Genomic DNA, 144,179 nt, shown 5'->3' on the forward strand with positions numbered 1-144,179 from the left:
AGTGCAGCCCTGATAATTCTTTCTCCCAGAGAAGAAAGTGAGAGCTCATGGATTATGTTTGGGTGCCACCAAGTGTTGCATGTTGTCTATTATGCTATTCTGTAACCAGGTTTTAGAGAGCATCTAAGACAGTAGTATCTAAACAAAAATCATGTGTCTTACAAATGGGTTCTGAGAGTCATGTATTAGCTACTCCATGATTAATCCCCATCTTCAATAATTGTTCTATATCTTGCTTATAGAATAGCTGGTCAAGTATCTCCTAGGTAGTTTGTAAGTATAACACTAAATTTATAAATTAATTTAGTTGATATTATTTTAAGCTATTAGTTGCCCCAGGCATCAGAACTTAATATCTCTCCAATTATTTGTTTTCTTTTTTTTGCTATAAGGAGCATATTGTATCTGAATTTACAGAAGCCTTCAGAATTACCTCCCAGATATTTTGTACATTGTATAATTATTTTCAATGAAATTTCTCCTATGAAATTTCCCTCATTTTTGCTAGTACTTTATGAAAAAAAAAAGAATTCCTTTTATAGTAATTAGAATAAAAAGCATATATAGCCCTTTAAGATTTTGCAGAACTTTATGTTATCTAACTTGATCTACTTTTGTGGATTTATATTGTATTTTGCTTCTTTGTTCAAGATATTAATCATTTCAATTAGATGATTTGCTAATCCTGTAGCATTTCCTAAGCACAGCATCGTGTCACATGCAAATAGAGACATTTGTCTCCTTTTTTTAATGTTTGTAACTTAAAATGTTTCACATAAAACATTTTATATAATATGTAACATAAAATGGGGGACATTTTTTCCCCAATTACATCCTAAAACAAATTCTAAACATTTGAAAAAAGTTTACATTTTGTTCCTCCTCCTTGAAATGGTAAGCAATTGATTATGGTATATACATGTGCAATGATGTAAAACATTTCCATATTAATAATTTTGTACAAAAAGTCTTAATTTTATAAAAAAAAGATTGAAAAAGAGAAAAAAGAAACAAAAAATTGAAAAACAATATACTTCATTTTCTCTGTTCATTCCTTTGGAATGATGTTGGATCATTGTATTGCCAAGACTAGCTAAGTCATTCATAGTTCTTTACTGTATAATATTGTTATTATTGTGTATGAAGTTTTAGTTCTGTTCGCTTTACTTTGCATCAATTTATGTATATACCTTTAATTTTACTTTACTCATATATTACCATAGCTAGAACTTCTAGATTATGTCAAAGAAAAATGTGATAATAAAAATGAACCTCACAAAAAATACAGCACAGCAAATATGGCATATATTTTAGCTATTAGATAGTTTGAAGATGTTCTAGGTTCTGATGGCTAGTGTATTCCTCGAGATGGTACCTCCAAATCTAAAATACACTTTGACTGTGAATGGTTTCTTCCAAATGAGAGGTTTTTTCCATCAGTCAACTTGTATGAGATGTACAGACAGGGCCATAATGTAGAAATAAATGATGAGACCTATAAAAAAATGACCCCCCACCAATAGTGAGATCACATGTATCAGTTTCATGATAATGAATGTGCCGGTTTCTATGACTAATTTTTCTATGAATCCAATAACTCAAGGGTAACAATCTCAGATTGTGATGGTATTTAGAAGTTTATACTTGTAAAAGAGCCTTAATTTCCCACTTTTATTTTTAATGAATAGAATCATGGCTCTTTCAAAGCTGAATCCCATCTTCTGTTTCTGTTAGAGAGTGGGAAATATGGTTGCAAAGTCTTCTTTATTTATGTTATAAGCATTTTAAAATAAGCCGTTTTTAAATGATCTGCTATTACCAACAAAGCAAGAATTATAGTGCTGACTTTTGCAATATATCAGTAATAATATAGTCACAGCTGGGGCTAGGTCAAGCTAGTTAAACTTTGATTTAGAGATTTAGTATGTGTTCCATTGATTTATATAATCTCTCAGTAAGCAGGAGGTAAGAATGTAGAGAATTTGGAGAGAAGTACATTTCCTTCATTTATGGTGCTCTGAAATTTTCTTCCAAGTAGGCTAAAAGAAAATGATTTACATGTTTATTGATATTTTGGGAGAGAATACTATTGCTCCCCTAGCTCTCCTAGGAGCCTGGGATCCAAAGGGTAACATATGAAGAAATCTAGTCCTGGAGCAATTTGGAACTATGCCCAAAGGGCTATAAAAATGTGCATACCCTTTTATCCAGCAGTGTTTTTATTGGATCATAAAGGAAGGAAAGGGACCCACATGTGCAAAAATGTTTGTGGCACTGTTTGACAAAAATTGCTGGAAAAATTGGAAATTAGTGTGGCAGAAACTAGGCATTGATCCACACTTAAAACGATACACCAAGATAAGGTTAAAATGGATTCATGACCTAGGCATAAAGAATGAGATTATAAATAAATTGAAGAACATAAGATAGTTTACCACTCAAACCTGTGGAAGAGGAAGGAATTTATGACCAAAGAAGAACTAGAGATCATTATTGATCACAAAATAGAAAATTTAAATTATATCAAATTGAAAAGTTTTTGTACAAGCAAAACTAATGCAGACAAGATTAGAAGGGAAGCAATAAACTGGAAAACATTTTTACAGTCAAAGGTTCTGATAAAGGCCTCATTTCCAAAATATACAGAGAACTGACTGTAATTTATAAGAAATCAAGCCATTCTCCAATTGATAAATGGTCAAAGGATATGAACAGACAATTCTCAGATGAAGAAATTGAAACTATTTCTAGCCATATGAAAAGATGCTCCAAGTCATTATTAATCAGAGAAATGCAAATTGAGACAACTCTGAGATACCACTACACACTTGTCAGATTGGTTAGAATGACAGGGAAAGATAATGTGGAATGTTGGAGGGGATGTGGGAAAACTGGGACACTGATATATTGTTGGTGGAATTGTGAATACATCCAGCCATTCTGGAGAATGATTTGGAACTATGCTCAAAAAGTTATCAAATTGTGCATACCCGGGACAGCTAGGTGGCACAGTGGATAGAGCACCAGCCTTGAATTCAGGAGGACCCGAGTTCAAATCTGGTTTCAGACACTTAACATTTCCTAGTGTGTGACCCTGGGCAAGTCACTTAACCCCAGCCTCAAAAAAAAAAAAAAAAAAATTGTGCATATTCTTTGATCCAGCAGTGTTACTACTGGGCTTACATCCCAAAGAGATTTTAAAGAAGGGAAAGAGACCTATATGTGCAAGAATGTTTGTGGCAGCCCTCTTTGTAGTGGCCAGAAACTGGAAACTGAGTGGATGCCCATCAATTGGAGAATGGCTGCATAAATTGTGGTATATGAATATTATGGAATATTATTGTTCTGTAAGAAATGACCAACAAGATGATTTCAAAAAGGGCTGGAGAGACTTACATGAACTGATGCTGAGTAAAATGAGCAGGACCAGGAGATCATTATATACTTCAACAACAATACTATATGAGGATCAATTCTAATGGATGTGGCCCTCTTCAATAATGAGATGAACCAAATCAGTTACAATAGAGCAGTAATGAACTGAACCAGCTACACCCAGCAAAAGCACTCTGGGCGATGACTATAAACCACTACAAAGAATTCCCATCCCTCTATTTTTGTCCACCTGCATTTTTTATTTCCTTCATGGGCTAATTCTACACTATTTCAAAGTCTGATTCTTTTTGTACAGCAAAATAACTGTATGACCATGTGAAATCATTCACAGTCAAAGTGTATTTTAGATTTGGAGGTACCATCTCAAGGAATACACTAGCCATCAGAACCTAGAACATCTTCAAACTATCTAATAGCTAAAATATATGCCATATTTGCTGTGCTGTATTTTTTGTGAGGCTCATTTTTATTATCACATTTTTCTTTGACGTATTTAACATGTATTTGTCAACCTGCCATCTGGGGTAGGGAGTGGGGGAAGGAGGGGAAAAGTTGGAACAAAAGGTTTTGCAACTGTCAATGCTGAAAAATTACCCATGCATATATCTTGTAAATAAAAAGCTATAATAAAAAATGTTTGTGGCAGCCCTTTTTGTATTAGAAAGAAACTGGAAACTGAGTGGAGTTGGAGAATGGCTGAATAAGTTATGGTATATGAATGTTATAGAATATTATTGTTCTATAAGAAATGATCAGCAAGATGATTTCAGAGAGGCCTGGAGAGACTTACATGAACCGATATTAAGTGAAATGAGCAGAACCAGAAGATCATTGTACATGGCAACATCAATATTATATGATGATCGATTCTGATGGATCAATTCTTTTCCAGTTCCAATGTTCTTGTGATAAAGAGAGCCATTTACACCCAGAGAGAGGACTGTGGGAACTGAGTGTGGATCCCAAGATAACACTTTCATTCTTTTTATTGTTATTTGCTTGCATTTTCTTTTCTTTCTCATTTTTTCCAATTTGATTTGATTTTTCTTGTGCAGCAAGATAATTATATAAATATGTATGCATACATATTTTACCATGTTTAACATATATTGGATTACTTGCCATCTAGGGGAAGGGGTAGAGAGAAGGGAGGGGAAATTGAAACACAAGGTTTTGAGAGGGTTAATATTGAAAAATTATACATCCATACATTTTAAAAATAAAAATCTTTAATTAAAAAAAAGAAAGGGATAACTGATGAGAAAATGAAATCAATAAAAATGTTGATTTTGTTCAAAAACAAAAAAAAAAAAAAGAAAAAGAAAGAAAGAAATCTAGTCCTAGAGCCATACTGAAACAAGTAAGAAAAAAGATGGAATGGCTGGAATGCCTACCTTTTTTCCCATCTTGGTAAACTGCTACATAGATGATAGTTATTGATGTACAGTGTCAAGCTTGGCAGTCCCTTTCACTGTTCCTATGCAGCTGGTACAGGAGATGTATTGGGATTCTAGAACTTTTGTCTAATTATCCCCATTTTGTAGATGAGGAAACTGAGGCACATAGTAATTAGATAACTTGTCAAGGGTCTCATAGCTAGCAAATGTCTAAAGAATTCCAGCTATCTGCTACAGATCACATTGTTAGCCAAAGGTGATAAACAAGCATAGAATGTATAAAGAACTGAGAGAAGACCTGCTTTTCTGAGATAGAGGAATGATGGGAGTTAAAATTGAGTGCAGATTGTTGAAGGATACTGTGGGAAATTAAGGTGATATAAAAACAAAATGATAACAATAACATTTTATTTTTTTAAAAAATTAAATATCAAAAGAATAAAACAACAAAAAATAGTAGCAGTAAAAATAGAAAAAAAAAGGGAAGATCATGGTGAGGGGACTGGAATGGAAGAATTAAATAAAAGTTAAAAGGGCTAAATTAGAGTTGTGATTATGTTATAAAATGGGGTTGAATTTTATAAATTTTCTTCTTCGACAAATGTCCAAGCAATCAAGTCTATTTCACTAGAAGCCTTTTTGAAGAATTAATTATAAGGAAATTTGCTACTGAATTTTTTTTTTTCTGGATAGAGGTTACAGAAAAGAGTAAATTGCTAAAACCTGAAAAAGACATAATGAAACTTATTTAAACATTTTAATGAAGTAAGTTACCCAAGTAAACTTATCTTCGCTTTAGTAATAGATTTTATACTTTAAAGATGATCAATATAAGTGAAATATTTTTAAAGAAAAAGTTTTGGTTTTGTTCTATGTGTGTGGTTTGTATTTTGTTTTGTTTCTGTTGCACTATGGAATTGATTTGGCTTTTACCTATCTGGGATTCAATAGCAATAAATAAAAATATATATAGTTGTGTGTATTTGTATGTATGTGTATACATATACATATACACACATACTAAATATGTGTGTACACATACACATATATTTTATATTTATATGTACACACACATTTTTATACATTTACATATATGTATAAAATAAAAGAGTAAGATAGATATAGATACAGATATACCTTGCCCCCTTGTTTTTTGGATAAATTGTTTTACCTTATTATTAGTATTATTAGTAGAGATCAGACAGAGTCGGGCTTCTTCCAGTTCCATTCCCAGCTGTGAATAATTACGGCCATTCCCTATCTCCACATTCCCTTTTCCCCTACCCACCTACATATTGTCCTGATTTTTAATTATCTCCATAGTGGTGAAGTAGCTGGCAAAATGGACCCCAAGTGGTTGTTGAGAAAATAGAGGAAGCATATATTGGTAACACTTGGATTGGATTAGAATACAAGAACAAAAGAAATTAATTAAACAATAGATTTGTGATGAAAAGAATCACTCATATCCAGAGAGAGAACTATGGAGACTGAATGTGGATCAAAGCACAGTATTTTCACTTTTTTTGTTGTTATTGTTTGTTTGCTTGATTTTTTTTCTCCCTTTTTTGTGTTTTTTCCCCCCTTTGATCAGATTTTTTTCTTGCACAGTACAATGAATATGGAAATATGTTTAGAAGGAAGGGTGGGGTGGAGGGAGGGATAGAAAAAAATTTTAAACACAAGGTTTTGCAAAAATGAATGTTGAAGATTATCTTTGCATGCATTTTGAAAAATAAAAGGCTATACATATAAAAAAGGAATGAATTAGAACTTGGATTCTTAAAGAGTAGGATGTCTAAAACATCAAAAATATGTTCATTTAATTTCCAATGCTACAGATAGTAATAGCTATAACCCACATAGACAAAAATTCTTTGAGGGGGGGGTTGTTCTAAAAAAATTTTTAAGAGTAAAAAGGGGTCCTAAAACCAAATGGTTTGGTCTTAAAGAATAACTGGATTAGAAAATAAGAACTGTGTGAGTATGGGCCAGAAGCATCTCTGAATGGAAACCTAAGTAGATACTTTGTTATTAGAGTAAGGTCAGATGACCAATTAACAAGCATTTATTAAGCACCAACTTTGTGCCAAGCAAAATACTATGCACTGGAGTTGTGAGTCAAAGAGAGGAATTAATCAGGTCTGAATCAAAGAATCCAAGGCAGAATCCAAGTTAGGGTACGTGGGCCAATAGTGGGTACATTTCAATCGCCAAAACATGAATTTCTGAGGGATTTGGAAATGCAGAAAGAGTGCGTACTAGGGGCAGATAAAGAGTAGCACTTTGTTGATACTTAGAGCCTATAGACTATAGATGTGCCAAGTCCCAGTGTCAACTGCCCATAAAGTGACTCAGAATTCTGGTAGACAATGAGAGACAATAAAGAACTGACAAATTTTGAATTTGATTATTATAGTTCTGTGGCTCCCAAAATCCACATTCAATGTGTCTAGTTCCTTGATATATATCCATATACATGGATCTAAGCTAATCCTTCAAGGAATGGTACATTGAATGGTGTTTATGTATAATAACACAGGAGAAGCAGAGAATATCTCCTAATATATGCAAAAATTCCACTCTGTAATACAGCATGGCCCCAGATGTTTGTCAAATAGTTCACTACAGTGGGCAAGACTATGCCAAGTACTAAAGATACAAAGAACAACAAAAAATAGTTCTTTTTAAAAAAATTATTAAAGCTTTTTATTTACCAAGCATTTGCATGGGTAATTTTTCCAACATTGACTCTTGCATAATCTTTTGTTCCAAAATTTCCCCTCCTTCCTTCCACCCTCTAGCTGGCAGGTAGTCCAATACATGTTAGATCCAATATATATATATATATATATATATATATATATATATATATATATATATATATATATATATATATATATATATATATATATATATATACATATTTATACAGTTTATCTTGTTGCACAAAAAAATAAAATCAGATCAAGAAGGAAGAAAAAGAAAAACTGAAAGAGAAAACAAAATAGAAGTAGATAACAACAGAGTGAGAATGCTATGTTGTGCTCCACACTCTGTTCCCATGGTTCTCTCTCTGGGTGTAGATGGCTCTCTTCATCACTGCACAAGTGGAACTGGTTCGAATCATCTCAATGTTGAAGAGAGCCCCATCCATCAGAATTGATCATCATGTAGTATTGTTGTTGCCGTGTATAATGATCTCCTAGTTCTGCTAATTTCACTGAGCATCAGTTCATGTAGGTCTCTCCAAGCCTCTCTGAAATCATCCTATTGGTCGTTTCTTACAGAATAATATTCTGTAACATTCATATACCACAATTTATTCAGCCATTCTCCAATTGATGGGCATCCACTCTGTTTCCAGTTTCTTAACAATACAAAGAGGGCTGCCACAAACATTTTTGCACATGTGAATCCCTTTCCCTCCTTTTAGATCTCTTTGGGATATAAACCCAGTAGAAGCACTGCTGGGATCAAAGGATATGCACAGTTTCATAACTTTTAGAGTATAGAAAAAAATAGATAGTTCTTGTCATCAGGGAATTAATATTTAATGGAGGGGAATGATGATGTCTATAAATTAATATAATGCAAAGAAGACTATTTTAAAGATAGCAGAAAGGTCCAAGCTTCTGAAAAAAAAAAAAACTCGAGGGGAGAGAGAGATTATTTTCATTTGGAGGAATCAGAGTAAGCTTCATAGAGATGGTTGCATTTGAACTTTCTATTTCAGTAAGACAAAAATCTTAATAGGTGGAGATGAGGCAAAAATAAATTACAGGGACCAGGAATGACTGCTACAACTATTGGAGATACTAAGGGAAGGAAGGTTAGGATTTTGATTACAGATAAGAAATGAATACTTTCCAAACCAAGGAAGAAGTTGTGTGAGTACCCATAATATAGAAAATGGAATACTTAATAATTTCAAACTTAATTATTAAGCTGGAACTTAAAGGAGGGTGATATGAAACAATGTTGCAGGAAACTAGAGTGTTCTGTCTTCTAAATTTATGCTCTAAATTTAGATCTAGTTTTAAATCTATGATCTGTGAAAGCTGTTAGAGCCAAGTTTTGGAGGGCCTTAAACTTTAGGTTTAGGAGTTGTCTATTTGAGCCCAGAATAAAAAAAAAAAAATTGAAAACATTTAAAATTGTATGCTAATAGACTTCAGCATTTTCAAAGCTGACCGATCTCATTTTCATTCTGCTAGAAACTCTGCTGAAAGATTCTCAAAATACTTGCATGAATCCATTTGGTTTGGGTTTAAAAAGTAATTGTATATAAGATAAAACTTATTCTTGTGCTATGCAATACAGATGAGAATTGAGGAATGTACTTAAATATTACCATAAATTTGAAATAAAGAAACTATTATTGAGATAAAGCATGAAATCTCTTCCTTCAGATGTAGACTAAGTAGTTATGCTGAACATAATTTATTTTCAGAATTATCTGTACTAGTATAGCTATAGGGACTTATTTTTAATGATGGTTTTCTTAGCAGATTTGCCTCAGGAAATCACAGATAGTATGGAAATTTACTTGCTAGTTTAGAAAAAAAGGCTCAATCCCAGAACTAGTGCTGAGTTTAAAGAACTTAAAAGGAATGTTACATTATTACTGTCACTCCAATCTTAAAAGATTTTTTAAATAAATTTTGCATATAAAACTCAACTGTTTTAAGCAACACAAGATGCCAGCTTCAAAAAAAAAAAAAAAAAAAAAAAAAAGGCAAATACTATCTACCGCTTTTGGCTGCCATCTAGTGCAAGAATGTAAAATCCAGTTTCCTCACTAAATGAAGATTCAACAAATACCAAGCATTTACAAAGTGTTAAGTCTCTGAGCTCTGCACTGAGAAAAATACAAAAGTATGTAAAATGCAGTACCTGCCCTCAATGAGTTTATGATTTGTCAGGGGAGGAAACAAATAGATAAATGAATGAATAGAGGAGAAGGGGAAAGAGAGAGAGAAAAGAGAAAAGAAGGGGAAGAAAGAGGAGAGATTCCATAAATGGGAGAATGGGCAAAAAAGGAGAAAAGGCTTGGAAGATACTCCTTTTAATTTTTTTTAATTTTTACTTTCAGCTTCAAATTCTCTCTCTACTCCTCCCCTACTCACCAAGTAGACAAGAAATACCTTTTATACATAGGAAGTCATGCAAAATGCATCATATATTAGTCATGTTGCAAAAATCAAGAAATATAACTTGTAAATAATAAATAATGTTTTACAATTCTTATCTAATTAGAATCCTCACAATAACCCTAAGAAGTAGGTGCTATCCCCCTTTTACAGATAAGGAAACTGAGGCAAACAGATACTATATACTGCATTCCACAGGGAAAACTATTGTATCAATACAGAAGAAGATACAATAAAGAAGAGATTGTGGTTAGAATTTTAAAATTGAAAGTGTTACTAATTATCCTAGAAATAAATTAAGAGTTATTGTCTTTGAAGTGGATTGTCAAAAGAAGTTCTGAGAGTATATATGCAGCTTAATTTTAAATATGGAATTGATGAGGTTTAGTTTGGGGGGTTCCCTTCTGTAAGGGAACCAAATGATGAGGTCTAGATTTAGGGAACCAAAATGAGATTAGGGTTCCTAGTGGTCAGGGAGTTAAATGATGAGGTCTAGTGGCAGGTTCGGGGTTCAGGGAACCAAATGGAGAGATTAGGCTTCCCTACACCCTCTTGGGATTTAGCACATGGGTAGAGAGTTTTGGGAACCCCCTTCTGGTGTCACAGAATCTCTGTAAAGGAATTTACAAACCCCAAAACCTAGATTGATAAAAGAGGTTTATTATAGGCATTGGGAAGTAAAGTTTCTAGTAGAGAAATCCTGACAGAGAGGCATAAAGTCTCATTAGGAAAATAGGTGAGCATAAAGAGAGGGTAGCACTGGAAGAAAATATTACTCCAGTGGGCAGAGGTGTCCTTGGCATAGCATGGCATCGCCAGAGCTATAGCAAAGTAGAAGAACCACCCTTCTTACTGGCCAGGAGGTGTTCGGGCTGTCCTGTTAGAGCAAGGGTGAACTTTACCAAATCCCAATACCTACCAGAGAGCAGGGAGGGGGACAGCTCGACCCCTGTACAGGACACCAGGTGTTGACTGTTGTGCTGAAAAGGCACTTCTTCCAGTGCTCTTCCTGCTCAAACTCAGGACAGGGACTGGGTCTCCTCAAATAGTTTCCATGACACCTACAGCCTGTTTAAATTTGGGAGGGATTTGCATTAAAAAAAAGCACCTCTGCTCTGAGTCTTTTCCTAGGAGGCAGAAGTTGCCCTGAGGAGAAGAAAAAAAAAAGCTGAGAGCCTCAGGTTTTAGTTCTGGTGATAGAGAGTTAAAAACAAACAAACAAACAAACAACAACAGTGGTTTGTAACAGCAGTTTGGGAGAAACATTGAGAGCTCAAAATGGGCTTCTCCAGTTTTGGCCTTAGTATATTGGCCTTGGACCCCTGAAAAAGTTGAGAAGTGGGTCCCCAGAGAGCCAGGTCTCTCCTTAGGCTGGGAGGAGTTCCGGCTTCGGAGGAGACACTTCCACTAGGAATGTCTCAGCCAGCTGCTTCTTTCTGAGGGTAGAGGTGGGTCCCTGGATTTGAAAGAAAAAAAAAGCACTTTAGGAGTACATTGAGATGCAGGTGGGTGTAAAAAGACTGATAATCAAGTTGTGAGGTTTTTCTCAAGCTGAATGTCTCTGTTTTTCTTTTTTTAAGAGACAGCCTAAAGGTGAGTCTTTAGGGATAGAGGAATAGAACCCAAGTCTCAAGCTTTCCCAGTTCTATAGCCTTTTCATTCTCTATAGGCATCCCTAAAAGAAAGAACGATATGACAAAACCTTTTATTTTTGTCAATTCCCAGGAGTTTTGTGCTATGAGTATCCTCTGGCAAAAACTCTGCTGAGGATAAAAGCTCCAGATAGCTCAATCATACTCTGGGGAGTCGAGCTGTCCCCACCCCCTAGAGAAAGGGTGGGGTGATGGGCTCCCAAATGGGAAGTTAGCCTTCACTAGAAAGAGTGAATTCCTTGACTTCTAGGGGAAAAAAAGCTTTAGTGTTTTTGATTCAATAGCTCCTCACCTGACCCTAGACAGTGTCCCAATTCTATAACTCCTCACCCTTCTCTAGAAGAGAGCAACAAAATGCTCCCTGACTAAGGGAGAATTGTCAGAGACTGACAACTCAAAGTTCGAGTGTCCTAGAGAGAGAGGCCACAGATATCCTCATAAAAGAATTCTGCAAGCTAGAGAAAAGGAAACAACAAGAAAGGCTTTTTTATTTTCACCTTGTCCAGATTTGGGGGATTCTATTTGGTCATCAAATGATGATGTCTTGTTTGCAGGGTTCTGTTCAGTCAGGGAACCAAAATATGATGAGGTTTAGGTTTTGAGGTTCCCCTCTGTCAGGGAACCAAATGATGAGGTCTAGTGGCAAGTTCGGGGTTCAGGGAACCAAATGGAGAGGTTAGGCTCCCCTACAATCCCTTGGGATTTAGCACATGGGTAGAGAGTTTTGGGGAACCCCCTTCTGGTGTCACAGAGATTCTTTGTAAAGGAATTTACAAACCCCAAAACCTAGATTGATAAAAGAGGTTTATTATAGGCATTGGGAAGTAAAGTTTCTTGTAGAGAAATCCTGACAGAGAAGCATAAAGTCTTGTTAGGGAAATAGGTGAGGATAAAGAGAGGGTAGCACTGGAAGAAAATATTATTCCAGTGGGCAGAGGTTTCCTTGGCATAGCATGGCATGGCATGGTATGGCATGTTAGGACCTCTGCCAAGAGAGGGTTTTAGATTGGCTCTTTTATAAGCTTTGGCTACAAGCTGGGGGTTGCTCTTGATGGGGCTGAGTACAGCTTGAGTTGAATAGATCTTCATTTGAATAGGGTTGGAATTCTTTAGCTCAGGACTGAACCAATGGCACCTAGATAAACCACTTTATATGATTTCCTAGGGTGGTCTCTTACTGATACAGGGTTGAAGAAGATTTTCTCCTTCAAGGAGCTTCAAGTGCTTTACCTCATGGCTCATTCCCAAAGTCAGAGAGAGAGAGAGAAAGAGAACGAGTTTTGGAGCTCCCCTCCTCAGAATGCCAGTTAGTAAACACATAAATTTTAAGTCCTCACAATGTGCCAGTTAATGGCTAAGTGCTGAAAATAAAAGAAGAGCTAGAAAGAAATCCCTGCCCTCAAGGAGTATATATTCTAACATGTAAATAGCTAGATACAGAAATCTATTGACATTTGAAATGGTGTCTACCAGAGATATATAGCAGGATTAGACAACTATGAATTCAGCATAAACAATGAGTCAGAGTCAAGTGAAATGGATTGTAGATATCATTTCCTATAAACCAAATGGCATAAATTTAAAACTATGGTGATTCCCAAATAAGCAGTTAAGGTGATCTGAAACACTTGGGGAACTTTGTTGTTGCTCACTTATGTCCGACTCAATGTGACCCTATTTGGGTTTTTCTTGGCAAACAAACTGGGCCTTTTCCAGTTTATTTTACAGATGAAGAAATGAGACTCGTAGAGTTAAGTGATTTGCCTGAAGTCACCCTGCTAATAAGTGTCTGAGGCCAGATTTGAACTCAGGAATATGAATCTGACTCTAGTCTCAGTACTTTACCCACTGTGCCTCCTAGTTTCCCAGATAGCTAGTTTCTATCCAATGAAAGAGTCGGTACCAGAGAGTACACCAACTGAGGATATGCACTTTGTTACATTGAACTTATATGCCTAGTTTCATCAGGTTTTGGATGACTGTAGGCTAGCAACTACTTGCATAATGAAAAACTATCAGAATTGATAGGTCAGTAAGAGAAGGTGTGACACTCAACAACTTCCTCTAGAGGACACTCTGTTCTTGAAGAGAGTGGAAAATTCTCTTTTTTTGAGCAATGCAAATTCCAGTAAATCCTCTAAGTAAAACCAGGAAGCAGTTAATGATTTGCAAAGCATTTTGTTGTATAGCCATAAAAGCAGTGCATAATGATTTTGTATGCTTGGGTTAAGATAAAACCCCAGAGATGATATGAAACAGAATTTATTAAGATTCTCTAAAAGTGTGAGATTTGTGCCCAAGGTGTTTAAATGAAAGTACCAGGAACTCATATTCAATTCACATGAGTCCCAGCAAGCCACTGAAACTTCTGTGTATAAATTTTTTATCCTTGGAAGGTGATAGGAAGAATATCCTACAGTAGTATTAGACCATATCATTTGGAATAGATAGACAAACCCAGCAAAGAACCAATAGATTTCTATAGTTACTAAGGAGTTATAGGGGAGTTATGGGGACCCACCCTATGTGCCCCTATCAGACAGTTGTGAACTTACAAAATTATACATGCAAAGCAGTATCAGAAATAATCATTTTATCAGCTCACTACTATCTCAAATTGCCTATATTCCTGTCTTTCTAAAGTCATCATTAATAGCAAAAGCATATATGTCTTCCCTGCCAAGTCCCCCCCTTCTTACGAAAGAGACTTTTATAGAAAACTACTTAAAGAGATAATGATTTCAGCAGTACTCAAGAGCACAGAAATACCTACCTCCCCCTTCTCTGCCCTTTACCAACCTTCACATCTCCAATCCATTTCTCAGAATAGGGGTAAAAGAGAGACAAGCAGAGAAGGTAAGTCTCACCTGTCTCACCAGTTCAACCAGTGAAGTCAGTGAAAAAAGAGGACCATTTTTAAAGATTCAGCCATCCAAGCAAAGAGATTACCCCCATCCACAAGATTGGGGAGGCTCTAATTAAAACGGGGCATGCTCAGAAGCCCTTCATTGCTCACAAGGCAGTTTGTCAAATTCCCTAGTGAGCTAGGAAAAAGAATGGATAGTTTCCAAGGATAAGATCCTACCAGCCAGATGCAGATAAATTAGCTAAAACAGGTTGTGAAGGTCTAAAAAGTAACTTGAATGGGAACACTGGAAGGTCAGAAATCACTCTAGTATAAGCTGACCTTAAAGCCACACCTACCCAGGATAAAAAAGCAGGCTGAACTAAAAGAACACACCTTTCTTGCCTAATACTCCTGCCCTGCTGGGCTGGAGGTAACTGAAGCCATCTATAGTGACTGGAAAGAGTGAAAACCAGTTGGGTTGCTCCACCAGCCCAGGAAGGGAATTCTCAGCAAGTAGGTCTGCAGATATCAAGTATCTAAATACAACAACAGGTAAGAGTTGAAGTTACTGGATAAGTCAGTCAAGTGCCAAAGCTAATTTATGATATTTTGATATTAAAATGCTATGGGATAGCTACCTACATAGCTTGACAATGCTCACTCTCAAGTTCATGTAAGATGTGCAGTATATGTATACTTCAGTATAAGGTACTATGTAAGGTACTGTGGCAGGTTATGGCAACTCGGAGGTGCAATGGATAGAGCTCTGAACTTAGAGTCTGGAAGACCAGAAATGGGACACTATAACTGTATGACCCAAGCAAGTTACTTTGTTCACCTCAGTTTCCTCATCTGTAAAATGAGCTGGTGAAGAAAATGGCAATCCACTCCGTTATCTTTGCCAAGAAAATCCCAAATGGGGTCATGAAAAGTTGGATACAACTGAACAGTTGTATTCTTGTTATTATAATACTTTGCTATATAACTGCATTGTTACATGTTGTTTTTCTAATGTTATACTTTTATGAGACCTTATTAACTGATTCTGTATATTACATATTGCATTAAACTTGTATCCCTGGATGGCTCTATTCAATGTTATCTCCTCATATAAGGATTCTTAATCTGAGATTTGTGAACTCACTTAAATATGTTGATAACTGAATTTCAATGTAATTACTTTCCTTTGTAGTTCTATGTATTTTGTTTTATTCATTTAGAAAGATTATTTTGAAAAAGGATTATATTTGAAAAAGGCAAGCTGCTTTACTAGACTGCCAAAGAGGTCCAAGACACAAAAAAAGGTTAAGAACCCCTGACCTAATGTTTTATGTGTAATAGTGATGTAGCAGAGTAGCAGAATGTTAATGGATTAACAGTTCTTGGTTTCAGCATTCTAACTGTTTACAAGAACCAGACATAGCAAAGTGTATTGTTCATTCCTTTCAGTGGTGTCCAATTCTTCATGACCCCATTTAAGGTTTTCTCTAAGACACTGGAGTGGTTTGCCATTCCTTCTCAAGCTCATTTTACAGAGGAAGAAACTGAAGTAAATAAGGTTAAATGATTTTTCCAGGGTCACATCTAGCAACTATCTGAGACCAAATTTAAACTCAGAAAAATTTATCTTCCTGACTCCAGGAACACCCTATGTGCCCCTATCAGACAGTTGTGAACTTACAAAATTATACATGCAAAGCAGTATCAGAAATAATCATTTTATCAGCTCACTACTATCTCAAATTGCCTATATTCCTGTCTTTCTAAAGTCATCATTAATAGCAAAAGGAAAAAAAAATCTGTCAATGAATTTGTGGAACTCATAAAGAAGGCTGTTTAAGGCTTCATAATCTGAAGGTATTTCAAGATGTTGATTATTATTGTTTAGAGTTGGATATATGGAAAATATGGCTGACCTGAGATGTACATTTCAGAAGTGTGCTCCTTTTTGAAGGTGGAGATTGCAAAAATTTCTTTCCCTATATTTTTATAGCACTTGAAACTAGCCTGATCCCAGGAGTATGCTTGAGCAATTCTAATAGTTGCTCTTGTTAAATATTCAGTGTGAGAATGTTCACTTCAGAATTTAGCAAAAGCTATAAATTAAGGCTTGATTTATTGTTTTGTTGGCTCTCTAGATTAAAGAAACTGATATAGAAAAGGTTAATAATACAGATTAAATATAAAAGTGTGTCATGGGTATATTGCTTTTTCTTCCAGAGAGTTAGTTATTAAATATTTGCCAACAGATACCTCCTGTCTTATTAAAGTCCTTATTAAAGTAGTCCTGACAAAAATCTCTCACCTGCTTGCCTGGGGCACTTAACTCTCAGAAGTAGCCCAACTTGTTTCTTTAGTAATAGCTAATTCTTATTCATAATTGCACTTTGAAGAAACTATTTTTGTCTGGGTTTTCCTTGCACATAGCAGGAAAAAAACATATTTTCCCCAAGTTCATGGGATTACCTGGGGCATTGCCACAATCCTTCTGGGAAAGAAAGAAAGTTACTTTTCTTACTTTTTACTGATTTAATGGTTTTTCTTTCTGTTCTAGATTTTTTCCATTATCCTTTTGTCTTTTGCATTCTAGATGAATTTGCCAATTTTTCTTGTGTCTTGCCACAGATAAGGATTACCTCCTTTCTTGGAATTTAAGCACATGGGTAATATTTTTCTAGGCAATTCTATCTGTTTCAAGTGTGTCTTTTGTAAGCAACATATAATGTATTCTGCTTTCAAATTCATTCTGCTCTCTGCTTCTGTTTTATGGGTAAGTTCATCATGATTAAGATCCTTTTTTTTTTCCTGATTATCCTTCTCTTTTACCCTGTTTCTCCTGAAAAGTCTATTTTGCTTCTGATCACTACCTCCCTAAATCTGCCCTATCTTCTGTCATTGCCTCATACTCTCCTCCCCCATTCCCTTGACCTCCTACTTCTCATTTGGGCTAGAGTATATTCTTTCCTCCTTGAAGCACTTCAGATGAGAATGAGGTTCAAGCTTTCTCTACCATACTCTTCTCATTCCCCTCCACTATAAAAGCTTTTCCTTGTACACTTCTTTTATCCCCTGAAGGTAATAACTGCTCTCATTGTCACCTTCAAAGCCTGCTGCTGCTGGGTGGTGCTGGTGCTGCTATCTGGGCAGGCCCTCACCAACCTCTTCTGCTGATTTTCTAAGTTGTCTCAGACTAGAACAATGCTTTACTCTGACCTTTTGTTAACCCTGCTGCTCCAAAATTTGACTTGAGGAATTATTTTAAAGTTGTTTGGAGGGGAATGGAGAGAAGAATCTATCCTTTATCTCCCACCCTTTCTGGTAACTCTTTCCCCCTGCTAATTTCTAGTCAGGATGAATTTCTATACCTTACCATGTATATGCTTGTATGTATTCCTTCTCTGAACAAATTCAGATCAGAGTGAGATTCTGATTTCACTACTGTCCATTTCCCCCTCCATTGTATAAATTTTTCCTTTCAGGATTATTTTATGTGAAATATTTTCCCTTATTCTTCCTTTCCCTTTTCCCCTTTTCCCAGTGCATCCCTTTCCTCCCCCGTTCATTATTCTTTTGAGGCCATCCCAACAGAGTAGATTCATACCCATTCCTTTTGTCTTAGCAGACTCCTTTTAATTGCCTTAATGATAAAGTTCTTAGGAGTCACATATATCAACTTCCCATATAGGAATATAAATGGTTTAATCTTGTGAAGTCATTTATGACTCTTTACTCATATTTATGTTTATGCTTATTTTGAATCTTATGTTTGAATATCAGATTTTATATTCAGCTCTGGTATTATTAAAAATGTTTGAAAATCCTTTATTTCATTAAATATTGATTTTTTTCCTCTTGTAAGATTATACTCAATGTTTCTGGGTAGGTTCTTGTTTTTCCTAAGGTTTGACATGTAGATATGTAAGAGGCATGGTAAAATGCAGAATCTCACTAGCTGATTGACCTTGCTTTTGAGGGCCAAAAATGATATATTAACAAAGGAGTTACAGTTTGAGTGAGCACAGGACATCTTCCCTGACTAAGTGGTCATAATATGATCATAAGATGGTTACCTGCTCACATTGGACAAGAGAGAGTTTTCCAGAGGTACAAAAATAAATTGGGGGACTTTCCAAAGAATCAAGGCATCCCACCCATACTGGGGATGGACATGGAATTTGAGTAAAACAAGGTGGAGATATCTGTGTCAGCATTCTTGTGATTGCACAAGTGAACTTCATAACTGGTAAATAAGCAGTGAACATTACATTAAAGTTTGAGGTCATTATAAAGACTGACTATAGAAAGCTATTTGATTTAACTCTCCCTACATAATTTGTGTAAAATATCAAACTTATCAATGATTGGAATCATTTCTCACAAATATCAGGCTAGAACCAACAAAACAGATAAATTTGGGTAAAAAAAAAAGGAAAAAAGAAAGCCAAATTATCAAATATCAAATATCAAAAGGGAAAAGGGAAAAATTTACCACCTATGAAGAAATCAAAACAGTTATGAGCTATTTTTGCCCAATTATATGCTGACGATCTAAATTAAATGTTTATAAAAATGTAAACTAAGAATACTTAAATAATTCAGTCTTAGAAAAAAGACCCAGTTATACTACCACTGAATGCCTGCTTTCCCTTGCATCCTTTTCCCCACCCCCCAATACACACCCCATGCATTTCAAAGAGCCCTAATTTGCTTTCTTGTATGCAAGTTTATAAAGTCCCCAAAGTCTGCATTTTTAAGCTTTAATAAGTTAAAATTAATAATTTAATACTAAGACTTTTAGAACACCCCGTATGTTAAGCCCGTAAGGACTAGATGTGTTGATTAACACAATTTCATTTTAAATTTACTTCTAATTTTTCTTAAAAATTTTGATGCTATTTTTATTTTTTCTGCCTTTGTGTATTTTTTTAAGTGCACTGTATCAATTGATGGTTGGTCCTACTAAAGTATGTTAAATATTTATTTCAAAATCCAGGATAACTGTAGTTCAGAGAATTTAGGAGACTGGCTTTTCATAGAAGAGACATCTGGATTATTTCTTCTCTAAGAATAGTTTGTTTATAGATCATTTAGTAATGATAACTTAATTTTTTCTTCCTTGAGATCAGCTTATTGAATTAAACAAGGGGGAGGGGACGGAGTCAAGATGGCAAAGAGTAGACTGGTCTTTTTTTGACCTCTTCCTGGCTTCCCTCAGAACAAGCCTCTGAATGGGTTTTGGAATAACAGAACCCACAAATATTTGGAATGAAATAAATTTTCAGCAGAAGATATTTTGGAAGAACTTCAGAAAAGGTCTGTTTCAATTGGGCAGTGGGTGAAGTGGCTGAGCCCAGGGACCCAGAGCAGAATGGCTTCTGCATAGTAGGGAAATCGATAGGGAACCTCTTAGCCAAAATAGAGCAGCATTGGCTATTCTATCCTGGCTCAGAAACTAGTGGATCAACAGAGATCCAATATAACTACAGAAGGCAAATAATGAGCCCCTGAACACCAGAATAAAGCACAACGTGGCAACACCCATCCAATACATGAAGGAAGTCAGCAGCACTGACTCCAAGGAAGTGTAAAGTGGCTATCATCTATAGAGGAAGCTTGAGTCAATCTCCCGTTTGCCCTAAGAGCAACCTTTAAAAATGAGAGAAAAAGTAGAGAGCTCTGACTTGAGATAGCTATTATGGAGACTGGGAAGAACAGACCTCAAATCCTGCGGACACTAAAAACAAAACATTTTCCAATGAAGCTCCAAAGAGTGATAAGTTGGTCTCTATCTCACAAGGCTCTTGGAAGAATTCAAAAAGGATCTTAAAAGAGAGAAGAAAAATGGGGAAAGGAAAGGAAATGAGAACTTTGCAGTAGAGTTTAGAAAAGGAAACTCAGACATTATCTGAAGAAAATTCCTTAAAAATAGATTTGATGAGCTGTGTGAGTCTGAGCAAGTCACTTAAACCCAACTGCCTCAGCAAAAAAAAAAAAATCTAATGAAAAATAGATTTGATGAAATGGAAAAAGAAACCAACTCCTTAAAAAAACAGCATTTGCGAAATGGAAAAAAAATTCAATGAACAAAACAATTCATTTAAAAGTTCAATTGGCCAAATGAAAAGGAAAATAAAAAAGCTAACTGAAGAAAATAATTCACTAAAAATTAGAATTTAATAAATGGAAGTGAATGATTCAATGAAACTTCAAGAATCAGTAGAAAGAAAGAAAGAAAGAAAGAAAGAAAGAAAGAAAGAAAGAAAGAAAGAAAGAAAGAAAGAAAGAAAGAAAGAAAGAAAGAAAGAAAGAAAGAAAGAAAGAAAGAAAGAAAGAAAGAAAAAGAAAGAAAGGAAGGAAGGAAGGAAGGAAGGAAGGAAGGAAGGAAGGAAGGAAGGAAGAAAAGAAAAGAAGATATAAAACAGCTCATTGCAAAAACAATTGACCTGGAAAATAGATCCAGGAGAAACAATCTAAGAATTACTGGACTCCCTGAATATCATAATGAAAAAAAAAAAAAAAAAAAAAAGCCTAGACAACATCTTTCAGGAAATCATCAAGGAAAACAGCCCTAATGTCCTAGAACCAGAGGTTAAAATACCTTTTGAAAAAAGAGACCTCAAAGGAAAACACCAAGGAATATCATAGTTAAATTTCAGAATTACCAAATCAAGGAAAAAATATTACAAACACTCAGAAAGAAACAATTCAAATATTGAGGAGCCTTAATCAGGATTACCCAGGACCTAGTAGCTTCCATTTTAAAGGATTGAAGTGCCTGGAATATGATATTCTAGACAGCAAAGGAATTTAGACTGCATCCAAGAATCAATTATCTAGTAAAATTAAACATTATCTTTCAGGGGAAAACATGGGTATTCAATGAAATAGGTGAATTTTATTTCTTCCTTATGAAATTTAAAATCAAATGCAGAAAGGCAGAAATAATAAATGCATCTTTTTTCAGACCATGATACAATAAAAAAAAAGACTAGGGAAAAATAGACAAAATATTAATTGGAAACTAAGTAATCTAATCCTAAAGAATGAGTGGGTAAAACAACAAATCATAGACACAATTGATAATTTCATTCAAGAGAATGATGAGACAATATCCCAAAACTTATCCCAAAGCTGTTCTTAGGAGAAGTTAGATGCTTACTTGCATAAAATAGAGAAACAGAAGATCAATGAATTGGGCTTGAGGCTAAAAAAATTATTTAAAAAAAAACAAATGAAAAATCCCTAATTAAATATCAAATTTGAAATTTTCAAGATAAAAAGAGAGATTAATAAAATTAAAAGAAAACTACTGACCTAATAAAACTAAGAGGTGGTTTTATGGAAAAAAAAACCCCAACAAAATAGATAAAACTTTAGTTAATTTAATTAGAAAAAGGAAAGAAAAAAATCAAACTATTATATCAAAACTTTCCACCATTGAAGAGGAAATTAGAGCAATAATTAGGAGCTATTTTGCCCAACTGTATGTCAGTAAATCTGATAATCTAAGTGAAATGAATACTTAACAAAAATTCAAAACAAATTAAATAGTTCCATTTTAGAATAAAAAATTGAAGAAGCTATTGAACAACTCCCTAAGAAAAAAATCTCTCATTAATCAATCCTCATTTATTAACGATCTAATGTGCCAGCCTTGCTCTCTTGAAGTTTACAGTCATTAAACTGTAATCTAATGGGGGAGAACATGTAAACAAATCTATACAAAGCAAGCAATATACAGGATAAATAATGTCCAATTAATGTAGGGAAGGTAGTAGAATTAAGAGGAGCTGGGAATGAAGATGGAATTTTAGTTGGATCAAGGTGAAGGAAGCAGAGCGATCCAGGATTATATTTTTTATACATTTGTGTCAATTTCTTACTGATTTCCTTCAGAGCCAGATTTTTATAAGAAACGTTTACTCCCCACAGTCTGTTCCTTTGCCTCTTACACAGAGTGCACTGCTTTTTATTTTTATATATTAAAATTTGTATGCTATTTCAAAGTCCGATTCTTTTTGTTCAGCAAAACAACTATTTGGACATGGATACATATTTAATTTATACACTAACATATTTTAACATGTATTGGTCGGCCTGCCATCTGGGGGGGAGGGGAAAAATTAGAACAAAAGGTTTGGAAATTGTCAATGCTGTAAAATTACCCGTGCATATATCTGGTAAATAAAAACTATTTTTAAAAAAATCTGTATGGCCCGTAATGCCGATCTCCTTGTGCCTCACATATAAAATAAAGGGGCTGGTACGCGCCCGGTTCCAGTTATGGGAACCTGGGCCCCTGGCACAAATTACAACACAGAAAAGGTCGGGCTCTGCCCTTGAAAACCGGGACGGGCCCCAGGGGACGGGGCCGCCGCTGCCAGGGACAGGCTCAGCGGAGGAGGGCGGACGCCCAAGCACAGAGGCAGTTTCAGGGCATTCTTTTGCATGTTCACGCGCGTCAGCCGGCAGGGAGACACGACTCCCCAACCACCGCGCGCCCGGCGCACTACGCCCCCGCGGCTGGCAGAGGGTTCCAGAGAGGCCTGGGAAGGAAGTGCACAGCAGAAGGCGAAAGGCCAGTCTCACGCTAAGGGCCCGCTGATTGGCTGAGCCGCGCGACTGCCGCTTTTACTTCCTTAGGGGCTTGCGGGGGCGGGGCGACGAGCGTTCGCTGTGGCTCAGGTTTGGGCGGCTCGTTTGTGTTTGTTACTCAGCTGATCTGGGTGGTACGTTTGGGGGCAGGCCTGGGGTTGGACTGACGTCACCAGTCTCTGACGGGTGGAGGGTGAGATAGAAGCTGGGCTGCCTCAGGCCTGCAGCCGGGTAAGTAGGCCCAGCCATCCCGCCCTGCGACTGCCGTCCCCTTCCTTGGCTTCTCAAGAACTATTTATTCACCGGCTCTGAGGCTTTAGTCATAGCGCTTCCGACCCTGCGGATCCCAAAAGATCTCTGGGCCCCCTGAAAATTTGGAGTGGTCCGGAGGCCCCCTCCCCTTTCCTTACCCGCCCACCCCGTGTGCCGTATTTAAGTTTCGCTAGCTCCACCCACTTCCCTCCCTCCCTCCCTTGAACCCTCTTCCTTCTCGGAGCTCTAAGTGGACTGGAAGTGTTCACTGGGGTCAAGTTTTCGCTCTTCTCCAGTCCGTGCTGTCCGGGTCTGGGGTTGGGCCCTTTAATCTGATGGCATATACATTTCTCGCGTTGTGTGTGTCGAGAGAGTTCCGTCCCCAAAGACCCTCCCTAACTTCTCCTCAACTCCCAGCCATTTTTCCAGTAAGTTCTTCTTGCTTTTTTGGGTAGATTGTGCTAGTCGTAGCATTTTCTGTGATGTGTTTGCAGTTTTAAGCAAAAATTTTGACACCCTCTGTGTGTGTATATATATATGTGTATGTATATGTATATGTATGTATATATAGTGTGTGTGCGCACATATATATGTATATACATATATATATGTATATATATAAACATCAACACAAAGATCTATAAGCATCTCTATAGATCTTTGTATCGAGATTTTATATATACATATCTATGTATATGTAAATAAAATTCTGTAGGGAGCTTTTAGGGCATGGTGTGGGGGCGGGGTAGAGAGGCAGACCCGAGAGAGACAGTTGTTGCTGCAAGTGACCTAATTTCGAAATGGGACGGTGGCATTCAACCAGAGAAAGCAGTGACTTCCAGGAAAAAGCAAACCAGAACAGAACAAAACTTAATGAAGAGAGGATAGAAGGGACAGATAGAACATGATCTCATAACCTCGTGCTTCTTAAAATAGGGCATCTTTTACTTTCAGTTACTTTCTAGGTGGTGCATTCAAGGAGAAAGATAATTTGATATAAAAACAAAATATTAAAACTTGTCACCTGTATGAGGCAAGCCCTCTCCGGGCTTCAGTTTTCTCATTAAAAAAAAAAAAAAGTGGTTGGAGCAGGTCGCATCCAAGGATTCTTCCAGCCCTACACCTGTTATTATGTGGATTTAGAGAAGTCCATATAGAAGTTTCTTATTTTTGTCCATTACTGCTATACAAGATATATATATATATATATATATATATATATATATATATATATATATATATATTTTTTTTTTTTTTTTTTTTTTTTTTTAAATTTTAATAGTTTTTATTTACCAGATATATGCACGGGTAATTTTACAACATTGACAATTGCCAAACCTTTTGTTCTAAGTTTTCTGCTCCCCCCATGGCAGGTTGACCAATACATGTCAAATATGTTAGAGTATAAATTAAATACAATATATTATACTAGATATTCTTTAAAAATATATGAGGAGGGCGCTAGATGGCGCAGTGGATAGAGCATTAGCCCTGAAATCAGGAGGACCTGAGTTCAAATTTGGTCTCAGATACTTAACACGTCCTAGCTATGTGACCCTGGGCAAGTCACTTAACCCCAGCCTCAGGGGGGGGAAAAATATATATATATATATATATATATATATAGAGAGAGAGAGAGAGAGAGAGAGAGATAGATAGATAGATATGTATGAGGAACCAAGATAATAAAATCTTTATTTTTCATGACACTTGATTTACAACTTTTTGAATCACATGGTCCTTTGTTTTTGAAAACAACTTATACATGCCATGTGTGTATTTACTCATATGTGGTAATTTTTGTCTTGAGTATCATAAGATTTAGAACCTCAAAATTCTTATTTAATCTAACCTCTTCATTTCATACATATGTAAACTTCTCTGGATTACAAAGAGACTCTGTTAAGCCCAAGGTCAGAAAATTAGTAACAGAGTCAGTTTGGAACTCAGGTTCTCTGATTTCAAATACAGTGTTCAAATAAAGTGTTCTTTATGCTGACCCTTTTTGCTCAACCTCAAAAAGGTTTCAAAACCTTTTTGAATCTTTAGCAAAAAAGTTTTTGCTAAACCCTTTTATCCTAAAAAAAAAATAAATAAAAACAAACTTTTTTTTAGGATAAAAATATTTATCCTAAATATTTTTAATATCTTTGTGGTTACATAAAGCAACAAGTTAAAAAGTAGATGATTGCTTTTTCTTTGCCCAGGTTAAATGGAATTGTGTTCAGTATCTGCTACAGCTTAATGACAAATACTTTCATATATAAAGGCAATAAAGCTAACATGGCAGGCACTTTGAGTTCATTTTTTTGGAAATGGAGGAAAATTTATGCTGATTTATCTGTATTTCAGCTTGTTTTTAACACAGTTTGGCAGTAATCACAATGTAAATCATGGCTATGAAGCAAAGTAAAATTCTATGGCTTATTTAAGTGGAATCTTTTTTTTTTTTCGTTTGTTCAGGGCCTTTTCATCCTCATTGAAAATCCTCTCCATTCATTTATTTCACTTTATTTATTTCATTCTTTGAAGGGCAGCTAGGTAGAACAATGGATAGACTTGTAGACCTGGGGTAGACTCATCTTCCTGAGTTCGAATGCAGCCTGAGATATTTATTTAGTTGTGTAACTCTGGATAAGTCACTTAACCTGTTTTCCTCAGTTTTCTCCTCTGTAAAATGAGCTGGAGAAAGAAATGGCAAACCTTTCCAGTATCTTTGCCAAGAAAACCCTAGGGAATTTTGAAGAGTCAGACATGACTAAACAATATTCATTCCTTGTATTTCCCTACTTTTGTTTTTGTCACCTATTTTTTCCTAGGTTTTCTTGCCTTTAACTTTATTCTTTCTTCCTTTGCATTCTTCTTCTGGTGGCAAATGTGCTTCAACCTTCTTTGTGTCTATATTCATTCTCTTGGCAAGGTGAGGACTTTGTCATTACTTCTTTGTGACACCCAAATGTACATATCTAGCTCTTATCTCTCATTCTCTACTATATGAGGTACTGACACTTATAATTCTTTTTCTTCCAAATTTATATTGCAGTTTATGTTAATCAAAGGAGGGTTTCTTAAACTTTTTTTTTTTTGCCAGAGAAAATTTTACATGGGTTTATAGGTATACAAAATAGGTGTACAAATCAAACATTTATTGATAATAAATCATAATTTTATCACCCCTACATTCAGTTAATGGCACCCCATATGAAGTCACGACTCACAATTTAAGAAGTTTTGATACAAAGCACATTCTTAATGATACCCTTTTGGATTAGTAGCTTGAAAGATGCTTTCATCTTAATATGTCCAAAATTAAGTATCATTTTTTTTTTCTTTCTATCCCTTAAACTGACTTCCTTTTCTAATTATATCATCTCCAATAGTGCTAATACAATTCTTTCACAATACTTGACTAGAGACCTTGGAATTATCATCAGCTCATAACACTTTCATTCTCTGTATACACTCACAAAGTGTTTCTTCAGAATTATTCTTTATTTTCAGAAAAACCCTTTCTTTTTCATTCCGTTAGAATAATTTATTAAAGGGATAGTTAATGAGAAAGAAAGGAATCGATGATCATTTAAAGACAGTGAGGCTTCATCAAGAATTGACTGACATTTTGAGTTAATTTCTTGAGAGATGGCATGTTTTAACACAAAGAGTCCTACATTTGGAGTCATAGGATGGTTCAGATCATAGGATCATTAACTGAGAATAGCAAGACTTTAGTAAATATTTTGTCCAAACTCCTGCTTTTATAGAAGAAATTGGGTATCAAATAGGTAAAGCAGCTTGCCCAAGGTCATAGTGTGAGGCAGATTGCATTTTGCCTTTTACTACTTGTATAAATTTGGGAAAATTACTTAATCTCATTCATCTTCAGCCTTCTTCCTTGTAACATATGAGTTAGAATAGCTTACTTCTGAGATCCTGACCATCTACAAATTTATGAACCTGTGACTCCCCCTCTTCTCTCTCTCTCTCTTTTTTTTTTTTTTTTAAGGATAAATTGGCTTTTGGAGTTAGAGTATTTCTGTAGACATAGCATCCTATATTTTATAATTTTAAAGAGTTTCATTAATGTCTTTTATTGTTAAATGGACATCTGTTTAATTTATATCCTCTCCAGATATATTAATTCTGACTCTCCATCTCTCCTCATTTTTAACAAATAAAATTGTTATATAGAACCAGCTGACACAATGACTAGGTATTTCCTACTTTGGAGTCTGAATTTCTCATATCATATCTTATAAAACAATACTATTCTCTTCCTGTCACCATGTTTCACCCATTCTTGCTCCTAACAATGGATACCCATTTTGCTTCCAGCTTTTTGCTACCACAAAAGTGGTATTTTGGTGTGTGCTGAATTAGCCTTTGTTAGGATGTATACCTTGTATGGAATTGCTGGGTTAACGGGTATGAACAGCATTCATTCATCTTTCAGCAAAGCATTTGGCAGAGGCTCTCGTGCTATCCTTATGGATAAGATGGAGAGATGTAGACTAGACAGCAACATTATTGGAATGGAAAAAGTATTCTCTGAAATCAGGGGACCTGCATTCATATCTTGCCTTTGAAACAACGTAAACCTTGAATCAGCCTCTCATTGCCTCACTTTACTCCTCTCACATCCTTTCCAGTTCAAAAGCTATTTATATGTGATTTAGAATTGAGTGATTGACTGCACACAAAATACCCTCTATCCTGCCTATATAAACCTCATACATTCTTCATGATCTAGCCTCAACACACTAAAGAAACTTTCTCTTAAAGTACTGATCATACTGATCTGTTTTCTGAACTTCCCTTACAACTACAGTATATGCTCACCATTTAGTATTTAATTATTTTTCAATTGTTTCATGTGTGTTAGTGTCATCTACTTAATAGGATTTTCTAAAGAAGCTCTCTGTAAAGCCCACAACACTGTAAACCACATAGTAGAGGCTCAATAAGTACTAATTTTCATTACTACATTCAAGGCAGAGACATAAAATGACTCAAAACTTTGCAGTCTGTGCACCAAATTATCTTTCCTTTTCTTATTTCTCTTTTTACATTCTAACAAATCATGGGGAGAAGGTATTGTGGAAGAGATCTAAATCAGTAAGTTGTATATGTGTTCTTTGAATATTTTAAAAACATGATAAGCTTCTCTTGAAAAACAACACAAAAGCCTAGATAAGATTTTTTCCTCCATTGTCTAGGTATTTTACTTAGTCAATACCCTGTGTTGAGCATTAGATATAAAAATGTAAGGTTAAAATTTTATAGTGTAGATAAAGGGTGAAACTATCTTTTGTGAGAAAGCAATGTCTTATATATTAAATTATGTGGGCTAGGAGAACCGATCTATTGAAAAACTCCCTAATTTTTTTCTTTCTAGTGAAACTTCTACTAATCCTGACAGTACTTTTGTTTCTCTTAGCTGTTACACTGACTGGTGGATTCATTCCCATAAGCTAAAAATAAAAGGCTAAATGAACCACAATAAAAATTCCTTATTCCTTGTTTTCTAGAGACATATTACCTTAATTTAATTTAAAGATTGTGTTTTTTTATTATTCCCATTTTAAAGATTTTAACTTTTTTTTTTTTTCTGCCATTTCAGGTAAGATTATGAATTGTGGTGTTTTTTAAATGAAGCTTTCAGGAGTGAAGTGAAAGAAAATCATAACATATGGGAAATAAAAACCTCTTAAGTAATGTCCATTCATTTGACATTAGATATATATATTTATCTCCTTAGTAATGCAAGAAGCTTTTGTGGGAAACAGAGAAACAAGCAACTATATCTCTTGTATACACCTAAATATTATTGGAAGATAAGCTACATCAATCAGCAAAGAAGTTTTCATACAAGCAAAACAAGATATAAATGTACCAAAAGTCACACATTTGTTTGTAGTAAACACTATTGTAATCCATGCAACCATGATTTACATATTGGAGTTTTAAAACTTAGCACTTCTGCACCCAAGGGACTAACAAAAGTAAGCATTCATATGTCCCGTATTAAAAATACCTTGGACTCTGTTTCAAAAGCTGTTTTTGGCAATCAGAATGAAATGTTTTCACGTTTCTCTAGATTCAAACCAGGAATATTGAATAAAAAATCAGAAGATGATGTGTTAAACCAGAAAAGTGTTAAAGAAGCTTCTGGCACCAATATTCTGAATGATTCCAGCAGTAAAACAGATAAGAGCCCTTTTCCAGAAGGTAAAATCTCAGACCCCTCGTTGGAAAACCCACCCAAAATCGATCCAGTTTTAGAGAAAGGACTAGAAGACAATAAACAAAACATTTATTATACAAACTATATAATTACAAAATTTGAAGAATCATTATACTTTTTATCAAGTCATATAAATTCATACTTTACAAATATGACTGAAAGAAATGAAAGTAACCGTGTACAAAAGGATACAGAAGTAAAAGTGGCAAAGGATGAAGCTGGAATCAGACAGAATCCTCCTAAGGAAGTAGTTCAACTTAAAGAGAAGGACACAGATTCACAATTTCTTTCAGCTACAGTAGCTCACCCTGAAGAGCTCAGTGGAACATCTGGTGTTCTTCCAGTTTCTGTTAAACAGAGTTTTGCCAACTTTCTTGCACGACCTACTGACAGTGTACAAGCACTTGTGGGTGGTTACATTGTTGGACTTGTACCCAAATTAAAAGCTGATTCAAAACATCATTCGGAAGAATTTCAAGGTGGTAGCCCAGCTGAGGAGGCACACAGGAAAGAAAAACAAGATGAAGAGAAAAGACGCATATCCCTTCAGCGAGAGAAGGCAAGACTTCCTTATAATTATCTTTACATTGTATTTGGTTTTTGTCAAATTTGGGATTGTTTGCATTTTCCTGAATTTTTTTTAAAGATTGAATATTTTTTCATCTTGCCAGAGTTACTAATTTCTCTTTCTGTGTATTTATAGATTATTGAAAGGGTGAGTATAGATAACAGAACTCGGGCTTTAGTTCAAGCATTGAGAAGAACAACTGACCACAGACTCTGTATTACCAGGATCGAGGAAATAACTTTTCATCTTCTAGCATTTCCTGAAGCAAAAGCACTAGCTGTCAAGGTGAGTCCATTTTTGTTTTTAATTATAAGCTTTCAAATAGAAGAGTTTGCATTTTGGGATTTTTTTCCCTCTTTGCTTTCCTTATATACTTTAAAGTACTAGATATTAATATTAATTGCAAAGCTTTTCTATCGATCCTACCATATTCATACTAAGTAAGCTTTACACATAAAAACTGGAAGCTCTTTCTTAACATCTTTCGGCCTAGTTACCTTTCTTCTTTTATTCTCAGTGTGTGTACAGTTCTAGTTCTTCAGATTTACTTTTCATCACCCTTATACAAATCTTTCTTATTTCCTTATTTCATATTTATATTTTTGTAGTAACATAATCTTGTTATATTAACATAGCACAATTTGTTTAACTATCAGTTTTTTGGAAATATGTTGTTTCTAGTTCTTTTCCTGTTACAAGTAGAGGCACTATGAATATTGTTCTATAGCTAGATATTTCAATTATATTTTTAGGATAGAAACCTAGCAATGAAATAACTGAGTCAAAATATTTTGAGTGGTCTGCAAACACTGTCTTAAGAGTGCCTGTCTTCCTACAGCCCTATCAGAACTATATTTTTAATTTTTAAAAAAGATTTTCTTCTCATGGGTGTAAAGAAGTTTGATTATCTTTTCGTGTGATTAGTGATGATTTACATTTCCTCCTTCACAAATTGCATTCTTTGATCATTGCTCCATAGCAAGTGGGAAGAAGTATTAAATTATTAGTCAAATAGATGTGCTGTCAATTTTTTCCCCAATAAAAAATCCATTGTTTGTATTATGAATCTAGTATTTTGAATTCCTGTTCTTATTTAGAAGTATATTCATCAGATAATCGGCTTTACTAAGTGCTATCAGCATGAATAAATGTTCATTATATAAGTTGTACTATGAAATATAAAATTATATGTGACACAAAATACTAAAAAGGATTATAAATGTAATAAGCATTAATAAATGTTTGCTGAATTTGTTGATATTACTATACTTTTCTCCTACTGCCAATTATTTATTTTATATTTGAATCAAAAAGTTTAATATTCTCTAGTGATGAAAGAGGATCTTATTTATGTTTTAATTACCAATTCATTTTGTAATTTTGAGTAAAATATTTTTTCTTTGCTTCAGTTTTCTCAATTGTAAAATGGGAATAATGCGGACAAGTCTAAAATCTAAATGGAGTAGCCTTCTCTATGAAATAATTTTATATATAATATTACAAGTGAATATTCTTATTATAATAAGAATTTTGTGACATGTCATGTTTGTAAAGCAGGTTTTTTGTTAAAATTATTAAAAGTTTATTGGTTAATATTTTTATTGGTTTTTGAGACTGTTAAAGTAAAATTAAAGATAATCACTGACAATTGTTTCAGATGGCAACTGCTTCATTGGATGTTATTTATTCTTCTCTTTAAGTTTTTGAACCAGCTGTTTATCCCTTGGTTAAACTGGTTTTAATGCAAGTATTTAAGTTTTTTTTATTAAAAGCTTTTCATCAAGTTTTAATACTTAGTTATGATAAAGACAATATTCTCCCCTTGATGTAGAAAAAATTGATATTCCAAAAAAATGGACTGAAATAGCACGTGTAATTAAATGTCTTATCAACTTTTCATGCATGTTATACAATTTATAATTTGTAATCTTACAATATCTACTTCTGTTGAACTAGAGAGAGAATTACTAACATTTTATATACCTAAAGAAACTGCTCTTATACCAAAAGATAGTTTAAAAAATAAATTTATTCATCTTTGGTTATTTACATTTATATTCCCTGTTGTATCTCTTATCCCTCTTCCTCCAAGGGATCCTTCTCTTAAAACAAAAACAAAAACAAAAAGAGGGAATAGTTCCAAGATATATATATATATATATATATATATATATATATATATATATATATATATATATATGTATATATATGTATATATAAAAGTATTATATTTAGCATTCCATATCCAATTTCCTGCATCGCCAAAAAAAAAGCAGATTGAGGTGGTTTCTCATTTTTCTTCTTTGGGGCCAAGCCTGATTATGATAATTTTATAACATCAATTTATACATTTGTTTATAGATAAAGTAAAAATTTCAATAGTAAATTCAGTAATGTGCAAAGTAACATCTTGAAATCCTCTTTTGAAGATATAAAAATAGCTTCTTTCAAGTATTAGCTTAAGTCCTCCCTTCTATAAGCCTTTTCTAGTTCCCTTAATGCTGTTACCTTCCCTCTGTCGATTATTAGCAATTTATTCTGTTCCTGTCCTGCCTGTTCACTCTTGTTTGCAAGTTATTTCCCCTCTTAAACTGTCAGCTCTTTGAGAGCAGGGACTGTCTTTTGCTTTTCTTTTTATCTTCAGTACATAACACAGTACCTAGCATATAGTAGGTGCTTAATGTTTATTGAGTAATTGATTGATTATGGGTGCTTAATAAAACCTAGTTGAGTTAATCAATTACAATACAGGGGACTGTTGCCTATGGCTTAGTAACTCATCTACAGAAATTTTGCCCGACTATAATCAAAAGATAATTATAAATCTAACCTAGTATGCAGAAATCAATCAAAATTGGACATAATGTGTGAATGTATTTTTTTAAAAACATTACAAAATTGTAGGTAATCTGAATGGCTATTTCCTTCTCCTATATAAAAAGGTTCCCAAGTTGTCATTATCTATAAATTAATTTAGCAGAATCTAGTCTCTATGCTGGAGAAATGGAGAAGTTGACAGCTTCTCAACTGTTTGTGTATGTGTTTTAATTGCTGTGAGAGTATATTTACTCATCAAGTTGTATGCTTGTATTAGCTAGATTACATTGTAAATTTCATGAGGGAAGAGATCTTATCTTTATATTCTATAGCTTATACCCCATTCTTTATTCAACCAATTAATCAATAACCATTTACTAAGCACATCCAAAGACAAAAAGCTAGACAATTTCTTAAGAACTTAGATTCTAAAAGAAGAGATAACCCATCCACATATAAGTACACTCCTCACATAAAGCAAAAAAACAAACAAACAAACAAACAAAAAAGTAATCTTGAATGGGAAGGCATTAGTAGTTAAGGAGGATTAGGAAAGGACTTCTCTCCCAGAAGGCTGATTCTTGGAGAAAGTTAGGAATGTCCAGAGGTAAAGGTATAGGGGGAAAGCATTCCAGCTCTTGGGGACAACCCATAATTGGATCAGAGATGGGAAGTGGAACATTGTATGTAAGAAATATAGACAACTGTTGTGGCTGGGGGGGGGGGGGAAGTAATGTGGGAAGGATCTTGGAGAAGCAGAAAGTAGTTGGGCTGTGAATGAAGAGTTTTTTTTTGTTTTGTTTTGTTTTTTTTAATTTTTTTTTATTTTTGAAAATTAGAATAGCATTTGATCCTTATTTGTCATCGTTTGTTCTCTATTCCTATGTCAGCCATCTGTATCCAGTAGAAAGATGTAAGTCAGGATTGGAAGTAGCTAGAAGCTAGAAGAAGGGTTGAATGGAGGGTGGGGGTGCGTATGACCTAGTCAGACCAAGTAGGAAACTAATTCTCAAACTCCTATGTCAGGGTGTTTTTAGGTTGTTAGTGATGGTCTTAGTCAATAGAGTCACTCAAATTTCCCTTTTTGGGTTTTTGAACATTCCAGTATTTCTTCATTTATTGGAGTGGGGAGGCTACTGCATTCCATATACCAGTAATAATGATGCTTTTTCATTTATTTTAATCATCTCTTTTTGAGAGTTTTCTTGGCAAAGATACTGGTTTATCATTGCCTTCTTCAGTTCATTTTACAGATGAGGAACTGAGCAAAATAAGGTTAAATGACTTGCCCAGAATCACGGCCAATTTGAACTTAAGTCAGTCTTCCTGACTTAAGTCTGGACATTATCCACTATACCACCTAGCTGCCTTTTATACCAGAGGAATCAAAATTTAAGTAAAAATGGAAGCCACTAAACTGTACATAAAGATCCTTGTAGATGCATATTGATTTAGAAAACCACATATTAGCATTATATTTGTTTTACCATATTTTTATTTATTTTGTTAAATATTTCACAATTACATTTTAGTCTGTTTTGTGTTCTACCTATGAGTGAGTGTTGTAGGCCTCTCTGGGGTTTTGAAACCTTTGCTATAAACTAGGTTTGTGTTTTTTTGGTTTTTTAAATTTTTTTATTTAGGGGTCTTAGAATATAAATTTGAGTTACTTATAATAGCAATAAAAAATTCTGAATCTTGAAAACCAAGTGAATTATGCTTCTTAAATTCTGTTTTTCTAAGATTTTCTTAACTTCTTAACAAAATTTTTTTCATTTGGTCAAATCAGAAATTTCTTTATTAAGTATCTTAGACTCTATAAATATAGACCTTGTAGTTTTACTTTGCATTTAAAATTACCATTTTATTCTCAAATATCAGTATGAAGCCATATTTGTCATTTTCTCTCTCATATTGAATATTGTAAAAAAAAAAACTAGCTAAATTTGCAAGGATAATTTTTTACTTTTTTTTTTCCTCTTAGTGCATTTAGTAGGGACTTTATATATGGCTATTGAATTGAATAGATAATGCTCTGTTAAGCTTCTGTTGTGATTTTGTGGGAAGATTTTATATAATCTGTTTAGGTACCTGCATTTTCTTTAGCTTGTTACAAAGAAAATTTTTGACTTTAAGTTGATGTGAGTTTTATAAAGATCATGTAAGTGATATAATTTCTAAACAAAATAGCACAACATTCTTGAAATAACAACATAACTTTTCACTTTTATATTTTAAAATTTATTTAAAATATATTCTCTACAGGAAAAACTTGTTCCATACTTACTTCGACTAAGGCAAGTTAAGGATGAAGCTCTTCAAGCTACTATTAGAGAAAATTTGGCTTTGATTGGCTATACAGATCCAGTGAAAGGAAGAGGAATTCGTATTCTCACAATTGATGGTGGAGGAATAAGGTAGGACCATGGAAAATTTGAAGCTTTAGTTTAGTTTAGCTTTTTTTCAAAGATACTTTGGCACAAAACTAAAGTTTAGTTTGTAAAATAAGTAGGATGGATCATTCACATTCTTTCTTTTGGAATCTCACACTTCTCACTTGGGTATGTGTTGCTTGTTCATTCTTTTGAGTTGTCTTGCTTATTCCATCCTGTTCTTATACTACCAGATCTAAATTCTGAAAATAGTTATTATAATAACTATTTCAGGATAGCTGTGAGGATCAAATGGGATAATACATAAAATGCTTTCTAAACAATAAAACATTATATAAATGATAGTTGTTTTTATTAATGTTTTTTTTCTTCTCCCCATCCATATGTTTCTGTTTACACAACCGAGTTATTCACCAAGATGACACTTTCAGATTATAAATAAGATCCTTTTCTTCACAGTAAGTTTAGAAGACAGTATCATTGCTTTGCTTTATAAGAAGAATTGGCTAGATTAGTTTTGCATTGCATAGAGAATCGACCTGAATTCCGTTCTGACTGGATAGCAAAGCAATAATGTTAGACTAGCATTTATATATAGCATTTTAAACAGTATAATAAGCAAGCGCACAAATAATAAATCACAATCCAAACATAAACTTGGGTAACACTCTCCTACTAATGTATTCATTGACTGTGGTGTCTGGACAAACTACAAGCAACCTGGAAGATAGACACATGAGAGAAGAAAATCCTAATAGGTTCAAGGTAACTTGCAGCTTCCGATCATAGCCTTCAGTTTTATTGGTCTGCTTAGTAACAACTACACCACATGAAATTACTTTTATGCTCACCACTTTGTCTTTTAATTAACCCTCACTGCTCTTTAACTGGGCAAATCTTTCTCTCTTTTATACAGGAGTGTACATTTAAAAGTTTTTTTGATATCATGAACACCTTAAAAAGTTTAGAAAGTGTTATACCAAAGATGGCTAGGTGGCTCAGTGGATAGAGCAGCAGCCCCAAAGTCAGGAGGATCTGAGTTCAAACCTGGCCTCAGATAATTAATATTTCCTAGCTGTGTGTGACCTTGAGCAAGTCACTTAACCCAATTGCCTCAGCAAAAAAAAAAAGGAAGTGTTATACCATATAGAATAGTCCACCATATCCTCACTTCCCATTTGCTTTGTTGTCCAGTTAGAACAGAGCTCAAGTTAAAACAGAGATCTGTTTGATTCTCTAGGCAATGCTTTAAAACATCTCTTCTTATGCAGGAAAGGTAGCTAACTTTCCTTTCTGCTTTTTCCTCTCAAACCAGAGCAAGCAGAAATGGGCAACATGCAATTCTGAGAATCTTCACTCAAGCTTAGGGTGGCACTTGAAAGTCAAATCTGAAACATCTGACTTTCTTTGGCAGTCAGAAATCATGTAATTGAAGCCTTTTTTCAGCTGATCGTTTCCTGCTTCTCTTAGGTTATCTCTTCACACACACACACACCTCTGATGGAATTGTTTTTCTGATTCTTACCTCTTTTATCTTCTTTTAGACTCTTCACTCTGCAGCACTAGCCTCCTGATTCTCATTGTCTTCCCTTTGAAATAAACAGTCCTTTTAAAATCATACCGTAGTCTCCAAATATTTTTGGTTCTTTACTTTTAAAATTATACCCTCAAATAAAATAGTTATATCAAATAAGCCAAGCTATCATAATAACCTGCAGGGTAATGGCCTCATTTGGTCCAACATCACATTTTGATTTCTTGAACCATTTCTTCAAACTTTGTCATTTTCAGTTTTCCATACATAAAAAGTTCTTTTTTCTGTTCCTTCAAGTCTTCAGACTTGATCAGATGCATAACAAAGCATCATCTGATAGCTTTCATGAAGTGACTTGTCTTTATTTAACAGTTCTTTTTTTGTTGTTGTTTAAAACTTTTCAAATCCCTCCAGAAAATTGTTTCTTCATTCACTTATTTTTAGCAATTTTAATTAAACTGAAGACCTTTAAATATTTTTAGCCATGAAAATGTTCATTGAAGAGGAGAAATATCTTACATACTTCTGCAAAAATGCTTTTTCTGCTCTTGCTAGAAAAAAACTGTTCCATATAAAAAGAGCTTTAAAGAGCCTAATATATTCCTTACCCATTAATAATCAGATTGTAATAAATTTCAGTTTCTATGTGATATATTACATGAATCTATCAAACATAAGAATCTTGAAATTATTGAAAATCTTTTAACATGGTCTATGTTCTATTTTTCTCACTCACATCAATCAGATAATCAGTACCTACTGTGTATATAGCCCTATGGTAGGTGCTATGAAAGATAGAGAAGCTTCTTCAAGATATTTTCGGACATAATGCTAACACACAAATAATGTGTAATAAGTAATTAGAAATACTAAAGTTTGAAATTGTGTAGTACAGAGTAATTAATATGCTTCCACAACAATATATAATAAGTAGAGAGGAAGAGCAGAAAGGGCTGAAATTGTCAGGGAAGACTTCAAGAGAAAAGTAAGCTTAGTCACACAGATGAAGGAGAATGAATGAGAAGATAAATGTTTGATGTTTGAATATTAAGGTTCTTAGTGTTCCTATATTTTTGGAATAATTGTAGACATTGATGTGAGTAGAGAACAGAAGTACTGTAAAGACTTAGGAAATAGGATTGTATGTAAGTAGGATGAGATTTATGAAATGGAAGGTTAAATTTAAGATAGGAGTTTGTATTTAGTGTAGTTGGAAATAAGAAATCATTGAAGTATTTTTTAAAAAGGGAATGAGATTTTGAAAGATATATTTAAAAAATTAAATTGTCACGAATGAACTGTTTATTTTCTTACTCTCTCATTCCTTTCCTCTTTTAGACAGATATATCTGATCACTTATAGGTCAGAACTGTCCATTATCAGAGAGTGGTTCAGCTCCTGAATTGAATTAAATATTCCATACATTAGAATTTAATTGGTTTAACTATTAATCTTTATTATTGGTTCTGATGCTTTACATCTGTTATTTTACATCTTTAGATCCTGAACTCTTTTGACTGGGATTATTTATCTTTCATCATCTTTGTTATACAAACCTCTTGATTGGAGAAATGTTATTCTTTTGTCTCCTAATTCTTGGTGCTTGTTTTCCTGGATTTAACTACGTCTTCCTCTATCTTTAGTATTTGATTATTCTTTCCTACTTTTATACTTTGATCTTTCTTAATACTTCTTTATACTTGATCAGACATCAAGTTTCCTGATTTGTGATTCTTGGTAATGTCCCTTCTAGTTCTGGCCTCACTCTGGCCTGTTGCTGCCAAATCCTGATGTGATAGCATAATGAAGGATAAATTGGAATTATGAACTCCCAAACATGAAATTTTTTCAGTAATCCAAACATGAGGTATTAGGATTGTGGATTCAGCCACTACATGCTAATAACTGTGTAGTTGGCTTTCTACATATTTAATTATTTAAAAATTGAATGATTTTAATAACTTTAATGAGATTTAAAAAAGAATAACTTGTTATAAATGCTAAATTATACATCCTGAAATAGGTACTTTTGCTAATTTGCATATTAATGTCATTTTAGAATGAATTGGAAATGTATTTTCTGGAAATCTTAAACTGAAAGACACAAAAGTGTGGAATTCTTAAATTGTTTTTCCAATAAAGTGAACATTTTAACTCTTTCTTTCTCCAAACTTTTTTACAGAGGTGTGGTTGCTCTTCAGACACTTCGAAAAATAGTTGAACTTACTCAACAGCCAATTCATCAACTTTTTGATTATATTTGTGGTGTAAGCACAGGTAATCAGTATTGTCAATCATGATTGTCATTAGTCTATATGATAAAAATAATAAAATAAATAGTTTTTGAAGAGAAATGTATTTGATAATTGCTGTTTTCTTAATTTTCAGGTTTAAAATTTAAATATTCTTGTTGTTTAACAGAGAATAAATCAATCAAATATTGAATGTTATTGATATGACAAAGTGGCATTGTTTGGAAAATTTTTAAAATTTTAGTGATCTTTATTATCAAAATGTAGTTTTCAGATAAAATATGAATTTCTTTATTGTGGTTTATTTACTTCTTGAAAAAAAAGAGTAAGGTACAGTGATTAAAGAGCAAACCATTTGGTTGTAATACAATAATGTTGACATCATAATGGTATATTATGATCTTGCTTATCTGAAATTGCATTGTATTTAAACCACACAGATATGAAAGTTGGATTCTTTCCCCCCCAATCAAGTATTTTTTTAGAGTTTCTTTCCTTACTTTCCTGTATAATGCATCATTGTTCTTTTTTTTTTTTTTTTTTTAAGACTGGCAAAATGACAAGACATTAGAATTCTTTCAAAATATTTGAGTATATTTTAGAATATCAACATTATATTAACAGTATATTTGAGGTATAAGTGTTCTTTTAAGGATTGTTTCTCATATAATAGAGAACTTGGGATCAAGATTCAGATCAAAGAATGGAAAGCTCTTTACCTTGGGGTTGTGGCAATACATTTCAGTATTCAGCGTTAAGCAATCTGTCTTGCTTAGAGTTTTTAAATTGCATTTGGATGAAATCACAATCAGGTTTGTTTTATTTTAATACCTCAAAATAGGGAGTATTCTTACTATAGAATATCTTTATGCTTCACTTGTATTTACCCTATAGGCAGCTAGGTAGTACAGTGGATAGGATACAGGGCCTAGAGTCAAGAAGACCTGAGTTCAAATTTGGCTTCAGACACTTGCTAGTTATGACTCTGCACAAATCATTTAATCTCTATCCATCTCAGTTTTCTCATCTTTAAAATAGGGATAATAATAGCACCCATCTCCCAGAACTGTTATGACAATCAAATAAAATCATATTAGTGCCTGTCTCATAGTAGCATTATATAAATGTTAGCTATTGTTATTGTTACTATTGACCACTTTTTTCCTCTTTTCCAATTTCTTTGCTATGCTCTCATTCTTTAACCTTCTTTTCTTTATTCCCATCACTATCCAAGATACCCACAGACACTTCATAATCAAGTACCTTATTTTGGAATTTGACACTTGACCATTCTTTTTCTTAGGCCAAATCTAAACTGTTGTGTTCAGTTCTGGGTATCATACTTCAGGAATAAAAGACACAGAAGAGGAAGACCATTCAGAGAAGTCAGATTGATCATGCTGAAAGATTATGACTTTTTAGCCTGGAGAAGGAATGATTTGGTGGGAAAGGAGAAAGGGACAGGAAAGAAAGGTAGCAGACATGATAGCTTTCTTCAAATATCTGAGTGATTTTCACATGAAATTGGGATAAAATTTGTTCTGCTTGGCCATAGAGGGCTAAACTAAAAGTAACTGGTAGGAGTTAAAAAGGGACAAGGGTTTGAAGTAAGGAAAAATTTCCCAACATCTTTTTAACGATCTAACTTTTTTGTATCCTTTAAAATGTTTACTGGATCTTTTGTGTCTATAAATTTGATAAAAGCATGCCCACTATACTTTTATCTAGAGCATTTATATAAATGTTATTTAGCAGGAAGCCAAACACATATCCTTAGCACACTATGTCAGAGGCCTCTTTCCAAGTTGATAATCTAAGCATTCATGACTATTCTTTATGTCTGATCATTCAAGCAACTCCAGATATACCTATCATGTATTCCACATCTCCATCTTCTTTACAAAAATAGCATGTGAGATGTTGTTAAGCACTTTGCTAGCATCTAGGTCAGCTATATCTGCAGTTTGCTTGATCTTCCAGTCTATTAATTCTAGGAAATGAGGCTAGTCTTACATGACTGTTTCTTCATGAAGTCATGGCTCTTTGTGATTACTGAATCCTTTTCTAAATTGTTTAGTAAGCAATCTTTTTAAATAAAGCTTCTTTAATTTTTTTCCAGGAACAGTAAAGCTCCTTTATAACTGTAGTTTGCCAAATCTATTATCTTTTTTGAAATGGAAACATTTTCCTTTTCTGTCCTATCTTACATAGTATGATTTTTGAGAGATCATTGACACTGCCTGAGAAATCAGTCATCAGTGTTTTTTATTATCCTAAAATGTAGTTCATCTGTACTTAATGATTTGACCTCATCAAAGCCATGCAGGTGCTCTTTTGTTGCCCTTAAAATCACATCTTTGTTAAACTCTTTCTTTCTTGAAAAAGGAAAAAAAAAAAGCAAATTAAAGAGTTGATAAGTTCTGCCTTATCTCTTTTCCTTGTTCTTTTTAATCATTTTCCCCAAATACATCTTTTTAAAAACTCAATAACCCTGTTATAATTTCCTTACCAGATTATTAAGATTTTTAATTTCATATTTTCAGTTCTTTCCATATCTTTGTAGTCATGGTATTCCAGGTTCTATGTACTTTACTCTGTATCAGTTCATATGTCTTCTCATTTTTCATAATTTGTTTCCTTTTTTAAAAAGTTTACTATCTTTTGTTTTTTTATCTTCATTTCCCACTATATTCTTCCCTTATGCCCTTCCAGAGAGCCATTCCTTATAAATAAAGAATAAAAAAAGAGGAAGAAAAAAAGTTAGCAAAATTAACATAGTAAAAAAGTCTTGACATGATATGCATAGTTCCTTCTCCTTGGACTCATCTACTGTTCTGACAATCAAATAAAATAATATTAGTGCCTATCACACAGTAGCATTATATAAATGTTAGCTATTATTATTGTTGCTGTTGCTTTGTTACTATTAACCTTTTTTTCTTTTTTCCATTTTCTTTGCTCTGCTCTCATTCTTTTCCTTTTTTTTTCTTTATCCCCAGCACTACTAATGATACCCACAGACACTGCATAATTTTACAGGTGATACTTAGGGCTAATTAGATTGATCGTCTTTGCATATCTTTGTTTTAGATCCAGGCTTAGTAATTGGAATTTTGAAGCAGTTAGTATGGATTGTTTAATTGTTGTTTATATTTACATTATTATAATCTTTGAGTATATTGTTTTGCTTTTGCATATTTTACTCTGCATCAGTCTTGTCTTTCCAGCCCTCTCTGTATTCATCACATTCATTGTCTCATAGAGCATAGTCATATTTTGTTACATTCAAACAATTCCTTCTATTTTGTTTCTAGTCCTCTACTACCACAAAAGATCTGTTATAACTATTTTTATTTATATGGGTTTTTTCTTTTTGTTATTAATCTTGGAACATATGACTAGCAGTAGAATCTCAAAAGGACATTTTAGCTATTCTTTACATAATTACAATTTATATTGGATCCAACAATTACATCCAATAGTTGGGCCATTTGAAAGGTCCACTAACAATGTAGTGCAAGCCCACCTTTCCACAACCTCTTTAATTTTGGCAAAGATGACAAAAAATAAGAATAGTTAATTTGCTGAATGTGAGATGAAACCTCAGGATTTTTATTTGCAGTCCTCAGAGTTGTGAAGGAGAACATTGGATAATATGGTTGCTATTCATAGTACGAAAGTCTTTTGAGAACTGGTAATATTTATTGACACTTACCTATTGAGAAATGATTTTCAGTCTTATGTAATTGTTAGTTCCATATCCATATATATATATATATATTTATCTTGAATATCAAACTCTTATCAGATATTTTATTTAAAAGATTTTATTCCTAGTTAACTGATTCCTTTCTTAGGTGAATTAATTTTATTTTTGCCAAACCTTTTCAACTTTATGTAATCAAAGTGATCTAGTTTACCTTTTGTCCTTATCTTTACCTTTGCTTAAAAATTAACTTACTAGCATAATTGCAAAGGGTTCCTTTCTCTTTTAATTAAAAAAACATTATCATGATATGTATTGGACAATGTTGGTCTAACCTTAGAGATCGGCAGGATTTGAAAGGTCATCTCATTCAACAGTATTACTTTACAAATGAAGAAGCTAAGATCCAGAGAATTTAAGGAAAATGGCCAGAATCTCACTAGGAAACAGAGATTTGAATTCATATCCTCTGACTCCAAATCCATGGTTTTTTCCATTGTACCAAGATCACTATCATTTTTCTTTTCTTTCTCTCACTCTTACTGAATGTTTTTTCATATGATGATACAGATAGGTCTGAATCATTAGTCTTTGTACCACAAGCAGCTACTTTTATCATCAAAATTCCTTTTTAGGAATTGGTTCATCTGTTACTTAGTCCCTGTGGTCTCCTTTCCCATTTCTCCTCTCCTTCACATTTTCCTGTCTTTTGTCCTTAACTAATAGTTTAGATAAGAATACTTGAGTTTTTTTTTTTTTTCTTTCCAATAATCTAAGTAACAAAAAAAGTGACATCATTTCTCTTAAGTTGATGATAAGTGTCATAGTTACAACTACTTTCATAGTAGAATGACAGTTCAGAGAAATACTATTTTCATAGTATTTTATTTATTTTTTCTGAGTTGTATCTCAAATATTACTATTCCAGATTATTCAGTGACAGTTTAAAATATTTTTCTTATTGTTCTGTTTTGTTAGTTTAGGCTTAATCTAACATAATACACACTAGGTGGCAGTATTTGCTTATTTTTAATTGTAAATTAGTTCTAAAAAATCAAGCTATGTACCTACAAAACATCCCTGGACTAGTTCAAAGGAATATGTTGGTAGGTTTGTCAAATGATACATTCAGCAATCAAAGCAATTCAGTCACTTCATTCTAGTAAAGTTGTCCATTGACTTAATGGAAAATAGAAACTATTACATGTATAACTTAATCTGTTTTAATTAAATTGGTTCATTTTTTTTCCTTGAAAAATTTTTTACATTGACATTCTTTGTTTTAGGTGCCATATTAGCTTTCATGTTGGGAATATTTCATTTGCATCTGGATGAATGTGAGGAACTTTATCGAAAGCTAGGAACAGATGTATTTACCCAGAATCTCATTGTTGGAACAGTCAAAATGGGGTGGAGCCATGCATTTTATAACAGTGAAACCTGGGAAAGAATACTAAAGTAAGTTGTCATTTCCATCTGTCATTGTAATAAATTTTTATTTAAAGTGTTCAGAGAGGATTGATACATTTGTCATCTTTTGGAAAAGATGATAGTGACTGTTTCTTAATGTAGTGATATCTCTTCAAGGAAAAGTTAGTTTTGTTGGACTTATTTTAATTTATAATTATCCATAGAATATGGTATGATTCTCATTACTATTTTCCTGACTTCCTTGATGATTATAATTTGAATTATTTACAGTGATTTTTCATTTTTAACTAATATTTAAAACCTTTAGAAACTACCTTTAGAATTTACTTGTGATGATTTTTATTTAATATAGTAATCTATGTAATTTTAAAAATAATGTCAATGTAATTTTCCTAAGAAATTATGTATGTAAAAGCAGCGTAAAACTGTTTCTAGAAAAAAATAAAGTTTTTTTTTTTCCTATGCCCCTTTAACTGCAAAAATTAGTGTTCCTTCTCAGACACTTAACACTTCCTAGTTGTGTGACCCTGGGCAAGTCACTTAACCCCAGCCTCAGGGGGGGGGGGGAAATTAGTCTTCTTTTCCCTATAAGATTTGCCAATGTTTTTAGTTTAACATTGCTAGCAGTCACTTTCTTTTATTAGGTTATATAGATTTTATAGGTTATATATTATAACAAATTGAAGTTTCAAAAGTTTTTTTCTCACAACATCTTTGTAAAATTATATAGTGAAATAGATCCTCACAACAGCTTTACAGATGAATAAACATTGATCCAAAGAATTGAAATGATTGGTCTAGACTAATATGATTTATAAATTGTAGAAAGCATGCAGATGTAGATCTCATAAAAATCAAGCCTCCCACCCAAACTCAAAAAGAAAAAAAAATTCTTTGAAGGTTTCCTATTTAGAACTTTAAAAAAATTTATTATTATTTCATACTATTTGAAATTAGGAGTATGTTCATTTTCAAGCCACATTAATTTAGGATTAATCTTGGCTGCCACATTTTCTCAATGAAATGCTAAAAATAAGCTAGCATGGAAAATAAAAATTAGAGATATAGGTATTAAGGAGTACATTGGGAACCTGTAATAAGCTGCTTCATGTAACAAGTAATAAAAGAAGTAAAAGTCTAGGTTCATTTAACCTATTGATACTGAAGCAAAGTAGACTAAAATGTTTACCTAACTCCTCATTATATTAGTTTGTTGATTTAACTATTTTTGAGATAACAGTGAAACCTGATTCCTGCATGTTCTGTTAGCAGATAGTCATATATATATATATATATATATATATATATATATGTTCTATATAGTATAGAAGTTGTAAGTTTTGCAAAAGCATTTAACATATATTTACACATATTTTATTAACTTGATTCTCATAGTAGGGTTGTGAAGTAGTTAAAGAATTACTAGCCTTGTTTCTACAGATAAGGAAACTAAGGCTGAGAGTGACTATGCTAGTGGATAGTAAAGTGCCAGAGGTAGAAGTTGAACCCAGGTCTTTCCTGAGCTCAGTCCAGCTGTTGTTCGCATTACACCCTACTGCCTTCATTAGCCAAATGAGGGTTTTAGTTCAGTGGATTCATAGCACTAAGACAAAATACTTTCAAAGTCTTTTATTGGTTAAATCATATTTTTCTTAGAAAGCAATTACTCCTGCAACGTTAGAGATGAGCTGAGCTGAAGTATGCCACATAACTACCTCAGATTTGCATATTGAAGAAATCCAAGAAAGGGAGTTTTCCATTAAAAGAATGTCCAATTTATTACTGATCACAAAGGCCTAACCTAATGAACTCCAGGGCATGGTGCCAAGTCCAATATAAATGAACTCAGGTCCTTTTCAAGGGCTCTTTTCTATTTAATTTAATATAAGGTTTTTTATTAGAGGCTTGGAAAAATAGCTCACAGCTTATTCAAATGTACACTGGGACTAAAAATATATTAATAAACACTTCAAGGTTTTGTGCCCAATTCTTGAACTTTAAAAAATAAATTTTACTTTTAAAATTTGCCACTAATAGTAACTTGGTTACTCTCTCCATCCTCTCCATATTCCTGTTCACTTATTTTGTCTTCTAAGGCCTTTTCTTTCCCGTAAATTAAGCAAATAGTTCACATTTCTATAGTGTTAAGAAAGAAATCTAACGGACAAATTTTCAAACTAAGCTCAACTAATTGAATGAGTACTTTACTTACCAGCTTTTCTTGATTATGCAACTAAGAAGTTTTTACGTGTTGTCTTTTATGTACTTGATTATGGGGAGCCTTAAATGAAATAGCTTTTTTTATAAAAAGGAACTCAACATTCATCCTCCCTCTAGACAAAAATATTTGGGCATGAAAAATTGTTTCTTGTCTTATCTCACTTATTAAATTTTAAGCTCCACCGAGAAACACAGTTATAGCTTTTTTGTTATTTCCTCATTTTTATCAGGCATAGCCATATTTAGGAAATGTTTGTATTTTGATAGTTTAAAACGTAGTCATTTTTTAATAGCAAAGAGATTATAGAAAATCCCCAGGATAATACACCATGACCAAGTAGGATTTATACCAGGAATGCAGGGCTGGTTCAATATGAGTAAAACTATTAACATAATTGACTATATTTATAACCAAATTAACAAAAAACATATGATTATCTCAATAGATACGGAAAAAGCATTTGATAAAAATCCAACACTCATTCCTAATAAAAACACTAGAGAATATAGGAATTAATGGAGATAGACTAGAACCATTCCCAGTAAGATCAGGGATGAAAAAAGGTTGCCCACTGTCACCATTACTATTCAATATTGTATTAGAAATGCTAGCTTTGACAGTAAGAGAAGAAAAAGAGATTAAAGGAATTAGAGTATGTAATGAGGAAACCAAATTATCACTCTTTGCAGATGAGATATACTTAGAGAACCCTAGAGAATCAACTAAAAAACTACTAGAAGCAATCCATTTACAAAATCCAACAGCAAGAGATACAAAGAGAAATTCCATTTAACATAAGATGACAATTCTCCCTAAACTAATCTATTTATTTAGTGCTATACCAATCAAACTCCCAAGAAACTATTTTACTGACCTAGAAAAAACAACAATATAATTCATCTGGAAGAACAAAAGGTCAAGAATTTCAAAGGAATTAATGAAGAAAAAAGCATATGAAGGTGGCCTAGATGTACCAGATCTAAAACTATATTATAAAGCATTTTTTCATTAGCTCATCAAAATCATTTGGCTAAGAAATAGAGAAGTTGATCAATGGAATAGATTAGGTTCACAGAACAAAATAATCAATGACTATAGCAATCTAGTGTTTGACAAACCCAAAGGCCCCAGCTATTGGGATGAGAATTCACTATTTGACAAAAACTGCTGGGAAATTTGGAAATTAGTATGACAGAAAGTAGGCATACACCCACACCTAACACCTTACTTATACCAAGATAGGTCGAAATGGGTTCATGATCTAGACATAAAGAATGATATTATAAACAAATTAGAAGAACATAGAATAGTTTACCTCTCAGACTTCTGGAGGAGGAAGGAATTTGTGACTAAAGAAGAATTAAAGATCATTATTGATCACAAAATAGATAATTTTGATTATATTAAGTTTTTGTACAACCAGAACTAATGCAGACAAGATTAGAAGGGAAGCAATAAACTGGGAAAACATTTTTACATCCAAAGGATCTGATAAAGACCTCGTTTCTAAAATATATAGAGAATTGAATCAAATTTATGATAGTTCAAACCATTCTCTAATTGATAAATGGCCAAAGGATATGAATAGATAATTTTCAGATGAAGAAATTGAAACTATTTGTAGCCACATGAAAAGTTGCTCCAAATCACTATTGATCAGAGAAATTCAAATTAAGACAATTCTGAGATACCACTACACACCTGTCAGATTGACTAAGATGACTGGAAAAGATAATGACAAATTTTGGAGGGGATGTGGGAAAATGGGAACTGTGATCAGATCCAACCATTCTGGGGAGCAGTTTGGAACTGTGCTCAAAAAGTTATCAAACTGTGCATACCCCTTTGATCCAGCAGTTTTTCTCCTGCGATTATATCCCAAAGAGATCTTAAAAGAGGGAAAGGGATCCACATTTGCAAAAATGTTTGTGGCAATCTTCTTTGTAGTAGCAAGAAACTGGAAACTGAGTGGATGCTCATCAATTGGAGAATGGCTGAGTAACTTATGGTATGTGAATGCTATGGAATATTATTGTTTTATAAGAAACAACCAGCAGGATGATTTCAGAGAGGCTTGGCAAGACCTACATGAACTGATGCTAAGTGAAATGAGTAGAACCAGGAGATCATTATACATAGCAATAACAAGACTATATAATGATCAATTCTAATGGATGTGTCTCTCTTCAACATTAAGATGATTCAAACAAGTTCCACTTGTGCAGTGATGATGAGAGCCATCAACACCCAAAGAGAGAACCATGGGAACAGTGTGGAGCAAAACATAGCATTCTCACACTCTCAGTTGTTATTTGCTTGCATTTTGTTTTCTTTCTCAGTTTTTCTTTTTCTTCCTTCTCAATCTGATTTTTCTTGTGCAGCAAGATAACTGTATAAACATGTTTACATATATTGGATTTAATACATATTTAACATATATTGGACTACCTGCCAGCTAGGGGAGGGGTGGGGAGAAGGAGGGGAAAATTTGGAACACAAGGTTATCCAAAAGTCAGCATTGGAAAAATTACCCATGCCTATTCTTTGTAAATAAAAAGCTTTAAAAAAAAAAAAAAAAAGTAATCATTTTTTTAAAGCATTTAAAGTAGATTTTCATATCATCTACATTTCTAAAATATAATCACTTTGATATAATTTCTTATTTTATAAAGGGATAGAATGGGATCTGATCTAATGATTGAAACAGCAAGAAATCCCAAGTCTCCTAAGGTAAGTTTGCATATGCTTTGAAATTATAGGAAAATATTTTATTATTTATAATTACTTTTTAAAAGAAAGAAATAACAGTTTTTCAGAATAACACTCTCTTCTGAATACCACTTCTCACAAGGTTTTATAAATGCCTAATTTTTAAAAAAATACTATAAAGTGTTAAACTTTATAATGATTTGAAGTAATGTTGGAAAAGCATTATATTCCAGGCCAACCTAATTTCCTTTTTTGGGTAGATCAGGCAGTTACAATAAATGTTATTTTATAGCAAAATATTTGAATACTTTCACTTTTGATTATGACTGATTATTAATTGCTTGTTTGACTTTTCTATAATTAATTGTCTGTCCCAATCACCGAAGGAACTTTTCCAAACCTTTCCATCCCTTATCAAACCTCCCATAGCTGCCCTTTTTTATCTAGTCACCTGAGAATTTTTGTTTTATTTCACTAAAATAGTTGGGGGCATTTACCACACTCTATCTCTTCATATCTCACATGATTCAAAAGATTTTTTGCTCTCTCCTCCTCATATGTCTCACCAGTCTCACATGAAGAACTGGTTTTTCTCTTTGCCAAAGCAGACACCTCTACTTGCATAATCCATCCCATTCCATCTTTTCTTCTCCAGCAGACTGCTTTCTCCCTCATCTTTAGACTTTATTTATTTTCCATCTTACCTTATTTAATGGCTGCTTTCTTACTGCCTTCAAATATTCCTGTGTCTCTTATCCTTAGAAAGCTTTCACTTGATCCAGCCATCTCCACTAGTTGTTGTCTCAAATCTCTTGTGCATTATTTTTCTTTGCTTGTACCTTCTTAATTCTATAGTCTGGCTTCTGAACTCATCATGGCCTTTTTTCAGTCTTATTTCTTCTGACCTCTTGGTAACATTTTGGTACTCATTCATTCCCTCCTCCTTGATAATTTTTCTCTCAAATTTTTTGTGACACTGCTATCTTCTGATTTTCCTCCTATTTATCATAGTCTCTTTTGCTGAAATTTCAGCCATGTCATGCTTATAATCATTGTTGTCCCCCCAGGCTTTAACACTAGGACATTTTACTTCTTCCTCGATACCATTTCATTTATTGATCTTATCAGCTTACATATATTCAAAGAACATTGGAAACAAAGAACATGAAAATGATTCCTCAATATATTCATCCAGCCCTAACCTCTCTGCTGACTTTGGCTCACATTTCTAAATGTTTATTGCACATTTTAAATTCAAAGTCCAAAACTGATTCTCTGATGGGCATTTAATAAGTGTTTGGTTGATTTCTTCCAAACCGTTCCCTGTTTCCTAACTTTCCTTTTACTGTTGAGGGCACCATCATCCTCTCAGTCCCCAGGCTCACAACCTATGAGCTAATGTCCCTCTCCCTCTTCCTCCCTCCCCAAACATACAATCTTTTTTCCAAATCTTGTTGTTTCTAATGCTGTAGCATCTCTCTTCTAACACTGCACTGTACCCAATGCAGAATATATATAGTTTTATAATCCTCTGGGCATAGTTCCAAATTGTTCTCCTAAATGGTTAGATCAATTCACAACTCCACCAACAATATTTTAGTGTCCCAATTTTCTTATATTCCCTCATTATTAGCTAGTCTCATAGGTGTGAGATGATACTTCAGAGTTGTTTTATTTTTGTGGTTTTTTTTTTAAATCAGTGATTTGGATCATCTTTTCATATGATTATAGTAAATTTTGATTTCTTCATCTGCAAACTACCATTTATCAGTTGGGAAATGTCTTATTTTTTTATACATTTGTCTCCATTCTCCATATATTTGAGAAATAAGGTCTTTATCAGAAAATATGCCGTAAAATTTTTTCATAGTTATGATTACTATGTATTTTTCCTATTTAGCCTTCTCTTTTTAACTTTGCACCACATTCCCTCCTCAAAATTACTGAGTGTATGTGTTATTACCTCTTTGAAACAATTCTAATGAGAATAAAATTCAAGCATTGTATGCTAATAATACCACATTTCCTCCACTGTAAAATTTCTTTAATAGAGGTTGGACACTATACAGTTTAATCTTACTGAATCTCTTATGATTCTCTTTTCTATTTACCTTTACATGCTTTTCTTGAGTCTATTCAGCTCTGATTTTTCATCAGGAATACTTGAAAGTTCTTTATTTCATTAAATATCCATTTTCTCCCCTTTCTCCCTCAAGGATTATATTTAGTTTTCCTGGATAGTGATTCTTCATTGCCTAGCTTCTTTGCCTTTTATAATACGATATTCTAAGCCCTTTGATCATTTAATGTAGAAGCTGTTTGTATTATCCTAATTATGGCTCCATGATATTTGAATTGTTTGTTGCTGCTTGCAGCATTTTTTCTTTGATTTGGAAGCTCTGAAATCTGACCCTAATATTCCTGGGAGCTTTTATTTTGGGCTTTCTTTCAGGAAGTAATTGGTATAGTCTTTCAGTTATTATTTTACCCTCTGAATCCAAAATATTGGTGAAATTCTCCTTGATGATTTCTATGATCACAGCTGTTTGGTATTCCAATCATTCTTGAATTATCTCTTCTCAATTAATTTTTTAGATCAGTTATTTTTCCAAGAAGATATTTCACATTTTCTTCATTTTTTATTTTGTTTTTTTTTTTTTGTTTGTTTTGTTTGTTTTGTTTGTTTTGTTTTATTGTTTTTTCATGTCTCATGGAACCAATAGTTTCCAACTGCTCAATTCTAGTTTTTAAGGAAGTATTTTCTTCATTGAGCTTTTGTTGTACCTCCTTTTCCATTTGGCCAGTTCTACTTTTTTTAGGATGTCTTCTCTTTAGAGAATTTTTGTACACCATTTTTCCATTTGATTTGTTATGCTTTTAAATTTCTTCTCTTTAGTGAATTTTTGTGCCTCTTTTACCATTTGGCCTATTCTATTTTTAAAAGTGTTAACTTTATTATTTATGATTATTACATATATATTTTATTACTATCTTTTAATATGCTGTTTCCTTATGTTTCATGTTTTTTTGCATCACACATTTATTTTCCCAATTTTTCCTTCATTTCTTTTATTTGACTTTTGTCATTCTGAAAATGGACATTCTCAGTTTTAGGATTTGGGTTTAAAAAAAAAAGCTGAGTAGTAGAATAAAGGAGTGTCAAGAAAACAGGCCTTGTACTTATTTCATTAATAAAGTGTAGTTTAGAAGTTGTGGTTTGTAGGGAGAAGATTTCATTAAATTATTTCCAATGGCCAGAGATAATGTCTTATCTCCAGCCAAACTTTTGTTTTTGCAAAAAAACATTTGATCAGAGGCAAACAGTGTAGATTATTTTTTATGTTTTTCCTCTTATAAAAGAAAATGACTTTTTGGACTATCAGCAAGATGATTAGCACGTTGAAATATTCTTCTAGAATATTCTAGGTGTCTTCAAGGTGTCAGTTTGGTTTTAACTTGATTCATCAAGTCCTTTTCATTTCACACAAATAAGTAGTTTATGAAAAGCAGGTAGTAATTTACGAGAAAAGGAGTATAGCAAAGGAAATTGGTTTGGATAAAAATCACATCTTTATTGCAGATAATCAGCACATCTTAAATAGTTTTTTAAATGTTTTAGCAACTTAATTTACAACTTTTTGTCATAATTCCACAATTCTACAATCTAGTGTTATCAGTCACACATTTTTTTTTCTTTTAAAATTACCATTGATTCACCATAATAATGACACAACTTTTTTGTAAAATGCTATTATTGTAAGTATAGTTATACTCCCTTTTAAAAATCAGTTATGCATTAATTTTTTAAAGTGTTTAATACTGCTACTAACTGAGTTATTATTTAAAAGTCTTAGATATGTATACTAGTGTATGTTCAAGTAATCATTTTCATATAGGCAAAATGACCCTTCAGTCTATGTTTGTTATAGTCACTTTCTCAAAATGTTATTTCTAATACATATTTATCATATATATATATATATATATATATATATATATATATATATATATATACACGCATCTATGTGTGTATATGTGTGTGTGTGTCTGTGTGTGTGTGTATGTGTATTAGATATCCCTTTAATGAAGTTAATTCCAAATAAGAATTGTTTATCTCAGTATCTTGACATAGAGTGTCTTTAGGTCTTGTTATAGATATTTTAAATTTTTAACTTTTAATAGGTGGCAGCAGTAAGTAGTCTTGTAAACAGAGGAGTAACACCAAAAGCATTTGTGTTCAGAAACTATGGTCATTTTCCTGGAGTCACTTCCCACTATTTGGGAGGATGTCATCACAAAATATGGCAAGCTATTCGGGCATCATCTGCTGCACCTGGTTACTTTGCGGAATATGTATTAGGAAATGATCTTCATCAAGTAAGTTTTAACTTGATTAATTGTACATATTAATTTAAAAAACTAAAGGAACATTGGAAAAGGGGAGGGAGGTGGAAGAGACTTCATGGGATTTTATAAAGTTTTTTATATGAATATGTAAGTATCAAATAACTAAAACATTCATTTGTTTAATAAACCATACACCTTATTTACAACTGACTCATGCCCAGTAGTAAATAAAAATAATGAAAAAGCATGAAATGATGATCAGTATTTAATGTTTGCCATTGTAGATGGAATAGATTTATAGTGAACTTAATTTCTTGACATCCTGGACATTTAGTGGGCTATGTAGTGGATGCTTAATTGTTGATTTTTAATTGATTAATTGGCACGCCTTGTTCTCTTTGTTTCAATAAATAGATTTCAAAGGTGTTTAATTCAATTTAGTCTCTAAGTTTAAACATCAGATAATTTGTTATGCTATAATTAAGTCTGAATGGTCACATAAAATGAAAAGTTCTCTTAAAAATAGTATTCTTTTTAGTAGTCTTATCTTAGTCTGTATCACAGAAAGCTTCTTCTTTTTATCATTTTTCTCCTTTGTAACATAGACAATATCTCTTTGTAGAAAATTAAGGTAATGTCAGTAAAGTATTTGAGCTTTCTGATGTTTCAGTAGAATTTAATTTTGTATAAACAGCCTTTTTTTCTGTAGAAGATTGTAGAGATGTTTTATGGAATAGTTTCTTTATTGAGTAGTTTTTAAATGAGGCCTCATATATAATCAAAACATTCTTTTCCTGCTTCTATAGAATTCAAAAGCAATCCAAAAGAAAACTGATTAAGATCAAGCCATGTTAATTGTATGACATCTTTTCCAATTCTTGTTGTTGAACTCTAATAACATTTTTAAAATACTATTGTTGTAGCTAAGTTTCTCTACATACTCTTCTCTTAAAGTAGTTTATTTCTACATTTAAAGATGACTTTAAAGGGTATAATTTGAGAAAGATATTTTCTTTCTTGTCTTCATGAGACTGATATGCTCCTTTTAATTAGGAAGTTAAATAAGATAGCTCCTATCAAGCAGTGAAACAATTAGAAAATCTCTGCTATAATAGAGTATGTCAGTGAAACAAATATTAGGAGTATAGGTATTAGCTGATCACAAGGAAGAACTTTAGAAAAGATAGGCTTTTAGGAAGATAAATATATTTCTAAACCCTTGTTTAAAATAAAGACTTTTGACCAGTGATGAAGTGTTCCTAAGAAGGATCCATTTGGCCAGAATATTGCACAGATACTTTAAAGGATTTTAAGCTAAAAGTAAAGGGATGTGAAAAAAAATCTGCCTTTTTATGGCCCTCCAGGGTAGGTATTATATAAAGAATAACTGTAATTAGAAAGACCAGCAGAAGAAACACCAAAATTAACTAGAAATAAAATTCAATGTTAATAATAAAACTTATATCTGTAGATTTTGATATATAAATGCATAAAATAAAAATAAGTAACATGAATAAAAATATTCATATAAAAAGCAAATTTAATCTTGGTACTACAGAGAATTTATGGAAGGACATCCATGATTAGAATATAACTGTAAAAGGTCATATCTTATTCAGAAGGAAAAAGAATGGATAAAAGAAGTAGGTAGGCAGAATAGTGTTGTATATTATGAAAACAGTGCATAATGAAGAACAGTTTGGATAAAGATTAATAGATAAAGAAACAGAAGAGATGTCATCAGAAAATTCTACAGATTTTATCTGAATGGAAGAAAGAAATAGACATGAGTATTAAAATAGGTAACAAACCTAGCACTGAAATATTATATATTATATATACAGTGCTATATGGTACATATATAATATTACGTAGTAATGATGATAATTTCAGTTAGACAACCACTGCAATATCCTTTTGCTAAAATACAGAGCCAGTAATAATTCTTGATTTAATCTAACAGTTCCTTCAAAAGCAAGAGGAAGTGTATAAGGGCAATTGTTATTTCGTTGTTTAAAATAAGGAAGAATAGATAAATCAAGGGAAAGTGATGGGATATCAGGCTGGAATCATTATATAGAATGGATGGAATAATGACAGTGGACAAAAGAGAAAAGATGAACCTAATTTGTCCTTATTTTTCTTCTGGTTTCTCTGCTGAGGAGAGCCAACTTTGGATTAAAAGGACAGAAGAAAAATGATTAATAGTGAGCTGAAACCCAAGATACATAGGGAGACAATAAGATAACACTTGGCTATTTTTGTATTCAAGTAACCAGGCTCAGATGAACTACATCCTGGGATCCTGAATGAACTACTGAATGTAACTGCTGATCTTTCAATGATTATTGAGTATATGCCACAGAACCAGAGTAGGACAAATGTCTAGATTCTCAGAAGAGAGATGAGAATGGAATCTGCAAAACATAGACTATTATACTTTGTTTTGATTCCTTGAAAAAAATCTGAGATGGATGATTTTAAAAGGGAGCTTAATTTAAGTCTACCTAAAAACAGAAATAATGATCCTAAAAAAGCAGCATAGCTTTATTAAGTACATGCCATAGCAGACTAAATTCATGTCTGTTTAATCAGGTTACAAGGCAAATAGATATAAGGAATCTGTAAATATAATTTAGTTTTATTTTAGCAAAAGATTGATGAACTTTCTAATACTATCCTTATGGAAAAGTAAAGAGACATGGAATAGACAGTAATACAAATTAGGTATATTTGGAGCTAATTAAATTCAATTTAATTTAATCCAAATTCTGAGAGTAGAAATTGGTTTAAAGTCAACTTGGTTTTGATCTCTAAATAGAGTACCTCAAGATCCATTTAAATTAAAATGCTATTTACCTTTTTACCAGGGACTTGAATAATGACATAAATTATTTTTATATTCTTAGATGACCCATAACTAGGAGGAGCTAGCTAACATATTAGGTAACAGAAGCAAGATTCAGAAAAATCTCAATGGAGGGAGAAGCCAAATTAATAAAATGACATTTAATAATAATATATGTAAAGTCTTACATGTGGGCTAAAAAATTAACATTTAAAAAAAGGTATGGTTAAACAGTATTTCTTCTGAAAAAAAGATCTTGATATTTTAATGAACTATACAAGTTCAATATGAGTCAACAGTGTGAAATGGAAGGCAAAAAACTTATGTCTTAAATTACATTGTGAGATATAGTGTCTAGCATTAGGGGTATGATAGCTCTATTGCACCTTCCCCCCCTGCAAGTTAGACCATGAAAATCTGTGTTAAATTCTGGCTGCTATACTTTAAGGACATTGATAAGCTGATCTAGGTGATAAAACATAAATATAAATAAGTGTAAGTACAAAATTGGTGTACTCAGAATTTGTGGCTTCAGAAAGTGAAGCTCTGTTTTTAATACTGACTTTTTGATGCATAGATTAATCCATTAATTTCCTTCATTGCTACCAGTTTTATCCAGTTTTATCCACTTTCTCCTCTTACTTTATTTTTGTACATTTTCTCCTATGAATTTTCCATAGGCCTACCCCATTTCCTGGAATCCTTTCTCTTTTTTTAAATATTTCTGCAACTTCATGGTTGTTTATCTCTTCTCTCTAACTAAATCAGTCCAACATATCAATTAAAATTGAAAGAGTTTGGAAAAATAGAATTGACACTGATATTTTAGATACTTTCTATGATTTGATCTTTTCAGAATAGTAACATTTAACATATATCTAAGGTACTGCCTTTTATAGCTATTATAGAGGCAGGTTTGGGGTGTGCTTTTTATGAAAATAGTTGTTTTTCATTTTAGTAGCTATAATATTTAAATTTTTTTGCAGTTATATTTTCTGAGGCCTAGAGAAACTTCTGATAAACAGCTATGTGTGTGATAACACCAAACTATACTGATAGCTGGAGAAAGAGCTGTAGTGTGATGGAGAGAGCCCTGCACTAGGATTATAGGAGACCTGGGTCTACTGCTCATTGGGAAGCCCTGGGGTAATTCATTGAATTCTTTCAGGTCTCAGTATCATCATATGTAAAATAAGACCACATGATGCTTTCCTAGCATAGATAAAGGTCTATGATGTAGAAATACAAATTTTGCCTTTTAGTATTTTATGATGAATTTGGCCAACAAATCTTTAGTCTCCCATTCTGAATCATTTTAACTATACAAGGGGTCCTTTTTAAATTTTTTTTTTCATTCTTATAAAGAGATGAATAGTCTTTTAAAATATACAGCTTTTAAAATACTAACATTTGACATTTTATGGTTTACAATAAAATAATTTGAATTTTAAAATAGTATAGTCTGGAAAGTATATGACTTTAAATATTTTAGTATGATGCTTCTGGCAAATTTATTTTTCAGTTGTCATCTCGATCTGTAACTGAAGATGAGGGAATAAATCAGAGCATTTTTTTTTTTTTTTTTTTTTTAGATTAATGACCATCTGGAAAGAGGTGATAGTCTTAAGAAAGTCAAGATCTATTAACCTGTGTGATTATTAATCCTTAGGAAGTACTCTGAAAAATATTGCTGTAATCATCTGAATATACATAGAGAACAATTATTTATAACAGTGGCTTACATTTCAAGGAAATCTTTCCTGTGAAATTTGAGATAAATCGTGTGCTTGAAATTAATGATGTATATCAGTTATTTGTTGTAACATTCTATGACATATCACTATTTTTAAAAAATAGTGAATCTTTAATAACTTTTTCATTAATTTCATATTTTCATTCTTTTAAAATAAATTATCCTTTGAAAAATATTATTTTAATTGAATTTGTTTTTTCTGAGACTTGTTGATGTTTAATACATTTTTATAATTAGTCATATATTTCAAAAGAATAGCTTACTAAGTTGTCAAATGAATGTTAGATAATTTTTTCCTGTTGTTTCAACTGAAGCAATCTTTTAGACTTGAAATATTCATTTTTAAAGTTATGTCAATAACTTTAAGTAAGAAACTGATTTTACAATTCACCTTCCTTAGTCATATGGTTATTTAATACAGTTTGATTGTGTTAATTAGAAAATAAAATACTTAAATGTAAGAATATCTTACCTATCCATATTCCAGTAATTTGGAACTTTTTATTATTTGGAAAGGGACTGATCTTTTATCATAAGCATATTGAATAAGCAAAATGTACTTACCAAATAATATAAATTTCTTCAAGAACTTTAAAAATGAGCAACAATAATAATGAATCAATCTTTATATAGGTCTCCTGTGGTCCTTTACTAGGAAACACTTTTCAAACTTAGCTCACTTCTAGATTGCCAAAGTAACTTATAAAATTATGTATTATACATTTATACATTATGAATCCATACCATCCATACCAGAATGTTAAAATACAGAATTGATTAAGGGTGTAAAAGCAGAAGCATGACAGAAAAGAATAATTTTGAAAAAGAAGCATAATCTAATGAAAGGAGTATGAAACTAAAGAATCTTAGAGCTAGAAGGGATGCTAGAGCCAATCTTGTATAGCCCCACTATTTTACAGATGGGGAGACAAAACCTCAAGAAGCAAAAGTGACTTCCAAGGCCATATAATAAATTAGTTTCAAAGTTAAAACTAGTTTTCCAAATTTCTAATCCTATTCTCATATCTCTAGACTGCTTCCCAAAGTAGGCTTCTAAGGAATTTTTTAGAGATGAGGAAACTTCAGTTTGATGAGTTTTAAGTGATTTGTTGAGTGTCATATAACTAATTAGTAACAAAACTGGAACTAAAGCTCAGATCATGTTACTCCCTGTCGTGTGCATGTCCCATTGGGCCACATTATCTTTTAATCACGTGTACTAGAAATCAAGGGACCTTTAGCTATTTCATATTCATGCTCTTTTGGTCTTTTTTATTTGGTTAAAATGATGATTTAGTTGTTATAAGGATGCAGGAGTAAGTGAAAGCATTCAGATGTTTTAGAGCGGGAAAAGCATTATATAAAACCAAAGGGGGGAGCAGCTAGGTGGTGCAGTAGATAGAGCATCAGCTCTGGAGTCAGGAGGACCTGAGTTCAAATGTGGCCTCAGACACTTAACATTTCCTAGATGTATAACCCTTGCAAGTCACTAAACCTCAGTTGCCTTGTGAAACAAAACAAAATAAATAGAATCAAAGTAGCATGACTTCAATAAATGTATGGTATCCTGGTTAAGTTACATCTCCCTGTGTCTTTTTAATTTAGTAAATTAACTTTTTTAAGCATTTAGTAAATAACTTGGAATATTTTCAGTCAGCTCAGAGATTAGGAACAAGGAAAAGGAACTTTTGAAGAAAGCATGTTCTGAATTTGCCTATTGAGAAAATTCTTCTTTGGGATTCTTGATTTGCCTGTGGGCCAGTGGGCCATCCCATGCTGTGCCACCTTCTTACCTGAAGGAAAGTAAAGTTTGCTGAAATTCATGGAATTCTAGTTTTTAAAACTGAGATCTCAAAAGTTTACTGTTTCCAGCAAAACGGCACACTAAGCAATGTAACATGGTACAGAAAGCAGACAAATCCATGTACAAAAACAAAAGAAGTAACTCCTATGTAGAAAGGAAAGGAAGAGAATCTATCCAGTAGAAATGGGACAAAGAAAAAAAATCTAATAAAATGAGAGAATCAGAAAAAGACAGCTTTTAAAAGCGAAAGGAACTATCTGAAAGGAAAATAGAAGATTGATTACAAGCTCACAAGGAAAGATATGTAAAATAATGTGTTGGTGAAAAGAGGAGCAATAGAGATGTCAGTTTAGTAAATATTCTTGAAAGTATGCACCTTTTTCATTTTCCAAATAAACAGTACAAATCATTTAGAAAGGTGAGTACATGTCCACAGAGAGATGGGTACATGTGAAGAATAACACTATAGATTTACTTAAATAATATATTAAGTGACTAGAAAATAGGAAATGATTATTAATTACATTGTCCTTTTAACGACACATTTGGATGACTATATTGAGTTCTGGATACCTCATTTTAAGAAGGACATTGAGAGGGTACTTAAGAAAGAATGTCCAGGTTGGTAAAGGCTCTTAGGTTCATAGTATATAAAATTAAAGATACTGGGAATATTTAGTACTATGCTTGTTATCTCTGGTCCCACAGGATATGATTAGTGGTCATGGATAGCAGATGCAGAGGTAACTTTCATCTGGTTGTAAGGAAAACATTCCCCCCATTCTAAAGGGGAATGGATTACCTTGAGAGATAGAATATTTATTTATGAACAAAAGCTAGATGACTACTTGAAAAATGTGACATCAAGGGGATTTTTACATTTAGTCTCATCTGTAAATTGGAGATAATAACAATGTTTCACAGGGTGTTTTTTGAGGATAATATGAGATAACATGTATAGTGTTTTGCAAACCTTAAAGCATAATAAAAAGCTAGCTATTTTTATTATTTAAATCTTGAGTGATCTCTTTGCCAGACATAGTTCCTAGTACCATGCTTCTCTCTTAATATAGCCTAAAATTACAGTAGTTTATTAGCTGTTATGTTAGATTGGTGATTCAGATTTAGTTTGTGATCTATTCAAACCTCAAACTCATTTTCATTTGAATAATTATCTAATTTCCCTCTTCTGTCTCATGAAATTAATATTTTTAAAACAAATGTAGGACTTGACTTTTATCTTTTTTTAAAGCTTTTTATTTTCACAATATATGCACGGATAATTTGACAATATTGAGCCTTCCATAACCTTGCGTTTCAGATTTTCTCCTCCTTCCCTCTATCCCCTCACCTAGATGGCAAGCAATCCATTACATGTTAAACATGTTAAAATATATTTGACTTTTATCTTATTAGATTTGGCTTATTGCTCTAATTAAGAGAACTTGGTTTGGATCCTGGCCATGCCATCTACTAATATGTGACTGATTAAATTCCCTTTTATCTTGTCTTCAGTTTCCTCATTGGTAAAAGAAGCAAGATTTGCTCTAAAAGTCTTTGAGTTTATGAATTAGTCTGCAAACATTCACATGCTGGGCAGTAGGACCACAAAAATAAAATGAAATGGTACTACAGCACTCTTTCATTGAATGACACCTATTCCTCTTCTTTTCATATCAGCATGACATAATAGACTAGGATCTAGCTTCAGAGTTGAAACAACTTGTAATTAAGCCCTACTGACACATATTAACTGAGAAAGTCTCATAACTTCTCAATGTTCTCAGACAATCAGACACAACTATAAGACACAGAACTGTATCAATTCCATGAGGTAGATGAAATCCTATGAATTCTAGAGCCCTTTATAGCCAGTCTTTGTAAATCTTAATAGATTCACTGTCTATTCCTAGAACAATACATTCCCATCTTCCAAATCTGGATATTTTCATCGACTATCTTCCATATCTGTAATAGTCTCCATTTCTTCCTTTCTCTGTCTTCTTTTAGGTCCCAGCTAAACTACCATCTTCTATAAGAAGTCTTTTCTAATTTTCCATTAATTCTAGTATCTTTTTCTCAGTTGATTTAGTTGCAGTTTATCTTTTATGTAGCTTGTTTGTACATAGTTGTTTACATATCTTCCCTTGTGGGTTTTGTTTGTTTGTTTGTGCTATATACTCAACACTTGGCACAATGCTTGGCACATAGTAGATGCTTAATAAACATTTTTTGATAGACTGATTTAGTGGGATTCAATGAGTTACTGATAATGAACACCTTATATAAAAATATAGGGAGAGATGTTCATTCAAGAAATTGAAAAAGACTCCATTGGTAGGAGTTAATTCATTGGGAAGCTCTCTAGACTAAAGAAATTTTTCAGCCAAAAAAAAAAAAAAACCCACCATAACATGTTTAATTTTGTTTCAGTGCCTAATAAATAATGTAAAATGAAATGCTTTTGCCTACTTGTGGTTTGTTATGCATCATTGGGTGTGAAAAATTGAAAATATGCAATTAAACAAAATTTTTATTTAGAAGCAGTTTTATGAGGGAAAAATGCTTTATTTGTTAGGATAACCTTACTTTTCTGTTAGTTAATCTTGTGTAGAATCTAAAATGACTATTAAAATGTGCCTTTTAAAAGTAATTCTTTTCATTTCAATAGTTTGAACAAAATATTGAGAGTGCTCCAGGATTAGTTCAAAGAGCTTTTGTAAATAGAAATGAAAGCCTAATAAGAAACATACTCATCAGGCCAGTAAATTTTCTCATCACTTATCTTTCTGTTGCATCTGTAGTGTTTGAAAAAGAGAGGCCAACAGAGAAATTCTTAGAATTATGCAAATAATTTTTCCTTCAAAACACTGTACTTGATAGGTTCCATTTATGATGTAACAGCCTGCTCAATCTTATTTCAGAATATTTTAAAGACATTTTTGCTGTTATGTTTTTTAATTATTTTATTTGTTAATATGTAAGTTTTATTTTCTCAAACATGTTTTGTTTCAAATTATTAACTTTCAGGATGGAGGCTTGCTTTTGAATAATCCTTCAGCTTTAGCAATGCATGAATGTAAGTGTCTTTGGCCAGATACCCCATTACAGTGTATAGTATCCTTGGGCACTGGGCGTTATGAAGGTGATGTGAGGAGCAATTTAACATCGACAAGCCTGAGAAGTAAACTGTCAGCTGTTATCAGCAGTGCTACTGATACAGAAGGTTAGTGCATATAATTTTCTGTATTTATTTTGTTCATGTTCTGATTCTGACATAAACTAGCTTTATGACTTTTAGGTAAGTCAATCTCTCAGTGATCCAGATCATTCTCTTACTACAGGTTACAAATCGGGAGTGTCTTTATGGAGAGTTTCTTAAGCTGATGATATTATAAACCTCACCAAAAAAAAAAAATAAATAAAAATTAAATAAAATGCAAAGTAGAAAAGGAAGAGGGGGAGCATAGGAGATGTCAGAGGGCTTGAGAGATATTTGAAGATTCTTACTAATAATAAGGCTTATGTTGTTTTTTTTTCCATGACCTGATTTCCTTCTGTGGGTTTACCTACACATCTCTCTATCCAGCCCTAGTCTTTTTTCCTGTGCTTAAATTCTATGTTATCAGTTATCTAATGGGCATCTCAAACTGGATGTCTAAATTAGGCATTCTAAACTTTACATGTTCAAAACAATTATTTCCTTGACCTTTTCCAAACTAGTGCCTTGTTCTACAACTCCTAACATATGTATGTATTGTCTCATTTAACAGACAATACTCGGGATTATTCCATTCTTTGTATTCTTTGTGCTGTCACACTGCCTGGTACATAGTAGGCATTTAAGCAAATACTTGTTGATAGATTAATACCTGAGAGAAATATGGATGAAAGGATTGCACAGAGTAGTGAGGGTCAGCAATTATGCTGAGATTTTAATGCATTTTGGATGTGAGGGACAGATTATACAAATGCCTGCTGATTTAATAATGTTATAGAGCAATCTGGAATTAAAATGTCATGAATTTCCAGTTTGCAACCTAGCTCATTTTATCACTCTAGTGTTTGCTTCTCTAAATTTATCTTATACATAATTGAAAATAATTACTGTTTAAAAAAAAAAAAGAAAATATTAAGAGTCCTTTCTGATGGTATTTATAATTGGAAAAAATAAGTTGGGGGGGAAATATGAATGGTGAAGTAAGCAGAACTTTACAGATCAGAAAGTAAAGGTAAAATTTTTAATTGTTATTTCTTTTTATTTTTAAACAGAAGTCCATATAATGCTTGATGGCTTTTTACCTCCCGACACTTATTTTAGAATCAACCCAGTAATGCGTGAAAACATACCTCTGGATGAAAATCGAAATGAAAAGCTTGACTTCTTACAATTGGAAGGGATTCAATATTTAGAAAGAAATGAGGAAAAAATGAAAAAACTCGTAAAAATATTAACTCAAGAAAAAACAACTCTACAGAAAATTAATGATTGGATAAAATTAAAATCGGATATGTATGAAGGTTTTCCATTTACATCTAAATTGTGAAGAAAAAAATGTGCATGCACCATGCTAAATGTGAAATCTATTCTAAAAGAGCTGTCCAATTCTATGGAAAACTGACACATAGGTATACAAATTAATTTTATGATATTTGTTCATTGTAGACTATGCTGGGAACAACAACAACAAGTACTTTTCCCAGACCAGCATGAACAGTTCAGGGTATTTGGTATAGAATTTATATTGGAATTAGGTTTTTCTGATGTTAATAATTATTTGAACTTTAGGAACTTACCCGTTGTACTACTTGGTTTTAGTAAACACAGTGATGTTTTTGTTTTTGTGAAGTTTTGAGATATATTAGTATTTGTGCCAAACAAGACACTGGAAATTATAATGCTCTAATTTTACTTTAAGGTATCATAATCATGTTGAATTTATTTGAATATTGTTTTGCGTTTGTTTTTAGTGGAAAATCATTTTTCCTAAGAATCTATTTTAGTACGTTTTTGCATTTCAGTTTAATAATTTCTTAATGGATGTATGAAAACAGACATTTGCTTCTGTTAGAGTCCTTTCACAAAAAATAAAATAACATTAAATACATAATTTTATCTCCTAAAATTTACTTATACCATCAGAGTTTGGTTCAAGAAATATATTACCAATCTACCAATACTTTTCTGAGATTTCAAAATACTGTATGTTATCTTTTCAAGATCACCTCCAGCTTTGTCCTTCATTGTTTGAGAAATTAACCCCTTGTACTCATAGAAGATAATATTCCTATCAAAATAAATTCTTTTAAGTAATCTGTTTCACAAAGGCTAATGTTATTTTTTTCAATGTTAGCAATATTCAGATGTTTTATTGGGGTCGGACTGATTCAAAGAAAAACAGAATTCAGTTATTAAATGAATAACAATTTACATTGATGCAACATTTTTAAGTTGTGCAGAGTTTACATGTTATCTCCAAAATACTTTAAAACAGCCTTCTGAGAGAGTTGATATATGTATGGTCCTCATTTTAGAGAGAAAATGGATTTCAGAGACATTGTGAATGACAATTAGTGAATGTCAGAAGTAGGAATTCACCCAGGTCCAAATTTTACCAGGAACCAATGATATAGCTAACTAAAATATAAAATATTTTTACTGGTAGTCAAAAATATCTCTGTTTTTCTCTTAAAATTTGCCTTGGAAATTTTATATTGGTTTAGAAAGCATACCCTGGGGAAAATTCAGGAGGGATAATTTGATTTATTAGGCTACAGTGTGAAACCCCAGGCTACTCCTTAGTTTCACTAAGTTGTTTAGCACCAATTTTACAATGCCACAAGAATAACCTGAAGCAAAGCAGACCCTAATACTTTCAAAGTGAAAAGCCCTAACCTAAAGCTATCTAAGTGACAATTTAGTCTGTATTATATATTTTCCTAAATTTTTTCTACAGCACTTTTGCCTAGTTCTCTCCTTGTCTCTATCACATTCTACCTTATATTTATTCAGTTTATGTGTATGAATGCATCTTCATTCTTCTAGTGGCCAAAAAAACATTGATGGGGTCTATGCCATTCTTTTCACCTTTACATTATTCATGACATGTCTTATACATAGCATATACTTAATTTTAATGAATTCTATTCATTTCATAATTACATAAAAAAGAAATTGCTCTACACTTTATCTGGACTGTGACATTACTAGGGGGAAAGGAACAATGATTTTCAATCACTAGTGTCTTAAACTTGGAGTTTTCCATCTGTGAGGTCTATCCTTTGTTCTAGTGCAATGATTTCACTTTTTCTAGTAGTTTAATGTCATAATTAGTAAACTTTTCTGGACTTTTAAAGAGCCACTTTAACTCTAGGCCTCAGCTTTTAGATCAACAAAATAAAAGTGTTGGCCCAATTCTAAAATGCCTATAATAGGGTGATACAGTTAACAAATTCTGCAAAGTAGGAGTGGAAAACTTGGAGATGGAACCTTGATGTCTTAAATTTGTTTTACACAAAAACAAATTACAAATGAGTTTCCAAGTATAAGAAGCAGAGAAGTATAAAAGTATTTTGGAAAAGCTAGAGGTCTTTTTAAATGAGATTTGTAAAAATATATTAAAAATAAAAACATTTATGATGCTCCAAAACATTAATGTTTTGTTCTCAACAAATTGTTCAGTGACATGCTTGGTCTGGGCCAGTTTGCCTTTAAGTACCTTGATGCCTTTAAGGAATGCCCACCCCCTCCTTTATAGGAGCTCATCTTACTGATTCTGGACTCAGTCCAAATGCCTTATCAGCTTTAGCACTCTGGCAACTCAGAATTCCTAAGCTTTAGTAACTCATCAACATATACATACATACATACATACATGTACATATATATATATGTATATATATATATATACATATATATATATACATATGAAATAGAATTTTGTTACTTCTAAAAATTTAACAAAACATAAAGGAAGGCTAGGTATGGTACACACCACTTATCCCTTCTATGGGAGAGACTAAGGTTGATATATGGATATGGATATGTGCAGAGTAGTGATCTTCTGTATTATCCTCATCTGTAATTTGGAGTTGGTTATTTAAAGACCTGAAGACTTAACCTGAGATGTCCCTAATTTTATAATGAGTCCAACCCTATCCTTTGTCCAGGAGCAGGTAGGATTTCCTCTCAGGAAGAGACAGATAAAAAGAAGGCTCTCTGACAAAAGGGTCATTGTTGAGTTTATGGATTTTTTTTTTTTTTTTGGAGTCATTAAAAGTAGGCTACGTTTTGTCTATGTGAGATAATTTGACTTGATATACAAATGAATTGTTGAGAGTTCCTCCAGCCCTACTTTTCTATGATAGCACATGTAGAGCAGGTAAAGAGAGGTAGCTCAGGCCTAAAAAGAACTATGGATTTAAAGTCAGGAGATCTGGAACAGAGCCCTGTCCCTGCAACTTTTAACAAGATGCATGTGCCCTGATGAACTTAGTTTTCTACATCTGTAAAATGGAGCTAATACTACCCTACCCACCTCAAAATGTTGTGAAGAGAGTACTTGGTGATACTTAAAGCATAATAGAATGATTAACTATTGTGTGTTGCAATGGAAAGGACTGGATTTGGAGTCAGAGGAGCTAGAGCATTTGCTGTAAAACCACCTTCCATGGTGGTTGTGAGGATCCAATGAGATTATGTTTGTTAACTCAGTCATTTCTCAGTCATGTCTTTGTTGACCCTGTTTGGGGTTTTCTTGGCAAAGATTTTAGAGTGGTTTGCCATTTCCTTCTGTAACTCATTTTATAGATGAAACTGAGGCAAACAGGTATAAGTGACTTATCTAGAATCATAAAGCTAGTAAGTATTTGAAGCTGCATTTGAATTCACAAAGATAAGTCTTTCTTATTCTGAAGAGGAAACCTGGAAACACTAAAAATCCTTGAAGTAGAAAATCTCCTTCAACTCTGCCTCTGTGAGGGACCCCACCCCCAGGGACAAACCTAATTATCTAGGTGGGGTCAGTTTAGTCCTAAAACTCATTTTGAATTCTATTTAAATTTAGCTCAGGCTCCTATTATAAAAGAGCCAATCTAAAATCCTCTGCTTGCAAAGGTTTCAAACATGCCAGCTATGCCAAGGAGCCTCTGTCCACAGGAATATTCTTTTCCAATGTCACCCTCTCTTTACTCTCACCTGTTTCCCTAACTAGACTTTATGCCTCTCTGTTGAGATTTCTAACCTGACTTCTCAATTCCCATAATAAACCTCTTTTATCAATCTAGGTTTTCGGGTCTGTAAATTCCTTTACAGTGAACCTCTGTGCCGGCAGAAGGGAGTCCCCAAAACTCCCTACCCTTGTGCCGAATCCCAAGGGATTGCAGGGGAGCCACCTCTCCTTTGGTTCTCTAAACCCCAAACCTGCCACTAGACCTTATCATTTAACTCCCTGACAACCAGAAACCTTAATCTCATTTTGGTTCCCTAAATCTAGATCTTATCAATTCCAAGCCTACTGTAACACTTAGCTACCTGAAGCCCTTAGCAAATACTTGTTTTTCTCCCTTTTAAAACTCTTACATTTAGATAAATTAATCTTTATCCATGCCAGTAAATGGACTCTGATTTAGTTAACCAATTGATTTTTTTTCATTTTTGAAATTTATACACACTTAAGGTTTGTAGTATTTTGAAGAATTCCTGATTGAAAAGGAATACTCATCTACCATATTCTCTGAGTTTTCATAACTACTACCCTAATCCAGACCCTCATCACTATAATAAATTCTTAACTGCCCTTTTAAATTTCTAACAGAAAACTGTTGTTGATGAAATCAGGCAAATTTTCTTCAAATCTGAATTCCTTCAAAATAATTTCATTCTAGATCCCTTTTTAAATATACAATGAATGTAATAATCATGTCCACTGTGCCTAGTGTTAGTCTAACTATTATTAATACAGATAGAGCAAAACCAGTGATATCTTTTTCTTCAAGATAATCTTTGGATAACGTATGATTGAATAGACATGGAAAATAAAAGTGAGCTGAAAACACAGCTCTGTAACTAAGCCTGAAGAATTTATCAAGTCATATGTAAGTCTACTGGTCTCATTCTCCTGCATTTTTTTTTTAACAAAGCAAGAAAAATAAGAGTATTTATTTAGATGACAGGTGGTGATATTTGTTAGATGATCTCTAAAGTTCTTTCCAGCTCTGTCTCCTATGAAATATCTCTAATTTTATAAGACTGGTTTGCATTGCTGTTAGGACTTTATTTCAGTATCTCTACCCCAACTAAAACTTGGACTCCATCCCTGGCTCTCCTTTCTCCAGTCCTTACCCTTCATTATCCACAGGTACTTACTTTCCTGTGAAGATTTCTATTCATTGTAACTTCCTTCAATCTCCTCTCCATGACATTTCCCCACTCTATCTAATGAAACTTTTTTATGTGTTCTCTTCTCCAGCTAGAATTTAAGCTCCATGAGGATAAGGACTATCTTACTTGCTTGTATTTGTATCCCAAGCACTTAACACAGTGCCTGCAAGATCTTAATAAATGCTCCATTGATTAATCTATCTAATGAAAAAAATAAAGCGATTCACTTACTGGCTTCACTAAAGTTCCATTACTTTGCTCCCTCATCATGGAATGGACATGTCTGTGAGTTTTCATGAGTATAAGAGAAGTATAAACCCTGGAAATGTCATACAGGCAAAATACTGCAAGTGCTCTCTACCAGAGCAATCTATTGTTTGAGGATTTGCCTAGCTAAGTTCAGAGAGACTCATTACCCAGCTTTGACTAAAAATTGATTGATTCATTTTGGCCATAGTCATGAAATTGCAATCTCTTGAATATTTCTTGAATTGAATTGCATCAGTAAAAGAATAAGGACCAATCAAAATAATGGAGCTCTTGAAAGAATTTCATGACCTTTAAAATGGCATTTGAAAAGCCAAGTTCCAACATAAAGTTACTCAATAAGAAATGTTTTAAAATGATCTGGATACTTAGGTAATCAAATGGCTCAGTGATCTTAATGAAAATGTTTCCTCCATTGATGTGGTCACAATCCATCCATGCCTTCTCATCCTTCCGCACTCTTGTCCTTGTCTTTATTCTTCTATATGTTATATATGTATAATGTCCTGGGGGCCTTCCTCTCTTTCACTAGCATTTATTTCTCTACATCCTTATGTATAACTTACACAAAGAATGTGAAGCCAGCCTTCATTAACATTAAAATATACTACCCATTGGATAAATCAAATCCATTTTGAAAGAAAAACCTTTGCTTTTCTTGCTTATTGCTTATTCTTGTCTCCTTTATTTGCCAAATTCAAGTATAACTGAGTAATTTCATCTGAATATTTTGGAGACTATGCCATTTATTTTTGTCAGGCTAAGGGATACAAAGGAGGGGGATTTCACTTAAAACATTTTGTTTTCTTCCTAGCAGAAGTTGACCACTATCCAAAATAAATTCAGAGGCCTACAGATGCTCCTAGAATTAATGTTTTATGTAGTTGTCCAAGCTTGATAAATGTGTCCCAGAAGTCACAGTATTTACTTTGTTCATTATATTCTAACTTCTATACAAGTTGTACAAATAGAAATACTGTATAACACTCCAAAATGCTAATTAATAAGGATCATTCCATTGATAAATATGTAATGTAGACTATAGTGCTCACTTGTATTACAAAAAAAAAAAAAAAAAAAAAAAGAAAGAAAAATTAACATAGACTCAATCTTACCTGTAATCAATGGAACTTTTGTACATGTACTTGTAAATTTTAATTTAATGGAAATTAAGGATGTTCCATGGTACAAATACAAATGAATATATATTCTCAAAGGAATATTCTGTGAAATTCCCTGAAGGCAACTAGCCAACAAGTTAGAAATCTCAAAGGCTTAATAGTCATGAAGATGGTAAGAAAAGCCTTCTTTTTTTCTGGAATGCTTTTAGATAGAGAGGATTCATTTCTTCCCCAATAAATAAATAGTCTAATTAATAAGTTAGAAATGAGAGAAGCTTGTGGTATGTGCATGTAGGTGTTTGAAGTGTAATAGTAATAACTGCAATTAGGTGTAGGAGTCTTGGTGCTCTAGCTTTCTACTAAAGGGTCTTTCTCGGCCCTGGACCCAGTCAAGAAAATAAGATTCAGTGCTAGAGGAGCCTGGCCTCTAGAGAGATGAGTCAAGCTCTTTTATTTTGCATTTTGGATCATTCTCAGCCCTTATCCCTCTTCACCTGCCCTCAACAGTTGATTGCACTGTACTTGATTCTCTCATCACTTTAGGTTTTGTGATATATCTGGTTGTCCTCCTATCTCTTTGACTGGTCCTCCTTATTCTTTCCTCATCTTCATCCAGGTTGTTCCTGCTTACCCATTAGTGTCCTCTAAGGCTTTGGATTGGGTCTTCTCTTCTTCCTCTATACTATTTCTTGTGATAATCTCATTTCACATGGATTCAATTATCTATATTCAGATGATTCTCAGGTCTATTTATCCAGCCTCAAACTTTTTCTTGAACTCCAATGCGTATCCTGCTGATATCTTACAGTCAATTTGTCTAAGACTGAGCTTTCTCTCCAACCCCTTCTTTTTATCTTTCCAATTATTATTGAACGCATCATCCTTTTCTCAGTTCTCCGGGCTTGCAACCTTCTCATCCCTAGCCAATCTGTTGCTAGATATTGTTGATTAGACCTTCATAACATGTCTCATATATATTTCCTTCTCTGCCACCACTCTTGTGTAGACCTTATTCATTTTACACCTGGACTACTGCAGTAGCCTTCTGATTGGTCTTTCTGCCTTATGCCTCTTCCCTCCCTACTCCATCTTTCATTCAGTTACCAATGTGATTTTCCTAAACTTCAAATCTGACCACAACACTCTCTTATTTTATTAAATTCCAGTGATGACTTATTATTCCAGAATTAAATATAAAATCCCTTGTTTAGCTTGTAAAGTCTTTTTATAACCTAAGCCCTTCTTACCTTTCCAGTCTTCTCTACAACATTTTAAGAATGGAAAAATTCATGAGCCATCTCTCAATGAAGTCAGTTTTTAGATAAAGGTCATGCAGCAAGAACTGCATCAGTATTTAAATCCTTTCCATCTTGGAATCTGCCAAAGCTTATGCTGTGCTGGCATTAGTTTTGTGGAACTCAGGGTCACCTCAAGTGTCCCAGTCAGAAACCTCTTCATGGAGGTTTCTCTTTCACATTACTTTTTCTTCATATTTTTATATTTTAAAAATAAATTTAAATTATTGAAATTTTCAATTTAGGTAAAGTTTTAGGTCCCAATCCAAAGAGAATGTTTCCACCCTTGTTTTTGGCAATTGTGAAAGGGTAAAATGATGAGTAAGACATAGCTTACTGGCAGTATTTCAAGTCACTGAAGTCAAGAGAAGAAAAAACAAACTTAGGGGGAAAAAAAGCCAATTCAAATCATTCCCACTTTCCATTAAGAAAAGAAAATCTTAATTAAAACTGTTGACTCAATCAAACCAAAATCATAACATGTGCAATTAAGAATGATTCATGTCAAAAAGTGGATTCCTGGAATTGGGCGAAGATGGCAGAATAAGGCAGAAAATTACCCCACTCTCCTAAATCCACACCCCAATTACAAGTCAGTGTAAAACAGTGTTGTAGCCTAAGACAATTTGAGACAGGAAAAGACTAACTTCCCAGGGTGATAGAGTGGTGAAGTGTAGAGATCTGCTGAGTTAACAAATTGCAAACCCTGGGCGCAGCCATACCTGCAGCCACCTTAGCTTCCAGAGTTCCATACACCCCCACTCCCTCACCTCTGCCCCCATCCTAATGGAAGAAGGCGCTGGCCCTCAGCTGGCACTGGACTGGGATCTAAGTGCATTGACCAGACAGAGTCTCAGTTTGGGATTCAGGAGAGCAAGAGCAGAGTCCCTGGTTTTAATTCCAGGGCAGAAGAGTGAGCTGATGCTCCAGGCCTCTGAAGTGACCACAGGGAACAAGAACATTTGGAAGGAAAAGGACTAGAGGTCCTGCTCAAGATTCAGGGGCAGAAAAAAGTACTGAAGTCACTCATGGACCAAGGCTTGAACTAGAGGGGCAGGGACTACTTCTGGCCTTGGTTCATAAAACATTGTACAAACCAGAATTCAGAAAACAACAGTATGAAAAACTTGAAACTTGAAATATTAGTTCCCACACCCCTAGAGCAGACCCTAATGTAAAGTTGGGCAAGAAATAGGCCATTTAAAAAATGAGTAAACAACAGAGAAAGAACCCAACATAGATAGCTAATGTGATTCTAGATCAGGGGGTTCAACCTCAGAAGAAAACAATGAAGTAAAAACAGTTACCTAAAAAGCTTCAAAGAAAAATATAAAATGGTGACAAGCCTCAAACGAGTTCTTCAAAGGGCTTAAATATACTTTAATAATCAAATAAGAATTAAGGAAAAAATTAAGATGAAAGAAAATTGTAAAGAACTCAACTAATTGGAAAAGGAAATATAAAAATTTACAGAAGAAAATAATTTCTCAAAAATTAGAATCAGGCAAGAGAAAGCTAATGACTTCATAAGACATTAAAATAAAAATCAAAAGAATTAAAAATAGAAGAGAACATGAAATATATCTTTAGAAAAACAACTGAACTGGAAAGCAGATTAAAAAAAGGCATAAAAATTCTTAGACCATTTAAGAGTTGTGATTTAAAAAAAAAGTATAGATATTATACTTCAAGAAAGTAAGGCAATTTGTAAAGAAGTTTTAGAACTAGAGGGTAAAGTACAAATTGAAAAATAGGAAAGCATAAAATTTGGAGAAAATATAGATAGCTTCTCAAATAAAACCTCATCTCAAATATATAGAGAATGCTATGAAATTTATAAGAACATGAGTCATTTCTCAATTTTTAAATGGGCAAAGAAAATGAACTGGCAGTTTTTGGAGGAAGAAATTAAAGCTACATATAGTCATGTGAAAAAAATATCCTAAATGCTCTACATCAATATTGTTTAGAGAAATGCAAATTAAAACAACTTTGAGATACTATTTCACACCTATAAGATTGGCTAACATGATAGAAGGGGAAGATGATGTTAAGATGATGTGAAAAAACTGGGACACTAATACATTGTTGGTGGAATTGTGAACTGATTCAACCGTTTGGGAAAGCAATCTGGAATTATACTCAGAGTTATAAAATGTATATAATTTGGTTTTAGAATAGCATGAAAAAAATTGCATGAAATAATGCAGTGAAACAAGCAGAATCAAAAGAACATTTTATATAATAATGATGATATTATTTGAAGAATAACTGTGAATGGCTAAGCTATTCTTAATAATATGATCATTCAAATCAACTACAAAGAACTTATGATGAAAGAGGTTCTCTACATCCAGAAAAAGAACTAATATATCATTGTCAAATGTTGGCCTTTCTAGTACAGGATTGGGAGGGAGGGAAGGAGACATCTTTGAACTCAAAATGTAAATACACATATACACACAGACATATATATACATATCAGAATAACTCATGCCCTTGCCTTGGTCTTTGTTTTATTCTGAACTAGATGATTTTATCTATGGAAGTTCTTTTTTATAAATAAATTTCTCCACCATTGGGGAAATATTTGGAAAATAATCTTAGTTGTCCAAGTTACTGAAGTGTTGAGTTATTTGGGATTTTAGGATTATTGATAGGGAATTAGAAGAGTAAATATATCTGATTAAGTCTTCTTGTTTCACAGATGAGAAACAGAGGCACTGGAAGTTAAGGAACTTCTCCCTGATAACATAGTAAATGGAAGAACCAGGATTTAAATGCAAGTTCTCTTACTGAAACTCAGAATTCTTACAACTACACCATACTATTTCTATTCATACTTACCCACAGTCAAAAAGTTATGTGCCTCAGATAGGGTATGAATCCAGGTCTTCCTTCCCCACCCCCATGCCTCCCACCCAGATCTTCCTTAAGCCAAAATCAGCCTTTTGATATATTTTTCTTCTTGTTCTCTCTCTCTAGTCTGGCCCTATACCACATGACTATTGTTACATGAACTTTACAAATACCAATAGTTTGTCTTTATTCCATTTTGTGATATTGTTCATACTTTCATTTTGAACAATTCTTTGTTTATAAAATGGAATTGAGAGTCAGAAGTAAAATTCTTCCTATTAGAGATTAAATTTAGTAAGGATGCATTGCTTTTAGCAAGTCAAGTCAGGTCCTCACAAAACTAAGAGTTTTGGTGGAATTAGGGTCTATTGAAGACCGGGAAATTTCTAATTATTATTGCATGACTGCCACATTTATTGTAAGTAAACTGCAAGGGTTGATATTTTGATATTTTGGAATGTACATACGTTTTTAGTTCAGAATTCACTAAATCCTTACTCATCTTAACATGCCCTTGAATATCAACTTACTTTCCTATTCTTTATTTTGGATTATGTGAAGAATATATAATTCTCAAAAGTAAAAGTAGAAGAAGCAATGTAACCTAAGATAACTTGTTTTTTGCTTAATATGTAAAGCAAACAGTCATTTATATATGCAGAAAGGGTCAAATAAAACAAATGAATTTCATTATTTTAGTGACTTTTGATTGATTAAAGAGATTGTATTATATTTTGTAATAAGAGCATAAAATTAGCTTTGATGTCAAATTTATTCAATTAGCATGCTCTATATGGTAACCTGGTTATTTGCTGATTTTCAGAAATATTTCAAGGTCTTTGTAGCTGCATATAGCCAGTTTACTCATAATTCTAAAGAGTAGTTTTCACTGATTTGTGGATTTGAAGGTTGAGAACCTACATGCAAATTCTGTCTCTGCTACTTATAGTTTATATAATTGTGGGCAAGTCATTTCAGAGCCTTAGTCTTCTTTATTAAAATAATAAAGGAGGTAGCCTAGATGATCTCTAATTTTTCTCCCCACTCTAAATTTTATATTCTTCTTAAAAACAAACAAACAAACAAACATCATGTACTTGTAAGAGTACTAGCCTGTGAAGCCTGTAATCCTATAAAATCTAAGAACTTCATCTTTTTGTGACATGATGCCTCTTGGCAGTCATAAAGCCCATAGATCTCTTCTCTGAATAATGTGTTTTAAATGCATACAATAAAATCATAGAGTTCTATAGAAAACCAATTATTTTGAAATAAAGATTTCATTTTTATCTCATCCAAATTCAGATACCTTAGACATCTGTGGGACCCAGAATAAGAATCTTTTCCTAAAACAACTTCCTCATTAGTGGAATAGTATGAAATTCTGATTCCCAAAAAGGGGGAGTCAATATATATTTGGGTACCTTAGACATAATGCTAATATTTTCTTGACTTTGAGATATTTGGGGAAATGTTGTTTTTGTTTATTCATTAAGAGGCATGAGAATAAAAGAAGAAGAATTTCTCTTTGGGTCATAAAAGATTCAAAATAATAAATGTGTATGCTAGCCCTTCATATGTGTAAGTTTAATCTCCCTTATAAGATTGTGAATTCCTAGATGGAAGGAACAACAATATTTGCTTCTTCCTAAGAGCCTCTAAAACAACATTAAATATATAAAAGACACACTATGAGTAAAATATAGTGTGTAAGATTGGACTTAGCTGAGTTTATCTTACCCCTAAGAATGAGGGAAAATAACAAAACAATGATCTTTTCTCCTGTCAGAGTACATTAAAATTTGTCTTCTTGTACATATTTTTTTCAAAAAAGCCATTTATAATAAAATTGAGAATGGATATTGTTGGTTATACAAAAAGAACCACGAACAAGATTGCTTTGCACAAAGCATTATGTTACTATCAACTATTTTGCAGGAAGATAAAAATCATACATGGCTTATAAAGCCTTTAATTTCCTTTGATTCCCATACTTTTAATCAGTGTTTTTGCATACTTTTAGCTCTTATTGGCTGACATGAATCCATTGAAAACTGAAAGGGTTGGGTTTCTCAGATAGACACAAAGAGCTTCTTTAATCTTTGTTTTCTATCTTTTTTTTAAAAAAAATTAGTTTTATTGTTGCATTTGCTTTTATATCATAGTTGTTTCTAATGTAGTTTATCCTCTTTCCCAAACGATGGGCCTTCCCTCATTCCCTCAAAAAATAGGTGAGCAAAATCAACAAGTGACCTCATCTGATAATATATGCAACATTTTGTACCAGTAGAAATCACTTCTGTATCCCAATTTTTATTCTTCTCGTTAATCAGTCATTTTTCAGTTATATCCAATTCTTCATGACTCCACTTGGAATTTTCTTAGCAAAGACACTGTAATGGTTTGCCATTTCCTTCTCTAGTTCATTTTTATAGATGAGAAAACCAAGGCAAACAGTTACTTATGTAACTTGCCCAGGGTCACACAGCAAGTAAGTGTCTAAGGCTGGATTTGAACTTCTTGAATCCAGTCACTCTATCTGCTGTACTATCTGTACCAAAAATGGGGTGGGGTACATTTCCTCTTCTCTGGTATCAAGATTAGTCATCATAGTTATGCAGCACTTAGTTTTATTTTACTACATTTTCAATTCATATAATTATATTTTGTGTATGAGTATGTATGTATATGTATGTGTGTATGTGTTTGGGGTATAGGTGGTAGGAAGGTAGGTGGGAGTGGACTACATCCACTTGAAGTCAGGAAGATCTGAGTTCAGATCCCATCTGGAATACTAGTTGTGTGGCTGGCCAAGTCACTAAAGCCACTCTTAGTCTCAGTGATAAAAATAGCCCATATATACAAAACTTTGCAAATGTACATGCAACTTTAATAGTACTATATAACTACTAGATATTGTTGTTGTTGTTATCCATTCTGCATAAGTTCATTTCTTGCAGTTTTAATTTCCTTTTTCTCTCAATTCTCCCATCACAATATGCTTGACACAGTTTGTAGAGACATTCCTCTAGGATGGAATTTTACTTTACTTATAATTTTAATGTTTTATTGTATCTTTTTCTTCCACAAAAAGGTTACTCTTAATATTTTAGTATATATGGGGACTTTTTTTCTTTCTGTGTTTGACTTCCTTGAGGTATATGCCCATTAAGGAAATTTCTAGGTCAAATGGTCTGAACTGCATAGATATTTTCCCTACATTATTCCAGAATATTTGGACCAGTTTATAACTCCACCAAACCATGTATTAGTGTGCCTACATTCTTGCAGCTCTTCCAACATCTGTTTTCTATCTATCTGCCTGGTTCCTCTTAAGCCTTTTTTTAGTTTGTACTCTGACATTACAATCTCCAAATGCCCAACAATGAACTCATCATCTCTTCTCCAAAACCTGTCCCACTCTTTAACTTTTCTATTTCACAGTCATTTTCTCAGTCATCCTGTCAGCCCATTCCTCTTCTCTCTTATCCCTCAAACTTAATCCATAATTAAATCCTGACACTCTTGTTGCTGTATCACCTCTTCTGGTCTTCCTATTTTCACTTCAACTACCCTATTTCTAGCTTTCAAATAATCCTTTGCTTGGGTTATTATAACAATTTCCCAATTGGTCTTGTGACTTCTAAATATTTCCATCTTTAATCCATCCATTACAGTGAAGTCTGTGTAATATTTATTCCTAATAGTTTATTCTAACATGTCATTTCCTTTTTCTTTTTCTGCCTTCACCATCTGTAATTCTGAAATTCCTCTATGTGAGTGTAAGCTCTGATTTTTCCCTGACCACTTGTCCTAAATCTATCCTTCATACTCACGCTCACAACCTTCAGTTATTCCAATGATTTCTTAGATCACTACCCCTTCCTTTGGCCTCATCTTTCTCCTCATGAACCTATACTTAAGTATAAGTTGTCTTTGCATTGTCTAGTACCCTTGAATTCTTGGTCATCATCTCCTTTCACTGCTCATCCCTACCCAAACTTCAACCCTAGGTCAACCCATCTACATTCCCTGCTCCTTTTTTCTCTAGCTCTGATGGAAAAATCCATACAACCACTGAATAGATCTAAAACAAACAGATATCCCTATTGAATGCCAATCCTTTGAGACTCTACTCCATTCCCCATTCCTTAAGTCTATTCCAAATTTTCTCTCCTAGAACCTCTATTCCACTACTTACCTCCTCCTTCTCCACAAAAAGACCTTTTCTTATACTTACTCTAAAAATTAAGACCAACTCCTCTCCAATATTACTTCACATCTCTCTGGCATCATTCTTCTTTCCCTATCCCCTACATTTCTTCCTTCTTTGCTTTAGAGCTCAGAAGAAGAGGTGTCCTTGTCATTATTAAGCCTTTCTACTTCTGCCCTTGATTTCCTTCTCTCCCAGCCTCCCCTAGGAAATTATTCTTTTGACCATCTTTTCTATCTCTCTAATTTTTAGCCCCTCTTTATTCACTGCCTTCTTCTCTATTATTTTACAACTCTTTCCCATCCTTAAGAGAAAACCACAATTGACATTGTCATCTTCTCAAGCCATCATCTTATATCCATTTTATAGATAAGGCTTTAAAAAAAAGCTGTTTATAGTCAATTCTTCTATTTTCTCACCTCCCAATGACTTCTCAGTCCTTTGAAATATAGCTTTTCACCTTTCTATGTAATTGAAATTACTCTTTCTAGTTACCAATGATTTTTTAATTAACAAAATCCAATAACTTTTCTCAAATGCCAACCTTATTGCCCTCATAGCCACTGCTCAGCACAGCAAGTATTTAATAAATGCTGGTTAAGTTGACTTTACAGTTTTTGACACTATTGACGGCCTCCTCTCCCTAGATATTCTCTTTCTTTGAGTATTCAAGATGTTAGATCTCCTCACTTTCTTTCTACCTATCTCATCAATTCTCACTTTTCTTCTATGAGTCATGATTCATGCTTTATCACATATGGGTGATTATATCCTAGGGACTCTGTCCTAAGTCCATTTCTCTTCCTATCCTTCTCTCAGTAAACTCCTTAGTGTAAGGATTCAGCTATCATATCTAGGCAATTGATTTATATCCTCAGTCTCTTGACCTCTATTCTTATATCACCAACTATTTATTGGAAATTTTGTATATATCATAGACATCTCAAATTAAGTGTTATCTCCCCTCCTCCAAAAATAAATTCTTTTCTCTATTTTTTAAAGGCATTGCCCATATGGAATTTTGTCATTGAAATTCACAACCTCAAAGTCATTCTCAACTCTTCTCTCCCTCTCACCCATCTTATCACTTGCTAAATCTTTTCCATTTTACCTTCATGATATTTCTCAATTTGTCCTCTTTACTCAAATGGCAACAGCAGGCTTATCATTTCTCATCTGGACCATTGCAATAGTTTCTTGCCTCTGGTATTTCTTCCTCCCAATATATGTTCTATACAGTTTGCTAAGCTGATGTTCCTAAAATAGAAGTCTGATAAGTAAAGGAAAAGAGATCTTCCTTTCTTAAGAAACATCATTGATTCCCTTTTGCCTCTAGGCTAAAATACAAAATCCTATTTTGATTTTAAAGCCCTTTACAATCTCATTTAGGTCTATCTTTGCAAGCATGTTGAACAATATTTTCCTTCACATATTTTGTGTCTGCAAAACTGGCCGCCTTCCTGGTGTGTGTGTGTGTGTGTGTGTGTGTGTGTGTGTGTGTGTGTGTGTGTGTGTTATACATGAAATTCCAACTCCTGACTCCATGCCTTGCATAACCTGTTTCCTCATGTCTAGACTGTACTTCCTCCTCTCTACTTGCTTCAATGAATCCATAGCTTCCTTCAAAATTCAGATCAAATACCACCTGCAACTTTATTTTGTATTTACTTTTCTGATTATATAAGAATCTTCAGAGCAGGGACTATTTCATTTTTATCTATGTGATAAGCCACTGACATATCATATGTACTTAACTTGTTGAATGATTTCCTGAATAAAGTATGAACTCCTTATCCTGGCATTCATGGCCTTTCACAAACTTACTTTGAACTACTTCCCCAAACTTATTTCATACCATGTCCCTTCAGGGACTGACAGTACTATTCACCTGTTGTTTTTCAGTCATGTCTAATTGTTCATGACCACATTTGGAGTTTTCTAGGCAAAGATAATGAATGGCTTGCCATTTTCTTCTCTAGCTCATTTAACAGATGAGGAAACTAAGACAGACAGGATTAAGTGACTTGCCCAGGGTCACACAACTTGTAATTGCCTGAGATCAGATATGAATTCAGAAAGATGAGTCTTTCTGCATCTACATCCTGAACTCTCTCCCCTGGGCCATGTGTGGCCTTGACCAACCTCTGTTCTTACTTCTCTCATCTCTGTATTCTTATTCATAGTTTTTGTCTTTACCCACTGAAATCCTACCTTTTTCTCAGCTCCATTGCCATCTTTTCTATGAACTCTTTCTTGATTCCCTAGTTAAGAATGGTTTCTCCCTCTTCCTTAAACTTCTGATAGTTCTTTAAACTTAAAACATCTAACCTTAAATTAATGATTGATTAACTCATTTTGATGATGAGGATCCTATTTCTATGGCATCCTAAAGTAGCTAATATACTTATACATTTAAGCTACTAAAGCTGAAAACTTCACCAAGACTTTTGGGGCAGCCTGTCTTGTGCTTTAAGTTTGCAAAGCACTTTATAAACATATATATTAGCTGACCATCACAACACTTTTATAGATAAATCAGGGTGGCATAGTGGAGAGTCAATCTCCAAGTTAAAATAGCCTAGATAAGAATACTGCTTCTGATGCATACTGGCTGCTGAGTGAGCTTCTGTAAATCACTTAACCTCCCAGTACACCTAGTCAAGTGGCTGGGAGTATATGTTTCAGAGATACATGACTACATGACAGAGGGGTTTTCCTCGTGAGGAACTGTTAGGTTCTTACTAAGTGCTAATGAGATAATGAGATATTAGGTTCTTACTAAGTGCTAAGTTGGTACTTGACAATTCTCTAGTTCCGGCCATGACTGGGAGTTTTACTTGTGAATTTCTGGGGAAGAGCTTGCATGCTTAGGAGGAGCAAGTTCATTGGTTGAAGTAATTTTTCCCAGAAGCCCTTGCATTATCCCACGCCCATTCTCTGGGAGGATAAAAGAGGGAAGTCACTACTCTGGACGAGAGTTAACGGCAACTTTCTGGAGACAACGGTTCTCTACAGAAAGAAGAATCTATCTGAGAGATTTGAGTTGACACAGCAGATCTCCTCCCAGAGAGCGATCGGCAGCTTCTGGAGACAACAGCACGTTACATATTGGCATCTACAACGTGGGGCAAGGACTCTTGCTTATCCTGACAAGGACTTATTCTGAGCCCTTCAGAGGAGCTAGACAGGACCATAGCACTCTGCCCTGCGCCAAACTTCATCATTACTATCTCTATTTCCTTTGTTTTATAGATTTTTTTTTTTTAATGCAGTCAACCGAAACAGCTTATTCCTTCAAAATACTTTTAAATTCTGGCTTATCAAGTGTTTTAATAGGTCAACAAGAAAAGAAATTATTTGTCATGACTAATTAATCATGTGACCATTACAAAGTAAGGATGCAACTTCAGGACAGGTTCCCTTCTTCCAAACCTCCTCTCAAAAATTCCCCAGAAATTCACAAGTAAAACTCCCAGTCATGGCCGGAACTAGAGAATATCAAGTACCAACTTAGCACTTAGTAAGAACCTAATAGGGAACTAATGGTGTCAATGAAATCACAGATCTGGAACAATGAAAACAAATTTATAGTTAAGGAAACTGAGATACAGAGAGATTAAATTATATGTTCAGAGTTACAGTTAACATCAGGCAAAATTTGAACCCAATCACTCCTGGTTCTGCCTCCCCCTTTCTCTCAGTTCCTTATCTTAACACTAATATTCTTCCCATTACATTCAAAAGTTATGAGTTAAGTGATCATGTGCTCTATTTATGTTATTTTTTATGAACTTTTAAAATAACAACATAGTTGTATTCATCATAAGAATGGAAAAGGATTTGAGTGAAAGAAACAGGAAACGAATGCAATGAGCCATCCTGAAAGAAAATATGCCTGAGAAATACAACATGAATAATGAGAACATAAAAGATGAGGGATGTCTTACCCAGTTGAACTAGACAACCTCATTAATTTTATGATTTGCACTGTTTTCCCTCTAAAGGTCCCATAGTTCTTATATAGAGAGGCAAGACATTGTGTCAATTAGAATATTAGTATTGGAGGCAGCTAGGTGGCACAGTGGATAGAGCACCAGCTCTGAATTCAGGAAGACCTTGTGTTAGGTTCTTACTAAGTGCTAATGAGATAATGAGATTATTTGATTATTTATTATTTTGAATTATTTGCTATCATGCTAGCTCTTACTTATTACCCAGGAGACATAAATATAATTACTGAATCAGCCTATTCAGTAGGTGTAGCACAAAGAATTGCCAAAGCCCAAATAAAATTTCCAGCCTCTAATATTTATCAGCTCTTTAAGGAACTTCAAGAGCAAATGAGAAAGCATCCAGGCAAGATTTATATCTTGCATGTCCACTCACATAGTGGACTTCCAGGTCCTATTTTTGATGGAAATTCAAAGGCAGATAGCTTTCTAACCATGTTAGCTAGTCCTTTAGTTCAGGAAGCACAAGAATCTCATTCTAAATATCATCAGGCTGCTCGAGCTTTATGTTTACAATTTGGAATAACAAGAGAGGAAGCCAGGAGCATAGTAAAAAGCTGTACAGCTTGTCTTCCTTTCCACGCTCCTACACTCCCTCCAGGGAAGAATCCTCATGGTTTGAGATCCAATGAAATCTGGCAAATGGATGTGACCCATTATAAATCTTTTGGTCATCTGTCTTTCATCCAGGTAGTAATAGAAACCTTTTCAGGATTCACTTTTGAGTGCCAACAACAAAGCCCAAGTGGTCACTGAATTCCTTATCCAAGCATTTGCAATTATGGGTGTGTCACAAGAAATAAAAACAGATAATGGACCTGCATATAGTTCTAAACATTTTGCGCACTTCTGTGTGCAGTATAAGATTTTACACACTACTGGAATACCTTTTAATCTGCAAGGTCAGGCAATAGTAGAGAGAAGAAACAGAGACATTAAGACACTCCTCCAAAAACAAAAGAAAGGGGAACCACAGGTAGCCCTAAAGAACTTCTAAATTTAGTTCTCTATACCATTAATTTTCTAATTTTTGACAAAGATGCACTGGCTCTGGCAGACAGGTTTTATAACCCACCAGAAGGGCAGTGTCCAGTGCAAGCAGCTCCACTGTCCTTAGATAATCGCCAGGTGATGTGGAGAGACCCAGAAAGTGGTGAATGGAAGGGACCAGATAGGTTAACTGCTTGGGGGAGAGGGTTTGCTTGCATTTCTTCAGATGGAGAAGGAATCAGATGGGTGCCAACGAGCCATATTCGCCTTGTCCATCAGAGAGAGACAGAAAAAGAGAAAGACCTCAAAACAAATTTGGCCTCAGACAATTAACTCTTCCCAGCTGTGTGACCCTGGGCAAGTCACTTAACCCCAATTGCCTCAGGGGAAAAAAAGCATGTTAATATTGGAGTTAGGAAAATCTGGTTTCAAATCCGTACTGCTAATTGTCACTTACCCTTTCTGTGCCCCAGTTTCCTCCTCTGTAAAATGGATGGGTTAGACTTGATGATTTCTAACTCCTTTCCAAAACTAAATCCATTATTTTGAAATCATAGACTATATACAACTTTGGGAAACCTTGTTCCAACTCACACTCACCCTGAATCAAGCAAGGCTCCTCCAAAGGCTTCTAAGGGTTTTTCTGGGAAATCAAATGATTCTTTTCTATTGATATTGGCTTGAGCCTAATTCTGTTTTGTTTTTTTTGTTTGTTTGTTTTGTTTTTTCAAATATCAATTGCCAGTGATTAAGGCCCAATGTAATTTAACTAATTAGCTTTTCAGAGAAAATAAAGTAGCTCCTGGGGGCACACTACAGAATGGGATCAAAATTGAAACAGTTTTTACATATCCCGTCCACCATTAAGTTTACTTCCAAATGAAGATTAACAGATGGATGAGTCCCTTCCCTCTTATAGAACCTGGCATTATGGCTGTGGGATCACTCTGCTGCTGAGTTGAGTCCCAGTCATTCCTCAGGGCTGTTTTAATAGGCCACAACTGATTCTTGGACCCCTCATTTTCCTGACCTTTGAACCAGCTCATAGCTTATTATCATATTCCTTCACCTAGGAAAAGAAAAGATATAGAGATAGAATAAATAGTAGGACTATGTGCTACAGTCAAAGTCATGGTGATGACCTAAGTGGAAAGAAAGATGCCTCTGACTTTTTCATGCAGCAACCCTAACCCTCTCCCTACCCCTATGTTTAATCCTCCCTTTGATGTAGTTAGTCAGAAAAATAAAAATTTACTGGCCAGTGGGTGTTTGGAATGCATGCCTTATTCTAGATCAGCAATCAATGAAAAGGTTCCTCTTCTGGTAAGCAGATCAGAAGAAATACCTGTGCATGCTCAAGTCCCCCTGATTGTCAGTCAGAGTACACTATGCATGCTCATAGATGGAACTCTGATAGACTCTGTTATAATAGCCACTAACAATCTGTCCATTGTTCTTTGCAGAGATAGTTTCCATTCAAATACTCGCAATTTTGAAATGCAAGTATCTGCTTCTTAGAGAAGATTTTACAATTCTGTCTTGAAAAATACTCCTTACCCAAGTATTGATGATTACATTAACATATAATATACTAAAAATATTATAATATATACATATATAATGTTATATATGTATAATATGTAATATAGTATAATATAACAAACTCTGCATTATTTTCTGTGTTTCTTGTGCTATATGTTATCCTCAGTTTTCTTGTTGCTTTGTTTCTTTCTTTTTTTTTTTTTTTTTTTTTTTTGGTTAAAGACCTCTAATTTCATTGGTGTAAGGTAGATGTATAAAACAGGACTGTGGGATCCTAAGACCTAAGATATTCTCCAGATCAGCTTGAACCAGCTGTAAATGTAATTAGGACATATTTCCCAAAATAAATAAAAATACAATACAATATAGATAATCTTAATGTGCTATTCACCAAGTCATTATGCAATCACAGGGATTCTTATTTGTAGTTTAATGACTCCATCTCAATTTTAGTTTGACACCATTGGTTTAAGGAACTTCAAGTGAAGAAAACTCCTTTAATCATCCAGTGCAGATCAACAACTCTTTAGTAACTTAGTAGGTTACTGAGAGGTTAAAAGACTGAAACAAAAACAAACATTTTTTAAAAAACCCATCAATAATGCTTCATTCATTTACATTGCTATCATTATTGGGATTAATGAAGAAATACTTATTCATATGTAATTGATAGTCTTGGAAGCAATTTCACATATTGTATGTGAATTCCTTCTTTTGGAGTTTTCTTTTTGTATTTATTTGGAACAAGATATCTAGGAATTCTTTCAGAAATAGTTTACAATGTTCTTGTTTCTCACACTCAGAAATAACCAGTAAGCATGATTATTTTTCTCACAAGAAAAGTTCTAAAAAATGTACAATTCTTATTTTTTCCTAGGAAGATACATTAAAACATTCCACAAATTTCATTTCCTTTAGATTGTGAAAGTTACTAAGACTTCTGATTGCATTCTTTAGAATAAAACTTATATGCCCAGAAGAAACTTGCAAAGGGAAGGTTGTTAATAAAACTTTACAATCTCAGATCCAGATGGGATAGTTATTTAGTTTCCTCAGTGACTGTTTTAGATGGTAGTATGGAAAAAGGGAAATTGGTTCCAAAACAAATGGCAGCAGTGATGAGAGGTAAAGAATTACTTCTAGAAAATTGTTTTTAAGGTAATTTTGACTGTTTCAATTTTAGGGACTTCTGTCTTCTTTGTAGCTAAAGAGAAATGTAACAGAAGCACATTTGTGCCTAATGTGTTACCTTTGAAAATCTGCTATTATTACTCTTTAGAGGTCATTGGAAACCCTCAATGTAGGTGGTAGGCAATATAAAGAATACATTCACAGACATATTATTTTTCAGCTTTAAAAGGTAGCATGAAATCTGAAAAATGTAACTGTAAAGTTTAAAAGGTTTTTACTTGAGCAAAATCAAGATAGAATAAGGAGGGCAAGTACAAAGTCAGGGAGAAAATATTTGGATCCAACTCTCCTTAAATGTTTGTTAACCAAGATAATAGCAAGTCGATACAAATTAATAACAACAGATCCATTTCCCAGTATATTAATAGGGAAGGATTATAGACAGGTCATTTTCTAAGGAGGCATCCATAACTGTTAGGATTACAAGGTGAGAACTCAGGTTGTCTGGACAATTCTCTAGCTCAGAATTCACATCTTTAGTTCATGCTTTTAGGGGGAGTTTACACCTTTGAACTTCTGAGGAGTAGTTTACATATTTAAAGGAGTTTACAGCTTCAAAAGGAGTTCTGAAAAGGAGTTTATACAACTTTTAAAAGGAGCAAGTTCATTGGCTGAAGTATTTTCTCACAAGCCCTGTTATCACTACAATCTCTGCTAGGATAAAAGAGGAGGGCAGGAGGGCAAGGAGAGAGTCTAGCCTGGGACAGAGTTGGGTTGGCAGACTGGAAGGACAACCTAGAGATGACCAGACCTTGAGAATTGAACCTTTACAATTCAAGAACTTGACAATTTGGTGCCCAAGTTGGGGCAAGGACTTTTGCTTATCCTGACAAGGACTTATTCTGAGCCCTTCAGAGGAGCTACCTCTGACCTTTGCAATTTGGCGCCCAAACAGGGACCAACACCCTACCTCCACTGAAGTCCTCTGGTGACCAGGAGATTAGGTGAGTAGTCTAATAGACAAATAAGGAACTTACCTTGTTAAAGGCTAAACCAGCAATCTCTTATAACTGAAATGGGGCAGATGTTAGCTAAAGACATTCCCTCAACCTCAGCCAACTCAGCCCCAACCTCAGCTCCAGCCCCACCCAGGAGTGGTGTTATAGAGAGTATAATTAACATAATTGAAGAGCAGAGTTTACTTGTAACCTGGGTACAGATTGCTAAACTCTTGGACGCATTAAAACACACGTCCCCTTGGTTCTTAGAGGAAGAAAAACTAAATGTAGATAACTGGAAGCTAGTGGGACTTCAATTGAAAGAATTTCACACAAAAAAATGGGCCTCATTCAATTTCCACAGAGGTATTTTAGATATACAGTGTAGTTCAATTAGCCTTAAACCACAAGATAAGACTGTTAAAGAACTTTAAAACCAGCAGGAATCATTGGATTTCCTAATACAAGAAGAGACTAATGGACAATGGACTTATGGACATGTATAAATTCTCAATTTACGATTATTTGATCATGTTATTTGTTACATCACTTCTAGCATGTGTTATGTTACTATGTATTTATGTAATTTATGTATTTATGTGTAATACCTCCCATATTGATGGATTTATGTTTCAAGGTCATGACCACCCTATGTTCTAAATCAAAAGAAAGGGGGAGATGTTAGGATTACAAGGTGAGAACTCAGGTTGTCTGGACAATTCTCTAGCTCAGAATTCACACCTTTAGTTCTGGCCTTTAGGGGGAGTTTACACCCTTGAACTTCTGAGGAGGAGTTTACATATTTAAAGGAGTTTACACCTTTAAAAGGAGCAAGTTTATTGGTTGAAGTAATTTTCCCACAAGCCCTTGAGTTCTCACATGCCCATTCTCTGGGAGGATAAAAGAAGACAACATTGAACCTGGAGAGGAGTCGAGCCTGAGACAGAGTTGGGATGGCAGTCTTGAAGGAGAGAGTCTGGCTGGGAGATTGAGTTGAGACGGCAGCCTGGAAGGATAACTTAGAGATGACAGGACCTTCACAAATAACTATATGCAAATTGCTCTGAAAACATAGCTTAAGAAAACTTTGTTCTGATGTTCATGAAATTGACAAAAAATGATAAGTTGGAAAAAGCAAATGCTGAAAGTACTATGGGAACACAGACATACTAATACTCAATTGGTACAGTGGTGAATTGCTCTAATCATTTCATTTGCTTTATTATGTGAGGGGGGGAAAGATACTAAGCTGTTCATATCTTTTGATCTTATAATCCCATAATGACATATACTCCAAGAAGGTAAGTGGCAAAATATTCCATTTATACAAAAATATTCACAGCAGCATTCTTTGCAACAGAAAAAAACCTGTAAAAAAAAGTGCCTATTGATATGGGGAAGTAATTGAATAAATTGTGGCGTGTCAATGTAATGGGATAGTATTGTTTTATTAAAAAAAAATAAGATAAAAAAACTTTAAAAAAAGATAAAAAGACTAGAATACCTGTATCAGTGTATTAATATAATAGCATAATACTCTTAATGAAAATGACATTAAAAGATATCACATTTTAGATTGTATATAATATCCAATCTTGGGTCCCGAGAATCAATAGTGAAAACATACTTGCCTTCTCTGGACAGAGACACAGTTAATTACAGGTACAGATATTTGCATATGCTGTATAATGTAGTCTTGATATATTGGTTTGTTTTGTTCAACTGTTTTTCTTTGTTATAAGAAAGAGTTTGATGGAAGGAAAAGAGTCATTGGGAAATGATAATGGTGTAAAATAAAAAGCATCCACAAAACATTTAAAAACATACACGTCAGAAACTTCTGCTCCCCCTTTGGCCACATTTCTTTCTTAATTGTCTTTAGAACTGATTCATGAAGCATGTGAGAAAATCTATTTTGCTTTTGTGTAGTTGTACCTACTTCTTGACCAAGAAACATGATCACTTATTTACTAGACTTCCAGTATCTTTTAGCTAATTGAAAATATCAAATTCACCCTGAAAGGATGAAGATTTGCCACCCCTGAGCTATTCAAAATAATTCAATTTAGGATATATTCCAAATCTACCTGAGTTTATCATCATATTTCTAGAACAGGATTCTTTTATGCATATGATACTAGGACCATGCTTTTCAGTTTCAATTAATTTCAATCTCATTACTATTACAATCAAGTTTGAAGCATGAGTGGAGTGACAAATCCCAAGGCCTTTCACTTCATTAAAATTTATAAATTAAATGTAAAGGTGAAGTTTATGTATTTGACTTTGTTTCTATCTTTAAATAGTTCTAACTCCAGAAGTTTGCTCATTTGAAGTGAATTCTATATTACCAAGTCTTAAACTCACTTGCTCACATTAAAACTCTTTTATCACTTATACAAAGTTTTGTCATTGAAACCAACTAAGTAGTCATCCAAGCCAAATACCCACTCTTTCTTCAATATATTCAAATTCTGTGTTGCACTTAATTACAAATTCCCAGGAGCCATTTTCCTCACGTCTGTTCCACAGATTACCATCATCAAGAGATTCTCCTTTATTACTCAAAGAGTACCACATAGGTTCATAGAATCACTGATTTAAAACTGGAAAGGATCTTTGGGAACATCTGGTCAAGACATTTCATTTTATAGTTGGGAAAATTAAGTACCAGAGAGGAAAAGCAATTTTACTTAAAAACACAAAGATGGAAAGCATAAAAAGTTAGATTTGAATGCAGAGTCTCAGACTCCAGAGCCTCCCCTTTCTACTGTGTTATGCTATGTATTTCATGGTTATGGGTATATGGGTCTAACTATGGGCATATTCATAGCTGTGAGACTTCATCACTTTAATTGTTCAGTTGCTATTTCATTGTATAAAGGTGGATAGAATAAAAAATTCTACTAAATTCTAGACTTTCATGAAACACATTTATACCCCTTAGAGTAGCAACCTCTTTCCATTATCAAGGTTAGGAACTGTGGGTGTCCTTTGATTTTATTATGGCTAAACACACTGGGAGGGGAGAAAGAAAAAAAGGGAAGATGAAGAGGAGACATCCCTCTTAAAGTAATGATGAGAGACAGAGACAGAGACAGAGACAGACAGAGAAAGATGGACAGAAAGAAAGCAAAAGAGAGACAGAGAATGACAGATAGAGACAGAGACAGAAACACACACACAGAGACAGACAAGAAGAGACAAACAGAGAGAAGGAGAAAGAGAGAACAAGAGGATGAAGAAGGATCAAGAGAGGGAAGAGAAAAAGGAGAAAATAATTTAAGTGATAAGGAATAATGGTCTTGCTAATGATTTTCACAGATAACAGTGGCATATTAACCATTCCTATTCTCAACATCTGAATAGCATCTTAATTGCTGCCAAAATAGCAGTTAAAATGATGATATTAATCTATAAAGTTCTCATTGTTTAACTGTTATGTATTCCCACTTTAGGTAATCATCTCAAATATTATAGTTAACAATTTCTAAAATTGAATTCTGAGATAACGAAATATAAGGAAAATGCTTTCTCTTTATGTAAAAAAATTTTAAAAAATCAAACACTAAAACAAATACCTTAAATTCTTGATTGTACATGGTAATGCAGAGTATGAAAAATTAGATTAATGTACTGATAATGAATGCTCAAGTTTCAACATAGTTATTAGTTTCAACCTTTTCTCCCCAAAGTCATTTGTTAATAATTACTAATCAATTAATACAATTTATTTTTTAATTTGTTTTCTTGCCCCAGTTCATACTTATTAAAAACAACAATAGTTAGCATTTACATAATATTTTAAGGTTTGCAGAGCACTTTGCACATGATATCTCATTTGATTTTCACAAAAACCCTGTGAGGTAGGTAACCTTATATGTTCTATTTCACAGAATAGAAAACTGAGACTAAGAAACTTGCTCTGGATCATGTAGATATTAAAGAAGATGAGGCAAAATTCCAGTTCCTATTTTCTCTACCAGGCTGGTACTCTGTCTACTATCTCTGAGTTGTTAAACTCCTTGATGTAGGTCCTCCCTCTAACCCATTTAAGTCTTCTAATTCTGTGCATGACTAGCCCATGCCCTGCTGTGATTCTTCCACAGGACATCTGCATGTCCTTGTTTTCTTCTTCCTGTAAATCCTCCACAGTGACTCTGCCATTATGCAGAACACCTTCCTCAGTATCTCTTGAAATTACATAGGCATCAATCGAATTGTCTATCTGTTCTTGCTACATGAATAGCCTTAATCTTTTCTAACATCTTTGATGAAATTGTTGAACCACTTCTTTTATGCAGTTCTCCATCACTAATATGTCACAGCCCAGTTATTTCCATTCAGTCCTGTAGGTAATCCATAATTTTGATTCTTTGGAAATTATATTATTCTGTGTTTCATAGCAACAAAGAAAAATGAAAGAATATTGGTGTTAGGGAGATTTTTTTTAATAGTTGTTGTCCCAGGGAGAAGTTTGGGATTTTTCAAGGTACCATGTAATTTCCCCAATATGGCTCAGCTCACTGCCTCTCTTCTATCTAATTCTGAGCAATGTTCATTATTCATTTGCTATATTGGTCCAGGATAAATGTGGTAGTGGATCAACTCTATTCCATATCATAATCTGGAAAAAAAAAATTCTTCTTTTTGGATGGTGATTAGTTAAGTCAAATTCTATCGAGTCATTTAAGATTGTATTTGTGAGTCTCGGCAGTGTTTCAGAGCTTAGTGTAAGCTTTACAATGTCATCTACAAATAAGAGCATCTTGAAGACCTTTCCATCTATAGAAACTCTTTCTTCAGTTTGGACACTATAATAGATGTCCCCCATGACAGTGGCAAATGCTTTTTGGCAAATTTAAGTTTCACTTTTTATGTTTTGTTGATAATCATCAAAGGGTTATCAAAAATATTATCTTATCACATTTTTCCAGGAAACTTTGTATATATATATATTTTTTGCTTTACCAAATGCAAAGCTTTTTGATAGACAACAAACAACAAACACAGTAAAATTCTATGTTCTCTGTACTGTTTGGTCTAATTTTAAAGATGTGTTCTGACATATAATATTGTTTTCTAAAGTTTTCCTGTCTGATTCTTATGCCTTCCCACAAGGGTTTCTTCAATAGATATATAGATTATTCTCATAAAGATTTTATAGCAATGACAAAGAAGACATGAGAAATGGGGGTTATTTTAAATTCTGTTTTAGCTTGAGAAATAATGTCCATGTTTTTTGTATTTCTTTATCTTTAATATATCTTGAGAATAGATACCTCAATAATGTCAGAATATATTGCTTCCACCTCAGGGTTCTTCTCTCTATATTTAGTCTGGTCCAGCTGTTTTTCCCATTTTTTTTTCTTTTCTTTATTGCCATTTCTACTTTTTTTTTTTTTTTTTTTTATTATTACTGCACATCAGGGATTGGGAAGCTGGAGTCTAAATGTGATGACTCAAAAGTCATTGATATAGAGAATAGTTTGTTTTAGAAATCATGACAGATATGTTCCATTTTTACACATTATTGTCCTCCTTCCAATTTTATTTTTAAATCACCTGACCTAAAGTCTCTAGCCAAGCTTTCTGTAAACTTGCTTTTTTCTCCTCTGTTTTTATTGTTTTGTAAGGTGTTATTGCTCATAATTTTTCTTCAAATCCTCTGTAAGACTTTATAAATTACTTTATAATTTTAAAATCATAAATTTATAATGTTGTCCTTTGATAACATATCAGATAAAAGGTTTTTGTCTAAATAAATTTCCAGATTTAATTTTTTTAATATAGCAACTGATTTACTTGGTTATGTCATTAGTAAAGATTATAATTGGTGCCAATGTCTATTCCTCCATTGATCTTCCATTTTAAGAAACATTATAATTTGTTTAAATAGGTCAAAGTAAAGTAAGAATAAACTATTCTATATTGAGAAGATTATGAACATGCACATTTAAGCCAGCAATGATAGCTTTATGCATTAATAACACAATTTTAAACGTTACATTTCTTCAAAAGTCTTTCCTTTTAACTTGGAAAGTAGTGCAATTGTTAGGTAGCCAGTGCAGTTTCTAGCCACTTTGGATCTTCTTGTTGTTCTAGTTATTTACATGAACAAATAATTTCCCTGGGAAATAATGATTATCTGCATCAATGTCTTTATGCTCTATCTTTTGCTAATGGATAACTGGAACAACCCAAGGTTGTGCAAAAGGAGGAGGGAGAAGAGAAATCAAGGGGCCTAGTTAATTAACTCTAAAGTAATCAAAATTTTGATGATATAATCCAAAGAAATTCATTTGAATTTTTTTTAAATCAAAATTGATTCATGAAAATTTACAAATTTTAAAGTTTAGTGAGCTAGACTTCGTTTGAAAGAAGGGGAACTTTTCTAGGTAATATATGATTTGGCAAAAAAGAGAATCCAGCAGATCCCCAGTCTTACTGGATGGATCAGTAATAATGGACTGAAATCAAAATATGGGATCAAGAGAGCTATATTTTGCACTCAGCAATTACAGTGACTCACCCCAGATGGGGTGAATATAATAGGAAAGGATCCCAAAGGAAGTAAAGGCCCTTTGGTCTCTAGGGGGTAAAATTGGAATTCTGCAGAATGTAAAGGATTCTCATCAACTAGCCTATGTGTGTTTCTTTTACTAAAGAGAGTAGATATGTTGATTTTTTTATAGGCTATTGTGAACTCTTTATGGGTTTTCTGAATAGTTTATAACATTGAGTAGAGTCCCTTGCATTTTGTTTTTACATTTTCTGTTAGGGAGTATAAAAACCATACTGTTCCTAATATAGACATTATTATCTGAGCATCTTCTTCCTGCATATCCTGTAAGCTCCTTGAGAGCAGGGACTGTCTCTTACTTTTAAAAAATTTATTATTCTTAGCACACTGTCTGGCACAGTAGGAGGTTAATAAATGCTTATTATCTGACTAAGTATTTATATAGTATTTGGAAGACTCTTTTACTCATTACTGTGGAACCTTAGACATGAAATATATCGTAAATATTCCAGAACAAATTCTAGGTGAGGAAAAAAAGAGATTTAATTTTTTGGCATCAATTCCCCAAGACTGGACTTTGTCCATGTAAAACCACTTGGGTTATACAAAGTATGAAAGAACCTTTACAAAAACAATAAAAATAAAACAAAACAAACAAATTACAAATGTGTGGTGTGCAAGTCCTAACTCAAAATGACTGCTCAGAGATCTCCCAAAGTGAAGAAGAGAAGTTTTATTTAGAATCTCGCAAGAAGTGGACAGTCCATTCACTGGAGTTCTTCTGAGAGAGGAGGCTGATTTCAATCAAAGGCAATTATATAGTCATAAACCACAAGACTCCATGACCCCTCCCCTTATCTGGTTAATTTTCACTACCTTGCTCAATGTTTGCTTAAGTGGAAGTAGCATGGGTTTGCTAAATTCTAGTCAGGCAGATGTAGTTGACTTATTGCAAATGTGTTTACTAAGTTTATGGTAGTCAGTTACAAATGCTTGCAGGTATGTTTGCCTAAGTTTATGGTAGTGATCAGTTTTACAAGGTTTACAAATGCTTACTTGAGCTAGTATAACCATTCTATTCTAAAGTTTGTACAAAAAATTTCATTTTTCAAACCCATCAGACCTTTATAAACTAAATTTAGATTATAGGTTCAATCTACCTTAGTTAATAATTTTATGAAAAACCACATAATCCCTCACAATAAGAAGATTTAGTTAGATATAAATAATCCATTAAGCCAGTGGAGTTAGAAGGTTTCTAGAATTTTAGTTTACCTCACCTCAATCAACAAATAAGAGATAGCTAGTTTGGGGACTTCTAGAATATCTCCAGGCCATTAAATAGTTAGTCGATTTCTTCTCTAAGCAGTTAAGAGAAGACCAAGGGGGTTATCTGAGGTATTTCTGCTAGAAGAGCAAGTCTTCACTCTTCTTCCCAGAGCCTTAGTGATTTAATAGATCCTTGGTGCTGAGTCTGAATTTCCTGCAGTTATTATTCTGAGAAGTCCTCAGTTTCCTATTTCACTCACAACCAAAGGAAAGGAAAACAGCCAGAAAAATAGAATGTATATTAATTATATGAGAAAGGAATAGATTCCTGATGTATACTTACTTATAATGGCTGAATGTTGTACTTTGTACTTTGAAATTAATCCAAGTAAATATAATAACTATCTTTCTAGAATGATCTCATGTGACCCCTTCTTCTTCATAAACTCTACTTTCTAGCCAAATTCAGCTACTTATGCCCAATTCTCTCTCAACTGTGTCTCATATCTGGAATGCTCTTTCTTTAGGTCAGACCCTTGAAAACCATTCAAAACTTAGTTCAAGTGTCAACTCCCAAACTTTCCACTTTCCATTTCTGGGTCTGGAGTCAGATTCATCTTCCTGAATTCAAATATCACACTACAGTGTGATCCTTATCTGTAAAATTAGCTGGAAAAGGAAATAGCAAAGCACTGCAGTATCTTTGCCAAGAAAACCCCATAAGAACATGAAGAATAAACTGAAAACAACTGACAACACCTTACCTTACAATGTATCATATTGCATTTGCTCTATATTATATTTTGTCTTACCTGTGTAAGTATTGAATTTCTCCAGTAAAATACAAGGTTCTTAAAGAGAGTGATAATTTCTTTTTTTTGTTTGTTTGTTTTTTTTGTTTGTTTGTTTTTCTTATACTCAATGTCTGACTCTTAGAACAAATCCACTTGTGAATCCACTGAATCCTGGCTCTGAATCTCCTCGAGCTTCCCTGAAGTTCTTCCCTTGACTCAATCCTGACCCCTTTTATCCTCCCAGAGAGTGGGCTTGTGGGTACTCTCTGGGCTTGTGGGAGCTCCTTAAAAGTATGCTCTCTTAAAGGTGTGAATCTCATGGAATTCTAGTAAATACATTACTGAACTAGTGAATTGTTAAGTACCATGCTGAATTAGATAATTATATCCATTCCAGTGACTTAGCACCTTGTAAGAATCCTAACACCCACCAGATCTGAGCCAACTTGGAACTTCACCCATGGACCTCTTTAGCTAAATCTCTCATTATAAAAGAGCCAAGCTGGAGTCCTCTCTTTGTAGAGGGTCAAAATGTGCCAGCATCATGCCTGGCACCAAGGACTCTCTAGCCACTAGAACACTGGTTCCAGTGCCCTCTTCTCTTTACCTAACACTCTTTTACTAACTAGATTTTAACCTTACTTTCTAAGCCCATAATAAACCTCTTTTATCAATCTAGGTTTTTGGATCTGTAAATTCCTTTACAGGGGACTCTTGTGCTGCTACTAGACCTCATTTAACTCCCTATCCTTGTGCTGAATCCAAAGAGGTTGCAGGGGAGCTCTATTTGACTCCCTGTATCCCAAACCTACCACTAGACCTTAATTTCATTTGGGTACCTCAAATCTAACCTCATCAAATGGACAGCAGAATTACTTAATAATAGATTATGAGGTCAGTTTTAGTTGTCTTGAATTTGAGAATTTGACACAACAGGTAGAAAAAATTCAGTAGTGTAACTAGGACATACATTATGTGAAGACAATTAGTACAAAGTAAGATTGCCATAGAGGTTGGAGCTAAATAGTGGAGGATATTAAACAGCAGGGTAAGGAGGAAGATTGAGAAAAGAAAGGAAAGTAAAAGAGGGAAAAGAGAAAGGCTAAAAAAGAGACAGAGAGAGACAGAGAAAGAGAGAGTGAGCATTTATGAAGCATTTACTATATGCCAGGCAATGAGTCGGGTATACAAATATAAGAAATCAAGATAGTCCCTTCTCTCAAGGGCTCATCATTTAATGGAAGAAGAAAACACATAAATAAATTCTAAAAAGTGGGAGGGTAAGAAGTTGGGCAATATTTGCAAGAAAGTTTGGTGTGAAGATTAAAGGGTATGTGTCTATGTGGAAAACTTATGGAGGCCTAGGCCCTAACAAGATTAAGGGGAAAGCTTACGTATCAGAGTCAGTAATAGAGTCCAAGTTTCTGGTGGGTGGTGATGTTCCAGGAGTCAGAGCTATAGTAAGAAGACTGTGGACAACATAATACTTAATATACAATGAAAATCACTTGCTTTTTAAGTAGAAGATTATCATCATCATGACTATGAATTAAGATTACTCTAGCAGCAATGTGAAGTTTAAATTAGAGAGAGGATAGATTGGGGGGCATAGTAAGAGCAATTAGGAGGCTACAGGAATACCCTCTGAGATATTTTAAGTTTGATGCCAAACTACCACAATAAAGTGAATATTGCAATAAAACAAGTCACATGAAATTTTGATTTCCCAGTACACGTAAAAATTATGTTTATAATACATTCTACTCAATAAGTATGCAATAATATTGTGTCTAAAATATATATACCTTTATTTTTAAAATATTTTATTAATTAAAAATGCTAACCATCATCTGAGCCTTCAGTAAGTGGTAATTTTGCTAGTAAAAGGTCTTGTCTTAATGTTGAGGATTGCTGACTGATCAGAATGATGGTTACTAAAGCTTAGGGTAGTGGTGACAATTTTTTAAAACAAGACAGCAATGAAATTTGCTTCCTTTCACTTGAACTTTCAGTGGGCCTCAAACTTTTTAAGTAGAGGGCCAGTTCACTGTTCCTCAGACTGTTGGAGGGCTGGACTATAGTAAAAAACAAAAGCTCACACTCTGTCTCCTCCCCTTAGCCCATTTGCCATAACCCGTTGGGCCACATAAACGTCCCTCAGGAACTGCATTTGGCCCACGGGCAGGCGGTAGTTTGAGAACCCCTGGGAGGCACAAATCTGATCATGTTACTCTCCATTCACTATCCATATCCTCTCTTCAGTTAAACTTCATTGACTCCTTATAACCTTTAGGATCAACTATAAACTTCTCTCTTTGGTTTTAAAACCCTTCATACCCTGGCATTTCTGGTCTTCTTATATCCTACTCCTCCCTACATACTGTATTATCAAGCAACTTTTACTTTCTTTCTATTTCTCACACAAAGGACTCCATGTACTTGACTCTGGACATTTTCTATTGCTGTCCCTCATCCCTGGAATTCTGTTCTTCCTTATCTCTCTGTCCTGGCTTTCCTGGCTTCTTCCAAGTGTCAGCTGAAGTCATTTCCCAGTTTTTCTTTTTTTTTTAAATCTTGGTGTCTTCTCCTTGAAATTATCTTCATTTTATCATGTATATATCTTTGTTTATACATAATTATTTATAATTGTTGTCTCTCCCCACTACACTACAAGTTCCTTGAGGGCAGAGATGGCTTTTATTCATTTATTTTGCCTTTTTTTATATTGTCAGCACTTAGCACAGTACCTGATAGACATTCAGTCAGAGGATTTATAAGTACCTACTACTTGCCAGGTATTGTGGTAAACATAGGTGATAAAAAGAAAAGCAAAATTAAAAAAAAAAAAAAAAAGCTCCTGCTTTCAAGGAGCTCACAATTTAATGGAGAAGATAAGATTTGTACACCTACATGAAAACAAGCCATGTACTGATTAATATATGTAGTTTTTTTCTATGATAATTCATAGAACCATCATATTAAACATCTTATTAAACCATCTTATTAAACAAGGAGCTCACATGTGGAATACCAGGGACGAGGTTAATGTTTATACATGGTCTAAAAACTATGTGATCCCCTTTTGCCTTTTCAAATTTTCAACAGCTATTATGGTAGAAATAGAATAAGATTTAGTCACTTTATTTTTCTTTATTTTGTGGGTAGCCATGGACAAAAAATTCAAGATCAAGTGGCCACTCTGTTGGTGAAGAATTTCATCCTTGGATAGTCCATTTTTTCAGACAGCAAACATGTCTGTCACCCAAAGGATACTAAGCAAAGTGCCACATAGAGTTGTATCTTTTGTCTTTAAATCAATCATTTCAATATCCCACCCACACTGAACACACTGCCTTGTAACAAAGAAAAACAATTAAGGAAAGGCAGCTGATGTGCTATGCAACATTGTGTCCTGGCATTCCTCTGATTTCCTGCCATAAGGCAAAGAGATATGTCTCATATCTTTCCCAGGACCTTCAGTTTTACTTTGTGTTATTCAAAGACTGACTTCAGTTTAGTGATCTTTTCATTTATATTTTTTTAATCAAATGAAAAGTTCTAAGGTAGCTTAGCAAAAATAAATTAAAGCAGATATTCAATAATAGTCAATTTTCAAGTGAATCATGAAACATAATTCTAAAACCATTTTTTGAAATTCACATGTAACCTAAAATTAAATCAATTGCTTTTGATACATCATTTCAATGGTTATATAAAATGAGAAACTCATGAAATTTTCTTGGGGGAGTGTCAATATAAAATTAAAAGAACTCATAAAGACATGTAAGCAGATACTGAATTTATTAACTAAAGAGTTTTTTGTCTTAGGATTAAATAATTTAGCAGTAAAAGAATTATTAAGAAAACTATTTATTTAGACTCCGGGATTTCTTCTACAAAGCCCCATCCATAGCATATTTTGTTTCGTTTTGCTTTGCTTTACATACCTTTTTGATATATTTCAAATTGCACTAAAATTGGGATGGAAGGCACAAGTCAGTGATCCTCATCATCCATGTTTGGTGCTGCAATTGAATTGTCCCTAGTGATCCCATCTATAATGGCTAATTACATAATTACCTTGGATCACTTGAAATTTAGTCAACCAAGCCTTTTCACATTCTACCAGATAGTAGTTGTAAGAACAGATAAAGGGAGTGGCTCTAAGAAATAGGTTTATTATGACTGGAAAAGTTCATCTACCTTCCCTAATAATCCTCTATATATGGAGAATAAGTGTGAGGTGAGCCAAGTTGTCAAGAATTTGAAGAGAGCCAATATTAATTATTATGGATGAATGTACAATAGTGCTATGCTACTAAGAAAAAACAAGAGCTATATTTAAAGCTTCTTGAGAAGTTAGGATGTTTAGCTATAATTGTATACCATTTTTTAAAATATGTGCCTCAATGGCATCTGACTAGTGAATTCTTTCGTTGGGCAAATAGTTGATATGAGAAATAGTTGACATGAGAAAGAGGATGCTGTAGACACTGCAGATCTTTCAAGTGGTGATTGGTGGGTTTTTTTCTATATTTTCAGGGCAATTTTCTTATATCTTATAATATTGTACCAAGAGTTTTATCATAATTTTCAGCCAGTTCAACTATTCTTATTTTACTTCTCTTCAATCTGTTCTCTAGTTGCTTTTCTAAAGAAATGTTTTACATTCTCTTATATTTTTTAATTCTTTGATTTTTTTTTATTGTTTCTTCGTATCTTTGAACATCATTAGCTTCTCTTTGCCTGGTCCTAATTTTCAAAGAATTATTTTCTTAAGTTTTTGGTTCTCTATTTCAAGTTGGTTGACTTTCTTTTCATAATTTTCATTGTTTCTCTTACTTACTTTGAAAATAAACTTCTATTTGATTCCTGATTCTCCTGTCTCTAGTTTGCTCTGTTTGATTTTAGCCATCCACAGATTAGAGTTTGATTTCTTTAACATTAATTTGGTGTCAGAAGTGGGATCAAATTAATGTCAAATTCATAGCAGGGCTTCGTGACCAGAATTTGTTTCCTTGTTTGCTCCTTGTCCAAGCTTAATGGACACCTGGTACTGGTCAAAGCAATACAGTAATTACATAATTTTGCCAAAAGGTATGATCATCCAGAAGGTGAACACAAAGAATTGCTATGCCAAACTTAGGGCACAGTTTGCTTGTTGGATCTTAGCTCTGGAAGACATACATTTTTATCTTAGAGGGAAGAGAAAACCACTTAAGTTTATTAAACAGGGAATGACATTTAGACCTGTGCTTTAGGAATATTTGGCACCTGTACAGAGAATTATCAGGGAAGAGAGATTCTGAAGGAATGGACAGCAATTAGAAGGCTAGTTGAGATGAAAGGTATGTAATTGTTTGTGATGAGGATGGTTAAATTAGTGAGACATGTGAGAAATAATGTAGAAGGTAGAATTTATCAGCTGAAGAAACTTATTGGATAGGATAGATCAGAGAGGGGGAAGAATTGAAAATGAATTGAAAATGTTAACCTGGTTGAATGGAAGGATGCCTTCAAGAGACATAGGGATATTAGAAAAAGATGAGTGTTTGGATGTCTAATGAGTAGTTGGTGATTTGAAACTTTTGATAGCTAAATGAAAAGTTTTTTTGTGAATTATGTTCACTGTCATGACCAGAAAACAATTCAAAATGCACCAAATAAGTATATGAGCAATAACTATAAGAAAGGAAAAATAAAAAGTTTTTCCAAGGAAATATCCATAGAAAAACAAATAGAGACAATGGGGAAAGGAACAAGCTGAGGAGTCTTGACTCTTGATAAAATAAAGAAATATTATAGAGTAAGAGGATGTCAAGTGAAATTTCCAGAAATAGAAAATATCTTTAAAATAAAAACCAGAATATAAGAAAAGAGAATCAAATGGCTTTAGAAGCCTAAGAGTAGTTGGAAAACCTAAAAAAATTAAAGAAAAAAATGAGTAAAATTAGACTTCTTAATGAAAAACGTTAAGAATAGACTCTTTAGAAGTGGAAATTATTTTTTTTTACATGTTAAACATGTATATCTTAAATACAACATATGTGTATACATCCATACAATTCTCTTGTTGCGCAAGAAAAATCAGATTCAGAAAGGTAAAAATAACCTGGGGGGAAAAAAACAAAATGCAAGTAGCCCACATTCATTTCCCAGTGTTCTTTCTCTGGGGGTAGCTGGCTCTGTCCGTTGCTGATCACTTGGAACTGAACTGGATCTTCTCATTGTCGAAGATATCCACTTCCATCAGAATATATCCTCATTTAGTATTGTTGTTGAAATATATAATGATCTCCTGGTTCTGCTCATTTCACTTAGCATTAGTTCATGTAAGTCTCTCCAAGCTTCTCTGTATTCATCCTGCTGAATCATTTCTTACAGAGCAACAATATTCCATAACATTCATATACCACAATTTACCCAACCATTCTCCAATTGATGGGCATTCATTCAATTTCCTAGAACCTGAAATTATTAAAAAAAAACAAACTAGTGCATACCATAAAAGTGATGAGTATAGAACTAAAAAATTCATTATAAAACAATAATTAACAATCAAAAGACCACAAAATTGTAAGAACCCATGTGATTTCTATATCAAAACCAATTGATATCAAGTAGGAGCACAGAGAGACTCTCTAGGAATCATTAACCTCTTAAAAATCCCATAATGAAACAGAAAGTCTAAATACCACATTTCAGCAAAACATTTTTTAAAAATGACCTGAATAGAATTGGAGGACAAATTGTCCACAAGATAGCATCAGAAAGAAGCTCCAAGTCTAATCTATTCAGAACAATAATATTAGACACTTTTATAGTACTTTAAAGTTTGCAAAACACTTTACATATATTATCTCATTTGACCCCAACAAAAATCTCAGAAGATAGATGCTACAGATAGTTTATTCCTATTTTGTAGATGAGGAATTTGAGACTTAGAGAGATTAAATAATTTGCTTATGCTTATTGAGTTACTAAACTTCAGAGGGAGAATTTTAACATTGGGGTTTTTGATCTGAATCTAGCACTCTATCATTTCTTCAATGTTTCCTATATCTAGCATTAAGAACTTCCAGGATGAATATTGTAAGCAACCAGAAATATATTATACACCAAATAATTCAATTTAGTTCTGGAATTTTGCATATAACTTTACAGTACCTTTTCAATTTGTGTGGGGTGTGGGATAAGGGAATGGGGAGAAAGGGAGAGAATCTGGAACTCAGTTTAAAAAAAAATGAGAAAAAGAATAGTCCTGGAGTACTCACTATGTCAAAGACAACAAAGAAAATTCTAGAATATGATATGTCAAAAAAGCAAAGTGGTTTGCATCTGAGATTAATTAATCTTCAAAGTTGAAATATAATTTTATAAGAATAAAAAGGACTTTTAACAGAATTGCTATCTTTCATTCATTTATTTTGAGAGAACCACTGTTGGATAAAATACCCAAAAACAAACACAGTAGAAGGGAAAAACTTAAGAAAAGTTAAAAGTATTAACAAATCAAAACACTTGGATAATAATAGTTTATCTACTCAAAAAGAAAAGAGAAAGAGTTATTGTCCTTATGAATCTAATCTTGCCAAGGATCATCTAATTAACAGATAGTAAAAAATCTGGCCTTGGGTTTTTAAAAAGAAGTAGCCTAGTGAAAAAGAAAAATAATTGTATAAAGAGTTTTATATTAAAAGTTGGAGTCCAAGGTGAAAGTTATTCAAATATATAGATGAGGTGAAAGGACTGACTAGATTTGATGAACCATATTATTTTTTGAGTCATTTAAAAGAAGGTTCAAAAAAGATTTTAGTAATAATTCCAATGAGAAAGGGGGAAAATATAATGAAATATGATGACAGAAAAAACCAAACAATTATGGCCATTAATATGAATGGGATGAGCTTAGCAATTTCTGAAAGGCAATCCATATCTCCTTCCTAATGTTCAATTCTGGGTCTAACTCACTGAATATTTTCATTATGTCTCCATGAGAGATATTGATGGAGGAACACTGTAGTTTGTCCATCCATCTGCATAATCTCATCTAGATAATAAATATTCTTTATCTGGTTGTTTTTTCTTAGGCAGGCCAAATAATTTTGTGTGATTACATATCTCACTTTGGATGTTCTACAGTGTTCCATACCTTGTGTAATAGATACAGTGTTCCTTGAAAACAAGAGCAACTGGAAAGTATTTCCATTCATAGGGAATCCACAACAGTTTTGAACTTCTTGGGTAAGCGAATATCATCTTGTTTCATTTTAGTGATTAGAAATTTGAAGGAAAAAAAAGAGACAACTTTTTTGTTATAGCTTTCAGTTAATCATTTGTTATTTTGACATGTACATTAAAGATACCTGATTGGATAAGAATCTTTTAGTTGCCAAATCAAACTTATTTTTTATTTTTCAGCAAATAATAAATACAATAAAAACCTTCAATCTGTACAATGGTAAAATATTGGTCTTCAATAGAAAATAACTTTCTTTTTTTTAAAATTAATTTTATAATTATACATTTTTTGACAGTATATATGCATGAGTAATTTTTTTATAACATTATCCCTTGTATTCATTTTTCCAGATTTTCCCCTCCCTCCCTTTACTCCCTCTCCTAGATGACAGGCAATCTCATACATTTTACATGTGTTGCAGTATAACCTAGATATAATATATGTGTGTAAATCCAATTTTCTTGTTGCACATTGTCTCGAATTCCGAAGGTATAAGTAACCTGGGTAGATAGACAGTAGTGCTAATATTTTACATTCAATTCCCAGTGTTCCTTCTCTGGGCGCAGCTGTCTCTGTCCATCATTGATCAGCTGGAAGTGATTTGTATCTTCTTTATGTTGAAGATATCCACCTCCATCAGAATACATCCCCATACAGTGTTGTTGCTGAAGTGTATAGTGATCTTCCGGTTCTGCTCATTTCACTCAGCACCAGTCCATACAAGTCTCTCCAAGCCTTTCTAAACTCATCCTGCTGGTCATTTCTTACAGAGCAATAATATTCTATAGCCTTCATATACCATAATTTACCCAACCATTCTCCAATTGATGGACATCCATTCATCTTCCAGTTTCTAGCCATTACTGCTACAAACATTTTGGCACACACAGGTCCCTTTCCCTTCTTTAGTATTTCTTTGGGATATAAGCCCAATAGCAGCACTGCTGGATCAAAGGGTATGCACAGTTTGATAAATTTTTGGGCATAGTCCCAGATTGCTCTCCAGAATGGCTGGATTCTTTCACAACTCCACCAATAATGTATTAGTGTCCCAGTTTTCCCACATCCCCTCCAACATTCATCATTATTTGTTCCTGTCATCTTAGCCAATCTGACAGGTGTGTAGTGATATCTCAGAGTTGTCTTAATTTGCATTTCTTTGATCAGTAGTGATTTGGAACACTCTTTCATATGAGTGGATATAGTTTCAATTTCTTCATCTGAGAATTGTCTGTTCATATCCTTTGACCATTTATCAATTAGAGAATGGCTTGATTTCTTATAAATTAGGATCAATTCTCTATATATTTTAGAAATGAGACCTTTATCAGAACTTTTAACTGTAAAAAATATTTTCCCAATTTGTTACTTCCCTTCTAATCTTGTTTTGAATTAATATTGTTTGTACAGAAACTTTTTAGTTTGATGTAATCAAAATCTTCTATTTTGTGATCAATAATGATCTCTAGTTCTTCTCTAGTCATAAATTCCTTCCTCCTCCACAAGTCTGAGAGGTAGACTATCCTCTGTTCCTCTAATCTATTTATGATCTCATTCTTTATGCCTAAATCATGGACCCATTTTGATCTTATCTTGGTATATGGTGTTAAGTGTGGATTCATAGAAAATAGCTTTCTAAAGCTTGCTTTTTCTCTTCTAATACCCCAAATGAAGATGACTTCATTTCAAGTGCAGATTATCCTCATAATTTTTTTCTATAATTAGGAATGCTAATTACATATGCTTGATAGCTTCTAAGTTCTATAGCTGTAAAAATGACTAAGATGTTTTCCATGTCTTTAGTGTCCTTACCTCTTTTAGACACCATATGATATGTAAAATGGGGATAATAATCATACCTACTTTCCATAATTATCCCATAAAATGAGATAATATTTGTAAAGTTCTTTGTAAATTTCTGTTGTTCAATAGTTTCAGTTGGGATGGACTCTTTAGATTAACCTCATTTGGAGGTTTTCTTGGCAAATATACTGGAGTGTTTTGCCATTTCCTTCTTTAGCTCATTTTATAAATGAGGAACTGAGGCAAACAGGGTTAAGTGACTTGCCCAATGTCACCCAGATAATAAATATTTGAGGCCTGATGTAACACCATATTGTAAAAAATAAACCATTCTGAAAGACTTAAGAATTTCTTATCAATGCAATTATCCATCATCATTCCAAAGAACTAATGATGAAGAATGTTATCCATATCTAACAGAGATATAATGAACTAATATGCAGAATAAAAAAACACAGAGATAAATGTAGGCAATGTGGGAGTTTGTTTTGTGTGACTTTGCTTATGTAACATAAGGGGTCTGTATTTTGTTTTGTTTTTCTTGTGGGGAAGGAAAACAGGTGGGAGAAACAATTATATTTTCAAATACATCTTTGCCATTCTTATCTTTGCCATTTTTGTATTGAAGTAAGAGAGAGTCAAACTATATGTTGATTTAATTTGCAGGCTCTTATCAAATTCTTCATAGGATATCTTTATTTCCCATCTTCTACAACATATGTATATGTTTCCATTATTTTACTATCTTTTTGAAAATATTTATTATCAGTACTGAAATATGAGATGACCAAATATATCATTAAAATTTTTAATTGCTTTTGGATTTGTGATCAAACCATCTCTGCCAACTCCTTTATTTGGCTTTTCAAAGAGAATCTGTGAGCTATTTTTCAGCTTGGCCTTATCTTCCTTCTGCCTTCTGATATTGTTCATAGTGAAAAATGACATGCTTGGTACAATGTATTTCTTCCAATAGTATGCCTATTTAATGGATAAGGAACAAACATTTGGAGGACCAAAAGCTATGTTGACAATTGTGCCAATAATACTTAACATTTATTTTGTACTTTAAGTGTTTTTTATATATTATCCCATTTGATTTTATCCTCAAAGTAATATCTTGAGATAGGTACTATTATTATTTTCATTTTATCAATAAAGAATCTAAAGCTGACAGAGGTTACATGACTTGTTCAGAATCACACAATTACCAATTGTGTTTGAGACAGTATTTGAACTTAAGTCTTCCCGACTCTAAGGCCAGAACTTTATTATGCCATCTATAACATCTATAGATAAAAACTGTATGATTCTTATCTCCCTCTGGCCTTTTGTTAGCCATGATATCTAGAAGTAGAAAAAGTCTACCCAGATCTGAGAGCTATTTCATGTTTTGCTTTGTTTTATGAGATTGTCATCATCCACTGACAGTCAGCTTTTCTATCCTTAGGTTAGTCTTATAAGAACAATCTCTTGCTAAGATGATATCAAAGCCTTTCTAAAAAAATTATAGAAGCTGCCAGAGCTTGTGCTCCACCAGCAAAGGTTTTGTGAACTCAAGGTCATTTCCTACATCACAATGAGGCATGGGAATTGGATGGTTCCACAAGAACTGTTAAAAGTCAGGAAGAGGTACATTTAGATAAATCACAGTATACTCCACAGGGATAAATGAATTAAATGTAAAAAAGCACACCATAAAAAATTACAGGAGAATGAAAGATTATAACCATTACAATATTTGAAAACAAGAAAATTCATAATCAATAATGAAATGGAAGAAAGATCATCTTTATTATATGAAATTTGAAAAGTTTTATAGCAAAAAAAAATCAATGCAACTAGAATGAGAAGAAAACTTACAGACTGGAAAATTTAATTCAGTTTAACTCAACTCGATTATCAAGGCCCTATTATGTACCAGAAACTGTGTTGTATTATAGGGTACAAAGACACAAATGAATAATTCCTTGTCCTTAATTAAGGAGTTCACTTTCCATTGGGGATGTACAATATTTAAAGAGATCAATATAAAACACATACAATATAAATAAAAATAGTATCAGAATGGGGGACAGGGATAGGGAGAACGTTAGTAAGATCAAGGAAATGGTCTTATAGAAGGTGACTTGTACTAAAATTTGAAGAGAGACACAGATTCTAAGAAAGGGAAATGAGGTGTTAGAACACTTCAGTCATGGGGACCAGTCTTTACAAAGGTATAGAGATGGAAGATGAAATGCCATGGTCATTACAGAAAGCAAGCCTGGTTGGCTAGAATATAGCATGCATGTGTGGTGGTGGTGGTGGTAGTGGTGTGAGTGTGTGTGTGTGTTCGCGCGTGTGTGTGCGTGTGTGTATAAACATAAAATATATCTGAAGTATAGTTTGGATCTGGATCATTAAGGAGAAAATGCCAAAATAAGGATTTTATTTTCTATTAGGAGTACATTTTTACATTTTATTTTACAGACATACAGAATTATTCTTTCATGATAACCTCTCTTGATCATCTTTAATTTCAAACTATTTCTTGCTTTAGAAACTTCTTTGCTTGGTCATTTCTTCAGTTTCTCTGCTGGTTTTTCTGTTTGTGTTTCCTTTTTAAAAAGTTCAATACACGTGTGTACGCATTTATATATGTATGTATATGTGTGTATACATATAAAGTCTTGAGTCCTCTTTCGTTTATCTCCTTTGAATAAAGGCTTAGCAATGGTACAACTAGGTCAAATAATATTCTTGTTTGCTAACTTTTTGAGTATAATTCCAAATAGCTTTCCAGTCATAGGTCCAATAACAGTGAAGGAGTGTTTCTATTTTCCCATAATCCCTCCAAAATTTGTCTTTTCCTTTTTTTTTTTTTTTTAATAAACTTAGCTAATCTGGTAAGTGTAAAGTAGAATCTCACAATTGCTGTAATTTATATTACTCTAATTAGTAGTGATTTGAAGAATTTTTATGTTGTTATGGATAATATAGATTTCTTCCATTGATAATAGCTTATTTATGTCCTTTGAACACTTATCAGTTGGAGAACAGCTCTTAAATATCTTGAAAATGAAACATTAACCCAAAAATTTTTCATCAAAGATTTTTTCCTAGTCAACTGCTTCTTTTTTTAATCTTACCTTTCTTGGGCTTATTTGGGCAAAAAACTTATAAAATTCCTGTTTCTTTTTGAGAAAGTCCTTCTTTTCTTCTCTTTTAATTGTTATTCTTTTTTTATTTGGCACATTTTGAGGCAATGAGAGGGACCTAGGTTTATATAAAGTTCTTAAATCAGTCATTTTGCCAGAAGTTCTCTCCAATGTTTTTTTTTCTAGTATATTACCATGTCTCTCTTAAGATGCCTACAAAGAGAAAGACAAAAAGTAGAAGTGGAGCAGGATAAGTGGAGATAAGTAAAAGATAACGAAAAAAGACAAGAAAAAAGAGCTAATTAAGTAGTGGTATAGAATGGGAAGTTATAGGATTTTTAAAAATCAATAATTACCTCAGATGTCAGTCAGGTGCTATATATTACTTACCTTCTAATCTTTAAATAATTTTCTCCACCACTCTTTCTTCAAATGTATTTCTTTTCAACTTAATTCTTCAGCTGTTACTTGTTTATCGCTGCCAATCATTTTCTATGGGTTGCTTGTTTAGAAGAATGGTGCTGGTTTGCAATGGTTGGAGTAAACTGAGAAAGAAAATGACAGTATATAATTTTATTATTATGTTTGCTTTATTGATATTTTGTGAAATATTTTTCTAAAAATTATTATTCAACTTTCATTTAAAGCTTAGAATAAGGACTATTATGTTGCTTCTATTTTTTTTTTCTCATGACTTCTTTCTCCTGGCTTTGCCCATTTGAGTCATTCTTTTATGAACTCATTCCACAAATATTTATTTCTTTCCTAACATATAGAGCAATGTGCCATATAAGATTCTGCTAGCAAAGAGTCCAAGTTATTTAACTTAAATTTTTTCCCTTTTTATTTTCAAAACATATGCATGGATGATTTTTTCAACATTGATCCTGTGTTCAAAATTTTCTCCTCCTTAAGTAATCCAATATATGTTATACATGTTAAAATATATGTTAAATCCAAATTTTGTAAACATATTTGTGTAATATTTTTCTCTAAAATATAATGTTCTCTGGGAGCAGGTTTCTTGGGGGGCTGCTGGTAGTAGCTTTCGTTTCAGTTCATTAATCACAAGACTACAGACAGGGGTTAAAGTCCAGATCCTTTATTATCTCCTTCAAAGTCTTGTCTCCTTCACTTGGGGCTCTGCTAGTTTTTCTGGAGGACTTCCAGATCTTGGTTTCAGTGGAGAAGTGAAAGAGGACAACCAGCCACCACTTCTTTGGTCTTCCCTCATTCTCCTTCTGGCTGAGTTTGTCTGAGCTTATATCCTCTGTCATCATAGGTGTGAATCTTGTGAAACTATAGTAAGTATTAAGTACATGTACTGAACTACAGAACTATTAAGCTCCATGCTACATTAGATAACTATTGTCTCTATCAATTCCACTGACTTAGCATCTTGTTTCAAGTTCTGGCCCATAACATATTTGTACAATTATCTTGCTACACATGAAAGAGCAGATCAAAAAGGAAGGAAAATGATTAAGAAAACAAAATCCAAATGAACAACAAAAAGACTGAGTTATGTTATAATCCACATTCAATTCTCACAGTCCTCTCTCTGGGTGTAGATGGCTCTCTTCATCACAAGATCACTGGAACTGGCCTCAATCATCTCATTGTTGGAAAGAGTCACAATCATCAGAATTGATCATCATATAATATTGGTGTTGCTGTGTAAAATGATTTCCTGATTTTGCTCATTTCACTTAGCATCAGATCATATAAGTCTTTCCAGGCCTTTCTGAAATCATCCTGCTGATTTTTCTTACAGAACAATAATATTCCATAATATTCATATACCACAACTTATTCAGCCATTCTCCAGTTGATGGACATCCACTCAGTTTCCAGTTTCTTGCCACTATGAAAAGGGTTGCCACAAACATTTTTGCCCATGTGGGTCCCTTTTCCTCTTTTAAGATCTCTTTGGGATATAGGCCCAGTAGAAACACTACTGGATCAAAGGGTATGCACAGTTTGATAACTTTTTGAGTATAGTTCTAAATTGTTCTCCAGAATGGCTGAATCCATTGACAGTTCCACCAACAATTTAACTTTTTTATGTTTTTTTCTTTCTTTTTGAAATTAAAGCTTTTTATTTACAAAACATATGCATGGGTAATTTTTCAACATTGACCCTTGCAAAACTTTCTGTTCCACACTTTTCCCTCTTTCTTTCATCCCCTCCTCTAGATGGCAGATAGTCCAATATATGTCAAATATGTTAAAATATACGTTAAGTCCAATATATGTTTATATATTTATACAGTTATCTTGCTGCACAAGAAAAATCAAATCTAGAAAGAAAAAAAATCTGAGAATTAAAACAAAAATGCAAGCAAACATCAACAGAAAGTGTGAAAATGCTATGATGTTCCCACAGTCCTCTCTCTGGGTATAGATGGCTCTCTTCATCACTGAAAAAGTGGAACTGGTTTGAATGATCTCATTATTGAAGAGAGTCATGTCCATCAAAATTGATCATCATATAGTCTTGTTTTTGCCATGTACAGTGATCTCCTGGTTCTGCTCATTTCACTTAGCATCAGTTCATGTAAAGTCTCTCCAGGCCTCTCTGAAATCATCCCAACAATTTAACTTAAATTTTAAGAAGAGAAAGGAAAAACATAAATGAGCAAAGATACAGGGGCAGTTATGTTGGGAAAAGTAAAGACATCTGCCTATATGAAATAGAGTTCAAACCAGGAGAAGGGAAAAGGAATTAAATGATAAATTTAGCAAGATAGTTTTCTGGAGTTAGGAAGATGTTAGAAGATAGACCAAATTATGGAGGTCTTGAATTCCAAATTAAGGTAGTGTAGTATAGTGGATACTATTTAGAATCAAGGAAGAATGGGTTATAAATCCTGCCTCAGACTTTTACTAGCTATGTGACCTTGAGCAAGTGTGTTAACCAATCTGAGTCTCAATTTTCTCATTTATGAAATGAAGAGGTTGGATTTGATGAACTCTAAAATTTCTTTCAGCTCTAAATCATTGATCCTATTATAAACTTTATAAGGTGAGCAATGATAGATAACTAAAGATTTGGCATATTTTGGTAGTATTATATAGTTGCATATCAGTATTGTTTTTTGAAGAATTAAAAATGAGTATCATTCAGAGAGCCATGGAAAGATATAAAGGATGTATAAATAGGTTGCAATATAAAATAATGAAATAACAAGACTTAGAATAAATTATGTTATCAAGTAAGTGCTTAATGAAAAAGGAAAACTGCCTGGTCATATGACAAAAATATTGAATAACTTCTAGGTACTATGTGCCTTAATCAAGAAAAAAATTCAGAAGGCCAGCAAGATGTTTGGTAGCATCTCTGTAATGTTCTCATGGAAAAAAATGGACATGATTTGCACAGAGTAAATTGTAATTTCCATGACCAGTTGGCTGGATCATCAATCTTGATGAAATCACAGAGATTTGAGTATTAATCTGGTTTTTATATAGAAGCTAGGCAAGACAGAGAGTATGGTTGAATTCCTCTCCTCAAGATTTTTCCTGATTTTCTCCTTTCTGCTTCCAACTTTCTGATTTTGCTAATATGAAAATAAGAAACACAGAATCTGATGTCAGAATTCCTAAAGTTGTATTCTAACTCTGCCACTTTCTCCTTATTATTTTGGGTTATTTCCTTCATGGGCCTTAGTTAACTCAACTAAGGATTGGATTAGGTGAAATTGCTTCCAAAACTCAGTTCTATGAGCCTAAAATTCAATGTGACTTTTAATGAAAAATAGGAGGGATAACTAGGTGGTGCAGTGGAAGTAACACTGGCTCTGGAGTCAAGAGGACTTAAATTCAAATCTGGCCTCAGAAACTTATTGGCTGTGTGACTCTAGTGAAGCCACCTAACCCCATAGCCTCCAAAAAAGGGACTTCATTTTAAGAGAAATAGAAAGTGAGGTGCTATAGTGGATAAAATGCTGAACACATTGAGCTCCTCTAATCATTCCACTTAACTACTGTTTTGTCTGTATAATAGGGATCACATATCACCCACTTCACAGGGTTGGTATAAGGAACAAAATATGTAATATTATATATATATAAAGACATATATACATATGCATACATATGGATAACTTTAGAAACTTTAAAGTGCTATATAAATACTAGCTAAATATCCTAAGGAGCTATATTTAGAGGAGTACGTGTTAGCAAGGAAATCTGCACAATCCAATATCTCTGATTTTCATCTTTGGAAGGAGACATTGAGGCAAAGAAGTTTCCCAAATGTATAACCTGCTTGATAAAATATAGCAGCCTAAGAGGTAATTTCTAAATTAGGAAGCTGAGGGTTTAAGTTCTTCCTTATGACACTACAAAATAATATTGGTCCCTGCATGCTGAAAATTAAGATCGCAAGGTTTTAGACCTAAAAGCTTTTAGACTTTAGAGGACATTACTTCCCCCCTCTCCCCTTTTACAATTAGAGAAATCGAGGCTCGGAGAAATGAGCTGACTTCGCGCTGAGATAAACAGATTAGCAAATCCCAGAGACGGCTTTGAAAATAGGTCTTGGGACTTGGCGTCCAGAGAGCGCTCTTTACTACTACACTAAGAGGCTTCTTAATTAAAGATTGGCTATCACCGGACAGCATTTATTTTCTGGGCCTGCATTTGACTATTTTTTGGAAAAAAAAAAAAAAATACAGTTTCCAAAGAAGACATCTAGCACCAACTACATCCAGTTGGTGTATATCTAAAATTGAGTGCTTTTTAGAGAGGGGAAAATACCCTCCACTAAATTCACAGAATCCCAAGTCGACAGCAGTGTGACATTTTAAAACCACCTTCCCCGCACATCGTTTTTAGCCAAACCCCAAACCCCGTCTCCTCAGTTTCCTCTTCCCCTCCTCCAGCCACCCCCACATTGGAGGCTAAAAGTGGTTAGGGGGGGTGCCAGCAACTCAGGTGAGTGAAGCGTACTCCCCCTTGAAAAGCAGCGAGAGAAAGCAGAGGGAACAGCAGCAGCAGCAGCAGGAACAGCAGCGGGAGGGGCACTGGGAGGAAGGCGAAGGGGAGGGGGCGAACGTCAGGGAGGCAAAAAAGGGAGGGGAGCCCGGCAGGCGGGGGCGCGCGCCGGCGCTGTGCGGAATCATCAGTCGGGTCGCGGGCAGACAGACGAGCGCGCGCGCGCTGGGTGCCCGGGCTAGACTTCAGTCCCAGACGCACTGTGCAGTGGGAAGCGTGCGGGAGTCTCGCTGGCTTCGGGGAGGCAAGCGGCAGAAACTGTCTCGGAGAACAGGGTGGGAAAAGGCAAAGAACGAGGAAGCAAAGGAGAGACCTCAAGTCAAACTGGTCTTCAGCCAGATTCTGAAGGAGACGTGGGTGGGGACAGCGGAGAGATCTGTGAGTAGCGTGTGTGTGTGTGTGTGTGTGTGTGTGTGTGTGTGTGTGTGTGTATGTGTGTGTGTGTGCTCTTGCCAGTCTGTTGGTCTGTCGGTGTCACTTTCCCCCAGCTCTGTGGCAGAGGCTGGTGGGAGACAGGAGGGAGATGGAGGAGCCGCTGGGCTGTCACAGTGACATCCTCCCCGCCTAGGGTTACAACAAACCTTCCTGCTCGTAGCTCCCGGCTGCAGCTGGCAAGGAAAGTCGACACCCTCTTCCCTTCTCCATCCCAGGGCCCCTTAGCAACCATCCATGCAGAGCTGGAGTCTGCTGGCAGACGGAAGGGATTGGGAGTGAGAGCCGGGGGTGGTTAGGAAGGGGGCGCTAAGGCGATCAGAGGACTATAATGCAACCCCGGGTTGGCATAGGGTCTGCATCTCCCACCTTCTGCAGCCGGTCTTCCGGGAACTTCCTCATCCAACCTTCCTTTCCGCTCTGCAAAACAGTGCTGCCTTTCCAGCTAGGGAGAGCCTTGTGTGTGTGTCTTGGGCAGAAAAAGGTGGAATTTCCTTGCTGCGGCGCAAGCGTCTTGCTGGCACTGGGGGTTACGGACAGCAGGGGCGAGGTGTGACAGCAGGGAAGGGGAGTCCCCAGTACGCTGGTTGTGGCGCGTACATGGGCGTGTATGCATGTGTCTACCTCCACATAGATGGTTGTGTGTATTGTTTGCGCAAATATGACTGGTTCCCTTTCTCCTCCCCCCTCCCAACCTGTGCGAACATTAAATGACAAAGTATAAAATTTGGTTCCCTCTTTGATCATAGAAGGGGGTGAACATTAGAGATGTGGGGGTAGGAAAAGAGAGTTGAGTACTCGGGGGAGGAAGGCTTAAGACTACAGGTGCCAGTGCCTCCGGTGGTAGTGGGCGAGCGTCTCTCTACTCTTACCCTCTCATTAAGAGTTAATGACCAGCCAAAGACCGGTGCAGAGGCTTGAAGCCGAATTTAGAGAGTCCCTTTGGTGCCTGTCCCTTTCATGGAGCATTCTTATAACTAACTGCCCCAGGCAGGGATTCTGTTCCTGAGCTAGTCTGTGATTTGCTTCACTTACCTCCCTTCAAGGGGCACCATCTGGGCAGCGCCCGGGTACTGCTGCCGCCCGCTGCGTCCAGCTCCCAACCTCCTGTGTCCAGCTTCTTGCCTGGACTCTATCCACTACGGGGATGCTGCAGTTCAATACCGAGAGCCCCTGGGCTGCACTGCAGAGGCTCGTCTCTTCCCTACTCATTCATGGGGATGGGCAGTGGATTTGCTGCCCTTTGGGTTAAAAGACAAGTCGCCATTTCCCCCAGTCTTGCAATTGGTAAGGCAATGATACTGTATAGGCCGAGGGGTCGGGGAGCTTGACCTTTGTTGAAAGCCCCTGGATCTCTCGGGCTCGTTCTTCAAACCCATTTCTCCCTTCTGGGCTCCTGCAGGAGGCATTTTCTCATGAAAGGGTGGTTGCCAATACGTAGGTTCAGGCTGGGAAGAAAGACTGGAAAGCAGGCGGGTACTTCTCTTTCCCACTCCGCCCCTCCCATCTTTTCCAGCTCCTCTTTAGAACAGGCACCACACGCTTCAGAGCAAGGAGCTGTCTTTGCTGAACCAGGAAACATCCTTTTTCTTGGTCTAAGACAGTGAGAGCTTAGGAGAGCCGGGGTCCGCCCAAGCCAGCATTGGTAGGAGAGCGCTGAGTAGACACAAGTAGTACTGCAGGGAAAAGAGACATTAGTTTTGTCCCCAGGAGATACACACAACCTTGAATTTTACTCGAGAATATGGAGAGGAAACTCATAAGTCGGCACAATGAAACATTCTGGACTTTTAAAGTATGGTCTGCAAATTACTGGGAAGAAAGTTCCATTATTAGACTATTGAATAAACATTACTAAATAAAATCTTCCTTAATCATTGAAAAAGAATAGACAGATGGATGAGTTTCATTTTCACCTAAATTTATAGAAACTCCACATGTTAAATAAACTCTGTTTCTAAGAGCCTTCTCCAAGAAGTTATTGAGGATGATTAACCACAAGACATATTTGTAAGGAAGTTTAAATATAATATCAGCGAGTTTTAGCAAATGTATGAGACAGCAATGGTACAGTAGAAGATTCTATAAATGTTTGTTGCACAATGTACTAGTAAATGTTTAACAATAGGCTCTCTAGGTGGGAAAAGTAAGCAAGAAAACATTTTTAGGTTTAATCTACACCATTAACATTTTCTCCATCACTTTCTTAACTGCAGAGTCTGGTAGTGTCAGACTCAAATATAAAAAGAATTCCCAGTGGACCATGACATTAGAAAATCACAGACCAACATTATCTATGTTGTATTTCAATTTTATTTATTTATTTAAACATTTCCCAATTACATTTTTAATCTGGTTTGGACTTCATTTGGGAGTTACTGGCTACTTTCTTGGGGTAGGGGTTGGGTTACTCAGTTTAACATGTCTGTAGGAGATAATAAACAAAACAATAAGTTAAACCCTGATTTGTAGTTTTTGCCAATTTCAGATCCCATTGTAAATTTAATCATGCTCTCTAGAGCATGTTAATGTTGTCCCCAGCACCCCTGGGACTGACTTGTATAATTGCTCCTTCTTTCTAAATGCATCTGAGAAACAACAGCTAGATCTGGAGTCAGAAGCCCTGGGTTTGAATGTCACCTTTGCATTGTTCTTCACGAATAACTTTGAGCAATATTCATCAACTCTGGGCTTCTTTTTCCCCTCTTTAAATTGTAAATGTGGAATTAGATGACCTCTCAGCATCTTCAGTTCTAATTCTATGATCCAGTAATCAAACCCTTTACTTTAATTAAATAAAAGTTTTGATTAGTGTTCCCTAGTGAAACAATAAAAGGAGAGGTGTTTTTTTTTTTTGTTTGTTTTTTTGTTTTTTACATTTAGGATAGGGTATTTGTGTTTGTTAATGGCTATTTTAGAGAAACAGAAAAGTTTCATTAGTGAAGTCATTGAGATCCTCTTTCATCAATAGTTTTTGCTTGTTACTTTAATAGACTTAGTTTGGAGGAAAATTATTTTTGAAGCTTGAAACTGAGTTCAATTAGGATTTCAATTAAACTATAAATTATTTTGGAAATTAGGTAATCCCTTGATCCATCAAATATTTACGAGTGCCTAATATTAGTTACACAGTTTCTTAATACAAAAAGTAGATTCAGAAAAATTAAAAATGTGATATGTCTTTGTTGAAAACATCTCAAAATGGGAATTTGGAGTAGCTTGAGGGTAACAGTTTCATCTGTGTCTCCTATATTTTAAAATCTTATTTTGTAGTTGGATATAATTTTCTTCAAAATTTAAATTTTTAAAATGCATTTTCCATTACAGAAAATTGCTTAGCATTTCATAGAATCACAGAATGGTAGGATGAAGAGAATGGAAAGATATAGCGAGATCATAAATATCGAATTCAATATAGTTATATTATTGGGAAGAAAACTGAAGCCCCAAGTTGGATTAAAAGACAAGGTTAAAAGGCTGACATGGTACTACAAACCTGGTTCTATGATCTTTCCACTATGCCATTCTTATTATTGAAGAATTCCATTACATTATTATTATAGAATTATATTACATTTTGAAAAATTGAATCTTTATTTTAAAATAAATTCTGTTCCAAGATACTGATGATTTAAAAAAAATGTTTGCATGCTTCAGAAGAATAGCCAAAAAAGTTTTGAATAGATATTAAAGATTAAAGTTTGAATTTTCCATTTATGGTTTTATTGGAACACAGCTGTTTGCCTATGAGTATTACAAAGCTCTCCTGTGAGGTGATCCTTAAGTGGTTTAATATTATTATATATTAATGAAACATCATTAAGCAAAACTTAGTATTCATAGGTATTTCAATTTTTTAAGTAAAAAACCCTACTTCATTATTTTAATAGATTATATTATTTAATACCATGAATATGTCTCTGAAAAATTAAATGTAAATCTCACTTTAGAAATTAAATATTTTGTATGTAACAAAGGGAGTTTGGTATGTAAAGGTGTACTTCAACATGTTCATGAAAAATCATTCCCAATTTAATTCATAATTTTACTTATTTGCCCGCTACATAATTATCTCCTGACTACTGATACTTTGACTCAAAAAAAAAGAATAAAATATTATGTATTTTCTATCACCTTTTATAAATTTAAGAGTCCCATCTGCATTTACTAAAGAATAGCATCTTATACAGAAACTAATAGCAAAGTAAATGATAATAGAGATTCCCTTGTCATTTCTTCTTTGATTTGTTGATTGCTTATTTTTCAGTTGTTTATGTATTTAAGGGAAAGAAAGATGATTTATAAGAAACTGGAAATTACTCTTTATGTTTAGGATTTCCTTTCCTTTCAAGTTTCAGGTTTGATGCTTAACTTTAAACATCATCTGAGAAAAGGGATTAGGCTACTATTTGAGCTCTAGGTCACTACTTATACTTATTCCTAGAACAGTAGGTGTCTTGAAAGCTCCTTACCCTAAGCTCATAGTTAAGCTTAGGGAATTAGAGATAAGGAAGCCAGTGCTAGCAAGTTTTATTTCTTTAATTTAACCCTTTCAGTTTTGTAAATAGTAGGTGTCAATATCTGGCAATTTTTGGTTGGTTGGGGTTGAAAACAAGAAAGAAAGAAGGTGTTGAAACTTCTGTCTCTTTCTAATCTGATGAATGTGGGTAGAGCTGAAAGGAAAAGGAATAAGCATTTAAGTACTGACACTGTACTAAGTTCTTTACAGATATTATTTAATTGGAACCTCATAACTTTGCAAGGTGAATTGGGAATTTCATTTACAAGTTGAGAAAACTGAGGCAGACAGAGATTAAGTGACTTGTCCAATGTCAGACAAATAGTAATTGTCTAGGGGTCAGATTGACTTCAAGTATTCCTGATTCCAGACTCTATGCATGGTACAATTTAGCTGCATATTCTTTGCAGACAGTACTTCTCCTCTTATGGAGATACCCAAGTAACATCATCTTCTCTTAGTCCTTACCTCTCCTCCACCCCTTCACCTTGGAGACAAGAGCATCTATGAAATTTCTATGATTTATGCCACAGTGTCACACACATACACACACACACACACACACACACACACACACACACACACACACAGAGCTCATGGGCCACAAGTGGCCCGTAATATTATCACAACCTGATCTCGATTAAAATGCAATTAGGAAATATTTTTAAATAAATAAAAAAACACAAATCATGTTAATGTGTCATTTTTCTAAGTCAAAATGCAGTGCATAGGGATATGGAGATACCCAAGTAACATCATCTTCTCTTAGTCCTTACCTCTCCTCCACCCCTTCACCTTGGAGACAAGAGCATCTATGAAATTTCTATGATTTATGCCACAGTGTCACACACATACACACACACACACACACACACACACACACACACACACACACACACAGAGCTCATGGGCCACAAGTGGCCCGTAATATTATCACAACCTGATCTCGATTAAAATGCAATTAGGAAATATTTTTAAATAAATAAAAAAACACAAATCATGTTAATGTGTCATTTTTCTAAGTCAAAATGCAGTGCATAGGGATCCTTACATAAAATTTAGTGGTACCCATTTCAATTTGAGTTTGATACTACTACTTAAGTCGCCTGAATCTGGTTCACCAATAACTTCATTAGCTAAAGTTCTACATGATCACAAGTTATGTGATTTGTTTATTTGAATTCTTTAGGTCTTTATAAAAGTTCCTAATTAAAACCACAAAATTCTCTTACAATTGGTTCAGCTCTCAGCTAGATGGGAAAATCCTGATGTTTTGGGCAGACATTTATACTTTCAACCTGCTTTAATTCTAGATATACAAGTGGATCACTAGCATCTTCCTTCGCACCATCTCCAGAACATAATTAACAGAAGTGAGTCATAGATTACTTATAACTGATCATAATTTAAAGGAAACAAAAATCAGGAAGACAAAGCTTAATGACATAGAGAAAACTATGTAAAAAGAATTTACCAGTGATAGTCACAAAGGAGGGACCTAAACTTTTATTATAGTTATACCAAACTGAAATAGAGATGGGGACTACTAAGCCATAAGTAAAAATCACTGTCAATTGCCTCTTGGCTTATTTTAAAAATGTAACATCTGTTGTATTTTATTTTTATTTATTTTGTGAAATATTTCTCAATTATATTTTAATCCAGTTTTGGCCACACCTAGGAGTGTTGTGGGCTATAGACAGATTGTTTTTTGATATCTCTCTAGAGTTTTTCACTTTTTCCAACTGTCATTGTGTTGGAATTTCCATTCCTGTTGCTCTTGCAAATCTGAACTCCTGCCTATGAATGCTGCATATCTGGAGCTACTTTGATAGACATTGCCCTGCTAGATGACCTTTGTAGCCAGCTCTGCAAAACAAAACTCGAATCTTGTACCTAGTCACTCTACATCAGTGTCTTCCCTATCCAAATATGCTCTTAGTCTCCTGATTGTAATCCCAATGGTGCTGTTCCAACTCATGAAATTGCAGCTCATTATGCATCTCTTCTCCACTCATAAGACGTTCAGTTTACAATAGCAAGAGCAAAGTTCTTTCTGTTTCAAAAATTATTATTGGCCATAGCAGTTGTGATTTCAAAGCACAAAAAGTATAAAAAAACACATTGAGAGAAACTTTTCTTAATTTTTTTTCTTAAAATGTGGAAAAGAGAAAATATTAAAGCAAATATGCTTTCTGTTTTGTGAAGCTGTATTTTTTTAAACCTAGTAGGCTATGGTAGAAAGAGAGAAAAATTAACAATAATCATATATAAATATATGATTTTTTTAAAATTTCAAATTAAATGTCATATACTCTTTATAAATGATTCAAGATAAGTCCTTAATATCATAGACTTAGAAATGAAAGGGACTTTAGAAGTCATCCGGTTAACTATCTCCATCATTTCTAAGGTCACACAAGTTGTGAGTAGTGTAGATGAAATTTAAACTTAGGTTCTCTGACTTGAAACAATACTCTATCAATTCCACCATATGCTGGCTTAATTTTTAGTCACTATAATTTATCAATATAATTATTAATTATGATAATAACTAATAACTAGAATAATACATCATTATATTATACTTACATTATTAATGTACTAATTTTTCAGGTGAATAGTATAGTGTATTATAACAGAGGTGCCAAATACCATGGTACCTAACCAGATTAAAATGTAATTAGGAAATATTTAATAAAAATATAACATAGATAATGTTAATGTATAGTTTTCTGAGTCAATATGTGCTCAGGGATACTTATGTGTGGTTTAATGATCTCATTTAATAATTAATACCATTAGAAGCAGGATGATACAGTGGATAGAGAATTGGCTTGTAAGATACTAAAATCTGGATTCAAATTTTGCTTCTGATACATCCTAGCCATGTGACCATTTATGAGTTCCTTAACTTCTCAATTCTCTAAGGAAATCTCTAAGACTGTTAAATTGAATAGAACTGTATTAGTAATTAGAATCTTCACCAGAAGATTCCCAAAACAATGAAATCATAGGCTTAGCATCCATCCCTATCCTTATCCTTGTTATTATTGTTTTTGCCCTCTTCTTCCTCCTCCTCTTTCATCAGTTATAAATTAATAGCATAAATTGTGGTAATGACTTATCAACTAGCTTTACCCAGAACAGAAATTTGCTATTTAAAGGAATATTTTATACAAATACATTCAATGTAGGTGATGTGTGTATATACAAATTACCTTTTATTATAAGGAAATATATCAAATTTAGGATATGGGAGAGAAAGACTATTTTCACTGCTTTAAAATCAAATCATTTATATAATCAGAGAAAAAGAAGAAAATGATTTCATTTCTGAAAGCAGAATGAAATATCATCATATTGGATGCTAGGAATTGTGCTGGCCTTGTGAATTACAATACTATTGTGTCGGGTATTTTTATCTTCAATTGAATCTTCAAAGTTGACAGCATAACCCCCTACTACCCAATTATAATTGCTTAGATGAATTAATAAAAAAGATGTGGTATTAACCTAATTGACCTATTTTACTGGTTTTGAGGATATAATTCCACATCATAAAACTAGTTGATTTGGGATTAAAAAAAATTAGTGAAGTGAATTCCTTTACTCCCTGCCTGAAATATAGCAAGTACTATAAGCAAAAATAATAAACTGTAATGATTGCTATTCTAGTGGAGCATTAAAGAGGTGATGGCAAATGGATCATTTTATGTGCAACATTCTAAGAATAGTGTGTTGAGAACAATATAATATAACCTGGAAAATATACACTCAATGTAATTAGAGGGAATCCTGTAGGAGGTCACCCACTGTATAACACAGAATGAATTTGATTAAAGTTTCCCAAGTGGGCTGAGAGCATTTAAAAAATTTAGTATATGGATTCAGTATGTTGTGAATATTAACAAATCTTCATTTTTAAGACAAACAATGCAATTTATAGACTCTTTCTGGATTCTTTCCATAGGTTTACACATTTAAAACAAATAATAAATTTCAAATTATTTTTTGAAGGTGAAAAATATGTTAATCTTTCAGTGCCTATGTCTTAAGGTAAAAATGGACTTGTAGCAAAGTTACATCCTAGTGTTTCCAGTTCCTTGGAGGAAGAGAGTTGCCTGCTAGTTATACTGCTTTCTTCTGAAGTCTGGATAGGCTTTTCAGTTATTTACCTCAATAGAAAACTGAAAGCAAAGTCTTCAACAAAGGAGCTCTGTTTTGCCTGCCCCACTTGCTGGGCTGTTGTCTTCGCCCTTTTCAGAGAAGGAGGGGGTAGTGCTGGGTCAAAGTTGAAGAACACTGAAAAGGAATTCAAGCCTCATGTCGAAATTTGAATTATAGCTTAGTTTGAGTGCCTAGTTGATTCATTTGAATTGAAATTTTTGTATCTGCGGAGGCTTAAGTGACAGATGGTATTGGAACAACGTAGATAGAGAGCTGGATGCCATATACAAAATGCCCAACTTAGATGCTTAATAAACATCTACTTATTGAACAAGATTTTTAAAAATTGCAGATAGTAAATTTTGGCACCATGATACAGTAAGATCTTGAATTGTGTGAATTAAAGATAGGAACCTATGCTGGCATATATTCAGATTTATTTGTCTAGTTTAGTTGCATTGCAAATGTTCTACTTGACCATTTTACCACTGTCCTTTCTAGTCACTTGTGAATAAATACAGAAGTGCTCATCCAGATTTTTTGCTAAGATTCTTTGAAAGAGTTTTGATATTTTTCTAAAAATTATTTTGATAAGTGGCAGATCAGTTAAATCTGTCCCAGAAATTGAACATCCTGTGTTTTTCCTGTATGAGTGTTTGTAAAACTTATCTGTGTTCTTTTTGGTTATTATACTTGTAAAATTATGAACATCCATTTAAGGGTTTCACTGAGACATAAAGCAGAACACACCCATTTTACTTGAAGGATCCAAATATGCTGTATGTAGTAGGCTATTTGAAATATTTGAGGTGTGCAAAAATAAAATTTGCAAAGCAACATTTTCATTCCAGAAATGTAGCCCATGGAAGGTTAAGCCCAAATAAAATTCAATTAGAATTAATTTGGAATCCCACCTAGAATTCAAAAAACCCTGAGTGGAAACTCTGAACCGGTAAAGAACAAGAGTTATTTTTAATTACCATATTTTACTTCTCCTCACCATTTAACTGGATTTATGAAGTGGTAGCTTTTGAATGCTGATATTTGTATAAAGAAGAATGGCAAAAATTAATTTGCACATGAAGCTGACATTTTCAATCCAATATTTCTGTTTTTAATTTAGGAAAATAAACTTATTATAAGAATAATAAAATTATAAAATAAAACTTGAAAATTTGCAGTAATTTTTTAGTGAACATTAAGCAAAAATGAAGCAATTTTACTAGACTTTAATATTTTGATTTATCTCATGGAACGTATATAGTCACAATGAATACAGTCACAGTTTGAATGTTTCAACTAATGTAACATGCATTTTAATAGGTGATGTTTGGCAGCTGAATAACTCCTTGGCTCCATATGCTTCTAGAAACAGTTCTCCCAATGTAGAAAATAGGGCAAGACAAACTAGATCCAGTTTGGATGGGATTATTTGAACTAAGAAGGTGATTCATTAATCAGCAGGGAATGAGTGAGCTCATGGTTAGCTTCATTTACCCGATGGATAAAAATGAATATCAAAGAGCATAAATTACTTAGTTGGTGGGACTCAGGTGGAAAATATAAATTATGGACAATGTAGATCACTGAAATAAGTTGACATGTCAAAACATATCAATAAAATAATATAACAAATAAAATAATAACCCATAACAAAAAAGAAAGGCAGCAAAGGTTTAAAAAGGGTACCCAGATCAGGAAAGGGTATCTAAATTAATCCTCTTCTAGAGAAAGTAATTTACCTAAGGAACTAAAAGATAAAAAGGATAAAAAAGCCACGAAAATAAGTACTAAATAGTTTTTGAAGTGGCAAAGATTTTGAAGAAAACTATATCAGAGAATTCTAGAAAAATGTGGAGTTGGTAAGAAAGCTTTCAGCTCTCCAAGTTTCCTCCACCAAAAAACCCTAATCATCACTTCAGAGATGCATAAATGAACACGGTTAATGCAGTTGTCTTCCTAAAACAATTTAACACCCTAGGAAAGGCCCAACTTCCATGGGTAGAAGTTAGAACAAAATGAAGTTCAAATACCTCCAGGCCTACTTTGCAGAATCAATAAATAGCAAGCCTTGTGGAGAGATGGGTTGAGAGGCAGCTTCTGCTTAGAAACTTTCATTTTGCAGACAGTGATGGGGTTTCACTGCTGAGGAAAAGATTGAAAGACTTTCCATTGTCTCAGGAAGAACACCAAGCACAGTTTGGCTGACCAGATGAGTCCAAAAGTAGGAGGAGAAGAAGCTAGCATACACCTGTCTACAATAGCAAGGGGTATAGATCCTGTTGACTGTGGGTACTTGAAGGAGAGAAGAGTCCTATATGTTGGGATTACACCTTGAATATACTAATAGATATGCTAAAAAAACCAATGAAACAATACACAAATAAATAAAAATGAGTAAGTAAAGGAGAAACAATTAACCATAGATAGTTACTATGGGAATAGAGAAGATCTGGTTTCATATTCAGAGGAAGATAATGGAACTAAAAAAGTCACTCCTTTTACATGAGAAATGCCAAATGGCTTTTAGCACATAAAAGAGTTCTTGAAAGAACTTACAAAGGATTTTAAAAATCAAATAAGAGAGATGAAGGAAAAATTAGGGAAAAATAACCTAAGAGCATTAAGAAAATTATAAAAAGAAAACTTGAACTACCTTGAAAGAGAGAACCAAAAACTTAAGGAAGAAAATAATTCCTTGAAAACTAGGACTAGATTATGGGAAGCTAATTCTGGTATTCTAAAATTCTAAATTCTAAAATACCAGAAAAAAAAAAAAACACCATAAAACAAAATCAAAAGAATGAAAAAAAATAGAAGAGAAAGCTAAACATTTCATCAAAAACAAACAAACAAACAAACAAAAAAAAAAAACCCAATAACTGATCTAGAGGACAAATCAAGGAGAAATAACATAAAAATAGTCAGACTAATTGAAAAATATAGACTCTTCATACAACATTAAAAAAAATTATCAAGGAATATTGCCTGGAAGTTTTAAAATAAGAAGGCAAAGAAAAAAAAAAACAGAAAAAAAAATACCCCAATTACTGCTTGAAAGAAATTCCATGAAAACTTACTGAAATGGTTTAGCTAAGTTTCAAAGCTCTCAGGTTAAGGAAAAATATTGAAAGCAATGAGAAAAAAATAAACATCAATATGGATTACACAAGACTCTAGAAGCTACTACATTAAAAGATCATAGACTGTATTTCATAGAGCAAAAGAGTTGAGGTTACAACCAAGGGTTATTTACCCAGCAAGATTAAGTATAATCCTAAATGGAAAAAAAAAGGATATTTAATGAACTTGATAAATAACATCCTGGAAAAATAAAAGGTAAAATTAAAGATAAATTAAAATGGTCTCAATAAAGTTAAATTGTTTACTTTGTATATGCGAAAATATTAGCAGTATTCTTATGATGGTCATCATTATTTGAGTAGTTTGAAAGAAAAGCCTGAAAAAAAGGCTTGGGTTAAGCTGAGTATAATCTAAAAACATAAAATTGTGTAAGGAGTGATTAGAAGAAATAATTATATAAATGAAGTCTAAAAGGAAGAATTGATACAGCAGAAGTTAATAGTGGAGAAGGTGGGTAGTGGGGAAGAGAGAAGTGTGTATGTGCATGTGTGTACATGTGTGTGTGTAAAAATCTAATTCAGAAAGAAATAAGAGGGCAAGTGTATAGGTTGATGGGTTGGAGGGAGAGGATAAGGGAGGGACTTTTAGAGGGGTAGCAATGTAAGGAATAGAGGGCAAGATTATTTACCTCCAGTAAAACAGGAGAGATAAGATAAACAGGATGAGAAGGATGGTGAGGAAAAATTGGAAGAAGGAAAATGAACAACCAGTGATTGTAGCTTAGAATGTGAATGGGAAAAATTAACTCATAAAAGAGAAATGGGTAGCAAATTAAAAATTTGAATTCAACAATATGCTGCTTTTAGGAAACATTTTATACACACACACACACACACACACACACACACATATATATGTATATATGTATATACTCAAAGATAAAAATAAAGGGCAGGAATAGAATTTATTATGTAAAAAGCAATAAGAGTAATCATGATTTCAGACAAAGTTAAAGTTAAAATAGATTTAACCAAGAGTGGAAAATAGAGATACTAAACTATGTGTCAGCAATATTATTCAATATGTTTCGGATCATTTAAAATACCTAGATAGTATAAAAATCTGAGTGTATACTTGCTGAAACAAAGGAACTGTATAAAATATCACAAATATTTTTCACATAAATAAAGTCAGATCTAACTAGCTGAATTAATATTTATTGTTCATAGGTAGATAAACCAATATAATTTTAAAAATGAATAAAATAGATATCCTCATTGCCTCTCCTTTCTCAAATCAAATTCACTTCTTAGTTGCTTGTAAGAATCTGCCTTCTGGTGCCAACAGTTTGCTGCAACAATTGTCTCAAAAGTAACCAATGATATTTTGGTCTAATTGTCTTTTCTCTGTCTTCATCATTTGATGTTATTGACTACCCTTTTCTTCTTTGCTTTTATTGATATTGGTCTCTTCTGTTTTTCCTCTTCTCTTTTGGACTATTCTCTTTTAGTTTCATTTGCTATGAATCTTCCAAACAATGGTTGTCTTGTGGACTACTTTCTCATCTATCTATATCTTCCTACTTATTAATTTCTTGAACTGACTATCATCTCTATACAAGTGACTCCAAATCTACATAGCCATTCCTAGTCTCATTCCTATGATACATTTCACATCTCCAGTTGCCTGTGTGAAGACTTCCACTTGGATCTCCTACAGGAATTTTGAATTGTTCTCCCTGAATCTGGTATTTTCTCTCTCCTATCTATCCTTTATACAGGGCTGAAATGTTCTTCCTAAAGCCAGGATCTGACCGTGTCATTTCTTTGCTCAGAGATTTCCAATGGTTCCCTAATATTTCTAAGATAAAATTAAACATCCTATGCTAATAAATGAATGAATGAAAAAATATTTATTAAGTGCTTTTTAGACTTCATGCTAAATTTTGGGTATTTAAAGACAAAATTGGAGATAGCTCTTGTCCTTAAAGAACTGATTTTGTAAAAGAAATAGATGACATGTAGAAAAGAGTTGGTGAAGGAAGGGTATTTTGCTTCGGAAAATTTAGGAATGGTTAGTGGAGCTATAGAGGAGTAGATTGACATGCTTTCCAATAGCAAAGACAGTATTCCTTGATTATGGTTTCAGAACTCGAAAACAGAGATTTAAGGAAGAGTACAGAAGTTCAGCAGCTAAGAAGAAGCAGTATTTGGAATTGGTTTAATATTGGATGCTCTATGAGGCACTTGCCAGTCAGGATAATTGGGTACCAGAGTAGGCTTTCCAGAGCCTAAAGGATTCAGTCCTCCAGGGTAATATATATATATATTTTTTTTTTTTCCAGCATAGCAATATAAAGCAATAAAAAATGGTTGGGCAAAAAAGGAGAACTTGGTATTTAAAATCCTTTTACAGTCTGATTCTATTATCTTGCAACATCAGCCAAAATGACCTCTTTACTGTTCACCAGATTTAGTATTACACAGTCTCCCTCCATGCCTTTTCTACCTCCTCATGCATTATTGTCATATAAGTCATGCACTTATCTCTAGTGTAGTTTCTTTCAAGGATTCACTTAAATGCCAAGTCTTCAGTGAAGTCTTTCTTGATTCCTTTGATTATGGTGCTGTCTCCCTCATCAAATTGTCTTGTACTTTGTATAACTGTTGTAGCCCCAAAATTGTTTCTCAGGGGCAGAGGCTATTTTTAATTTTGTCTTTGTGTGCCTTGTATATAGTAAGCCCTTAACAGATTTCTTATTGAATAAGAGAAGAAAGCTAGACACCTTGTCCCCCTTTCTCATAATTTATTTATCATTTATAAAATGCTGACATCAAATTTTCAATTTATTTTAAAGGCTTTTATGTATCACAAGAGTCTAAAAAACGCTATTATGTGAAAAATTGTGTTAGAATTGTGTTATAACAAGATAATCCGATCTTTAAACTTAATATTGAAAATTGATAAATTTTGTCATTGACATGTGTATATAGGATTGGGATTAAGAAACAGACCCAGACAACAGGAAATGAAACATTTTTAACTTAATAAACTAGATTTTCAAGAACTGTAACTTGCTTCCTAGTTCTAAATTTGGGGGGCAAATTAAATTATCCAGTTCATATCCCATCAGTGGTGTCTTTGTAACTAGAAAGTATGTTGCTGGTGAATGTTGCATCATTTAAAAAAAACTCTATGATCTTAACCTTTTGAGGCAAGATACAATTCAGGTTTGACATAAATATTTCACATTCTAACCATTGTATGAAGTTCTGCTGATTGTCATTTTTCTTTCTGGAAATCCATTTGAAGATGCTGAATTAAGCAGTTTCTGAAATCATTTCCAAGCGTATGAATTAAAAGGAATCAGTAATGTTGAACATAGTATAAACATACAAAAAACTGACATATAAAATTGATCTTAGAGCATTTAATGAACAATTTTTTTTAAAAATAGAAACTTCTCTTTCCTTTACAATAGTTTCTAAAAGAATATCCCACTGTTGTCATTCACATAGGAAAATGTGAGGTTAGTATCAAAGAAAGGGCCAATTTAAGCTTTGCTGGTTAAATATTAGTTTTGTTTTAGGCAGCTGTGTCAAACTAACAGAGTTAAATAGTGACCAAGGCCAAGGTCAATTAGAAAGGTGTCTTTTTTTTTTTTTTTTTTTAATTCTTGAGGCAATTAGGGTTAAGTGACTTGCCCAGGGTCACAGAGCTAGGAAGTGTTAAGCATCTGAGGCTAGATTCCTTTCCCAATGAGTGTAGAGGTGTTGGAGGAAGGGAGAAAATTTAAAATTTAAAAAAAAAAAAAACTATGTTATTATCAGAAAGATTTCTTATGTCATCTCCTTTACTTTAGCAATTTATTCCCCCTCGAAATCTTAACACATATTTGAATTCCTTAGTAGTAATCATAATAATATCTGTAAATTTAAGTGGATTTATGCTACAAGTATCCTTGTTACTAACATGATAGTAGGGATTTTAAAAAGAGCTCAATCTGTACTTTTTTAGCTTCCAAAAATAGTAATATAAAAGTCAAATTATATAGACAATATGGAGAAAAGATATAAAGGAGGAAAATATTACTTTTCAGTCAATACCATTTAAAAGTCCTTAGAAAAAAACTAATTGTGTTTTATTTCAAAGCATTATTCTTTACTGATGTTTTGAGATGACACACAGTAATTTGTTGTGTCAGCTATGACCAAATAGATACCTGAAGAGCAAATAAACTTTGAAAGCATTGAAATAGATTAAATCTATTTAGCCTACTATCAGTATATATTCAAATGGCTCCTACATAAAAGGGTAGCACAAGAATCACTAGAGAGATGTTCATTGGTTGAAATTTTATAAAACATACATATAATCATGATACCTTTGCATTTATATAGTTGTTTTCTATTTTGAAGATGAGTCACTTTACAAAAATTTACCATTTTTATTACCTTTCAGGTATATACAATGCTACACATAAACACAGACACAGATACACACACAAAGAGACACACACACAAATGCAATAAAAGTCCTCTTTGTATTTTCAGCATATTTAAATCAAAAGGGAAGTGACAGTTGGCTCTCTTCTGATAATTATCAGCAGCCCAAAAATTTAAACAATGAGTTCAGTTCTACAAGCATTTTTTAAACACCTAAGCAGAAAGTGAGAGGTGTCAGGGAGACTTTGAATCAGGGAAGAGCTGGATTAAAGTACAACTTCCTACCCATATTGTCAGTGTGACTCTTCGCAACTCCAGTCACCTCTCAGTGCACCCAGGCAACTCTCTTGTATCCTTAGTTGCAGAATAGTTTTCGATCTTCTTTAGTAGAGGGATTTTCCTCTCTTAGAGTTCCCTATAAGCATGAAATCCCTAGTTCCTCACTCCTCTTACTCCTCTTCTCCCCTTCTCCCAAAATGAAAAGTCATTTATTCAAAGTCAGGTCAACAAAGGAATGTTTTGTAATGTGTCAGTATTTTATGTACATCAGTAGTTTTGGAATCTCTTCTTTCAGTTGTCTCTTGAATGATCACGTAGAACATTATTTAGTTTGTTTCTACCAAGTGATTATTTACATATATCAAATTAGTAATCTAACCAAGTGGTAACTTGTTTTCAGTATGATGACACAAACTCCACTATCTTTCTGGGTAAAACCATTATCCCCTCCTACTTTCTACTCTTTTAATCATTAACTCAGTGAGAATACAATATCTCTTCGAAATACTGTACATTGTTAGTTCATAACTTTCCTTTCAATTTTTAAGTACAATATTTATCCATATTATTCATATTAAAGAAAGTAATGTCTCGAATTTCTGCTCAGAGAAGTTTAAGTATGTATGTCTGGGACAAGTATGGGTGACAAATGTGACAAGACTAAGAACTATATTGTGAGGTTATTTTGCAGCTGGCTTTTCAAGACAGCACTAAGCTGTGTAAGGAATCAGCATAGCCAAAAGCTTTTAATTAACTTGAATAAATGACAATATCTATAATAAATACAGCTGGAAATTAATTGCATTTGTTTAGTTGTCCACAAACCCTTTATCTGTCTGGCTGCATCAATATTAGCTGTCTTAGAGTATAAGCTCTCCTAGGGCAGTGACCATATTTATTACCTTGATTTATGGGGCACTTGAAGTAAAGCCACATTCAAATAAATGATTAAAGAATTATTTTAAGTGATGACAGATTGCCTGTGGGTAGAGGGGATTGAATTTCTTGAACAAATTTTCAAATATAAAAAGATTCTAATTTATCCCCCTAAAAGTTGTGTTATAATATATAAATCATTTGGAGATTTACTTTTCCTTGGCAATATGAATTTTTTTCTTTGATGTTTTTATTTTCCTTTTAGCTATGCATTCCAATTTACTTATGATTCTTCCATGTGGACACAAAGGCCTGAGGAAATCTTATAGATATGTTATATAATAAGAATTATAACTATATTTGCAATTACTGATGAAGCACAGAAATACTGAGATGCCAGTCTTTTAGTCACTGTAAATATTCTGTTTCAGTGTTTCGATGTACCACTGTCCACCATCAGAACTTGATGATTCACAACATGCAGGTTCTAGCCATTGTTCAGCTACTCACTAACAAGCTGAATGTGAAATAATTTTATCAAAAATTGAGGGACACTACAGACCCTTATGGAACCCATGGATAACTTTCACTTGGACTATAAACTTGGAAGGGAAAAATTATGTATTTCAACAAAATAAAAATTATGGAAATATTTCAGTAAATAAATAATTTTCCTTATAATCTGATGCATTTTATTTTATGCATTTAAAAACATTATTCTGAGGAAATGTCCATAAGCTTCACCAGATTGCTAAAGAGGTCCATGACACTGAAAAGGTTAAAAACCCTGATCTCTTTTCTGGGTTTCAGTTTCTTCATCTGTTAAATAAAGAATTTGGATTAGATGAACTCTATGTTTTAGAGTTGAACTCTTAACATTCTGTATTTTTCTTTGCAAATAATAAATGTGGAACTGCTTTTATATTAAAATATTGCCAATTTAAAATATAACAATTTTTTATCTAGCACATCACTAACTGGATTTAATTGTACAAAGCTTAGCTTTTTTACTTTTCTAAGTGAATCAGGTAGTATAAGGGAAAGAACATTGAATTTGGACTCATATTAAGAGTTGGAAGAAACTTCAGCTGTCAACTAGTATGATCCATACATTCAATGAATTCCTATTATTATATTCTTGACAAATAGTCATCCAGCTTCTGTTTGAACTCTTTCAATAAGAGGAAATTAATTCCCTTACCAGTCCAGTTTTGAAATTTCCAGTTGTTTGGAAATTAAGAATTAGTCTCTTTACAACCTTCAACTATGACCCCTAGTTCTGCCTTTATGGGATAAAAAGAAGAAATATAGATTTTTTTTTTTTTTTTGCCACATTACAGCCTCTCCATTATATGTATACATATTTCAATGTTCCTCCTGATTCTTTCCTTTTTTTCAGCTAAATGAGTCAAGTTCCTTTAATTAGTCTTCATATCAAAAGGACTTAAAACCTCTCACCATCCTGGTTGCTTTCTTATAGATATTTCTCTAGCTTATCAATATTCTTCTTAAACTGTGGCATCCACAACTAACTACAGTATTCCAAATGAAGCTTACCAAAGGCAGAGTACAGTGAAACTATCACCTTCTTGTTTCTGGAAGCTTTAGTCTTAATTGATCCAGCCTAAGATCACTCTTGGTTTTCTGACTGCTATAGCATACTGCTGACACATTTTGATCTTGCAGTCCACTAAAGCCTTACAATCTTTTAAAAACTGCTAGTTAGCTGTTCCTCCCCCATTTTGCATTAATCAAATTATTTTTTTTTTACGCAAGCATAAAATGTTATGTTTATTCTTGTTGAATTTTATCTCACTTAATTCAACCCAATACTAAGTATTTCTAGCCTCTTAAAATCTTTTTGGATCTTGATCTGATCATCTATTATGTTAGTTAACTTCTCTCAGCTTTGTGGCATCTACAGATCTGATAATCATTTCATCTATGCTTTTACCCAAGTCACAGAAAAAATAAATTAATCATATATAGTCAAGCACAAATGCCTGCAGTACTCTTCTAGAAACATCATACCATGTTGACATTAACAACTACTATGAATTTGGCCATGTAACCAGTTATGAATCTACCTAATTGTATTATTATCTGATCCATTTTCATCTTCTCAAGGAGAATAAATGAGATACTATATGAAAAGATTTATTAAAATCTAGTTATATCTACAGCATGTTCCTCATCTACTGGTTTTGTGATCCTATCCAAAAAAGGAGGAAATTAGTTTAATGTGGCATAACCTATTCTTAATGATGCCATATTGGCTCTTTGTAATCACCAGTAACTTTCTGGATGTTTGCCAAACATCTTTAATGATCCATTCCTGTGTTTTAAGCTGTGATCCAGAAACTCAGATCTCTTCCTGAGATACCACGTCTATCTAGTTGTACAATTCACAAATCAATTTTTTTTCTGTATCTTTTATCTTCAATGGGGAAAACAGAATCTGTGACCTTGTGGTTTTTGATGTATTGCCTAAGACTTCAAAATCATTTGGGTTCTCTGCTCTAATATCATTTATGTCACACTGATTACCAAAGGTGAGTAGACTTTTTGTTAAATATTGTTATATTTTGGATGATGCCCTAGTTTGAAAACAGAATCCTCTGGGTTTTTGTTGTGTTGTTTGCTATCAGCAGAGAGCATTGCTGAGCAGAGATTCACTAACTGATTCATTTCTCTTCTCTGCTTCCTCTGACCTTTACTTGGTAATTGTTCATCTGATAGCTTCTTAGGGCTCTAATATGTCATTTTTTGGAGGAGAAGCAGATTCTTCCTCCTCAGAGCACATCACTCCCTCCTTCCTCTTCCGTAAGAGTCTTAAATGTATATCTAATTTTTACCTGTGTAGCTGTCCTTTTCCTACCCTTTTTCTTCTATAAAACACTCCTTTCCTCTCAGGATTTTAAAAGTCAAATCTCCCTTTGTCTCCTTTGGAACTCCTTTCTTTTCTCCCTCATTTGAAGCCTGAATCCTTTAAAAACATTTCATTTCTCCTATCAATCTGGGTTGTGGAAATTCTTTAGTCTTTAATCCCTTCTTCTCATTCTTTTGTTTCCTCAATGAGTACCTCTTTCCAGGAGGGAGATTAGCTCATATTCTGTTTGGCTGTAGTAGAAACAAAAACACAGCATATTTGGATCCCAATCACTAAACCTAACATTGAGCTTTTTAACATTGTTTTTAATGTTCATTTTGGATTTTCATTCTTGAACTCTAAGTAACTGATTAAAACTTTTACTGTCAATGATCAACTATAATAATAGCAACTCAACTAACTTCCTTTTCCTTATTCTTGGAAGTTTTAGCTCACAGTCATAACTCCCCTTCAACTTGGCAATAGCCTTTAAACCCACCAATTTGTTTCATTATCAATGAATTCTAATTTTCTTTACACTCTCTCTATTCATCTTAAAGTTTTCTTGCTTATCTTAAATTGTTTTTCTCTTGTTTTTCCCAAGGTTACCTCTTCAGGTAGTAATCCCTAAATTTTCATTGATCCTTCTTAATTTTTCTTGATCTCATTCCTTTTATCAACCCAGAAACAGATTTTGAACCAAGATCAGAGACTACAGATTTTCTCCTTCAAATTTTCCTTTATTTTTTTTTTCCAGATTCCTTCTTCCCAAATTCAAACTCTTCTTTGATTTACTAGTCCAAGCCCTTCTAAGCCATTTTTGCAATTTCTTTTTCCTTTTTTAGCACAAGCCATTTTTTCTCTTCTACCTCGGCAAACTAAGGAATCAAAGGATATTTGTTCTAATTCTAGTTATGCTTCTTATTGTTTTTGTGAACTTGGACAAGTTACTTAACCTTTCAGTTTCCTGCTAGATATAGCAGATCTATAAAATAAGAATATTGCACAGCATGGTCTCTAAATCTCTTCCAAATTTAAATGTTATGATCCCTTTTAATCTTATGCCATGACAGCAAGGAACATATTACACTGAGCTCCACTGCCTGTTAGGAAAACTGGAAGTGAAAAAGCTAATATAGTTTATTGGCTTCTTGCTCATTGCAATCATGTAAATCCTAATGCAAGCCTAAGTAATCCCAGCCATCAGCACCCTAAATTTTTCTTGCACTGGAAGTCAGGGTTCCCAGAAGAAGATTATTATTTCATTTGTTCTTAGGATTCTAGGAGTACCCATAAGAGACTAAAGGGGTCTTTCTAATGCTATCTCTGTCAAACTCTGAACCTGTGTGTTTTCTCCAATATCTTTCACCTACTTGTTGTTTTTCCAGATCTTCTAATCAGGAATGAGTTCCCTCAATAAGAATTGGTTTATCTCTTCTCAATGTAAATGAATCAATTGATTTTACAAAGAGATATTTGTTGACAAGATCTAGCAAGAACAAAAGTGCTAAATAGGTCCCTGAATATAAGTAAACCATTCATTTTATACCTTGGTTTGGGGAGAGTGGGCTCAAACTTAAAGTAGTTGTTACAAAACATTCCTCCCATTATAAGAAAAAGATACTTCTGACTTGGGGAGTGTTTTGCTCCCACTGAGAAATTCCCACCAAATTTATTTCTGAATATGGTGTATCCAGTGGATGAGTCCACTTGTGCTTGTGCAGCATAGTCTTTCAGCACCTGGCTTGATTTTTTTGCTGCATCTGGTCATGCGTTTGATCATTCCTCAGCTCCTTACTGGGCTCAGCTACTGACAGCCTTTGCTATGGACCTCTTCCTGGTTGTCTCTAGTTCTTTTACTGTTTCAAAAGTCATAGGACCATGACTTGATTCTGTCTTCAATACTCATTCATCTAAAATTAGGAAAAAAAAAAAAAGAAACACAACAGAGATAGGAAAGGAGCAGTGCTATGTATTTTCAGATTCTACTATCACCTAGAGGCTCATAGCAGTTCATTTTTCTGATTTGAAAGTTTATGGGACAAGGAAGAGGGAGGTGACAAGGCAGGGGGGGAGAGAGAAAGAGAGACAGAGAGAGACAGAGGAAGAGAAACAGACAGAGACAGAGACAGAGAGAGAAAATTTTCTCTATTGGAGTCTTTTGCACATACACTTAGTTCCAACTTTTAAAGGGCATTTCTTCACTACATGGTAAGTGGACAAGAAAACAGTCACAGAAATTTTGAGCATGCTCTGAAGTTGAGGACAGGGCCTTCTATTACACACCATCATGTATATATAGACAAAGGTTCCTCATGGTTTGTTGTGGATTGCCATCCAGTGGAGTAGATTGTGTATGCTTGAAGGACTAAGCCCCTGTTAGCTATTGCTCTTTCCTCGTCCATTATCCCATTATGCCATGTTAACACACTATTTTCATCATGGTTTTTAGACTTAACAAAATTAATGAGTTAGAAAAGCAGTAGTGAAATTCCTGATCTTGTGAAAGGGAAAGAAGAAAAGGCAATTAATGCCTCAAGACTCTTGCCATGTAACCTAGCTAATTGTAATGCCGGTATATAGTGTGGAGGATAGATGGTCAGATTTCACAATTATGCCCCTTCCATTTCAAGACTGTTTTGCCCTGCAACCTTGAATTTCTTGCCCCTTTATGTAACATTTTTACCATGTGGACATTCTGATTCCAATACTCATTCACCTAAGAGTAGGAAAAAAAGAAACACAACAGAGATAGGAAAAGAGAAATCCTGGGGACATTTACCTTTACCTATTGCTGATAGGACTTATGAAACTATGTTATGAAACAAACTACATACTTCCCCTATCTCCATACTGACTCAGCCCATTCATTACAGTGATTATTAAAAATCTTTCCACATCTCTCAAACACCCAGTTTTTATTCTGCATTTGTTTTCTTTTAGCAAACATTTTGCCTCCTAGTTGAAAAAAACAATGAAAGAAATCATATTTCCTGAATGGCCGGAACTTCATTTCTTCTTTCTTCAGTACCACTGCCCAATATCTTTATCTTTTCTTTCCTCCTTCTCTCTGGTCTCAAAAAAAACGAGAAGCCTATTATCTCTTCTCCCTGTGTCTTTACCAATTACCTTCTTGGACTTTTTCACTTTCTCTTTCATTTTCACTATATTCAGGTACTGTACTTTGCTACCTCTCTTAAGTTATCATTTCTCTGTTAAGTCTTAAGGACAAAGGTAGTTCATTGTTTGTTGTGTTCCCTTTGATAATTTGGTGAAACTTATGGATTCCTTTAGAGTAAAGTTTTTATTTTTAATTCATAAATTAGAAATGTAAGGTTACAAAGGATATAAAATTACAATTAAATTGAAATAAAATGATCAAATTGTAAACACACACACACGTGTAAACACGTGTGTGTGTGTGTGTGTGTGTGTGTGTATACCCAGACTCCAAGTTAAGAACATGTGCAGGAAGTATGATCACTACTGGTTCCTTCTACTTCCTCACCACTCACTTGCTTCTCAACTTCCTATAATCTTGCTTCTATCCTCACCATCTTTATTTAACTATTCTATTCAAAGTTGGTAATAAATTCCATATTTAAAGACATTTTTTGTTCAATCCTCATTCTTCTTCTTGAGTTAACTATAGTATTTATCACTATTGATGGATCTCCTTGGTATTTTATCATCACTTGGTTTCTGGTATTTTATACTTTCATGATTCTCCTCCTACCTACTTGAAGTACTTTCAAGTAATTTTCCAAGTATTTTCACACTTTCTCTGCCTCTACAACTTTCTCTTTCTCTTCCTAATCCTTTAATATAAGTATACTCAATTTTCTTCTCTGTCTAAATATCCTTTGTGGATATCCTCTACTTCCATCCTTTAATTATTACTTATATGCAGTTGAGTTTCAAATTTCTATCACCTGTTTTAACTTCTATCCTGAAGTCCAGTGCACAGTTTCCAAATTTTCACCTGGATGTCCTGCCAGCGTCTAAAGCTAAATGTACAAATATCAATTCATCACCTTTTGAAAATTTGCCCTTCCTTCAACAGTGCCTAGTTATTTTGATGATATCACCATAATCTCAACCAATTAAAATGAAAAACTCTTATTTATCTTTAACACTTCCCTGATCCCACTCCCTTCCTTAATCCCATTATTGCTAGCACCTATTGATTTTAAATGAGTAATAATTCCCCCCACTGTTTCCTTCTTCATATTGCAACTATTGTACCTTAGGCACTAATGATCTCTCCAGGCATATTATAGCCTCCCAATTGGTATAATGTGTAGCACTCTCAACACATATCTCTAGAGTAATGATGTGGAGCCTCAGTTCTATCACCATTATATAATATAACTTAACTATATCTAAAAACTAAAATACTTTATCATTTCCAGGAAATAGGCTCTACGCACCATAACAAATATGTTTTGAAATTTCCAAGTATAATTACAGGATACAAAATGCTGGAATAGCAGGGAAATCTAGGTATCCTCTGTCCATAGTTGCTAACATAGTCACTAATGTCTATTATTGGTCAGCCACCTTTTTTGTGCCTAATATTGCACACATCCCTCCCTGTAACTGTCTTTCCAATAAGAAGTATACAAGAATGTCTATATAAGGGAAAGCTCCTTGAGATATCCACAATATACTTGTACCTCAAGTCTTATGTGAGTCAAGTCTCTCATTACTAATAAGCTGAATCTGTACAGAAGCAACTGCCAAAATCATTGATGATAGCTACTGCTTCCTTCCCTCTAATTTCTTTTTTTTTTGGGGGGGAAGACTAGATCTGTGATTTCATCTATGTAGAGAACTTCCAGTAAGAAAATTCTCCCAATGCAGTTGCTTTGCAACTTAGTTTCTTAGAAAGTGGCCTAGGGCCCTAAATTGTAAAAATAGTTTTCCACAGGTCCCACTGGCAGTTATATGTTAGGAATGGGGGTATATCCTTTCATATGTATGTGTGTGTGTATGTGTATGTGCGTGTGTTCGTGCCTGCATATTGAATTCAGCTACTCAAATTTTCAGTATGACCATTTACATCTCAAAAATTAGTAAATGCTACAAATCAAGATTTGATTTAATGTTTTGGTGGCTTGTAAATTTAAGAATCTTATGGTGAAAAAGTTAATTGTTTATGCTTACAACATTACTGTTTTTGAATAAAAATTCTCCTGGAACATCATACATGGTAACAGCAATATTGTGATAATAGACTTTGATATAATTAGCTCTTCTCAGCAACCCAATGGTTTAGACAATTGGGAGAAACCCAATGATTTAGACAATTCCAAAAGATTCATGATGGAAAATACTTTCCAGAAAAGGAACTACAGAGTTCCTTCTCCTACAGAGTCTGAATGCAGATGAGAACATATTCTTTTCCTTATTTTTTGTTATTGTTTTTCTTTTTCATGAGTTTTTCTTTTTGTTCTGATTCTTCTGTTACAACATGACTAATGTGAAAATATATTTAATATGATTCGATGTGTAAAATTTAGATTGCTTGCCATCTAAAAACAAAAAAAAAAAACAAGAAAGGAAAAAATGTTCTGGTTCTGTTTATTCATTCATGCCATTTTATACTTCCCAGTGCTATCTGAAATCATGTCTTTTGTAATTTCTTATTACATAAAATATAATATACATTCATATATCATGAATGGCTGAAGTTCCTCAAATAGTCCTTAATTTCTCAAAAGCCAATTTAAGACATCCCTTTAGATAATGGTTCTTAGCTCTCCTTCCTCCAGCTTTTAATTCTCTTTAAGATAAAAAAAAAGTTTGACTTGTAACTATTTTTCCCCAATATTATACTATCTCTTAACTCATTACCTATTTGTTTCTCTGTTGATGTCTTTCTATATTACATTCTGTAAGATGTGTATCTTCTCAAATGCCTTGATTATGAGAATAGTAACTTGTATCCTTTCTTCTTCCTTTCTACACAAGTATGTTCCATTTACCCTGTTACATTTTCTCTTTCTTATAATCCTCAGAACTAAACCAATAAAACTAAAGTCATCTTTAAAAGAACAAAACTTCTTCAGTACCCTTTGAAAACATTAATATTCTGAAGATACACTTGTTTCTTCTCTCCTATTAAAATGTTAACACTGCCTCATCATCCAGTTGCTCAAAATACCTTTCTAGGTATTTTTGGATTGGTGTTTGCATTTCCAAGTTCCTATTCAGCTCTAGTCTTTACATGAGGAATGCTTGAAAGTCTTTTATTTCAATAAAGATCCATTTTCTCTTCTGTGACTCAGCTTTGCTGAGTAATTTTTTTTTTCTTTGTGAAAAACACATTTTTCTCTTGGGGCTTCTGATTATAGTTATTATGAAGTTATTCATTTTTTTGAAGGGAGGAGGAGAGAGGAGAAGAAGAAAAAGAGAGAAGGAACAATAATTTATTAAGTGCCCATTATGTTCCAAATACTGTGTTAAGCAATTTACAAATATTGTCTCATTTGATCATTACAACAATCCTGTGAGGTAAATGCTAATTGAAGATCTCTAGATTTGCAATACTTTTTGGTACTGTTTAGTGTTTTTCTTTCTTTCTTTTTTCTTTTTTTTTTTTTTAATTTTCTTTGATTTACTCTAGCTTTAGATCCTGAATCATTGTTTTGTGCCAGGGCCAGGTCTGACCTATTGCTGCACTTTTATGTGGGTTTCACATAAAAGTTGGCTCTGCTTGATCTTGTCTTGAATCCCTTGTATTCCTATGCTGACCTTTACCTTACCTGGATCTTTGAGGTTCAGAGTGTTCAAACGCTGACATTTCAGGACATATTGTTAGGAAATTCAAAATTTCTGGGCTGTCCTGACCTGTTCTGTGAAATTGCACTAGTTAGCTAATTATTGATCCAGTCACTAATCACTGGTCACTGATCATTGGTCATTATCTGCTGCTGGTTCTAGAATTTCCAGTCTCCATCCTTACACTTTCTGACCAGTCCAGAGCCAGAGCTTTCTCAGAGGAACTCCACTCCATTTTTGCTTTCTCTGGACACAGAGCCTTAGAACTACATGTCTCCCATCTCCATTCACACTGGTGGGAGGGGCTTCCCTATTGTCAATGGAATTCTGGGATTCTGGCTGCATTTTTGTGTAGTTCTGAGGTCTATGAAGTAATTTGCTTTAACTTATCATTGGATTTTATTTTTATCATCTAAGTCTGGTGCAAACTTCAAGGTTTTGCTAAGAGTAAGTGTGTGAAAAGTGGGAAGCCTGTTCAGGCAGCCATAACTATGCCTTTTTAAACATACCATTTAAATTCCTGTTATGCATGCCAAGAAAATTACTCGTGACATGTAAACCTGTTCCCTGTGGCACCACTGCCTCCCTAATTACAATGATAGTCAATGTTCTCCCTGTCTCCAGTCTCTATTCTTCTTGAGCCATCCTGTACACTGTTTCCAGAATAATCCTGCTGATTCATGGGTCTGATTATGTCATTCTCCTGCTGAAAAACCTGTGGTTGTTTCCTGTTGCTTACCTAATAAAATACAAATCTCTAAGTCTGATAGTTAGATTTATTTGCAACCTGGGCCAGTTTTTCCTTTTCTATCTTTTCCTTTTCTATCTCCAGTGGAATTCCCTTTTAAGAATTATTTATTATAGACAAAATGAAATACTATTGTCTTGATTTCCTTCCTGGCTTCTCCTGCATTCATACTTTGTTTTATCTTTTCCTAACTCTCTATACTTTTACTCTCTGTTTTAACCTATACATGCTTTCCCATTGAAATCTCTTCTTTTGTGGATCAACTTAGGTATTATGTACTCAACAAAGATTTTCCTGGTCTACATAGTTTTAAGTTATCCCTTAATTTCTAATATCACTCATGATATTTCCCACTTAATCATCATACTATGACTTGTGTTATGGTTATATTCTTGTCCTATTCTTTCTTACTAGGCCATGAACTTCTTGAAGGAAAGAATTGTTGTCTCCTTTTTTGTTGTTTTATTCACTCAAACTAATACCTGTCTTCCTTATGCATAGTAAATATTTAGTAATTTTTTATAAAATATATCCAATCTTTTGGGTACTCCCCTTCTAGATTACTATTTCCCAGGATGTTACAATGTCACAATTCATTTCACTAACAGGGACAAAATAATCAGCCAGTATATGACTTTCTCCACCTTATAATATATTGTATGTGTGTGGTTTGAATGCTTATGGGTAAAGTTGAAGAAATTAACAAGTATAAAATAATCCCCCAAGTGTTGCAAGGTGATATAAGAACAGAACTAATTGTTCTTCACAATGATGATGCATTTTTTTAGCTTTTCATGTACTCTTAAAATGGGGAACTTATTGCAAAAAGTTATGAAAGAAACATTGCATTTTATTTTTCCCTGTTACATATAAAACATATTTTACATTTGTTTTTAAAACTTTGAGTTCCAGAGTCTTCCCCTTCCTATTGATAAGGCATATGTGAAGTTTTTCAAAATATTTCCATAAAAGTCATGTGGGAAAGAAAACATAAATCTCTTCCCCCCCCAATAAAAAAACCTCAAGAAAAATAAAGTTAAAAAATGTATGCTTCAATCTATATTCAAACACTATTAGTTCTTTCTCTCAGTATGCATAGAATTTTTCATCCTAAGTCCTTTAAAGTAGTCTTGGTTCATTGTATCACTGAGCAAAGTTATTTACAGCTGATCATCCTGCAATATTTCTTTTACTTTTGTATACAGTATGTTTCACTTTGCTTGAGTTTATGGGGGACTTCCTAGAGTTTTCTGAGAGCATCAGGGAGATAATGTATGCATGTATGATTTGGAAATTTTATAGGATCTTCTCTATTTTTATAAAGCACTTCCAAGTCATGTCCCTCCATTCTTGACTAACTGAATTAAGACTTTTAGAGTTCCCCAAATGAACTGGTATCATGATTCTTTTAATCCACAGCACTGTGGATGACAAATTACTCTTAGAAAATAAAAATGCAAACTAAAAAAATTACATGATC

The 144,179-nt window shown here is 33.7% G+C and overlaps 2 protein-coding genes and 1 long non-coding RNA gene across 31 annotated transcripts in view; 2 read left to right on the forward strand and 1 right to left on the reverse strand.

The window, feature by feature from the left end:
* The first annotated feature begins 14,837 nt into the window (after positions 1-14,837).
* PNPLA8 (patatin like domain 8, phospholipase A2) lies at positions 14,838-65,244 on the forward strand. Of its 7 annotated transcripts, none has more exons than XM_074268302.1 (10): positions 14,838-14,998; positions 29,388-30,093; positions 30,238-30,387; positions 35,185-35,336; positions 39,029-39,123; positions 44,091-44,262; positions 49,129-49,186; positions 53,348-53,542; positions 62,948-63,143; positions 64,190-65,244. In XM_074268302.1, the coding sequence occupies exons 2-10, from the start codon at positions 29,686-29,688 to the stop codon at positions 64,462-64,464; spliced, it is 1,701 nt and encodes a 566-aa protein (XP_074124403.1). In that variant the 5' UTR covers positions 14,838-14,998; positions 29,388-29,685; the 3' UTR covers positions 64,465-65,244. The 7 variants fall into 7 exon arrangements, with proteins under 7 accessions (XP_074124403.1, XP_074124402.1, XP_074124399.1 ...); XM_074268301.1 differs by lacking the exon at positions 14,838-14,998 and adding an exon at positions 22,874-23,131; XM_074268298.1 differs by lacking the exon at positions 14,838-14,998 and adding an exon at positions 23,114-23,272 and having other exon boundaries at positions 28,911-30,093.
* Positions 65,245-108,214: 42,970 nt separating this feature from the next.
* Positions 108,215-116,308, reverse strand: LOC141543302 (uncharacterized). Of its 2 annotated transcripts, none has more exons than XR_012482404.1 (3): positions 115,962-116,308; positions 109,887-110,041; positions 108,215-109,709 (listed from the first exon to the last, which is right to left on the reverse strand). It is a non-coding gene; the product is annotated as an uncharacterized LOC141543302 (long non-coding RNA). The 2 variants fall into 2 exon arrangements; XR_012482403.1 differs by lacking the exon at positions 115,962-116,308 and adding an exon at positions 115,296-115,940.
* NRCAM (neuronal cell adhesion molecule) overlaps positions 114,635-144,179 on the forward strand; it is a 321,288-nt gene continuing 291,743 nt past the window's right edge. For 9 of the 22 annotated variants that reach the window (XM_074268308.1, XM_074268314.1, XM_074268310.1 and 6 more), the window contains exon 1: positions 114,636-114,872. The gene's annotated coding sequence lies outside the window, so the exon portion shown is untranslated. Of the gene's footprint in view, positions 114,873-144,179 lie in introns of all 22 variants that reach the window. The other 13 variants (XM_074268317.1, XM_074268319.1, XM_074268318.1 and 10 more) reach the window with 2 other exon arrangements.

Source organism: Sminthopsis crassicaudata, chromosome 5 (genome assembly GCF_048593235.1).
Source record: "Sminthopsis crassicaudata isolate SCR6 chromosome 5, ASM4859323v1, whole genome shotgun sequence".
NCBI lineage: Eukaryota > Metazoa > Chordata > Mammalia > Dasyuromorphia > Dasyuridae > Sminthopsis > Sminthopsis crassicaudata.

Bases quoted from the DNA above. Each gene is read 5' to 3' on its own strand.
- PNPLA8 (XM_074268298.1), top strand. From the start codon at position 29,005: ATGTCCATTCATTTGACATTAGATATATATATTTATCTCCTTAGTAAT. The intron at 39,124-44,090 runs GTAATCAGTATT...TCTTTGTTTTAG, and splicing joins TATTTGTGGTGTAAGCACAG to GTGCCATATTAGCTTTCATG. The intron at 49,187-53,347 runs GTAAGTTTGCAT...AACTTTTAATAG, and splicing joins GAAATCCCAAGTCTCCTAAG to GTGGCAGCAGTAAGTAGTCT.